Source organism: Chenopodium quinoa, unplaced genomic scaffold, assembly GCF_001683475.1.
Source record: "Chenopodium quinoa cultivar QQ74 unplaced genomic scaffold, ASM168347v1, whole genome shotgun sequence".
Lineage (NCBI taxonomy): Eukaryota > Viridiplantae > Streptophyta > Magnoliopsida > Caryophyllales > Amaranthaceae > Chenopodium > Chenopodium quinoa.
The window spans coordinates 1430713-1574891 of record NW_018742651.1 but is presented as its reverse complement, the minus strand read 5'-3'; the positions used below and the strand labels follow the sequence as shown (position 1 = coordinate 1574891).

The 144179-nt window shown below is 33.7% G+C and overlaps 5 protein-coding genes across 8 annotated transcripts; 2 read left to right on the top strand and 3 right to left on the bottom strand.

Moving 5' to 3' along the window:
• The first annotated feature begins 1376 nt into the window (after nucleotides 1-1376).
• Nucleotides 1377-5802, top strand: LOC110722084 (30S ribosomal protein S1, chloroplastic). Its single transcript, XM_021901323.1, has 7 exons — nucleotides 1377-1808; nucleotides 3422-3697; nucleotides 3992-4072; nucleotides 4206-4487; nucleotides 4566-4676; nucleotides 5264-5350; nucleotides 5469-5802. The coding sequence occupies exons 1-7, from the start codon at nucleotides 1515-1517 to the stop codon at nucleotides 5571-5573; spliced, it is 1236 nt and encodes a 411-aa protein (XP_021757015.1). The 5' UTR covers nucleotides 1377-1514; the 3' UTR covers nucleotides 5574-5802.
• Nucleotides 5803-6326: 524 nt separating this feature from the next.
• Nucleotides 6327-23472, bottom strand: LOC110722083 (nuclear export mediator factor NEMF-like). Its single transcript, XM_021901322.1, has 14 exons — nucleotides 23265-23472; nucleotides 23061-23173; nucleotides 22867-22963; nucleotides 22325-22449; nucleotides 20637-21180; nucleotides 20275-20460; nucleotides 19377-19670; nucleotides 18406-18558; nucleotides 18159-18313; nucleotides 16858-16963; nucleotides 15859-16767; nucleotides 14426-14513; nucleotides 7705-8064; nucleotides 6327-7120 (listed from the first exon to the last, which is right to left on the bottom strand). Exons 1-14 carry the CDS (start codon nucleotides 23367-23369, stop codon nucleotides 6924-6926), a joined length of 3432 nt encoding a protein of 1143 aa, XP_021757014.1. The 5' UTR covers nucleotides 23370-23472; the 3' UTR covers nucleotides 6327-6923.
• A 13942-nt stretch (nucleotides 23473-37414) lies between these two features.
• LOC110722082 lies at nucleotides 37415-46081 on the bottom strand. 4 transcript variants are annotated; one of them, XM_021901319.1, is made up of 7 exons: nucleotides 44022-46081; nucleotides 43797-43937; nucleotides 43209-43300; nucleotides 42003-42183; nucleotides 40655-40815; nucleotides 40437-40532; nucleotides 37415-37763 (listed from the first exon to the last, which is right to left on the bottom strand). In XM_021901319.1, the coding sequence occupies exons 1-4, from the start codon at nucleotides 44245-44247 to the stop codon at nucleotides 42070-42072; spliced, it is 573 nt and encodes a 190-aa protein (XP_021757011.1). In that variant the 5' UTR covers nucleotides 44248-46081; the 3' UTR covers nucleotides 37415-37763; nucleotides 40437-40532; nucleotides 40655-40815; nucleotides 42003-42069. The 4 variants fall into 4 exon arrangements, with proteins under 4 accessions (XP_021757011.1, XP_021757010.1, XP_021757012.1 ...); XM_021901318.1 differs by lacking the exon at nucleotides 40655-40815 and having other exon boundaries at nucleotides 44022-46050; XM_021901320.1 differs by lacking the exon at nucleotides 40655-40815 and having other exon boundaries at nucleotides 42003-42180; nucleotides 44022-46036.
• A 36645-nt stretch (nucleotides 46082-82726) lies between these two features.
• Nucleotides 82727-87660, top strand: LOC110722011 (protein FAR1-RELATED SEQUENCE 5-like). Its single transcript, XM_021901233.1, has 5 exons — nucleotides 82727-82799; nucleotides 83750-84003; nucleotides 86693-86793; nucleotides 86841-87490; nucleotides 87656-87660. Exons 1-5 carry the CDS (start codon nucleotides 82727-82729, stop codon nucleotides 87658-87660), a joined length of 1083 nt encoding a protein of 360 aa, XP_021756925.1.
• Nucleotides 87661-100715: 13055 nt separating this feature from the next.
• LOC110722081 (E3 ubiquitin-protein ligase UPL6-like) lies at nucleotides 100716-127828 on the bottom strand. The gene is made up of 27 exons (XM_021901316.1): nucleotides 127626-127828; nucleotides 127304-127479; nucleotides 126233-126330; nucleotides 125869-125996; nucleotides 122074-122185; nucleotides 120931-121108; nucleotides 119356-119535; nucleotides 117756-117938; nucleotides 117249-117330; nucleotides 116936-117054; nucleotides 116513-116811; nucleotides 115373-115469; nucleotides 113471-113614; nucleotides 112188-112271; nucleotides 112016-112102; nucleotides 110707-110847; nucleotides 110476-110601; nucleotides 109672-109770; nucleotides 107421-107488; nucleotides 107005-107071; nucleotides 105982-106152; nucleotides 105806-105895; nucleotides 105353-105433; nucleotides 102914-102987; nucleotides 102051-102122; nucleotides 101881-101970; nucleotides 100716-101268 (listed from the first exon to the last, which is right to left on the bottom strand). Exons 2-27 carry the CDS (start codon nucleotides 127460-127462, stop codon nucleotides 101202-101204), a joined length of 3096 nt encoding a protein of 1031 aa, XP_021757008.1. The 5' UTR covers nucleotides 127463-127479; nucleotides 127626-127828; the 3' UTR covers nucleotides 100716-101201.
• Nucleotides 127829-144179: the final 16351 nt, after the last annotated feature.

Sequence of the window (144179 nt, the reverse complement as noted above, 5' to 3'; positions counted from 1 at the left end):
TACTTCTATATTCGCATCTTCCAAAATCCAAAATCCTTCCCATGCATCAATTTTCTTGATTTTCAACTTGCTATATCCATTATTAATAATACACACAAAATTCACAGTATGATTTCAACAACGAAGCATGAAACTTAACTTCGAAGAATCAACTTTAATTATTCAAAGAACCAAACTTTGAAAATGAAAGCCAATGTTAAACCACAAGTATCACACAAACCTTAGTCACAAATACACTTTAAATTGGCTCTAATGCCAAATGTCGTGATTTAGATAGGAAACTAGTTTGCAATTGCAACCCACAATCAACTTAGAAAGAAAAATAAGCAATCAATTACAAAAGAAAAATAAACAATGAAACCCGTGAGCAACGTAAAAGACCCACATTTGCACAATAGAGCAGTATTGATGACGAAAAAATCAAAGTCACAAGAATACTCCTCACAAAAACTCTCTTAAGTGTCTTAAACCCTCTTAAAGTGTATGAAGTTTGTGAATAATAATAATGATAAACGAGGCAAAACAATATATTATGTATATAGTTTAGGGCTTTAAAACAATCTAATGGGAAATATTCTTCCATGAAGCAAGGCCGAAGTTGTAAAATCCCTAAAACAGAGCAAATGGTTTGAGCGAATAATGCTCAATATCCGGCCTACGTCTTGGTTCATGTGAACCTATAGTTTGGTTTGGGCGAACTTTTAGGCAGCCTCCAAGTTCTTGTCATTAAAGCTCGATTTTGGGCGAATTTAACTTCCTTCCTACGCGTATTAGCAAATAGTAGAGTTGGGCATCGTGTCGTGTCAGGTCGTGCCTCGCTGTGCAGCTCGTGCCTAGTGGTAGGTCGTGCCATGTCTTGCATGCACACCCCAGCCCACGGCACAGCCCACGTGCGTGGTGTGCCGCGTCGAACACCGACAACCCATAGTTATTTATTTTTTATTTTTTTTAAAAAATCGATATATAATATATTTTTTTAGAAAAAATTATGCTCAAACTTATTGTGACTACCTAACATATTAAGTAATGTGTTAATTTTTGTACTAAATGGGGAATTACTTGTGCCGTGTTGGCGGGCTGTATGTGCCACGGGCCGAATTGTCGTGCCGCCTACAGGTTCGAGCCGAAATTTCGAAACTGTGTTCACAACACGACCCACGGCCCACTCCTCCTTTGTGCCGTGCCGGTCCAATCTTGTGTCGAGCCCGTGCCGCCCGCGGGCCAGCACGGCCCATGCCCAGCTCTAGCAAATAGCAACCCTTTATGACTCCATATTGGATTGACCTTTTCTCCAAGCCAATCCGAACACCATAAGTCCATGAATCCATAACCCAAACTTATACACATAATTAGCCCAATCTAAACCCAGAAAAATCTCTCAACATCCACCTATCTTCTGGGCTTACCATATCAACCCCATCTTCTCTCTCCACTCTACTCACTCCCTTATCTGCGTATCTCAACAACAACAACAGTAGCAGAGGAAGAAGAAGAAGCTCAAAAGAGCAATAACAATGGCGGCTTTAACACAGCAATTAGCAGGAGGATTAAGATGCCCACCACTCTCAAATTCCAACCTTTCAAAACCCTTTTCATCAAAACACACTCTTAAGCCTCGATTCTCCCCAATTGTATCAGCTGTTGCTGTTAACAATGCTCAGACTAGAGAGAGACAGAAGCTTAAACAGCTCTTTGAGGATGCTTATGAACGATGTCGTACTGCTCCCATGGAAGGTGTTTCCTTCACCATTGATGATTTTCATACTGCTCTTGATAAGTATGACTTTAATTCTGAACTGGGTACCAGGGTAATTCTTCTTTTTTCTTTTTTTTTTTTTGTAATTTTTATGAATTTTTGGGTGATTTTATTGATTTTGTTTGATGGGTGTTTCGTGGAATTTAGTTTGTTTCATGGGTATTGATTATATACGGTTGATTATACTGTATGTTTTGAGATTACATATTCTCCAATTTTGTTTTAGGTTGTAATTAGGTGATTGGAAAAAAAAAATAAAAAAAAAATTGATTGGTAGCCTTGTGTTTTGTTGGGTGGGATAGTGCTATGATTCTGTGATTAGTCCCTTCTGTTTGTGGATGGTTTTATGATAAGTTGTGAGTTTGATTGGTTTCGGACTTTATGTCGAAAATGGAAGCTTAAAAATTGTATGATGGAGTATTATATAGCTTTGATGGAGAGAAGGTGTCGAAGTGAATTGTTTCAACTTTTGCCTTTGAAATGAGTACAAAGCCAACTAGAATTACTGTAGTTAGAAATTCAGCTAAGCTGTGAGATTTTGATTTGTTTCAGACCTTAATGTCGATATTGTAACCTTAAATGTTGTGTGATGGAGTATTATAGCTTTGATGGATAGAGAGTGTCAAACCGAATTGTTCAACTTTTGCCTTTTGGAAATAAGTATGTACTAATTAAGCTAGTTAGAAGTACTGTAATTAGCAATGCTGTTTGTGCCTGGTTATTGTATGCTAAGCTGTATATTTCATTGGCTTTGGTCTTTGATGTCGAAAGTGGAAGCTTAAATGTTATTTGATGTAGTAAATTGGCTTTATTGGTGAGAAGGTGTTGATCAATGTTTGTCATATTAGAAATCCTTATCTAGCTAGAATTAATGTAAACTATATGAGGGGAAAGACTAAATTCCCTTAAGAATGTATTTGTTTTGAACTTTAGCTGATTATTTCCAGCTTCCAGGTAATCGCAGAGTCATTTACCTTATATGAACTGGTTAAGTTATAAGTGTTATAGGCAGATGAGTCTTATAGAGTTATTTTTACCAAATGCAAATCTAGATGGCTAAAACTTTTTTGTGGTAGTTTGACATTCAAATGTATTCTCTGCAAAATTATAATTAAAGCTTAGTATAAGAAATTATTAAAATGTATTCTGTTTTGTGGGATCACTTTTGATGTCCACTTAACTAACAAAGTTTATATCTGAGATTAAAATCTACTATGGAGCATAGACAATAAATACTTGAGGAGTTTATAATGGACTGGAGTCCTTGTGAAATTCATGTCTTATATCTATGTCTAAACTTGTTCATTATAATTTTTGTATACTAATGCCCAAATATTTAATCTTTGCTGATATCATTGGTCCATTTGTCTCCACTTTTCCAGAATATTTAATTGTTGTGCTTTATATGCACACCAAAAAATATGGTGGCGTTGGAATTTTTATGCTTAACATGCATTTCATATATTTCTCTGACTTCTAAGAACAAATTAGTTGACAAGGCAGTTTATATCATCAGTAATAGTTTTTCATCTGACTTGTTGGGAATTGGGACAGATATTATTCGTTCACCTTTCGGCTTATTTTTTTCTTTTACAGTTTCATATGCCTTGCTCTATTTTTTATTCGCCCCTAAATGTCACATTTTCTTTCTTTTCTTCACCTCAGGTCAAGGGTACAGTATTCTGCACAGATGCCAATGGGGCATTAGTCGATATAACTGCAAAATCTTCAGCATACTTGCCTCTCCAAGAGGCCTGTATTCACAGAATAAAACACGTGGAGGAAGCTGGGATACTCCCAGGAGTACGAGAAGAATTTGTAATCATTGGTGAAAATGAAGCTGATGATAGCTTAATCTTGAGTTTGCGACAAATCCAGTATGAGCTTGCATGGGAAAGGTGTAGGCAGTTGCAAGCTGAGGATGTTGTAGTTAAGGGGAAGGTTGGTATCATCTTTCTGACATATAATCCAAAGTCTTTTGGTAACATTTTGAGCAATACCTTACTTGGATTAAATGGAGTGACTGTGAGCATTCCAATGGAGTTCTCTGAGCCTGATAACTCACAGTGTTGCAGATCATTCACATATTATTCTTATTGTTTTAGATTGACTTTTCATGCTGTTCTCCAAACACAGCTTAAATCTTGAGATTCTTGATGTGCTGAATGTTGAAAGAGAGAATTTATATTTTTAACCTATTTAGTAAGAGCTCATAGTTTGCTTTCTTCATGTCAGATTGTTGGAGCGAACAAAGGTGGAGTTGTGGCTCTGGTGGAGGGCCTTCGTGGCTTTGTTCCCTTTTCACAAATATCAACTGTTAGTTTCTTCCATCTTGCTTTCTTCCCCCTTCCCTTGTAAATTTCACCTTTCTGACTTTTAATTGGAACTCTTTTGCTGCTATTTGAGCATTACCTAAGCATCAATAATATGTTGTCATGTTTTTGTTCAGAAATCTACTGCAGAAGAGCTTCTTGAGAAAGAGATCCCTTTAAAATTTGTCGAGGTTGATGAGGAACAATCCAGGCTGGTAATGAGTAACCGAAAGGCCATGGCTGACAGCCAGGCACAGCTTGGTATTGGATCAGTTGTCACAGGAACTGTCCAATCTCTTAAACCTTACGGTGCCTTTATTGATATTGGTGGAATCAATGGCCTTCTTCATGTTAGTCAAATTAGTCACGATCGTGTTTCGGATATTGCAACAGTCCTACAACCTGGTGACACATTGAAGGTACTACTATTATATCTGTCATTTAAAATGAATTAGCCTTTTAATACAGGAATGTGATTGAATGCTTGAATAATGTAGGTCATGATTTTGAGCCATGACCGTGAAAGAGGTAGGGTGAGTCTGTCAACGAAGAAGTTGGAGCCTACTCCTGGTGACATGATTCGTAATCCAAAGCTTGTCTTTGAGAAGGTAATTTATCCCCTTTTCTACTCCTGTGAATCATCCAGTTCTTTCAACATGCCACTATGATGGGATAGATCAATAATATGTAGTATGTAGTGTGGAGTCAACAAATACCAAGAACCTACTCTGTATTAGGTGCTCCTGGGAGCATGTGCTCTTAGGCAATATGACAACGATTCAAGTGGGGAAGTATGGGTTTCCTTCCTTTCATCTATCCCTTGATGGTTGCCACATCTTCTAAGTGTCGGAATACATGCTTTTTCAGTCACTTACTATTTTGCTATGGATACCTGTGTCACTAGATCTTGATGCTTACTATATGTCGACTTTGAACTTTGTTCTCTTTTCACCTAAGAGGTCCTCTCAAATGAATATTTGTGGAGGGAAAGGATGAGGAATTTCTTAATGTGTTGTTTTGGTATCCAATTGTTTTTAAGAATCATGTTTGTGATTTGAAATTTCTTGAAGCTGAAAGGTTGAACCTAAAGAAACTAGAATAAATAGTTCCTTTGTTTTTCTGAGTATTGTTAATGGAAAAATGTGAAAATTTTGAACTCCATCAAACTTACAATCATTTATGTCATTATAACCAGGCTGAAGAGATGGCTCAAACATTCAGACAAAGAATTGCACAAGCAGAAGCTATGGCTCGTGCTGACATGCTTAGATTCCAGCCTGAGGTATTACCTTGCATTTTTTTTAATCTTAACATCAATTGCAATGTTTTTAATCAGAACTACATAAACATAGTGCTCCTGGTGTACAGTGATCTTACTATATAACCTGTTAAACTTGCAGAGTGGTCTCACTCTCAGCTCAGATGGAATCTTAGGCCCTCTAACTTCAGATTTGCCAGCAGAGGGGCTAGATTTGAGTGCTGTTCCGCCCGCTGATGAATCCTGAAAATATTTGTCCATCTTTGGCCTGTCAGTTTTGAATTCTGTATCTTAGTTTGTAATTATAATTACTGGCTTCATATTCTTTACACTTGTAATGAAATCTGTCCAATCATCTCATCTGGCCGGTAGTTAATCTTACTGTTCTGCAAATATACTTACTGTTTATGTTATAGTATAAATGCAGCTAGTAATATTTGAGAGAGCCAATGGATCAAATATTGCATTCGTTTTGGTACATGTTTACTGCTAGATATTTTGTTCTTAAAATATGTTCGATGGATGGCCCTTCTCTAGAGAGAGTATGAATGGACAAATTTGAACCATCACCCACTAGATATAGTTAGATTTTTGCAGTTCACATCTATGACTTCCCTCAATAATTGATCTTATCCAGCAAAATATGAGAAAAACATCACAATCTTTTGTAGATTTAAATTAGCTACATCACTCAAGAAGTTCTTGGGCTTCAAGATGTAATTATTCATATTAATATACACTCCCTTCGCTCCTTTTTGTTTGTTCCATGTAGAATCTTCAATTTGAAGATGTAAAAATTTTAACTATTCTCCCTGTTTAAATTTTACCAATGGAACACTCTCATTGGTGCGAAAGGTTTAGAACTTAATAACTTGATGAATTTATGGACCATTATCGAAAAATTATTTCTCAACAATAACTCGCTAATTCTTACTAAATCTTCGATTCAAACTATTCGAAAAGCAATTAATTGTTCAACAAATATGCCAAAAGCTTTTCATAATGTGCTACCAACTTGACGAAGCTAGTTACTTTTCATTTCGTTGGAACTAGGTGCTTGCCTACAGCAGTACAGCTATTAACGAAGTTGAAGTTCAACTAACTATAAAAGAGCTCGAGTTGGTTAGTTTCAAGTTTCAACAAAGTTAAAGAATTTGCTGAATTGCCGACATAGAACAATCGTGACTCCTGCATTTACATTTTGTTACGAAGTAGTAGGCTCGTATTTACATCTTAGAGTGCTCCATCAAGTTCCAAATTCCTGTATCCTTGTATAATTTCTGTAGTACTATACCATATTCCCATCGTCTTGCTGATTCTATCCTTTCAAAAAATTTCACTGAATGCCCAGTTGTGTTGCAGGCTCAACAAAGTTCAAGTAAAGCTCCACAAGAGATCCTCTATGATTATAAACGAAGTTGATGTAAGAATTTCCAAGTTTGTATAGTCAATTTCTCAAGCCTGTGAAATGTCTGTTAAAAGGCAGGAGTAGATTCTATGACAGCAAAACTAAATTGCAGCTTTCTGTACAAAACAAGATTCCTGTGGCCATTGTAGGACAGCCTCAGCAGTAATCTCCAGATTTAGACAGATGGAGCTAGCCTCCAGCTTTGCTAGCAGCCTTCTTTCCTTTCTTTTGCTTCTGCTTCAATTGACTTAAGCCCGCAGCAGTAATCTTTGAGTTTCCAATCATAGCCGCTACCAGTTCAGGGTCAGTACATGCTTTCATGAGCTCCTTCTCTCGGCCGGATGCTTCAGGCATGTAATTAAACAAATTCATCGCAGTTTTTGCAGCTAAAAAAAAAAGAAAAAGAGACAGATGTACATCAGATCTTAGAGGTGATAAATTCATAATTGATCTAACATATCCTACATTCATCTGATCCACTAAAACTATTTCATCAAGTTCACAGAAATTCCTGTTAACAACTAAAATCCACTAATGTCAATGAAAAAGATTGTCTACAACAGCATATATGGTTGAAGGCTTCCATCAAAGAGAAAAAGTTGTGCTATCATATGAAAATCATACAATATTTCCAAATGGTAGTTTCTGTTCACGTGTTAAAATATCTTTTAGATTCCAAATTACAGTGGCTAGAAACACACTTACATAGACATGTGTCCTAAAACTTCTTTTAACACTACTCCATAAAAGATATTGGTAAATGTGCCATATTGTTCACTTTTGTAAGGCAAATGGAATGAACTGTTTTCACTTAAATTGGCTTCTTAACCTGAAAGGTTTATATAAGTTATATAAACATGAAAGACTTAATCGCTTAAATGAGCTGCGCTTTCAGTTACTAAATGGATGTTTAAAGGTGAGCATATCAAATCAATCAGAATAAACAATGGAATGAAGATGGTCTGAATACCTTTTCCTTTCTTTGCTGTGCCGGGAACTATCTTCACTCGGTATTTGTACGTTTGCAATGCATTATATGGACCACAGACAGGCACAGCATATAAAAGAACATCATTCGGTAGTGGGTTACCAGTCAAATAATCCACATCATTAAGCTTCCCTTTTTCTTCTTCACCTATCTCATGTATATCATCCTCCTCCATTGCCAACTCTTCCATCTCAGAAGTAGCAACAGCTGAATCTCCATCAGGATTCTCAAGCTTCCCATTCTTATGGTCACGTGATATACCTTCGGACTGCTCTGGGCATTCACGAGAGAGATGACCAGGTTTCTTACACTTATAGCATAGTTTCAGAACATCTTCTGAGCCTGTAACATAAGAATAAATCAGTCAATTCTTAGTGGATAACTATCTAATCATATATAGTTCACAAACGTAATATGGTAATTAACACCCAGTTGCCTTGTCACAGTGGATTTCAAATTATAAGAGTATTGCAAGAGTGTTATAACTTATAATTAGGCGATTTCTTTATTTATTTATTTTTTTTCCCTACCTTATAAAAAGTTCAAAAGAACTCTAATGAATAGTGTGCTGACTTATTTACCCCTAAAAATGTTTTATTTACCCATATACCCATTTATGTCGTATTAACTCTTATGCTTCCCGTATTTATTTCTCTTAGCTTCTTTAGTCTTCATTCCCTTCCAACTTCCATCACCCAAAGTTATTTTTCTTCTAACATTAGAAGACAAAACTATTTAACATGATAATAGTCCTCTTCAAGGGGTGGGGGAATAGGCTGGATAATCCACTTTGTTACTATTTTCATTAAAAACACACACACACACACACAAATCCACCTAATTTAATCACCTCATCACCTAATAAGATTTTTTTTTGAAACTTTCGCCGTTAACTTCTAGTTGCAACATTTTAACTTTCACGTTTGTCAATACATAATTTCAATCTCTTTTATCTCACATTATATACATGTAAAAAATCTAAAGATTAGATTTTTAAAACACATATATAAATCGAGATGAATCTAATAAGATCCCACATGACTATTTTGCCCAACAAAAAAAGTCAATAAAAATAAAGATCAATTATAAAAAAAATGAAAAATGTATACTCCCTCCGGTTTCAATTACCTGCAACAAAGACAACTTTTACGGACCCCTAGGCAAAACTTTTAGGGAAGTTTAATGACAAGTTAGGGTGTTTAATTAAGTTGGAAAAAAGGAGGAAAATAGGAGAGAGAAAGTGGTGCATGTGACTAAATTTTGCATGTGGGTACATTTGAGTGGGAAAAAAAAGGAGAGAAAAGGTGGTCCCCTTTGTGTATAATTAAGATAAGTTAAACAAATTTAAAACAAAAAAATAAGGGTAAGGATGTCTTTTTACACTATAAATTTTACTAAAAATAGAAATAAAAAATTTGTTACACATAATAGGTAGCACCCAATTATGGCAAATGTTGTAGATAATTGAATACGGAGGGAGTATACATTTTCAAGTGTTGCAAGCTTGCAACTAAAAGTGATGGATGATGTATACTATAATTCACAACAAAAGCCATATTGCACCATAAAACACTTACAACTAAAAAGTGGATAGTGTATATATATTTTCAAGTGTTACATTTCCGTACCTACGCAAGGAAATAATTGTCAACAATATATTTCTTAATATATGCGTTCAAAAGCCTAGCCACTATGTTTTGGGTGTCATGACAAACTATTAAATCTCGACCATAAACATCGAATATGTCGCGCGCAACGCACGCGTAAGCTCCCCTAGTAAAAAAAAAAAAAAAAAAAACCACTTTATGCTTTTGTCTAATACTTTTAACCACCTTTTTTCACAAACGCACGTGCGCCCGCCCGCCCACACACACACACACACACACGCACGCACACGCGTGCGCACAGTATAGACATCCCTCACACACACACACACACACAGAGTATAGACATCCTACACAAAATCTCATTTATTGCTCTCATTTAAAGCATAAAAGTCAGTTTTCTACTGTAGATCTGAATAGTCTGATCATGAGCCACTGCTCACCCTTGGCCACATCTCAGTACTAAATATATGAGAAAAAAGATGCCTCAAGTGTCGAGTCACAATTGACCCAATAAACACCTTTAACTTATCACATAAAACAAAATTTATTCCAACCATCGACTAAAGGGACTACTAGCTGTCTTACAATGGACAAACACGGCAACTTTATATGAAAGGAAGAAAAATGTTTTCTGAAGCATATTCCTCCTCCACCATTGCTGTATACTGAGAAGGCAACTATTTGTTTGCATGCTTGATCAATCCTAGCTTATCAATGCTCTATCCTGATATTATTTTTCTATCTTTGTCTAAGTAAAGAGCTTTGTATCCCAAAAACACAACAATTCTACATGTAATTCTATATGTAAGGCAGAAAAATGTTTTCTGAAGCATACTCCACCATCGATGTATACCAAGAAGCCAACTTTCTGTTTGCAAGCTTGATCAATCCTAGCCTATCAATGTATTATCTGATTCTATTCCTTATCCTTATCTAAGAAAACAGCTTTGTATCCAAAAAGCTTAAGTTTTGCATATTCAATAAATGAAAGGCACCTGATTACTCCTGATAAGCTTGAGTTTTGTATTTCGAGTTCTATTTTCCCTAGATGTTGTTCTTGCAAATAATTGGTTCAGTGATCGGTTGAGGTGTTTGATTCTTATAAGCTTATCTAACTCTTATTTATATAGTGCTGTAATGGTATATGGTGCCCAAGGGAGTGGCTTACATCCTCACAAGGATTATGGCAATTTAAGATGGGGAGAGAAGAGATGCAGATTTCCCATTTCGCAACATGTAGACGATACATTTTTTTTTTTTTTTTTTTTTTTTTGGGGGGGGGGGTTAAAAATGTTGTTACAACATTTTGAGGTGGTTTCAGGTTTGAAGATCAACCTCTTTAAGGGGTTGTTTGGTTCGCACGGGGGAATCGGAATGGAATGAACAAAGGGAAAGACAAGGAATGGAATGAAAATCCCCCAAATTTAAGGTGTTGTTTGTTTTGAATAACAAAGGAATGGAATGCCACCAGTCCAACCACCACACCACCACCACATTGCTTCACTTCCAACCATTTCCAACCACCACCACTCCCCGCCCTTCGCCGCAACTCGCCGCCGCTTCCCGAGCCTGCCCGATCAGCCCCGCAAAACCCCTCGCCGCCCTTCGCCCAACCTCCCCCACCCCTCGCCGCCCTTCGCACAGCTCTCCCCTCCCCGTAAAAACCTCCCCCAACCCCGCAGAAACCCTAGAAATAATGGCCTCTCCCCGTATAACCGCTCGTCGGCTCTCCCACCACCCTCAAAACCCCCGGAAGGTTATACGGGGAGAGGGAATTGTTTGTAGGGCCTTTGCGGGGCTGGGGGAGGTTTTTACGGGGAGGGGAGCTTAGTTTTAAAAAGCGCGCCTAGGCGCAAGGCTCACAAAAGCGCATACTAGTGCGCTTTAACCAAAACAGGCGCAGGCTCCTACAAAAGGCGCGCGCCTTAGTACGCCTCTACCAAGGCACAAGGCGCAGCGCCTCAACGCCTTTTGTTTAGAGTCGTGAGAAAGAGAAGATCTAAGTTGAAATTATTGAAAAAACCAAAAAAAAAAAAAAAAAAACTCCAAATTAAATCTTACCCAGACTTTGATTCACAATTTCGAGCAAAAGCCCTATACCAATTGAATCAATCAACTTTAATTTAACCCCCAATTTGAAAAACCTAAAATATGATACCCTAATTCGCGATTTGTGAAGCAATTGGAAAAATAAACTATTGCCTCTGCTACAGAGGTTGCCGGCTTGTGGTTCCCGGCGATGGTGGTCGTCTCTCCGATGGGTTCTTCGACGTAAGTTGGTCGAATCTATTTTTTTCCTCCCGTCACTTTTCAATTTCTACCTTTACTATATATATATATATATATATATATATATATATATATATATATATAAGTGCGCCTCATTTACAAAAGGCGCGCGCCTGAGCCTTGACCTTTTGCGCCTCGGTGCGCCTCACGCCTTTTAAAACTAAGGAGGGGAGAGTTGTGCAACGGCGGAGAGGGGCGGGGGAGCGACGGCGAGGAGAGGAGTAGCGGCGACGAGGGGTGGGGAGATGACCGGAGGTGCGGTGGATGGGTTTGGTGGTGGAGGGGGTAAGGCAAAAGGGTGGTGGCAAGTGTGGGTGTGGTGGTGGAGGGGTGACTAAGGAAAGGGAATGGAAAAGTCTAGGGGGGTGGGGAATGAAGTTGGAAGGATTTGGGGTAATGGGGAGGGTAAAGGGAATGAAAAAAAGTGTCTAACAAACAACAACAAAGGGAATTGGGTAAGTTGATTCCCATTCCCTTTGATGAATACCCCCAACCAAACGGCCCCTAAGTGTAGGCATGCAGCTTAGCAGGGACGAATCTTGAGACTATTGTTTTTGGCAATAGTTTGCAGCTCTGTAGTTTAGTAGCCTTCCATGAGGTCCACCCATCAGGAAGAACAACTTTGACCTGATCCAATCACGTATGTCTATCTCTTTATTCAAGATTCTGGTTTCTGTTGGAATTAAGATAGAGAATGAGGAAATACTTTTCTGTGGACTAGATCTAGTGATGTGGGGACATATAATCATATGGGCTGAGCCAGACAAAAGTAAGAGGGCTAGTATTTAGTGAAGTGGTGTCCATATACATTGCAATTCTGGGAATGTGTGGGGCGTTTTTCCACTAGTTTCTCAAGCCATCAAATACAAATATAGTTAGCATCAAAATAGGTAGCTCTTAATGTTTTCCTTGGATGTTCATCTCAAAAGTGTTCAATCTGCAGTCCTAAAGAGAGGTTCAAGGTAGAGAATAGTTGTATTCAATTTTGGGAAGAGATTTGGAGGGGGGAGCACAGAGCAGACTTTGTGTTCAAATCCATTGATTATATGTCCATGATTTTTACTATTATGATAAATCAAGGGAGTTACATTTTTGAAAGCCACCACATGATAAGCAGATAAAGAATCTCTCTTTAGAGGGAGTTTGATTGAGGGGTTTGGTAAGGAGAAGAAGAATTTCTTATGGCACAATGCTTTAATGGAAATTATGTGGTGCATGTAATTAGAACAAAACTCCCAGATATACTCATGAGCCACGGCTTCACGAGTTGCTTTGTCTTCTAATTTATTGTGGAATAAGGTCAATAACATAGCATTACTATGGGCTAAGGTGGCTTGGGGCCTTGGGCTATCAAGAGTAATCTAGCTGATTGGGGATGTTCCAAAAATAAAAATAAAAAACTGGGTTAATAATAGCCTTGCCCTCATAATTGATATTCCTCTTTTTCAACTTTTACTGAAAAATAAATAAATAAATTCTTCTCCAAATCTAATAATCTCTATAGGCACGCACCCAGAATACTTTATAAATAAAGATAGGAAACTGGTCCCATACCTGCTTCATTTGCTCACTAGTAACAACAGCGATAATCCTAAATAATAACTCCCTCCGTCTGTAATTAGTTGTCACATTTTCCTAAAAACCTTCATAACTAGAGAAGTACGGATACAACATAATTTTACAAAAGACCCTATAATAGTATAATAACTATCCTCTCCCTGTTACTAATCAAGCAAATCAAGCAGTGGTAACTTAAGAAATGCAATCACAAACAAAAACTGTTTTTGGAAATTACAGTTATTTCTAGACATCTAAGAATAGTATATATGACTGAAAAATTTGGGTGGATGGAGTAGTTAATAAGCAAAAACTGCTTCATAGTGCTCCTGTGTCGATTTTCAATGTCATGCTTGGAATTTTCACTTATGGAGGCCCCCCAATGACAAGAAGACAAAGTAGTTCACTTTAAAGATTAAACTAAAGGATCAATAATCTAAAGTGGAAGTTTCTAGGGTGAAGATGGATAGTTGGTCAGGAACCTTTTCATGTGTGCCTTCTTTTTATAGTCTAATTATACCTCAGCAACTCTGTTTCACTTGAAAGGCTACGGGTTCCACCTAGGTGAGAGCATTTGCTGGTGGCCTTGGTGCTTTGGCACTGGGATAGATTGACGCTATATTTACTAAATTAATTATGCTCCAAAAGCAAAAGCCAATCTGGATAGCAGTTAGGCTTACTAGCATGTCATTCTTCATTATCAAGAGTCGCTATCTTCAAACGGAGGTTGTTTGCGGTGCAAGGCGGATCTTGGGTCCTTTCTCCCACCCCCCCCCCCCAACACTCTTCCTTATCATTCTAGATTAGTAGAAGAATAGATTGGTGTGGACTGTGGAGTGAATAGGAAGAAATTGCTGTGGCACAATATTTTTACGGCAATTTTCAGGTATGTGATCTGAACAGGATTTGTGTGTTGTAGTGGGAGCCATCTTATCATGGCATTTCCTATTGGATAGGGTAAATTATACTTTGTCCTTGTGGCTAAACTGCTATAGCTACATGACACTTCTACGAAATCAAGAGCTACTCCGTCGGGGATCCCAAGGAACTGAATTAAGATGCAAAGGATTCTTCTTATTAAATACCACAAGTGATCCATTTAGTACTCCCTGAATGCTGTTGATGCATACATTCTCTTCTAATAATCAAATAAAAAAATTAAACATTTGATTTATTGTAGTATAGTATCAACAGCATTTCAGACAGCTGGGTAACATCTGACACATAAAATTAAACCAGTAAAGACATACCACCATGAAGTTCCTTTCCTGTGCTAGTTGCCACATTTTGATCTTGGGCATCATTTTCATTCTTGTCATCCAATGCCTTTCCAGCGGACTGAAATTCCATGAAAAGTGAATATAAGAAACATAATATAAAAGAATATATACATTTTTTTCAGGAATCCTTGCCACAAAAGTGCCAAACTCGGAATGTAAATGAAGTGCCAAACTTGTAATTAAATCACGTAATATTGCACAGTTTATAGGTAAAACTGCTAACACTACAAGCGGTTTTACACCAAAATATTACACTATGCCATCGAATAAACAACCTGTGTTTATCAAGGTGATTACCCGTGCTCCCAAAAATCTTTACCATGTAACTTGTAAAGAATGAAACAAGTGTGCCAAGACTTGAAACCTCAAAAAAAAAAAAAATTGTAGGATTTACCTCCCATCTAATGAAAGATTGATATAGTAGTAGTCCAATTCTTTCTATCATTTCTCTCTCCGTTTGAAACTAATATACCATAAGATACCAAGAAGTAATTGGTAATCAATTCAAAATATGGCCTAGAACTAAAATAAAGGGTAACAGATATCAGGCAAGTGAATGATCAATTCTCATCTAGAAGCCATAGGTTTGGAACGTACGACCTCAACCAAAGAGTAAACAAGTGATTATCACAGCAATATCCAAGATCTCCCAATTTGCAACCACACGATTAATCAATGTTCTAGTAAAGTAAGATGATTTTTTTCTCAAATCACAGTAATCTGTATAACTTAGTTTAACATCCCAAATTCCCTTTGAGCATCACAATAAAGATAATTATAGTAGAAAAGGTTTGGTATGATGGATATCTAAAACACTAAATCGGGAGGGAAAAAACTTAAATTCAAATTTGGATAGGAGGTACCTTCAAGTTGATATATGATATAACTACATTTTAAGATTACAAACAAGTGTCATGATGAAGCCTATGCACAAGTAATCTACTGGTGTAGAAATGATAGCACAAACAGATACGTTCAGTAAAATTTTAAAGCATGACCATCAATAGTGCCTAACATATTAAAGGCAAAAATAGGCTATAACTAGGCACCAAAGAGGGGGAAAAAACAATTCTTACATATAAAGATATATAAACTAAAATAAAACAACAATAAATAGCACTATATCTATCAGAAAAGCAAAAGAGACAGATACTGATAGATCAGTTTGGTTACACAAAAGTCTCATGAACTTCAATCAAAAAGTCACCAATCTGTAAGGCTTTCAAAGATTCACATTTAAGCATCTTTTCTTTTAACTTGAATTAGGTAAGATATAGCTTGTCAACAAGCAAGCTTCTTCACAAAATGATTAACATATAACACAAATTTAGGGCACAAATTACAATAGTGTCATATCTACCAATGCAACTACAGAACGATACCGATAAATTTATGCAACTTACTGCAAGTAGAGTCATCCGAATGCTCCTTTCTTCCTCATCCTGGTCTGCATATTTCTCCTTCATCTTTTTGAGCTTACCCCTCTTACCACGAGCAATTTTCCCACCAGCAGCAGGTAAATTTTTGTTCTCAGACTTAATGGTTGAAGAATGACCTTCATCTACTTCTCCTTGCACATCAATTGCCTGTTCAACATCAATTTTCTGGCCTTTCTTTAATTTCCTCCTCTCAGCTTTGGAAATATGGGGTTTCTCTTTGATAGATACTGTTTTCTCTTGAGTTTTTAATTCTTCAGACTTAGTAAATTGCAAAGTCTGTTCATAACTTCTACCAGAGACAGCACCAGATCCAAGCTCAAGAGCTCTATCAATGAGATCCTCAAGTTCACCTGAAACAGCAGAATTTTTCTTTCCTTTGGAATCATGTACTGGAGAAGGAGAATTACTCTTTATTCCAGATTCTTCTAGAACTTCTGCTTTGGGGTAGGAGATACTGTCATCTTGAGCAGAACTATTGCTCAATGATCCCTCTAAGAGTTCTGAATGAATTTCTGTTGATGAAGTTATGCTCCTATCATTATCTTTCTCTAAATTGCCCTCTGTAGCTTCACTATCTGAATCAGAGTCGGATATTTCCACGTTCCCATTTTCTTGGAGAGCATTTGATGCCTCATCCTCACCTCTAACTCGTCTTTCATTTAAATGCAATCCTAAAGAACTTTCATCCACACGGAACAACATACCAAAACCCATTATAAGAGGATGGGGAGGAAGAAAATTCTTCTTTCCACGTATCATGAAACTTCCCACTGTAAGATATTCTCCCGTTGGAGCAGATTTACTGACTTGGTGAGGGTAGACCCACCAAGCACTAGTAACAATTTTTGAGTCCCATGCCTTACTGAGGCAAACCTTTGAAAAAGAGAAGATGATAATGAATTCAAGTTTGCATATATAAATTAATCAGTACATGCAAAAATCTTAACTGATAGATCAACTTACAGTGTAACTTCCAGCTTGATTCAATGTCAAGGGGGGGACTGGCTGCTCCGGCTTGTGATTCTTTATTATAGTACTTGAAGCTCCATGCATATCAGCATGCACATACCTGTTCCAAAATTATGGTATATTAATGCTCAAATTATCTCAACGGGCAATATCAGTGCAGTAAAAGGGGATAAAATAGCAAAGCATGCTTTTATACACTCAAGAAAGCATTCATCCACACAAATGTACTTTTTGATAAAAATTATGGGTTCCAATATTCAAAGACACCAATAAGGTTTTCCCTTCTTTTCATTTGTCTTGAACTATACGTCATCCCACAAAAGTGTACACGCTTTCCATTGTAGGTTGTCCCAATCAAGTTTACACACATCTAAATTATTTAAGAATGAGACCGCATCTACTTTTCCTCACACTTCAATATAAAATTACTCTCTTTTTAAAATTTTACCCACTAACACTGACACAAGTAACTTTTTATCTCTCAGCAGTACACGAAAATCACGGTGTATTTGTTTACTTTTTTCTGACTATCCCTTCTCACTAGAAATTAAACACCCCCCCCCCCCATGCCCAAGATAACTTCATAGTTGATTAGTTGACTGGCATGGCTTTTAATATTAGTGGTTGAACGTAGATGAAAAACATGGAATTGAAGGGGACAACATAAAAGTAGGAGTGATTAAAAAGAGGAAAAGTCTTGATTGATGAAGTGAGGAAAAAAAAAGAAAAAAAGGGTAAGATATAACTCATAAAAGCCATAATTATTCTCTTAAAAGAAAAAGAAGGATTTCATATGGGAGATCCAAATATCGTAGTGAGAATGTTTACTTTTGGGACAGAGGGAATCATCGGTCAACGTTATCGCTTGCATATCATTTAATTCGGGACACATGAAATTTTTTGTTAAAGATAGAAATAGAAAAACCACTAAGTTCATACGTAAAATGAATTTAAGACACAATAATCATGTTTATTATACATTTATCATGCACAAATGATCTTATTAAGAGTAAGAACAATAGCAAAGCTAAACTTACATGTTTTCCTTAAAATAAAAAAAAAATAAAAAAAAAACAACAACAACAACAAAGTAAATTGAGTCAAGGAGGAAATAAAATAATTCAAATATTCTATTGGATGATTTTTTTACGACATTAAGGTCATTGACATTTCACAAATGATCACAAGCCATTCAAGGATGTGAAGGAATTGAGAAAGCAACAATTATAACCAGCAGCCAAACTTCTGTCACATTTTGCTATGCAAATCAAGCTAATATTAGAATTAATACTTACAAATCCCCTTTTGACATATAACGCTTAACAATCATCTCATTTTGCTGAGCATCACGTCCACTGATAACCAAATAGTTTTCACTGCTAATGAACCAATTGAATTTCTCAAACCAATGGACTTTACGCATATGAGATATTGTGGCGACTGCTTTTTCCTGATAATCCAGATATAATAAGATTATAATTAGATACTAAATGAACATTATGATAGAGGACTTGCAACATTAACCATTTTTCAGGTACCTACCTTTGAGAGCTGGAGACGTGTTTTTCTCTCAGCTGCTTTAAAAGCCTTTTCATGAGCGGTAATAGTCTTGTCCTGTTTGTTCTCTTGCTTTTTCTTCATGTCATACCACCGACGAGCATTACCATGCGCTGAGAGGGATAAATCAACTTCTACCTGGAAAAGAGAAAAATGAGAAAAAGAAAAGGGACTAGGAGTTTTAAAAACATACTAGTACCTGGGAAGAAAATACTAACTGAAGTAAATTAGTTTGGTGGAAAGTGATGTCAAAACCAAAAATCAAGAACCAACATGAAACTTAGTATTTGCTTTACATAAGAGTGGCGGATCAATCAATCATCAAAGCCTTAATCCCATAAGTGGGGTGGGCTACATGAACCAAAATTGATTATTCCGTATAGTCATCCACAAAAATCTTCCTCCTCCATCCCCTGCGGTGAAATGCCAAGAGTGGCGGATCTTTGACCAAAAAAGTACGGGGATCAGGGTTCAAACCTTCAACCTCTAGTTAGAATTGTAAATATTTAATTATTGTAAAAAAAACATTTTCTATCCTTCAATAGATACTAAATGAAAAAACATTTTCTATCTATCCGAAAAAACATTTTGTGCGCCTTGGGGGTGCTCCTCAATGCGCCTTGCTGCACTTTAGCTGCGTTTCATCAAAATCGCTTCTGCTAGACCACAAAAAGTGCATGACCCCTAACGCCTTGTGCCTCAGTACCTAGGCACGCCTTAGGGGCGCTTTTTCAAACACTGCTGTCCATATTTAAGCAATAAAAATTCTTTATATCAATCGAACAGCTCAAAAAAAAAATATGGAGGGCTGGGACCCTATGAGCCTTATCACAGATCCTCCAAAATCAAAATAAATTTTGCACTTCTGTACGCAAAACCATCACCCAAATCATTAAAAAAGCACGAGATAATTTTGGCATACAAACAATCTTGAAATATACAGTAACTTATTTTACCTTATCTGCTGGAAGTGTCTTTTCATCATCATCCATCTCATCAAGATTATTGCTCAACAGAAGCGTCATGCAGTTCTTTTCCAAATAGAGCTTGTCAATTAAACCAGCCACTGGATTTCCAGATTTTTTTTCTTGCTTCACCATACGTGCAAGATCTTCCCAATTCATACCATTTGCTAGAGCAACACGGACAGCCAAGATAGCAGCATCAACATCCTCCAAGTTATATTCAATCAATTGTGCCATTCTAACAGAATGCTCAACTTCTTTTCTCAAAGTAACCACACGATTTTCCTACAAAAGTAAGTCAGCAGTTCTTAGATCCAGCAAACATAGAACAGGTGAATAACATAATCTAAATGACTGGTATGTCAGACTTAATGAGAGAGAAAGAAAAACTAACATAGAGTGTTTTTTTTAAACTGGACTTCATAAACAATTGAACATATCAAGTGTCAACTATGCAATAAATGCATAAGTCAGAGAATTTATCATCTCTATTTCTCTTAAGAGTACTTCATATCTCCTTAAGTATTTTATGCTTAAAAAATTCCACTGATCAAGTTCAAAAACAGGTCATGAGCTGGAAGCAAATAATCAATTATTTTCAGCAGGAAGAAGACCTCCATCCATAAGACTCCATTCATACTTCTTAGAACATAAAACAATATCATATACACAAAATAAGTGAGAAATTCAATGCAAGATTAATAAATCTGATTTCAACCACACCTTCCTTTCCTGCTCTCCTGCAGTTACTATCCTTGGGAACTAAGGGTCTGACTATCCTTAACATGACAAATGAAAAAGGTTTTGAACAGTAAGGCTCTCCACATAAAACAAAATCAATATTACCATCTTGTAAGTATAGACAGCATGTACAGAAATAAATATACACCTGATCCATTCGTATTTTATCGAGCTTTTGCATAGCAGATCCTTCTTTTGCTTTTTGCTGCTGCTCAGATCTCTGACTCTCAATCTTACTGTAGAATTCATCCAAAGCTGCATCAAATGTTTCAAACTTCAAACAATCCCGTGATTTGAATTGATTTAGTAAAATAGGGCAATATTCATCATATATCTGCATACAAAAGAACAAAAGAGAAGTAAATGTCACATGAGAATAAATTGTACATTTTAAAAAGATGGTAGAAATCCCAAACACTACAAATAAAAATTTAACGAGTTACTTTTTATCAATACTAAAAAAACAAAAGAGTCAATACATCAACCAAATGAATAAAACTATTGGACCACCTTGCTGGAACTCTCTGGCTTTGAGGTAACACAGTCCTTTCCTCCTGGTTTCATAGCTTGCATTAATATGTATCCTTCAGGAACTTTACTTCCATGCATAACATCCTCGAGCCAATCCTCAAACCTGCTCACAGCTTGGCCCAAAATTTCAACTATATCCTCATCCAGCTTGTTATCTTTAGAAATTTTCATGCTTGGTGCCAAACCTGCATCCAATATAATATGTTCAGACAGCTGAGGACCATAACCTAATCCCTCTCCAAGGACTATCTTCAAAGTTCGCTGTTTTGCACGAGAGCCATCATTTCCAGTCTTGTTCGAATCAGGAACTTTTCCACCCTTTTTAGCACTTTTTTTTACTTTTGATGTGTCCAAAACTGTGCTTTCATCATCGGCAGCTTTGATTTCCTCATCTTCACCACCCTGATCATATGAAGCTGCAAGAGCTTCTTTCAGCTTGATGCTGGAGCTTCGTTCAAATTTTCGACACGATTCAATTGGGTATCGGTGCCGCGACATGATTGCAAAACCTTTATCATCATCTCTGTTGAATTATTAATAGCTCAGTAACAGAACAGAGAATCGGTTAAAGGGAAGGGTGTTTTAAGGGGGTGTCATTTATATACAAAATGAGGTCTAAGGAAAAAGGCTGTAGTCCTCAAGCAATCATGATGTATCGACAAAATCAAGAAAAGTCAAGTGATGCTCAATTGCTCATAAGCTATTACTTGGGTCCAGTTATACAAAAACGTCAAATTGTGGAACTCAAAACCTTGACAAGGGGAAGCTATACCCTAAAAATATGTTGCTTTGTTTCCAAGTGCACCAAAGAATGAATTATAGTGTTCAAAAATACAAAATCAGAGTCCTGAACTGGGATGGGCACCACAAATCTTTAAAAATATATAGAAAATTAGAGAGAGAAAACTAACAAGTCAAGAAAGCATCCAGAACTGATTAGCATTATCTTTCACCATCTCTTTGAAATAAAGAGATATATCTCCTTTTTTTTCGAAGGAAGATATATCTCCTAATTTAATACATAAATAACAAAATAAAATATAATAGCTCATGTTTGAAGAGGTTGTTATGTTTTCTTAAATTTTATCAATTCAATCAGAAATCTTTAGGGACTTTAATAACAATGGTGTCCAGTAATGTAATTGCATCACAAAAACCTCCATCAATTACTAAATCATGCAGGCTACTGTCGAGTTGTCACTATGGTTCATGCACATATTATAACCTATAACTTTAACATTAAAGGTAAACCATTGTGCATAGCAGAGTCACCTTCAATAAACCAATACACAAGAGGAGAAAATAATAAAATAGAAAAAATAAGGCAATCTATCAACTATGGCAACTGACGTAATCATTGAAGAACATAGTTTTGCCAAGAGAACACTCACATTGTCTCAATGAAAAGGTTACAAGAATTTAAAAACAATTGACATACAACCATAGATGACACATGATCCTAAAGTATTTCCCAACACCATTCATACCCATTCATGTAAGAGAAGCGAGTACTGCTTTCAAGAATAGTGGGTTGATTTCTTTCTCTAAGATTCTATATTTCACACCAAACTGCACCATCATTAACTCAGATAGGGTTTACTATTTTTTAGATCTCAAAATACCTACAATATGCAGATACAGATAGTAAGAACACAAAAGTGACTTACCTATGAGACCGAAGAAGAGTTAAGACAGTGTAATCTGGATCAGTAAGAATAATGTTTCCTTGAGCATAAAGCTCCAATATGACGTAGTACGCATGGGCACCCAATCCAAACTGGAAAACAATAATCTGGCAGCACAAAAAAAACATAAATAAAAGACCATATAATCAACAAAAAAACAAGGAGGCAACGAGGTTTAACTTAATTGTTGATTAAAATTAGTCTTGCACAAATACAGGACACATTAACCTACTTCACTGTACATTCAACACCTTCAATTATAAGCTCAAAGTCAAGATATGCTTGTTTTATCTATCTCGACGAAAATCTTAGGATTACTCAAACTGAAAAAGATCTATTCAAACACAATCACATACATAATTAAATCAACAAATCTCCTTACCCTATCATACCCTATCAATTATAAGCTCAAATCAAGAGATACTTGTTTTATCTATCTTGACGAAAAACTTAGAATTACTCAAATTGAAAACAATCCATTCAAACACAATCACATACACAAATGAAGCAGCAAATCTCCTTACCCTATCATACCCAAGCTGCCTGACATCTTCAAGCCTTTTAGTACGAATATGCTTCCTCAATTTTAGAGTAAACCCAGATGGTGTATTACTCTTATCCCTACAAAAATCCAATTGGGCAAAAAAATATGTCAATAAAACCAGGGGAAAACCCTCATAAAATCACAAACTCAATCACGAGGCGGTGTTCGTATTACCGGACGTATTCAGTTGTATGCAACCTAGCACCACTTTCAATCAACAACAAAACCTTCTCACTCTCCCCAGATTCTGTAATTCCACTACTATTCATCAACTTGAACATATAAGTCTGCAATTGAAAAATACAAGCAAATTCTTGATGAAACTAACATATTGAAGAACGGTGAATTGAAATTGATTTGGGAATGAAGAAAGATTACCTTAGGAGAGATGTCGTAGACATTGGAACATCGCATACCAATCAAGTTTCGAAGGCATTTCACTTCGGCGGCCACATCAGCCGTGTTCATACGTACCTTCACCATTTTTCTCTCTCCTCTGCTACTCAGATGTTACAGTGGTGGTGCGAGAAGAAGACAGGGTTTTCCGGTAATGACTAATGAGTATGTGTGTGATGGTCGTAAGAGCGCGGAAAATACTTAATTTTTTGGAAATTTTACGTAAAACTAACCTAAAAGATAGGGTCATTTGTAAACAACTACCCATTTTTTTTTTAAAAAGATTTTACATGCACCCGGTTTACAGTAAAAATATTGTACATCAGGCCATGTAAGCAAACTCATACGTGCCAACACTCAACCAATTTCTAGCAAAAATTGTAAAAACCAAAGAAAATAGAAACCCCAATTTAAAATCGTTGTATTAAAGATTATATTTCGAATTATAATCAATTTCAGAAGAAATTGTGAAGATATGTGTAGGGAATAAATTTCAAGCGTTAACCCCTAGTTTGAACCCCACTGTGATCATACACTAAAGTACGGTGGCGTCCAAAAGGGAAGAAGATAGAGCAAAAGAGTCGACAACAAGTTTTAGGAACTTGTAAACCGTTCACAAGGTGAAGGTTACACCCCTTAACGATCCAAGAGATCGTCAACTCCATAAGGTCTAGAACCAAATAAGGGTTCGGGGATGAAGGTACAAATCCAACCTAAAAGAGATTGAACCTGCCCTAATAATAGGCCTCTACTTTATTCTGATCGTATTCATGTGCGCTTTTTAATTAACATGCAATCAATAGGTTTAACCCTAAACCTGTTTATCTATGTTGGTTGAATTTAATGCACAAATAAATCTATTATTGGCGATCACTTGAATTATAATCAAATTAACCCTAACAAGATTATTAATTATCTTATTAAGCGTGATTACAAGTACTAAATTCCCTTTATACATGCATAAAAGGTGTGATCAAGCAATAAAATATCAAGCAACATAACAAATCATAATAATAATCATCATAAATAACATAATCATCATCAAAATAATAATAATAATAATAATAATAATATTCATAATCACCATAAATTATAACAATTATAATAATAATCATGTTCATGTTAATATTAAAGCATAATACAAATAGCAAGATCCTAGGCATGATACTAACAAGATTAATAACAAACCCTAGCATGTCACTAAGCAATAAAAATCAAATCTTTAACCCTAACATGATACTAACAATCATAAATATTAGGAAGAGAATAGGAAGCATCGCAGGAATCATAATAAGCATATTTAATGTTATAACCTTTTCCCTAAACATGATACTAGGAATATCATAATAACAATATAAACATGATTTCTACATCATAACATCAATAAAAACCATTAAAGTACTTACTTTGATGCCTCGTACCTCTTTCTAATAACAAAATACACATGTTAGTAACTTCAAGGAAAATAATAATCCAACAATTAAATTAAATAATTGAAAGAGAGATTTGGGACTAAACCCTCAGAAATTAAACCTTTCACGTCTAGGGCGAACACAACTTCGAATATGGCTAGGTGTTTCTAAATCCAATGAATGCGGAATTTTGTATATGAAAAGCAAGGTTAAAGAGAAAGAAAGAGAGAGAGATGAAATAATCAAGAAAACTTGATGAGAATTGGTGAATGATTAAGAGAGAATTAGAGAATTAATGATTGCGAATGAAAACTGATTGTAGGTGAGAATTGGTGAATGAAAACGGAGTTTTTAGTACGTTATTTATAGAGAAAATCAGCCAAAAAGATAAAATAACAAAACATAGCACTTGGCGCACGTAAAACGAGATTGGCGCACGCAAAACAGAGCTGGCGCAAGCACCAGCTTATTGGCGCCAGGCGCCAATGGCTAGCACCAGGCGCCAATGCCTAGAGTCAGGCGCCAGACCTGTTTTTAACGCGTTTTTGAAAATCAGATATATTTGCCGTATTGGAGGATAAAATCATAGATTTTCCTCAAAAATGCTATTTGATTTTAATTAAAACTCTAAAAAGCCAACAAAAGTCAATTTATCAATGCTAATTGAATTAGAAATGAAAAGAACCTTCTAGAAGAATCTAGAAGACTAAAACCATTCCTAATTGTGTTAGGAATGATAAATCATATTAGGCCCTCCCCTAGATCATTGGGCCGCATATAAAGTTCAAACCGGGCCCAGTTTAGTAAATTGGTCATAACTTCCTCAATATTCATCGGAATTGGGCTTATAATATATCGTTGGAAAGCTCTTGTCAAGCCCCATCCAAATACACTACTATTGGACCCATATCGTGGACCAACCAAACTGGATTGACTGTTTTCTTAAAATAAGTTTTCAAAAACAGAGAAGAGAGAAAAGAAATTAAAACTATCCGCAACACTAAACTTTCCACACTTTCACTTCATTAGATTATGATTCGACGTGAAAGATACTCATCACTGGGTTTGGTTTTGGGGAGACACATTTGGGTGTCTACAGAAGCCCCCACTTTGACTGAGTTTGGAGAAACGCAAGTTTCGAAAACAAAATTCAAAGTAGCGATAGGGACGGAGAATGATTCAGAACGTTCTGCGATCCTAAATCGCTCTTGCAACGCCGATACCTGCAAACTAGCATTAGTTAAACAGATAAAAGAGTTAAGAAACGCGTATCTTGCACCGTCGAGCACACGTCTCTGAAAGTAACCGATTTGTTGCCGCTTCTGTTGTTTTGATGACCTCCTGCAAGCTAGAGAACGCCATCCCGCTTGAAAACCGCTACGCCTGTAACTGCTTCCAATATAGAAGATTGCTTCGCCTGAAACGATCCTCCTCCGCATTGATAATATTCCATGTCCATGGGAATACTATCGAAGATTGCTTCCCTTGAAACAATTCTCAGTTGTTTGTGACAACTCTCCACAATCTAGGGAACGCCACCTTGCTGTTTCGATGTTCACTCGTCTCCGAACAAAGAGCTTCTTTTCTTTCTTTTGGATATGTTCTTCTGAATGATGTTTCCACGTGTCTCTGAACGAAGAGCTTGATAATAGGACGCCCACGCGTCTCTGAGCAAAAGAGCTTGTAAATAGGGGATCTTTGATAATACGTCCACGCGTCTCTGAACAAAGAGCTTTTGATGATATGCCCACACATCTGTGGAGCAAAAGAGCTTGATGGAAATGTTCACGCATCTCCGAACAAAAGAGCTTGAATAATATGCCCACGCGTCTCTGGAGCAAAGAGCTTTGATGGAGATGTTCACGCGTCTCTGAACAATAGAGCTTGAATAATATGCCCACGCGTCTCTGGAGCAAAGAGCTTTGATGGAGATGTTCACGCGTCTTTGAACAATAGAGCTTGATTGAAGATGTTCACGCGTCTCTGAACAAAAGAGATTCGGTACTTGAACGTTTGTTGCGATAATATTCTGAAGAAAAACTTCCGAAGACCAACGTTTGTCGATCTCTAAAGCTCGCCTGAACTTTTCTTCCGCTAAAACCAGTATGTCGGTGTTTCCGTGATGAGCCAATTCTTAGGCGCTTTAAGCTAAGTGAGACGATCTTTCATCAGGTCGACCACTTATTGTGATTGTAACCAAACTGACTACTTAATCATGTCAAATTGCTTATAGGGGCTAAATGGCATACCAAGGAACCCGAAATTGCTGTATGAGGTCGAAATCACCTTTCTGAGAGGCTTCAATCTTTGTCGCTACTGAAAAGATCTAGCGCCAGGCGCTGGAGTAGGGTCTTCCCTGTTCTGCTGCACCTGTATTTATTTTTGACTATAGAAATTTGCTAATCTCTTTAATTATCTTAGGGTTGACCTAAGGTTTAGCATTGCTTGACTCATGGACTTGACACGACTCAAGGTATAAACTTGACTTGTTGTGATCGACTGACTCGAGGTTGACTCGACTCGAAGTGAAATCACACGTGTGACTCATGACCTGTGTGTGCATTGTATTATGATTGTGCGACTCGAAAAATGCAAAAAAGCAAAAAAATTTCGTCATTTTGGAGGGTACCGACTTTCTCCCGAAAAAAGAAAGACGCGAAAAAGAAAGGAGCGAAGTTTTGAAGATGCATGTTGAATGAGCTTAGTCAAATGTCATTTGATACTATCTCTCAAGGTGCAAGGATTAATCCATCCTAGGCTATCTCAATGGTAGACTCAATGATAAAAAGTATTTGGGGTAACTTAGGCACGGAGGCTAAGCACTTCATACTTCAATGTACAATAACAATTATGATTAATGAGCGATTTTGATATGACAAGGCATGCTTCAGCGTTATGTTAAGATTTCAAGACAAAGGGTTTCTAAGGGAAAGTATATTTGGTCATGTATCTGTGCAGTGTGTGAAAGTGACACTAAAGTTAGGCTGCAAGAGCTAAGTGTGTGGAGAAAATATTATTTAAAAGAAGAGCCGAATGCTGGTGACTCTTAGGCTAGGTAAGCTAAAGATGTAGGGATCAAGCCCCCAAGTCTAGCTCTAAGTGAATAGGGATGAGCATAGGAGATCCCTTAATATGATCATGGTGTAAGTGTGTGAATTTGAATATGAATGCATGTTTATTACGGCCTCACCTCGATGTGAGGTTGCCTACGTATCCGTTAGGAATCAAGCCGAACGTAGCTCTAGCCGAACCTCGCACAAGTGTGTATACCTCAAAAAGGTCTTTTTAAGGGTTGTAACGTGGTTAGGCTAAAGGTTAAAGAAGAAGGGGATAAAGGCTCAAGACCCTCGATAAGCCCCCAAGGTGTGCAACCTCGCTTTTGAATCTTTATATTTTTATGCTTGAGTTTCTACTCTTTTTAGCTCTTTTTTTTTTGCTTTAGCATTTATTTTATTTTTATAAGTGTGGGCAATCCCGATCATGCAGTCTATCACTCACTTGGCATTCATGTTTCTCAGGCACGGTACCGAGCACTCGATAAGAGACACAATCTGAGACGTGTTCTTATCGAAGACATTTTCATATCAAAGACATTGGAACACTTGCCCTTTTTGTACACTTTTATTTATTTTTATTTATTTTGAGTCACTCAAGCTCTTATAGAATTGCATAAGTTGCATACCATCCCATCCCAAGGTTAGGTAGATCTAGGTTGAAAAAATAAAGGTCTATCGTTAGACGAGGCTCAAAGTGGCTTATGAAGAAAAGATTGTATAATTGAAAGGTGAAAGGAGATATGATGTGGCTACAAGGGGTGCCTTAAATCATTGGTATACCGTGTGCTTAATTCGACATGGATTTTTTTTTTATATTTAATGCGATATAATGAAATGATCATATATAAGGAAATAAATGTTCGTTTTATTAAAAAAGAATATATATAATGATCCTACGAAATAAATCTAAAGGAAAACAAAAGGTTCCTATGCTAGACTTATTAGGGAAATGGTAAAAATAAAAAAAGAAATAGAAAAAAGAGGTCGCGAAATCTTGTTGTTGAAGCTCGCCTCTTGTCTTGTGTTGTTTCCTTTATCATCACTCGCTTTTCTTGTTAAATGGAGGTATGGGAAGCTTGTTGTTATCAATCAAATGTTGGATATCCTCCTTTAGCTTCCAACAGCTCTCAGTAGCATGACCCCTACCTTGGTGGTACTTGCAGTGCTCGTTTGGATTCCAACTGGGCAATCTTTTCTTAAGTGGGGGATCTTGAATAGGTCCAATGGGAGTAATGATTCCCTTGGCATGGAGTCGATCGAAAGCATCATCGTAGCTAATTCCAATAGGGGTAAATTCCCTTTTCGGTTGCTTTCGATTACCCATGGCTAGGATCTCACTAAGGTCGAAATTACCAATACTATTACTAGAGTAGGTATTTTTGGAAGAAGAAGGATAGTCGTTCTTCTTCCCTTTACAGCCACTGTTACTATTGTTACTAATCTTAGCCTTCTTGTCACGCGGAGGAACATGAAGGAGATTTGAATCAATGAAGTCTTGAACACGATCTTTGAGGGCGAGACACTTTTCAGTAGTGTGACCGCGACCTCTATGGTATCGACAATAAGAATTTGGATCCCAATTGGGAAACCGTTTTTCAGGTGGAGGGTCTTGACTGGGACCAATGGGGTGGATAAGACCTCGATCGTGAAGACAGTCGAAAGCTTCATTGTAAGTCATTCCTATTGGTGTGTATTCTTCAATGGTCCGTTTTGCCCGTGGCTTAAGAGCATTGAGTTCTTCAATAAACCCTTGGCGAGAATTTTGTTCGATGGCCATTACCCGATTTGCAAATCCTTCTACCACATTCAAGAGCTTGGCAATGACATCTTGTAATTTTCGAACGTCCTCTTTTAGACTTGACGAGTCTTCCTTAGTATTATCTAAGAAAAGACTTTCATCTTCCTCAATTATGGCCACTTCATCGAGAGAGGTCATATAAGCCGTCTCGATCATGGTCTCTCCTACAGGTGTGATAAGAAGTGATGGATCGAAGGATGTTTGGTCATCTTTGATGGCTAGAATCTCGGAAGTTTCATTGTTATCGATCAGATCTTGAATAGCTTCTTTGAGTTTCCAACACTTCTCAGTGTTATGACCCTTTCCTTGATGATATTTGCAGTGCTTATTAGGGTCCCACTTAGGTGGCCTGGCTTCCTGAACTGGATCTTTGATGGGCCCTATGGGAATGACTAGTCCTTTGTGATGTAGCTTCTCGAAAGTCGTTTCATAACTCATACCAAGTGGAGTGAACACTCTTTTTGATCTTTGGATTCGTGGTTTAGAGGCGTTCGTGGAATGTACCTCATTAATGGGAGAAGAAGAAGAAGGATGGTCGCTCTTCTTTCCTCTCGCACTATTATCTTTCTGAAGGTCATCTTCAATGTCAATGCCTATATTATAGACAGCTTTGAAAGTATTTAAATTGTGTTGGTACTTTAAGTGCCTTGAATACTTCCCTTGGAGGTTCTTGATGAAGATCCTTACAGATTCTTTTTCGGTGGGAGCCTTGACCATATTAGCGGAAGTTTCCCTCCATTTATTAAAGAAAGAAGTGAACCCTTCGTTTCCTTTTTGTTTTAACATCTCGAGTTGTCTATGGTCTGTCTCGTCTTGGATGTTGCACTTATATCTATCTATGAAAGCGTTTGTTATCGACTCCCAAGAAGAGGTTTTTTCTTTCTCGAGAGAAAAGAACCATTGTTGACAAACGGTTTCGAGAGATAGTGGGAACAGAGAGGGGAAAACCTTCTTATCGATACCCTTAATGTTCATTGTGGTTTCGAAAGCTCTTAGATGGAAGTAAGGGTTATCTGTTGCCTTGAATTTAGGGATGTCAGTGGCGTTGAACTTATGAGGAAGAAGTTCCTTGTCCAGCGAGACCCCTTGTGAACTCATGCCCTGAAATTTATAGTCACTAGATAGCTTGCTTAGACTCTCTTGCATGAAGTCCATCTGTTGTTGCTTCACGGGATCATCGATCTTGAGTGTGAGTAGCTTCAGTGTCTCAGTCACGGTAATCAATTGATTCCTAAGCTCATTGACTTCTTCTTGACTTGCCATTATCTTTTTTAGCCTTCCTCTTTTGACGAATCGGTTTATCAAAAAGTGAGACTTGAATAAAGAGGTTGTCCTTGATTAATCGCCCTTCTCTCCTCGACCAAGTACTGTGGAAAAGGAATTTGGGGATATCTATTGTTAATTATTTGACTCAAAATTTATTCAACATGCAATGGATGGAGGAAGTGAAGAAAAATTGGAATAGAATGTGAAGAAGAATGATGGAGGTGGAGGGATATGAAGAATTAGGAATAGAATATACCCCCAACTTAAATGACGAAAAAGACCGATCCGTACGTGAACCTAAGACATGGTCATGGTGATGTGTAATCAAAGTGTGTGCTAAGACTAGTGAGTGTAGGTGGTACGTTAAGTCTCGTGTCATGACCATGTGGCTAGACTATGTGACTAGACTCAAGCAAAGACTAAGTTAAGACTTCACGTATATGCATTAAACTGGATAGGCTGTGGTATTTTAGTCATAACTTTTTATCTGTGACTCTGATTTGGATGAAACCAACGCCAAATTAAAGATGAAACTCGGGGCTACAGATCCATAGGGTACGACTCGTAGTTCTTCCTAGAACTCCGGCTATGACCAAAACAAGTTGACGCTTGTGCAGTATACGAGAATAAAAATCCGGATTGACTTAAAGGAACTATGACTCGATTTTATGTTTATTTATTAGCTCTAATTAATTAACTAGTTAAACAAAGTCCTTTAGTCATTAATCAGTTTATTTAGTCTTAACACAAGTCAAACAAACGGTTAGGAAAAATCACATAGAGTATGCACAACAAATAATGCACAATTAGTCAAGCAGTCACAATATGATGCAATGAGTTTGCAACCTAACCATGACTCTAGTTCTCTAAAGTTCGGGATATGGTTTAGTCAATATAGGGTCCATGGTTAATTTTCCAGATGCACCGCGCGGAAGCCTAACCGTGAAGGGTTGGCGCGAGTGGATGGGACACCGCGAGCTTTAGAAAAAACTCGCTTCCATGGTTTGGTGAATTCAACAATCTCGGATGTACCCTTTGTTGCACGGAGCGTTCAATTGGGTAGATGGAGCATGAATTCCCAAAGGGTTATGTCCATATGTAGAACACATATGGGTTTCAGAAAAATGAGAAAAAAATCGATCAGGAAGTAGGATCGAGCAAACAATACGAAAAACCAGTCGAAATTAGAACGCATATTTCTGGCTCGGTATTAGGGGAGGTTGGCGCCAGCAATCAGAGACTGGCGCCAGCTTTTAACTGTAGCGCCTGGCGCCAATACTGGCGTCTAGCGCTACGACTAAAATGCTGGCGCCAAGCTCTGGCCCCTGACGCTACTTCCCACATGCCTCAGCAGCTTTCTGTGCTCGATAAAATTTTCCAGTTTCGCGCGGTGTTATTTCGGTCCTAGTTGTGAAAGATATTTCTCAAATTTCCTACGTGTAAAATCCTATGTTTTTAACTCATTACAGATGGTCTTTCCAATGAGATCTTTTTTATGCATATGACAATAATGTTAATCAAAATTACGCACATGAAATACTTAGAACGTTTCGAGTCTCATCCACTCATTCTAAATCATTGCCGAAACAAATTCAAGAATTAAAATAGAAATCCTCCCCAGTGGAGTCGCCAAAAATTGTAGGGAATAAATTTCAAGCGTTAACCCCTAGCTTGAACCCCACTGTGATCATACACTAAAGTACGGTGGCGTCCAAAAGGGAAGAAGATAGAGCAAAAGAGTCGACAACAAGTTTTAGGAACTTGTAAACCGTTCACAAGGTGAAGGTTACACCCCTTAACGATCCAAGAGATCGTCAACTCCATAAGGTCTAGAACCAAATAAGGGTTCGGGGATGAAGGTACAAATCCAACCTAAAAGAGATTGAACCTGCCCTAATAATAGGCCTCTACTTTATTCTGATCGTATTCATGTGCGCTTTTTAATTAACATGCAATCAATAGGTTTAACCCTAAACCTGTTTATCTATGTTGGTTGAATTTAATGCACAAATAAATCTATTATTGGCGATCACTTGAATTATAATCAAATTAACCCTAACAAGATTATTAATTATCTTATTAAGCGTGATTACAAGTACTAAATTCCCTTTAAACATGCATAAAAGGTGTGATCAAGCAATAAAATATCAAGCAACATAACAAATCATAATAATAATCATCATAAATAACATAATCATCATCAAAATAATAATAATAATAATAATAATAATATTCATAATCACCATAAATTATAACAATTATAATAATAATCATGTTCATGTTAATATTAAAGCATAATACAAATAGCAAGATCCTAGGCATGATACTAACAAGATTAATAACAAACCCTAGCATGTCACTAAGCAATAAAAATCAAATCTTTAACCCTAACATGATACTAACAATCATAAATATTAGGAAGAGAATAGGAAGCATCGCAGGAATCATAATAAGCATATTTAATGTTATAACCTTTTCCCTAAACATGATACTAGGAATATCATAATAACAATATAAACATGATTTCTACATCATAACATCAATAAAAACCATTAAAGTACTTACTTTGATGCCTCGTACCTCTTTCTAATAACAAAATACACATGTTAGTAACTTCAAGGAAAATAATAATCCAACAATTAAATTAAATAATTGAAAGAGAGATTTGGGACTAAACCCTCAGAAATTAAACCTTTCACGTCTAGGGCGAACACAACTTCGAATATGGCTAGGTGTTTCTAAATCCAATGAATGCGGAATTTTGTATATGAAAAGCAAGGTTAAAGAGAAAGAAAGAGAGAGAGATGAAATAATCAAGAAAACTTGATGAGAATTGGTGAATGATTAAGAGAGAATTAGAGAATTAATGATTGCGAATGAAAACTGATTGTAGGTGAGAATTGGTGAATGAAAACGGAGTTTTTAGTACGTTATTTATAGAGAAAATCAGCCAAAAAGATAAAATAACAAAACATAGCACTTGGCGCACGTAAAACGAGATTGGCGCACGCAAAACAGAGCTGGCGCAAGCACCAGCTTATTGGCGCCAGGCGCCAATGGCTAGCACCAGGCGCCAAGCCTGGTTCCAGGCGCCAATGCCTGGAGTCAGGCGCCAGGCCTTTTTTTAACGCGTTTTTGAAAATCAGATATATTTGCCGTATTGGAGGATAAAATCATAGATTTTCCTCAAAAATGCTATTTGATTTTAATTAAAACTCTAAAAAGCCAACAAAAGTCAATTTATCAATGCTAATTGAATTTGGAATGAAAAGAACCTTCTAGAAGAATCTAGAAGACTAAAACCATTCCTAATTGTGTTAGGAATGATAAATCATATTAGGCCCTCCCCTAGATCATTGGGCCGCATATAAAGTTCAAACCGGGCCCAGTTTAGTAAATTGGTCATAACTTCCTCAATATTCATCGGAATTGGGCTTATAATATATCGTTGGAAAACTCTTGTCAAGCCCCATCCAAATACTCTACTATTGGACCCATATCGTGGACCAACCAATCTGGATTGACTGTTTTCTTAAAATAAGTTTTCAAAAACAGAGAGAAGAGAAAAAAAATTAAAACTATCCGCAACATTAAACTTTCCACACTTTCACTTCATTCAATTATGATTCGACGTGAAAGATATTCATCACTGGGTTTGGTTTTGGGGAGACACATTTGGGTGTCTACAATATGCGATTAGACTCAATGCAAAAATTGAAATCAAATTCAACCGTTTGAAGATCGATTTCGAATTTGGATATTGAGAATTTGGCATTCGAGGTAAAAAAATATAATTGAAATTTAAAAGTTGTTCTGTTATAATTGATCGAAAACATAAATATTATTATTTGGTATGCATAATATTTCCAGATTTAATGTATACTACTACTCATCAAATTGCAATGATAAAAGAATGGGATGAGAAAATTGTAATCGAAATATTGTTCAACATTATAGCACATTGAACAAATTTACCCTTTTATGTATAAAAATTACCCTTTTTACCCACAAAAGTTACCCTTTTTACCCACAAAAGTTACCCTTTTATGTACAAAAGTTACCCTTTTTACCCACAAAAACCCTTTTCGTGCATAAAAGTTACCTTTTCTACCCACAAAAGGTACCCTTTTTATATATAAAAGTTACCCTTTTACCCATGGAAGGTACCCTTTTCATGCATAAAAGTTACCTTTTTTTTTTCTTCTTCTGCTTCCTTTGCAACGTTTCTTCTTTCCTCAGCATCTTTCTTTTTCTTCTTTTTCTTTGCAATTGCAGCCTTTTTTCAATTGCATTAACATAATCAACATTTTGAAAAAATCATGAAAAAATTAATAAAACACAACTTGATCTTCTGACAACTTCTTTGTACTCTTCTTCTTCACCATTGTAGAATCAAATAAAAAACAAAGAACAAAAACAAAATAAAAAACCTAAAAATCGAAGAATCAAAACAACTAAAACAAACAAAAATCTCATAAAATTAGGTAAACAAACCTAAATTTGCAAATAACAACTTCATAAGTGAAAGAGAAGAGAGATAATCGTTGTTGAAGAAACATAAACCAAGTTGAATAGAGATAGAATTGCTAATTGAGGAAGAAAGAAGAGAGAGAAAGAAGAAAGAGAAAGAACTTTATGAATGAATGAGAAAGAGAGATAAAATATTGGTTTTTATTTGTAGGCAATGAAGCTTGGCATGTGTGAATCAAGATCGAAACAAAATTGTTTCTGTTTAGAGAGCCAATTTACACTAATTTAGTGTAAATCGGATGTTATTAAACATTTGTGTTTTTTTATTTGTTTAGAACTACCCACAAGTTTGAAAACATTTGGATAGCACTACCCATTAACATTTTTCGTCTAATTAAGACGTTATCGGAGCTCACTTTTTTCACTTTTGCCACCCAATTAACTCTCCTAATTTGTCTAAAGGTTTTAATTTACCTTAATTAACCTAATTAAGGTTTTAATCATAATTTATTTTAGGGTTCATGATTGTAGTATTATTTGGGGATTTTAAGTTCTAAGGTTTGGGGGTTTAATTGAATTGGGGTTTTTGTTTATTTTAGCATTAATTGACCGTTGTAATTGAAAAAAGTAAAAAATTGGGCCAAAATAACGTTTTAATGGGACGAAAAATGTTATGCTACCCAAATTTTTCCAAACTTGCGGGTAGTTCTAAACAAATAATAAAAATGGGTAGTTGTTCACAAATCACCCTATCTTGTGGGTAGTTCTAGACCAATTTTCATAATTTTTTTAAGGGGGTGAGGGGAACAAAGTTGTAATTAAATGACGTGATTTTGCATTGTTTATGGACACATGATATCGTTTGTGGTTTAGTAGTTTTAGGGTTAAATCGCTACATGTGTTTAAGCGTTTTACCTGATTTCCGATCTAAATTGTAAATAATTGTTTGCTATTAACCCGATTCGATAGTAATCATATCTATACTAACTAGTCGTCCTCTCGTGCGCGTTGCGCGCGATAGTCCAGGGTGTATATGTTTACCGCAATTATTTGCGTAATTAGATGTGATTAAGAGGAAATTGCTTTTGCTGTATCTATTTGTAATATTACAGTACATCTGTACATTTAATTTTGTCAATAATCGATGCTAAATAATGTATTGACGTAAGATCTTCAGAAGCTAGAGAGGTAAAATGGGAAAATGAGCATGAAGAAATTCTAATTTATTTTATGAATTCAAATCAAATGTAAACCAAATGCATGATTTAAGAGTACTGATTTTTTGTTTTAAATGTATAGTAAATGTTATGGACTAGTCTCATTTCACTATTTAAGGGTGCTTTCAGTCATTGTAAAATTATAAATGGCATTGGTCAATCAACTAAGGATGAACATATTGAAGTTAAGATATGTGTAATAGCACAAATTCATATATCCAATCACTTTTGAATTGTTGTTAATCTCAATTATTGGTCTTGGTTAGGGTTAATGGAGCTTTTTCATTGTCAAACTGTGTACAATGAACATTTTTTAATTGTAGATGGAGATAATTGCTATGTTATTTATAAACTGCTAAGTAATAAGAGTTAATTTATTAAGCATAATGTAATTGTATTATTGAGTTTTCTTGCTAGTTTAATGAATCCTATCGTATTTCATATACTTTTTAAATTCATTGCTTATATCTAATTTGGCATTATATTAGTGCAGTTGCTTATCTAGAAACCATTATAACCAACTTAAAGCATTATTGTACAAAATAAGCTAACAAAAGATTGATAATAGTTTTCATCATATCATATAGCATAAAGTTTTTATACATAAAAGATACTTACGTTCAATACAAATATTAATAGTGCACATCCAATTCCACACAAAAACTTAGTTGTTTAAGCTAACCAAAATAATACAATGGCAAGAATCTTACACCCCTAGTCTTGGATACTGTTCTACTTAAATTAACAGGATATATTACATCATTAACTAACATACCTTTGTTTCTGCATAATCCAAACAGGCAGCATATAGGAATATTATATAACAAAAGTACATAGGATTACGATGCTGCTATATATAGGTTTTCCAAAAGGCATTATCTTCCTATTATGAACTTGTTGTATGGATCAAAAGGAGAAGCAAATCATGATTTTATTAGACTATACCAAGTACCCAACTGATTCATCTCAAAACCATGTTACAACTCCTTGCTTAGAACATGTGATCTGATGATCCAATCTGAATGAATAATAATCTGTCTGCTTGATTAAAAGTTCACCCATGAACTTCTGTATTACAGCACTAATAAGCCATGTGTTTTGCACTCTTCTTTGCCTAATATTACACTAAAGGTTTGAAAAATCTAGTGAATAATCTAACACAATTAAGTACTTATGTCTAACCACCTCTTCTGCGTTGTGCGGTTGTGCCATTGCCCATTGATGACTTTTGCACTCTTCTTTGACTAATGGCTCCCAATTATCTGCAGGAGTGCCAGCAAATGAAAAGAAATAAAAATTGCACCATGATACGAGGAAATTAGAATAACAACACAATACAAGCAAAGAAATAAGAATCAAATCTTTTGATTTTAAAATTTCAATTAATGTCACACCTCATCTATTGGATTATGTTGTTGTATATGACTGACTAAAGTCAAATAAGATTGTAAGCTAGTATTCAAAGGAAAAAAAATTACACAAACCCCCTATACCCCTTTCTGTATGTCTCTCTATACCTCTTCTTTTGTCCCTTCACCATTGCCATTCCTAGAAACTACTCCCTCAAGATGCTCATCTAACAATGGATGATAATCCCTCCGTCCCCAAAAACAGTTCTCATATTTCTTTTTAGGCGCCCTAAATTGATATTCTCATTTATTTTCCATTTGGTCTCTATAAAAATACCAAATTAACTTATTTTTTCTTTCCTTTTTTTTTGCCTTCATACACATAACTACCTAAGATTTTTCATATTTTCTCTAAATATTTTCCCCCACCCACGCGCATCGGTGCATGTACTTTATTATGTTTTATGAACTTATAGTGTGATCAACGTACTAACATTTCCTATATTATCTTTTGTTGCTTTACGTACTTTTTCCTCCCCTTTCTTAATTCTTTTGATTTTTGACGTATGAGAACAATATTTGGGGAAGGTGGAAGTAAAAATTCAGCCTTCATATATGCAAGTGTTAATTTTAGCTTACCCTTACCACTTGCTTCCCCTACTACCTCTATTTTCCTTTCTCTTTTATGGTTTTAATCACTAACCTTTTATGATTTTGCGAATTTTTATAATCTTTCACTTTTTTCTATTTTTTCATCATGTTAAATTAATCTCCTCTAATGCTCTTTGTTTCTTTCTTCTTAACACATGTTAGTGATACAATTTCGCTATCACCCTCCACTCCTTTCGGTCTCCCATCTACACCCTCTTTCCTCCTTATTTTTCTCTCCCTTTCACTCTCCAATTATGGTCTTAAAATTTAGCTTATCCTACTTGCTCTCTCCTTCACACTATGTCACTACTTTTTTCTATCCTTCCTCTAATTTGTCTTATGTAGTTATGTGTAGTTGAGAATCTCTTCTTAATATTTAATTTTTTGTTACGGCATCAAAAATATATTTTATTCTATAGCGGTCTCCTTTATTACTTCTATCTTTGATCTTTCTTTATCATCTTTACATTCGCATGGTCACCATATTAAATCCCTCTTCCTCATCCCCTACATGTTCCCCCGTTCTCTTCCTTTTCCCCACTCTCTTGCTCCCTATTCTTCTCTCCATCTCTTCTTTTATGGTTAAATATTTTTAGTTAAATTAATCCTACATGCTCTCTCTCTCTATCTCCCCTTTCTTTTTCATTTCCTAATTCCCTTCTTCTTACTTGAGTCTTACTTGCTTCACCCTCTCTATCTCTTTTATCTTTACTTTCATAATTGTCTTATATAGTTATGTGTCTGAATAGTTAATTTTTTTTTTTGTTATGACATCAAAAAATCATCTTTACATTAGCCTAGCCGTCTTTTTAAATCCCTTTTCCTTATCTCCTACGCATTCTCCATTCTCTTCCTTTTCCCCACTCTCTTGCTCACCATTCTTCTCTCCATTTCTTCTTTTATGGTTAAATATTTTTAGTTATCTTAGTCTACATGCTCCATCCCCCCCCCCCTCTCTCTCTCTCTCTCTCTCTCTCTCTTATCTTCAGTATCAAATTCCCTATCCCCTTTATCTTTCATTTCCTTATTCCCTTCTTCGTACTTGAGTCTTACTTGCTTCACCCTCTCTATTACTTTCATACTTTTTGTCTTCCCCCCCCCCCACCACAACATTTGCACTTCCTCAATTAGATAATTGAAGAATCCACTCAAGTAAACAATGTTCCATAATCAAGGTTCGTATTCCATTGTATATTAATCTGAAGGTTCCAAAACCCAAATTCTTGACCTAGTATACAACAATCCAAAGCACTCACGCCTCACGGTCCACTTTACTCCAAAAGAACCCTATTCACCTAAGAATCTAAAAACGCAACTTAATAACATAACCCACAGAAACATATTACACAGCCAATTTAATCTTAGTTCAATTAAGCTTTGTACCAATTTGCTTAATCTTAATTTCATATGCCTAAAAGATAATCTTAATTTTTCTTCTTTTGAAACTATAAAAGATAATCTTAATAATTGAGTGAATTTTGTTAGAATTTGCTTCTCCAAGTACCAGCATCAGAAAGACAAGGATTACTTATATATCCTCTACAGAAATACACACATCACAACTCAAAAGCCAGAGCACAACCTAAGAAACAATCATTAGCAAACAAACGATGCACCATGCCTTCTCTTGAACTTAACTTAGAATCGCTTGAAAAAGCTCGTCTTTTGAGCTTTCACGAATGCTTGCACAAACATATTACTATCAACCCAACTTATTTTATTGTATGACCACCTAATATCCCTATTATTTGAGGAAAAAAAAAGGTAATTCAATAATTAAGCTGGACAGTCAAAAGGGCAAAGGATGTCATCAATTCATCACGAGTTTAAAAAAATATCAGTTTCCTGCTTATATAAGATTTTTAATTGTAGGCAGAGCATACAATCCATACAAGTATTAGACAGCAAAGGTGAGAATATAATCCCTAAACTTACCTAAATCTTTCTCTGCTTGCTCAGTTTTCCTTTGTTCTTGCTGCTTCATGTATCTTTTAATGAGCCCTCTCTGTTTTTCCAACTCCTTCCTAAACACTGAATAGATAATATAGTCATATTATGAATAGTGTTGCCATCTTTACTCAAACTCAAACTACTCAAAAGCATCCATCAGATATAACTAACTTATAACAGCATTTTCTTTCCCACTGATATACCTAGGCTGGTTGCTGCAAAGTTTTATAAACATGCCAAACTTTATACATGAGGTGGCAATTTGTAGAGCCACACAAAATGCTGAAGAAACTTAGTCTCATTCTTGTATGTGAGATGCCTAATTCAATCCATATCAAATCAGCAGCCCAACCATAGTAGAGTCCTGATATAGAAAATTGACATGTTCATACAACAATGTAACCAATAAAACGTTGCAACTTGCAAACAGCAGACCTTTCTTGGATAGGGCCATCACACAAGACATACAATAAAACAATTCCAAAAATGTTTATACCAGATGAAAGGAAGTAGGACACTTGAAAACAGCCTCAATAAACAAATTATCATAAGAAGGCATCAACGAAGATGGTGCTGGAAGGGGAGTTTGCAGGTCAAAAGCTCAGTGCTCTTCTGATACTTGTGAATTTCATTTTAGAACGATAAGTCCTTGCTCTTCTGATACTAGTGAATTTCATTTTAGAACGATAAGTCCTATCTCTCACCTTATCCAGAGGAACTACTCTCCTACTTAACCACAAACAAAACAATCACTCCTATCCACATATTACTTAATTTGAGGAGAGATTCTCCCCACCCCTTAACATTCACGAAAAAGAGCTTTAAAGTCCTATATTTCTAATTTAAACATGTTCATATTCGGCTAATTCAGAGTCATGCTACAAAAGTTCCACAAGGGTACCAATTTATAACTCACTTTCATGACAATAACATATTCAAGACAAGTGAAGAAGTATAAGTCACAATGGTTTTTGATTTGGGTTAGATTAGTCTTGAAGTTCTGATATAAGTTAACATCAGGACATGCAATTTCTAGCTAAGTTTAATTTTTAGGTTGAGTAATATGTGCCCTAAAATTTGACAAAGCAGAGGCGCAGAGCAATATAATGATAAGGTGTAAGATTGTTCTTATAATCAGCTATAAAGCCTAAAAATGTGAGCTTGTGACTGAGCACTACAAAGATCAGTCTCATAATCAAAATCAGGTGTAAGATCGTTCTCATAATCAGTTATAAGGTGTGAGCATGTGACTGAGCACTACAAAGATCAACCTTAAGGTATATTTTTTTTACTATGCTCATTGCTTATAAAATTAGCCCATAATTGTCCATACATCTTTGTGTAAATCTTGTCGCCTCTACAATAACTAAAAGAAATAACAATTAAAATGGCTAATTGGACTGTAAGGTTTATTTATAAGATTGTCTATAATCTAGTTCCCTTCATTGCAACCATAGATAATAGAAAGAAAAGGAAAGAAAATAACATATAATAGCAAGTAATCCCTTAGAGCAAGGAGAAAAAAATCAAAGAATACTGCCAGTCATATACCTTGGAAGACTCTAACGCAAAATTCATCTCATTCCACATGTCGGACCGTTCTCATCTTTGGCTTCATTTACTCATCTTTAATGATACCCACAAATACACCTTTGTCTTCTACCTTGACGATTTCTTTCTCTTCAACTTTAGTTGTTTTGACAGGTTTGACATCCATGTGATTGTCAATCTGCTATCACAATAGTTCCCATCAAAACAAGGGAACCAGATTTGATAATTTAGCAATAACCAGGAAACATAATGGCTAGGATTGAATCATAACCAAGCAGCATCAATCAGTATTGACTATTGAGTACTGACTACTGGACACGCCTAGGTCGTCACAAGTAAGAAAAGGCCATAGTTAGTGACTTGAGACACATTAAGAATGAGGAGGACAAAGTTTTTGACATCAAATTTCTATAGAAGCTAATATTATTCTTAATTTTGTAGTTGTATACTTGTGAAATGATGATGAAGAGTGTGAGGTAGCTAAAATATAAACAAAATTGCATTTTCAATAACATTAATCTGTAAATAAAAAAACTTGAATTTCATACAATAAAATAAAATCAACAAATTTATAAACATAGATATTCGAAAACTGAAATTAGATGTAGCAAATTTGATCTACTACAATAAACAAATTGTCTTAAGAGAGATCCAGTATCTAAAACAGATTGTTATATCCTCTCAATTTCAGCATCAAACACACTCTCTAGCATGAACCAATAATATACACACTTGCACTCCCCCAAGTTGGACAACTCTCTAGATTGAAATTAGACAAATTAAAATGTTTAAAACATAAACAAACTGTTTCTAAAAGATCACAAACTTAAACTCCCAATCATAAACCAATTTCGGAATTGCAAATTAGTTGAAATTTCCCAAAATTTTGAAACCTATCAACAAACACAATTTCTCTCCCCCAATCAAAGCAATTCTAAATTGATATTTTCAAGTTAAAGCCACATATAAAGTACAATTTGAGCTCAAATTTTCCAAACTTTATCCTATTTTCCAGCCTTTGCAAACCCAAACCATCATTCTAATTGTTCTTATTTTCAACCAATGATCCAAATTATACAACCCAAATCAAGTTTTTATTTATTTTCTCCCAAAATCCCAGCACCTTAAATTTAAAATAAAAAATTTACAAAAGCAGAAGCCAAGAAATCTTGACAAAAAAAAAAAAAAAAAAAAATTGAGAAGTACCTCTTCAGTAGTGGTGCTCTTTTTATTTCCCCATAGTAGCTTCTTTTTCTGATCAACAGTCATGAACCCCGTACTTGTAAGGTTCTGATTAACTGCATTCAATAACACCATTTACAGCTAAATTTCTAAAAAAACACATAGCAGTATACAAGTATAACAAAAATAAGCTATATTTTTTGGCATACATAAACAACCTACTTCCCTTGCCAGAAAAAGTTTACTTACACTACAATCCACCTATCATAAAAAATGGATGCAGTGTTTCATACTTTAGAAATTACAGTTAGAAAAGAAATGCTCTAGGACAAAGGCAGAAAAGCATGGAACAACCATGAGACTAGGAACAATTGCCAGCTATGTTAAACTACCTTAATATGACTCATCCGTATTTTATAATTTCCTTATTATGCCAAATGTCAAGGCTCAAAGATAATGATTAAGGGTTTACGGATTAGTAACAAACAAATGCCCCATAAATAGTCCAAGCCAATGTTAATTATAATTTAAGCCTAAATTTTCACAAAACTTCCTTAATGTTACTTGGTATAACTTCAAGTTCTACAAATTGCTTCAAAGATTTGCACTTACCTAATTGAGCAGCTTTTATGGCAGCAACTTTAGCAGCATCCTCGCTTGTAGCAAATTGATCACCAGAAACAAGACCTTGCTCAGGTGATACTTTAGCCGCAAAATCCTCACTTTGCTTTGAACCTGATGATTGCCTTTCATCTGCGACAATTTTAATGTTTTAAGAAACTTAAAAAGACAAGGACTAACAGCCTAAGCAGAGGAAAATTATATAAGAACTCACACCTTTCTTGTCATCACTGCCGAAGCTGAACTTAGTCCTTTTGGAAGCTTCACTCACAAAAGCAGATCTTTCTTCAGACCTTCCTCTAGCTCTAACATGCCTATCTTCAAGTCTGTCAAGCCCCTCATTATTACTCTGCTCCTGGTTGAACTTTGAACCTTCCAAATCCTTCAATAAACATTTAGAAAACATAGAATTAAAAGATACCTTTTCAACTAAAATCCACATGAAAAGTACCAATCAAACTCAATTTTTCCAAACTTAAATCTACTTTTCTACCTTTGCAAACCCAAATCATCATTCTCATTATAAATCATACATTTTTTTATTGAACCAAAACAAAAAATTACTCTTTTTTTTCAATCGATGATCCAAATTATACAACCCTAATTGAGTTACTTTCCATTTTACCCCGAAATCCCAAAACCTAAAATAAACCACTTATAACGACATTAAACAATTGGCATAGGTTGCAGTAAGAGCAGCAAGCATCATTCATAGCTTTTGCCTGAAGACGTTTACAAAGAATAAGCAAGTGAACCTTTCATCCATGTTGTATTACCAAATTTAACTTATTTCTTCCTATCAAATAAAGAAATCTAACTGACACTGAGAACCTTTCATATTTAATAACAAAGTCACATTCAAAGACAAATTGCTTAAACATATACAAAGTCTGTTAAGAATCCAAACAAATCTTAGAAAAATAATTTTCTTCACCACTTTGCAAATTGAATGCACCACTTCACTGAAACCACCTCTCCCTACATTCGATATGATAAGATACACAAGAATAGCCAATTCTCAATAAACTTAAGCACACTTTACAACCCAGTTATTCAAATAGTTTTTTCAAGACATTCTAAATTGAAATTTATAAATGAAATTAAAACAAGTTATCAAAACCATAAAAATCTATCAGTAAGATTCGCATAAGTCAGAGGAGACAATAATTGCATACTCCGTAACCTGTTTTCCACCAAACTTGATCTTAAATTTTCATATTAAACCACAAATTCAGAAGAAATTAATAAATACAAACACTCCCAAAGAAGAATTTTCAGCAAATTAAGACCACCTAAATATTTGCAAAATCTTACACTATCATAGAAAATTTAAAAATTCTAGAGAATTTCAACGTATGCAACCAAAAAACAACATCAAAGATAAGACAAACCCATAAGTCATCCAAATTACATATATTAGCTCAAAGCAAACCCATAAAAAAGCAATAATGAATAGTCAGTTAGACTATTTTCAAATTACTCTATATGTATAAATTATACAGGAAATTAAACACTATATGAAATTAAACCCTAAATTGTCAAATTAATACTCGATGATCATAAAGAAGTAACGCTACTTGGAAGAAATGCTGATTCAATGGAAATGCCGACCGAAATCCTCATCCGCCATAGAAGCAACATAACTCAACACCCAATGGAAAAAAAAATGAGAATATAGAGAATAGAAAAAAATGAGGAATCTGAAAAAATGAAGTTGCATTGGAAATGGAGATGGTAAACTCAGAGTATAGCTTCAATGGTGGAGATGGAGATGGAGAAATAAAGAGAGCAGGAGGAGAGAGATAGCGAAGTTTTTTTTTTTTTTTTTTTTTTTATCATCTATGAATAAATGGAAGTGCCTAAAATCGGGAAAAGAGACACAGAGAAAGAGTGGAAAATGAATGGAAGGGAGGAAAATGGGATAAAGTATAATTTAGTGACTCAACAAATTAAATGAAATTGCATCCAAAATGCAACAATCTCAAACTTCCAAACTTTTGCCAAGCTTATGAACAGTAAATTTCATTGACTACACACTCATAACACTATTCCTTTCATGTTTGACAACTTCCTACTTTTGAAGGGGAAGGGATCTATTAAAAGGCGTTACTAAGAACGTCTTTGTGTCATGTAGACCATGTCATGTCATCTAGGAGTTGTTTGGTTGACAACATAAAATGAGGGAAGTGGAAATACACGGGATTTGAGAAAATGAAGAGTTGTTTAGTTGACACAAAAAAAAAAAAAAAAATGGGAAGTGGAAATTTATGGGAATTTCAACTTCCCATAAAACAAGGGATGGAGGTGATACACATCAGGTTTTCTTGGTCTCTACCTACTTGAGACCACTTTGGTCTCTACCAAGTGGGGACCAAATGTACTATAATCAACACTTTTGTCTTTAGTGGTTTGGTGCTGATTTTAACGTGGATGGTATACCAACAACAACCAAGTTAAGCTTAGATGGTACTCTTCTTTGTCTGATGAGTATAAGACTTTGTTATTTTCTGCACTGGAACAAAATGACCATTAATAGTAAAGATTATTTGATCAATACTTTGAGTGCATGGAGAGTATAACCTTTGAAAATTATTTTCTATCATCATATCATGACTAAGCTGATCAATTGCCCATAAAATAGGAATAACACATTGAACTCCTCCAATTTCTATTTTTAAATCTTCAATTATCTCTGTATGCATCATGACACTATTATTAGCAATTCTAACTTGCATAGGATTTTTGGCCTTTTTCCACAAGAATTCTGGAAATAATGATCTCTTTCCAAAACATGTAGAACAACCACTATCAATATATGTGCATAATTTATATTTATTATAATCCTCAATGCATATATCAATTGGAATATAAATGCTATTAGGATTAGTACTGGATATTTCATTACAAGCTTCCATTTGCATATTAACTTCATCTTCATATACTTGTTCACTCACAGTTTTGGTTTTATATCCAATTACCTTCCTTTTATTAATAGAATTATTTGGATCTTCATTTAACTCGAAATTAGAATATGATCTCATATCAATGCTATGCCTTGTTGGTTGTTTCAAGGCTTTTTTACTTTCATATTTTTCATTTAGTTTCTTTAGTAGGACTAATATTTCTTCTTCATCCTTTTCTAGCTTTTCATCACCTTGTTTTTTCATTCTTATTATTGTTGAATTTTGTCTACTTAGACTTGGTGTTCTAAGACTTAGATTTCTCTGTATTTTAGGTTTTGTATTCATTCCAATATGAAGTAATCCTGATTCATCAATTAACATCTTACTTGATCTATTACTAATTGCAGGGTTCATAAAGAATTCCTCCCAAGTTTTTTCAATTTCAATTTCATTAGGGTTTACTTTTATAGGTGTAATTTTCTTCTTAGGACCTCCTCCTTGCTCATATTTCTGAGCATCGACTATTATTTCTTAAAAGATGAATCTATAGTGTTTACTAACTTATAAACCACCTTCCATCTTAATTGTATGGGTCGTGTTCCTTTATGCATTTTCACTCCTTCTGTTAATAGCTTGATAGCTAAATACTTTGAAGCAAAGGAATCCTCTAAGCTCACATAATATCTAGGTTCACATATATAGCTTATTGTTCCTTGACTTAGGTTACATGTGATTCCACTAATTATTTGATTATAAAATTCTTTATGTCTAATATCACAAATAAAAGTAAAGCATTTAACATCTTTGCCAAAATGTTGCAAAGGAGTTATGTATACTTGTACTGCACCAATACAAATATAGCTATAATTTCCTTTTTCTTTATGTTTTTTAATACTTTTTCAGTTTATGATATTAATTTCGGCTGCCTTTTGTTCACAATCTTCGATTACTATGCTTCCTTCCATTTCTTCACATACATATTTAGTTCTAGTTTTAAAGAAAGAAGTTTTAAATATTTTATCTTTAATAATCTGGGGAAATTTTCAACTTTCTTTGTTTACTTGATCTAGGTCGTTATCTTCAAATGAATACTCAGCTCTCTTTAGTTGACCTATTGTCATTTTGCCATTATCTTCCTCATTGTCATCTGATTCTGAATTTTCTAACTCTTGTCCTTCCATCACATTATTTATTTCTTCATAATTTTCATCTTCAAACTCATCAATAACTTCAGGTTCTTCATTATACTCATTTTCCTCTTCTATGATTTCTACTATTCCTTTATTGATACTTAAAGCCAATTCTAAAGCCTCGTATTTTGGTATTTCTATGTAATCCCAACTTCCTAAGGCTTCCATTAGTTTATGATTAGCTTTCTTACATTCATTAGTATAATGTCCTAGTTCTCCACAAGACCAACACTTGCATGTTTTCTTTTTCTCAGGACAATATGTTGTCTTTCTGAAAAACCTACTTGGTTTTCTATATTTATGTTTATAATACTTCTTCTTATAAGTTTCTCCTCTTGATCGGACAAATTTATTTTTCTTATAGTTCCTTCTTTTATTATAGTTTTTTCTTTCACATCTATAGTTTTTAGGAAATCCCAACAAGTGAGAAATTGTCTCTTCATTTGTTGAGTTCCTGCAACCTCTCTACACTTCTTTTCAATCCACTTTCTTAGGAAAGCAATTCTGTTACCTAGGACATCCCTAGCTAAGAATCTCTCTCTCCATCCTTGATATTTTTCACTAATTTCTTCATTAAGAGGACTCGGTAATTTGTCACAAAACATTCCAAGATTTGTTTCATTTTTACCAATTTTATAATAAAATGTTTCAAATTCCATAATGTAATCATCAACATATTTCATATTACATATGGACAAATTACTTAACTTTCTTTGATATTCCATTCGTTTCTCATTAGGATCGGCTCTAGGACCAATGACCTCTAACTCAATATATTGACATAACTGCCTAAACATTCTAATAGGTGATTCACTAGCTCTTAGTGCAGTTTTAACTTCTTCATCTATGTATAATTTCTTCTACACAGCCATAGAGATCACTATGTTCGATGTAATTTAAGAAATTTTCTGAAGTCCATTCAATATTTAAATTAAGTACACTACTCATACTCTTCTTCCATTGATCTAAACGTCTTGTCTATCTCTTACACCGTCTAATTAAAGTTTATAACCAGTTTGACTTATAAGTTCAAGAGTCACATCTTCTTGTTTAGGTATATGAGTAGGCATAACCTTGACACTAAACCGGGTAGTCTTCCCTGGTATGTATCTTGGTCGTGTGCAACTTCCTTCTCCTTGGTACCTAGATCTTTGGATAACATTGTTTACATTAATATTATCATTAATAATTTCTTCTCCAACATCATTATTATCCATTACTCTTTTACCTAGTTTGTTTTCGATCTTTTGTTGAATAATTTCTATGGGTAGAAAGTCTAGATCATTTAACTTCATTAATCTCATTTGTTGATATAAAACTTCCTCTAAAGTAGCATAATTATTTTCCTTTATTTCATTATCATAAGCAATCCCTTTTTTAGAAATTAAGTTCATGATTTCGTTAAGCTTATTAGGGTCTTCTTCTTTATCGAATAGGACTTGTAATTCATTTAGCGTTTTCTCCTAAAGATGAGGGCTCATGTTTAGTTTCTTTATTCTTTTTCTTGGTTACTAGTAGGTCTTTTAAGGAGTGTTACAGTAAACTTTTTATTTTTATCTAGATTTTGAAAAGGATATTTATATTTATATGGGACGATTTTCTCTTTATCAGGTGATACTTCTTTTCCAAATTGATGCCTAACTTTGTTTGTTAAAGCAAGTTGAACTTGTTTAACCTGTTCGTTTAGATTGCTTACCTTTTTATTAATATCGTTTGTGGTTAAAGCAAGTTATTGATCGCTTACCTTTAAATGAACCAAACATATAACACCATTTAAAAATTGACAACACGTCATTAGCTTAAAAAATGAGAGGGAAAATTGAGAAGGAAAATTTTTGGTTTCTGGCGCCATTTACTAGAAAAAGGCGGGATAAAATTTCATTGCCGCCAATTAGTCATTCTTGTTACTAACAAAATATTTTACGTTACTAAAAAATATGATTTTGTTACTAGAGAAAATGACGTCCTAGTTAGCACCATTAATTAATGAAGAGAGATGTTATTTATAATAATCATATCATACTTCATTTGACGATATTTTACAATCAACAAATCAAAAAATTATTATAAAAATATTAATAAAATAATTTTTTAATGAACTTTGTTTAGACATCCATATCAATATATGTTCGAAAATATTATAAAGTTGGACAATTTAAACCTTACTATAGTTTGTCATATTATCAACAAGTGTTAGTATTTTATCATTTTCGTTACTAAAAAAATTTCAAACTTACCAAAAAAGTACTGATTATATATATTACATGTAAAGTAATTATGCAATATTAAATAGGTGTTGGATACACTTATACAATTATAAAGTGTTGTACGGATTAATTCATATATTGGAAGGTTTAATTCATTCGTTAAAGGTTTTAAATTAAATAATTAAGGGTTAAAATAAAATCACGAAAGTTTATACACAAATTAATATTCCCTCCATTTCTATATGATAGTCCCATATGGAATCAATTATATAAAATAGTAAAAGAAGAACATTTAGAATCTAACATTAAAGTACAAAAACAATTCATAATTATTTTGCCTTATTTAAATTTTTTGATTTTTTATTGGAAAGCATCAATCATAACTGCATAATTTATGGGAGAAAATTCCTTACTTAGAGTCATGTCATTAATTAACAATCAATTAAAGTAACCAATCAGAATTTAATATTTATAAAATAGGAAGTAAAGACTGAGTTAAAAACGGAATATATTCAATATGAGTAGATCTTTTTGAAATGCCTAAAATAGTATATGGGACTAACATTATAAAACGGAGGGAGTATTGGCTATTGCTAAATACTCTCTTGTATTTATAACTTATCTCCTTAAATATATTCTTGCATTGTTGCCATCTTTAGTGGAAAATTACATATTAGAAAGTGCTATTGAATGAAAATTACATATTAGAAAGTGTTATTTAATGAAATTAAATCACAAAACCTTACACATATCACAAACTTTCATATATATAAGTTGTTACTTTTTGTTTAAAAAAATGTTGTTACTAAAATAGTGTCATATATGCATAGAATATATAGTTTCAGATACTTTATTATCATTCTTTGTTACCAGATAATTATGTGAATAAGAATATTATACTAAAAAATTTTGTGATTAAGGATGAGATTTGAATCCGGTACCAAATTGAATGTGTAACGATTCATGAGTAGTCTGCGACTAACCAACATTGCGAGATATTCACCATGTAATATAAATGTAACATTCTGCAAACAAAATTTATTACTCTTCACTACATTGTCGGTAATTGATCATATACTTACGATTTTTGTTACCAATTAATTTACGAAGGGCTCGTTCACATTTACTGAACTGATTGGAGCTGAGCTAAACTGAACTAATTGGAGTTAAACTAAACTGATCTGAGCTAAAATTAATATTTTATGAGAGAAGGAAATTAGGAGCTGAACTAAATTGAACTGAACTGAATTGAACTGATTGGAGTTAAACTGAACTGAATTGAACTGAAATAATTAAGTTGAAGTGAACAGGCTTGAAATTATTGCGTTTGTCATTTTGGGGGGATTTTCTTCATTTTTGACGTTCTTATGTTTGAAATTTTAAGCAATGTAATCTCCTATATATAATTGATGATTAATATTTTTTATCTTTTAACCCTTTGAAAAATAAAAATTCCAAATTCAACTTGAATTTATGGAGAACAAAAAAATGGGAGGAATTTAAATTAGTATTTAAACATAAAAATAACACTATAAAGATTAACTAATCAAGCTTTAAGCCATATGCACACTAGAATTAGGCAAAAAATTATGCTAGGTGCGTGCAATGTCTCTAATGAGTCTAATCTAATACTCCAAAATATGAATCTTACATCAATTTACTATTCATATACTATGAATCTAAATATTTAACAGTGTAAATAACACCACTCTAATGTACATTTTATAAGTTTAAATGTATTATATATAAATATGTAATTAGAGTGTCGTATTTGGATGGATGAATGCCCCTTATGTTCGGTGTCTTTGCTAGATAGAATTCAATTATAATTAACTGGGTTGTGTAAAAAAAAGGTTGTATAATATTGAGCAATGTTACTGATAGAGAAGGAAAGTGATCTATTTAAGGAAGGAAGGAGTACACTTGAAAAATAGAGGTCTAAATCTAGAATATCCAACGAGATAATTACAAAAAATAAATGAAAAAAAAAGTTCACCATGGAAGAAAAATGCAACGGGAGGAAAATTCGCTATTCCATAGAAGACAAATGAACAGTAATTTTTGTTAAAAAAAATAAAATCAGAAATTAAGTGTGACCATTGAAAATAACAAAATTTTTTGAATTTCAAATATTATGGTATCAAAAATTTCAATTCCAATTCAAATGAAATTTCATGTGAGTGGAATTTGGGGCCCAATTTGACAACCAATAAAAAAAAAGTCATGTCATATTGTATGTAAGGCTACACATACAATTGTTGTACGTGGTCCTTACATACAACCTAACTTTGTCATGTTTTTATTGGCTATAATAATGAGTTCATGTTCCATTAGAATTCAATTTATATTTGACTCTTAATTTTCCCCCTTTTTTGATGATGTGTCAAAATTCTAATGGTGTTGTATGTAGGATTAACATACAATGATTGTATGTGTAACAAGGGTTATATGTGTAGCCTTTCTCAGCGCCTCGACTAGGTCAATCAAAATTCATGGGATTTCTAAATTCCCACATTTCCAACCAAACAAATTTATGAAATTCCTAGGAATTTCATGAAGGAAATAACTTCCCATGAAATGCAATTTTCTATGGGAATTTAATTCCCATGTCAACCAAACAAGGCCTTTATGTTGTCTACCAAACAACTCCTAATTAAATCGAGTTAACATCTAGTTTTATGTAAGTTTCGAATTTGGTGAATGAAAAATCCAATTAACAATGATAAGTCAAATAAGATCAGGTACGGGTCAGTATGGATAGAGTAGTCAATAATGTATTATGTTGATTTGATTGGTTTCGGGTTTTCATTGAGTTAGTTGCTAGTATGGGTTCATTTTTTTTTTTGAATTGTAAAAAAAATCATTAATAAATTCATAAGCTGACACGCCGGAGTTGGCTGCTGGCACAACAGGTGGTGCCTTACCGCACCGCAGGCGGACGCGCGGTAGCGTTCGTGGTGGTGCTTCAGGATTCCGCTGTGACTAAGGATAGACAGGACTCTCGGTTCGTCTGAGCCTGAGTCGAAGACTTCGGGTCCTGCCTTCTTAAAAAAAAGAGTCACTGCCACGGCCTTCGCCTTATGAATCTACAAAAGAGATTTGACTTTAACAAATAAATTTAACGATCTTTTGTAATCGTGAGGTGTTTTCCTTCTGGTTCATTTGATTGTATTCGAAAGCTTAACTACATTAGGTCATATAAATATATAAGGTTAAGGAGATTCAAACACCTAACCACTTATAACAAAGTTGGTTATTTATCCATCTTAACCCATTATCAAGCATGTTATAAAAATAAAAAAGAAATGTAAATAAGTGTAAACCACAGACATGATTTAATTACTAAAAAAAACATTCAATAATATCAATTTCAGATTTTAATCCTATAAAAAAATACCCCAATTGTAAAATAACAAAAGTAGCAACCCGGGACAACGTCCGAGCTACTAACTTGTTAGATCTAATATCATGGATTCATACCTAAGACAATTCTCCCCCGAAAAGAGGAGATAAATCTCGTCTTTCGAAAGAGGAAGAAAAGCTCTTATCTGTCAAAGTAGACCCTTTCTTTCGAAGGAGGTACAAAAACATTTTCTTTCAAGGGAGTACACTTTTGGGGGGTTTATATATGAGATTGGTTTCTAAGTTTAAGTAATACTGTAAGAGTAGGATTAAAGAGTTAGGCTTGAATGAAAATTTGAGGTTTCTTTAATTCTAAAGTGGGTTACAATATTATAAACAAAGTGGGTTAGACTTACTAATCATTCATGATTGAAAATATGGGTAGAGAAATAATTTAATAAATAATTTTATTAACTTTATAAACATTAAATTTATTTGTTTATATAAAATAAATTTTGTAAATAAATAATATTAATTAAATATTCACATAAATATGTCAAAATATAATTTTAGATTTCACAACATTACAAGGAATTACAATATTGCATTCGTTCGTCCGGGCTGACGAAATGTTTCGTCAGTCCGGACTGACAAAATGCGGATTTTTGATATCCTCTATTGGATGGATGATATCCTCTATTAGATATATGATATCCTTTATTGGTTGGATGATATTTCTACTATTTGGATGATATACTCTATTAACTGGATGATATCATATAGCTAATAGAGGATATCATCCAACCATGATATCATATAGCCAAAAGAGGATATCATCCAGCAAATAAAGGACATTATAGACACAATCATAAATGATATCATATAGCCAATAGAGGATATCATCCAACCATGATATCATATAGCAAATAGAGGATATCATCCAGCCATTAGATCAAAATATCATCCAGCCAGTAGAGGATATAAATTATTAGAGGATATATATTATTTGATGGAGGATATATATAACTTTTTTGAGGATATGTATAATTTGTTTCATGATATGTATAATAATGGCGGAACCTCCATTGAAGATCTCGTACTAAAGATCATGGGTATAATATAACTTGCTCATTTCTCAACCAAAATACATGCATATGTTATCAAAATGCTCACAATTCAACATACGATCATATGGGACAATCAATTTCAACAATTATCCATCACATAAGAAAGGCCCAATTCGATTTTTTGGGATTTTTTTGAAAAATTCGAGAATCTCAAATAATTAAACTTTCTCTCTTTTCCGCCATGGATGACCTCTCTCCTCTCCTTCGCCGTAACCACCACAAACTTGTCATCGGGTGTAAAATTGTTCTTCATTGCAAGAAGATGACGATGATGATACCTTCTCGACTAACGAAACATTGGGTTCGACTTGCCGCACCCAATACTTTGTGATATTTTAAACCAACTAAACTAACTGGAATTTTTTTTTGAAACCAAATATGCGAGCTATTAATACTATTAAAGTAGAAAATGATATATAGGACTAAAATAACTGGCATCCACTACTTAATTTGTAAACTAGTGTGTAGCCTGGGCTTTTGCTCCGTGTGATACTTTAAATGATTTCATTTTATATTAATGTGGGTAAATAAGAATACAATGATAACAAGTCAACAATAAATTTTTTTGGGATTTTTTGATTTTATTTTACATTTTAATACTGTAATACTGATATGTCTGTTTTATATAGTATTTTACCCCCATCCCTTGGTCATAATTAGTAGTGTTTTTGGCTCTTTAGAGCCACTTTTATTACTAATTGGTGTTTTCGTAGTTTTGGTTGACTTTTGTAGGGATTTGCACTTTTGGAGCATTTTCCCGATATATTATGGAGTGACTACGAGCATTGGAGGAGCACGACCACTTTTTATAGCCCAGGGCCGGTTAGAGTCATCGAACCGGTGATTAAGGGCTTAGCATTTGAGATTTCGAGGCATTTGGACCGAGTATTCAAGACCCGAAGAGGAAATCCGGATTGGGCGAAGAATCGGAGCCCAATCAAAGTCCAAGCTAGCCCAAGTGCCCGGGCCCGGCCAAGAGAGCTCCCGCCCGAGGGCGCGCCAGGCCGGGCGGGGAAGAGTAGTTCGCGCTCGGCCAGGCGCGAGAGAAGCACATATTGAAGAAAAGGCGGGCCCGATCGGGCGCGAGATTTTTAGAGTGTTAATTCCGGCGATTTATTTTAGTTTTAATTAGGAGTAATTGTTTTAGATATAAATATGATTTTAATGCTTTCGATTAGTATCTCTTCTCTTAGACTTTCTCTCTCTACTTAGTTTTATATTAGTTTCTCTCTCTACAACTTTGTTCGCTACTTTGTTCTTAATTCAACTCCTTAATTCTGATTACTTTGGTAACGATTTCTTCTACTTTAATCTCAGTTATTTACCTTATTTCTTTCATCATGTTTCCTTTAATTGCTTTGTTTAGTTTATGTTTAATTATGTCTGAGTAATTTCCTTTCTAGCTAGAGTTTATGGGGATCCATAAATAATATGAAGGGGTAATTTATTGTTGTTGATTGTCAATGCTAGATTAATTTCCTATTGATTGATTTAAGGCTATGTGACTAGATTAGGCTTGATCTTTTATGCATGAGTTTGACAATATTGATTCGAGATTCGAGATATTAGAATTGATGTTTAGGTCTAGTTTCAATAGGCGGACTAATTTATAAATGGTTAAGTCGAGATTCGAGAGATGAGATTTAATACCGGTAGATTAACTCTGTGATTGTAATACGTAGTGAAAGCCCTTTATGATCTGATTAATTGATGCATGATGATTGATTGTTATGTTTTACCCTAGAGTATTGTTTATTGGTGAACTTATGCCCTAGGTTTTCATTTCATTGATTTCCCTCCTACTTTTATTCCTTCCCACTTTTACTCTACGCAGTTTAGTTTCCTTTCGCCATAATATTATTTTGTTACTTAATAATTTAGATTGCTTTAATTAATTAGGAATAGAAAGACCAGTTTCCCTATGGATTCGACCCTACTTCCCTATCTGCATTAGTTAGAATATTTAGGAATTATTTTTGATTGGGTGATACGACTTTAGTCTGTCAAATACATGTATCATGTATTCATGTATGAACTTATATATAATGTGGGTTAATTAAACATAATTTAATTCTAGCTAAGATGGTAATACATGTGATTTTCATTCATTGAGGTTTGGGTTTCATGATGCTAAAGGTTGTTATATGATGGTGTAGCGTCATATTGGTGTAAGGATACACGTGGCACATACACAAATTTATAAACACCTTTTAATATATAGTATAGATAACTTGATAATTAAAAAAAAATTAGGAAATTTTGCCAAAAATAACACCACCTTTCAGATATCTTCCGAGAATAAAACGATCTTTGAATTATTCCAAAATAGAACGACCTTTGACACAATTCTGCCAAAAATATAACATGACCGGTTGGTAACCTATTTAAAAGGTTACCTGTGACACGTGTCACACTAGCATTGGTTAAATTTTTTAACAATTTTTTCTTAAAAAAAACCTTAAAATTTCAATAAAAAAAAAAACTTAAAATATTGAAAAAAAAACTTAAAATTGAAAAAAAAAATAGAAAAAAGGAAAATCCCTCCCACCATCGCCACCTGCTAGGGCTGCCACCACCGCCGGCGCCTGAAACCCTTTCCCTGTGCCAGCTTATCCATTTCGCTGGTCGTCTACACCCCCTTCCTAGGGATGTCACTGGGGCGGGTCTAGTAGGAGACCCGCCCCATCCCCGCCCCGATGGGGCGGGGATGGGTCTAGCTTTGGCGGGTCGCGGGGCGGGGATGGGTCTAAAATCCATACCCGCCATGGGTGATGGGGCGGGGATGGTTGTTATGTAATACCCGCCCCGCCCAGACCCGCCCCATACCCGCCCCGCCCCGCCCCGCCCGACCCACCCCGTACCCGCCCCGCCCCGCCTGACCCACTCCATACCCGACCCATACCCGCTTTATACCCACCCCATACCCGCATAAGACCCGACTAGCCATAGCATAATACGATTAAAAAAAAAAAATTACTACACCTAATGAAATCTAACCCAGTAACCCACTTACCCAATACCCACCCTCATTCAGTCATTCACTCATTCTCAAAACAAAAACCCTAGCCTCACTGCCTCACTCTCTCCTCTCACAGTCTCACTGCCTCACTGTCTCAAGCGCTGAATCTCTTCCTCAAGCCTCAAACCCCTCTCTTCGATCCTTCTTCTTCAACCTCGTGGTCCTCGTCTGCAATCAAATCTCTTCGATCCTTCTTCTTCAACCTCGATCTTGCAAGGCTGCAACTCATTCAATTTAGGTAAACGTTTTCGCATTATTATCTTTGAATTTTCTTAATTCAATATGTTCAATTAAGATTTTCTTAATTGGGTTTTCGATTGAAAGTATGTGATTCGTCTTTTATTTATGATTTGTTCGATTGCGGTTTTCAATATTTCATTTGATTGAGCTAGGGTTTCGTGTTATATTTGTATGATACTTTCAATCTAATGCAATGTAGTTGATTACTGTTATTTTTTGTATGATAATGTATGAATATGATGACCTCCAAATTTTTTAGTTTATTAGGGTTTTAATCTAGAATTTTCATTACTTGTTTTTTTATATTTAATTTCACAAAATAGATATAATAAAGTCGAAATATGTATAGATTGTAATTAGTTTTTCTCATTAATTTCAGACTTATAAGTTTATGTTTATTATTTTAGCTTATGTGTGATAACTAAATTCGGATTATGTCATTTGACCACTTATTCGATCATTATAGATTTAGTTACTTTTTTTTTTTATTTAATTCATTTACTAAGATCAATCTCTGTAGTACACACTAACTTAACACACTTTGTATATAATTAAGTGGGGATGAATTTTGATTGTATTGTAGTTCAAAATATATATACTGATTTTTTACTAAATTTGAATTGAAAATGACTGGCTATTAGCCTATGAATGATGCATGGTGTGTGTGAGCGTTTGTGTTTGTATCTATGTGGCTCAGTGGCTATAAATTTGTGTTGTAGCCTGTATGTAGTGGTTAGTGACTTAGTGTGATAGGTGGTTAACTGGTTATGCAGCAGCAACAATATATTAACATAGCAGTTACAGTATGACATTATGCATTGATAGGCCTTTCAACATGATATCTTCCGATAGCTGTGCTAGAAGCATGATCTGCCTTTGCTGCTGTGCATTGCTAATTTGCTATTATTAATTTATTATTGTTGTTTCTGAGATGTCAAATGTGTTCAATACTGTAGTCAATATGTCTAGTGCATTAATTGTCTTTATTTAATTTTTACAGGGGAGAATGACATCTAAAAATGAGAATAACGCTAGTGTTCCCACTTCCGCTAGTAATACTCCAATTGCAATAGATGATGATGAAAGTCCTCTAGAGACTAATTCCGATCCTTCTCTCCTACCAATTACTAGTAGGCATACTTCGGCAGTGTGGTCTGATTTTAAGAGAAAGGGAGTTGGGGATGTGATAAAAGCTGAGTGCAACCATTGCTCCAAGCTACTTGCTGGTGGGTCAAAAGCAGGAACTACTCATTTGAAAGATCATATAAAAATATGTCCAAAGAGAGTATGTCAAGATCTTCGACAAACAAGAATGTTTGGTACAAAAAAAAACTTGAATGATAAGAATGACACGATGACATTGGCTCCTTACGAATTCCACCAAGAAGATGGAAGAAGAGACTTGGCAGAGATGATTATTTTGCATGAGTATCCAATTAGCATGGTTGAGCATATTGGTTTTAGAAAATATAGCAAGACACTCCAACCTGGATTTAAAGTGCCGTCTCGCAACACAACTAGAAAAGATATTATGGAAAGATATGAGCTTGAGAAGGAGAATGTTGCAACCTTGTTGAGGAAAGCAAAGGGTAAGATTGCCTTAACTACTGACATGTGGACAGCTGACAACCAGAGAAAAGGTTATATGGCGGTCACCTCACATTTTATTGATAATACATGGAATTTGCAAAGTCGGATCATAAGGTATTGTTTTCTGGTTACTTATAACTTGTTTATTTTTTTTGGTTGTCTTTGTATTGCTATAGTTTTTTGTGTGAATTTTAAAATCATAAGAATTATAAGTTGTGATGATGGATGATAATAATGAGCCCATATATCCACAATAGTATTGAATAGACAAATAATATATGTTATTTTCATTGGTTTTGGTAGGTTTTTATATGTCCCCGCCCCTCATACTGCTGAGGTTCTTGCTGATGCTTTGAAAGAAAGCATTCAATCATGGAATCTTGATCTTAGGTTGTCTTCTATAACCGTGGATAATTGTTCAACTAATGATGCAATGATGGAAATTTTGAAAGGAGTGTTTCCATATGGCTCACTTTTATTGCGAGGTGATTTTTTTCATATGCGTTGTTGTGCTCACATATTAAATTTGATTGTTCAATATGGTTTAAGTGCTGTGGTATCAAATGGTGTTCAAAGAATTAGGGATAGTGTTGTGTTTTGGACTGCTTCTGATAAGAGAGTATAAAGGTTTGAACAAGTGGCTAAGCAAATAACTCCCGAGTGTAGTAGAAAGTTAGCACTTGATTGCAAAACCCGGTGGAATTCTACTTATGAAATGCTTTCTATTGCTACTAGTTATAAAGAAGTGTTTGTTGTTTTAAGTGCTCGTAATAATTTATATAAGAATCCACCGACCCCTGAAGATTGGGAAAAAGTTGAGAAAATATGTGAACATTTGGAAGTGTTTAGTAAAACTACCCTTAATTTTTCAGGAACAAATTACCCTACGGCCAATCTTTATTTTCCTAAAATTTGTGCTTTGAGAATTGCTATTTCTGGTTGGCTTTTATCTCCTCATGATTATGTAAGGAAAATGGCCGACATTATGTTACAAAAATATAACAAGTATTGGGCTAGTGTGAATGGCTTAATGGGAGTGGCAACAATACTAGATCCTAGATACAAAATGGCTCTTATTCGCTTTTATTTTGCAAAATTTTTTGATGAGCATGACTTTGAAATTGAGGTTAGTAGAATTAGTGATCTTCTACGAAGATTGGTTGATGAATATGGGTCTAAGATGGGTAAAACTCAAGGTAGTAGCAACCAACAAGCTTTTGATTTGGGTAGTAGTAGCAAATCCAATGAAGAGACCTTTATGCAAGAATTTGCTGAATTTTTACAACAAGATAAGGACTCAAGTCATGATATATCAGATTTGGATAAGTATTTAGATGCTGCTAATGTGCCTCTAGTCCAAGATTTTGATATTCTTAACTGGTGGAAGACAAATGGAGGCACATATCCCATTCTTCAGCAAATAGCACGAGATATATTGAGCATTCCTGTTTCTACTGTTGCATCAGAGTCCGCATTTAGCACAAGTGGTCGGGTTCTTAATCCTTATCGTAGTCGGCTTTTACCGGAAGCTGTAGAAGCTTTGATGTGTACTCAAAATTGGATATGGGCTGCTTCTAAAAGTAAATAGCTAAAATAAAATTTTATTTAATTAATAATATTATTTATTTATTTATTTTAATTAATTCACATTGTATTTGCAGATTGTGGAGAATTTAAGGATGATGAATATGCTAAATTAGTGGGAGAATTAGAGGAAGGATTTGAAACATGTGATATCGATTCTGGAACAAGTGGACTTTGCACCGAATAATTCAAGGCCTAATGAATTTCTTGTTATGTATTTGAATATTTGTAGACTTGTAGTTATTTTTAATATTTGGACTTTGGACAATTTGGAGTTAGTGTTTTTTTTTTTTTCTCTTATGTACTACTAATTTTAAGTTTTTTAATATGTAGTAATGTAGTATGTATGCCTAAGGTGTTGCACTTTATGAAAATGGTTGATCTTGCAGTGGTTTTTGTTGGATTTGAGTTAATGGGATTTGTATGCACTGCTACTTTTTCATTAGTCTACTATGAAGTCTGCAGGGTTTCAGTTGACACTTGAAACTTGAAAGACAGTTGCTTTTCTCAATACTAAGTTGGCGGGTATGGGGCGGGGAATTGGCAGGGATGGGGCGGGGGTTTGGCGGGTATGGGGTGGGGGTTTGGCGGGTATGGGGCGGGGGTGGTTTTAGAGTTGGACCCGCCGGGGCGGGGACGGGGATTATTTTCAGACCCGACATGGGGATGGGGATGGGGATGAGGATGAAAATGTGAGGCGGGGATGGGGATGGGAATGCCAAAATCCGCCCCGCCCCGCCCCGTTGACACCGCTACCCCTTCCCCCTTTGAACCACCTTTTAGTGATCTTTCGTGAATAAAATTAAACGACCTTTAGATTATTCAAAATAGGACGACCTTTGATACACATCTGCCAAAAATAGAACAAAAAAACCTGTAACATGTTTTACAGATTACATTTGACAAATGTCACATGTGTGATTGGTTAAATTTTTTTTATTTTAACATTTTTTTTTAAAAATAACGATTTAAAAAAAACAAAACTTAAACTAAAAAACCAAAAAAAATAAATCTAAAATTAAAAAAAAATGAAAAAAAGGTAAACCCTTTCCCTTAACGGCAGTACCCCACCACCACTTGCCAGGGCTGCCACCACCGTCGGTGACCAGAGCTCCATACCCGGTGGTACCAGCCTGACCACCCAGCCCCTCCCCTTCCCTTGAACCACCTTCCTTCATCCTAAAACCTTTCTTCCTCCACCTTAAAACCCTTCTCCTCCCCTCGAAACCCCCCTCCCCTCCTGGCCGCCGGCCAAACCCCCTCCCCTGTGCCGGCGACCCCATTTTGCCCCTCCACCGACCGTCTCCACCTTCTTCCCCCTTTGACTAGAGCTCTGTACTCGGCGGTACCTGTAACACCCCAATAATTCTCTCTTTAAACCTGTGAATACCCTGAACAAAATCCAAGAGAATTCGACGTGCTACCGCCACGTGTTCAAACGTTAAGGCTATTGTAGGGAATATTTCAAACATCCCACACTTGAGCCCCACTGTGATCATACATTTAAGCATGGTGGCGTCCAAAGGGAAGAAAGCTAGAGTAAAAGAGTCGCCAATAAGTTTTAGGAACTTGTAAACCGTTCACAGGGTGAAGGTTGCACCCCTTAATGATCCAGGAGATCGTTAACTCTAATAGGTCTGGAATCATGACTAGATGTTCGGGGATGAAGGTAATAATCCAACCTAAAAGAGATTGAAATTTCCCTAATAATAGACCTCTACTTTATTCTTCTCGTATTCATGTGCGCTTTCTGACTAACATGCAATCAATAGATTAACCCTAAACTTGTTTAGTCTATGTTGGTTGAATATTAATGTACAAACAAAACTATTATTGGTGATCACTTGAATTATAATCATATTAGTCTAAACAAGATTATTAATTATATATCTTATTAATCGTGATTACAAGTACAAATTCCCTTTAAACATTCATAAAAGCATGATCAAGCAATAACAATAATAAACATCAAGCAACATAATAATAATCATCATAATAATCATGTTAATAATAAAGCATAAGAATAATAGCAAGATCCTAAGCGTGATACTAACAAGATATTAGGAAAGAAATACGAAGGATAATAATAATATCAGAAATATTAGTTAACCCTAAACATGATATTAGGAACTAGGAAGCAATATAACATCCTAACATGATACTAAGAATTAACAAAATAATCTAAGCATGATTTCTATATCAAAAGAATAATTAAAGTAATTAAATTACTTACTTCGATGGCTCGTATCTCTTTCTAATAACAAAATACACGCGTTAGTAACTTCAAGGAAAATATTAAATCAAACAATTAATTAAATAATTAAAAGAGAGATTTGAGACCAAACCCTCAGAAATATTAAACCTTTCACGTCTAGGGCGAAGGCAACTTCGATCTTGGCTAGGTGTGTCTAGAACTAATGCATGTGGAATTTTGTAAGAGGGGAAGGTTTAGAAAAAGAATAGAGAGAGAAAGCTTCTAGCATTAGAGAGGAGAGAATAGAATTAGATGATGGGTGTGAATGAAAACGGGGGTCTAGAACCCTATTTATAGAAAAGATAGCACGGAAATCGAAAGAAAAAAGTTCGAGTCCCATTCGGAATAAAAGACCTCCTGTCGCCAACGACATGATTCAGCGCCAGGCGACAAACCTGTCGTTTGGCGCTGGGTCAGTTTTTTTGCGGATTTTGTTTTTATCATATCTTTTGATCCAGAAGTCCAAACAAGTCACATAATATGTCGTTGGAAAGCTCTTGAAGTCTACTTTCCAACCCAATTAAAATCAGATTAAAATATTTTATAGATAAAAAATGGCTGAAATAGTGGAAGGGTGTCAGTTTTGGATAGAGTTTCGTATTTCTTTTATATCTTTTTCGTTATAGGTCGGAATTAATATTATAATATATCATTGGAAAGATAATTTCAAGATCTATCCAACCATATAAGGTTTGGATAAAAATTATGAGGCTAAAATATATTATCTGACTGTATTTGAATATCTTTAAATTCGAATACAATTAAGACTCTCAAAAAAAGGAAAGTTTTATTCAATTTCGAATTCTTTGATCTTATCTTTACAAAAATGATAATTAAGATCTTTTAGAAATCATAGAAGCTTATAATAAATCCTAATTAGTTTAGGAATGGGATTAAACCTTTGGACCCTCCACATGATCGTTGGGTCGTAGGTAAAATCTGGTTTGAGCCCAGTTTAGTATTTTTGCCATAACTTCCTCATTATTCATCGGAATTAGGCTTATAATATATCGTTGGAAAAGTCTTTTTAAGCCCATCCAACTACACTATTATTGGACCTTTATCATGGACCAAACTAAATTGGACTGACTATTTTTTCATAAATAGAGTGAAGAAAGAATTATTTTTGAAGACAGAAAGAGAGATATGTTAATAAAAACAACCACATCACTAGACTTTTCACACTTTCACCTCCTTCGATAATCAAATGACGTGAAAGGTATTCATCACTGGGTTTATTTTTTTGGGAGACACAATTAGGTGTCTACAACTATTTTTAATTTAGCAACGGAAAACTAGTTCTATTAAATTAAAGTTTCAAACCAATAATTAAAAAAAAAAAAAAAACTAAATCTTACAAGTTGTAACCATTAAGGCCCTTATTCAAAACGCAATTAACAAAGTAGCATTTAAATCAAAGCAGAGTTTAAGAAAGTTTAATGTTTTGCGAGAAATAAATCATAAGTAGAACCAACTCTCCACTCAATTACCCATCACTTGAAGCAATTCAAGTCCCACTTTATGCAACTACTTGTGATTAATCTGCTCCCCAATATTACAAGTGTAAAAATTAGATCATAACAGGGTAATTGAAAGGCGAAGGATATGACCAAAGAAAAACACACAAAAGCACTCAATCAGCAGAGCTAAGTACATACAAGCTGCGAAATATAATAAGAAATCCCTAACATGCTACTAATAATCAATCATGACATACAATTTAATTAACGACTCAAACACTACGTATAAAGACTCCTCTATTTAATGAAAATTTATTAATTTCATTATAATAATTGGATTAAGCAATAGACAAGGTTGTTGATAGGCCGTCGTTGAGCCTACCAAAGATAAAGTCCTATCTTGGTCTCACTAACTTAATCAAGGGTAAGAAAGGGTCGAACCCAAGAGAGGCGTTGAATCAACCACCGAGATACTACCGTTTAAACAAGCTAAATGAAGTCGAAATTGGTTTGGTTTTATGTGGCATGTACTAATTCAAAACAACTAATACTAAGGGGTGATTAACAATAATAAGAGAGTTCTAGGGCTCGGGATATACCACTCAATTTCGTCACAAATCATAAATAGCATGTAACAAACAATGATAAATTAAGGGGATAATATAGGGGAAGCCATCTAAAGCACCCAACTACTATCTCAAGCTAGAGGGATTACTTGAATCACGAATGCAACCTACTCTCGTGGTTACAAAGCATAAAATAAGTGTTAAAGCATAATCACGATGACAAAAACATTCCCTTGACTGGAAATTCCTATTCTCATGGCATTTCCAGTCAATTAAGCATAAGGGAGTTAACTCAAGTTCATCTCTCGATTCTTCGTTGAGAAAGCTTAGATAATAGTTCTAGTAATGGCCATATACAAGAACTAAGAAATTAAACCACTTAAGCTCAACTAATTAACACCCAACAATTACCAAATTAACACATGCAACAAGTAATTAGTGACTAAATTGAGGGTTTTACCCAAACCCTAGAAAATTAGACTACTCACAATCCATGGAGATTAAAAAAATTAAGGGTTTCAAGTAACTCATGAACAAGAATTAATTAAAGATTAAGCTAAATAACAATCTAAGCACACAAGAATTAAGCAAGAAAATTAACAATCAAAGTAATTAAAATGGAAGAGAAGAGTGAGAAAAAATATTACTAGAAGCTTGAACTTGAAAATCAATGGTGGAACTTGTCTTCTACAATGATTGAGAATGAAATTTCCAAGCTAATAATTATAATCTAACTAATGATTTGAGAATATTTGTGTTTCTACAATTGCAAACTAAGATGAAGCACTAAAAACTTGGATGCCGTACAAATGGGCTCAAGGGGTTATTTATAAAGACCCCCAAATAAAGAGGACGGAGAAAACAAGAGTCGGGCACGGCTACAGGTCAGCACGGACGTGCTGAGGTTGGCACGGATGTGCAACCATACCTGCACGGACGTGCACCTTTGAAAGTAGAGAGGCAGAATGTACTGCTTTTGGCCAGGGCATCCTGCACGGACGTGCCAAATATGGCACGGACGGGTAGGCCTTGTTTAGTAGAATCAGTTTTAAAACTGATTTGGGCTGAGCAAACTGCACGGACGTGCAGGATCAGGCACGGACGTGCTGAATATCCTGCACGGACGTGCTGAACTCTGCACGGACGTGCAGGTCTTGAAAGCAGTAGGCAGTAGCTTCTGGTCGTGTTGGGGCACTCCTGCACGGACGTGCCATACTTTGCACGTCCGTGCAGACTCTCTAAGGCCGTTATCTTCACTTTTCTTCGGTTTTTCTCCATTGTTTCGGCTTCTAACCTCAGTTTATCATCCAAATGCCTCAAATTGTCGTCTTTGAACCTAAAAACTCAACAAAAACACTAACAACCCGTGAAGCAAGGGATACACAAAAGTTGAACAAAAATAGAGTAAAAGTGAACCGAAATGCCAATATACAAAGTAAACAAGGTTCGAAATCACTCTAAAATCATATCAAATAACAAGTTATCAGTTGTCCATCTCATGCTGCATTTAGAACATCAATAAAAGAAAAACCCCATGCCTCCTTTCGGAAACATCAATAAAACATCCAACGACCACGGGCGCGACTACGTGACCGTAGCTAATATGAGATCTCATATAACTCTTAGTTTTTGAAAAGTATTTGAAATAAGAGACTCGTTGTAACACCCTAATAATTCTCTCTTTAAACCTATGAGGACCCTGAACAATATTCAAGAGAAGTACTAGCGTGATACCGCCACGTGTTCAAACGTTAAGGCTTTATCAGAAAATAGCAGCGGAAAAACTAAATCAATTATATATAAGTTTCAAAACCAATAACCAAAACCAAACTAAATCTTACAACTTGGAACTATTAAGACCCTTATTCAAAACTCAAACCAATAGAAGTAGTATGAAAGTAAAATTGAGTTTAAATAACTTTAAAAGTGAATAACCATAAAAATAAGAAAAGCAACCAACACTCCACTCAAGATCCCACCACCTAGAAACGGATGCTACATGTGTAAGAACCTGTGGTTAATCTGCTCCCCAATATTACAAGTATAAAAATTGGATCGTCACATGGTCATTGAAGGCGAAGGCCATGACCAAAGAAAGACACACAAAGCACGCAATCAGCAAAGCTGAGTACATACAAGCTGCAAAACATAAAAGAAATCTGTAACATGCTACTAATAATCAATCATCACGCATCATTAGTTTGTAGACTCGACACATGACTCAACTATTTACATTACTAAGACTCCATTAATTAATAATAGGTAAATCATTACTTTTATTCATTTGATTAAGCAATAGACAAGGTTTTCCAACCCATGCTCCATTTGGAACATCAATAAAAGAAAACCCCATGCCTCCGTTAGGAAACATCAATAAAACATCCAACGACCACGGGCGCGACTCCGTGACCGTAGCTAGTATGAGATCTCATCTAACTCCTAGTTTTGAAAAGTATTTAAAATAAGAGACTCGTAGATCAGACGGCCTCGATAAAATTGCATGACTAATACCCCGTGTACCCCAACCCCTGATTGTCATTACTCCAGATGTGCAAAAATCTAGAGTTTTATTGCTCATCCATCTTGCACTTTACGTGATTTACAAGTTTAGCCTTGGTGATGACTTATATGCATAACAATACAAACATTCCAATATCAATTCAATCAAGCAAAGCAAGTTTTCAATTTCAATTCTTGATTTATTAGTGACAAACAACATTGATTATTTAATCCTTTAACTACCTCGGTGTATAAACACCTTGAGTGCATAAGGCACCCCATAAAATTAACCTCGTCATATAAGACTTAAATTCTTCCTTTACTCATCCTGTTTCCATAATCATGAATGAGTAATAAATTAATCATTTCACCAATCACATACCTTTGCCTCTAAGCGCACCTTGCATAATTAGAGCATAAATAATACTTGCAATATAGAATAGTGCACTTCATACGAAATTCACAATGTATAACCAAACAATTTAACCCAGTCATCCCTATGCATGATACTATGTTCTCGATCCGTCCTTAACATGCACCTAAAAGAAAGGTTTCGTAACTTGTACTACTTTGTGTAAACAATTCGGTTGGCCACTATAGAACTAGAAGTCGCCTTCTACAAAGTCCTCTCCTAAACCAAACAACGAGAAATAAATCAATACCCAAGAAAATAAATTATAGCAATACTCAACTACTTTAAAACCTCTTAAATCATCAAAATAAAGCCTTTAAATAGTTCCCATTAGTTAACATTAATAGTTCAACATCCCAACTATAAATTTATATGTTAAAATCATGAAAATATAGCGTATAATACAAAATTACATCAAGTTTAACTTACTAACATATGCTGAAAATTTGTTTTATTAATAGTTTTTGCAATTCAAATAATCTATACTTATCATATTGTATAAATAGCTGTTTAAAACATATAGAAGCATTCTAAAACTTTATTGGCTCAAAACTAATAAAAACCAAATTATATAAAATCTGAAAAATAATTTAAATTATAAATTTCAAACTTTTGAAGATCTACATTCATAATTCAATAGTTAGAATAGTGTATTACACATTAAACCTTAAAACCCTTCAAATAAACAACATAAAACTTCAATTTCACAAAATATATAATCTGAAAATTAATTTTAAGTATAAAATTGTGGGTTTTGTCATTATGAAGTCATAGTATTGATAATTAACTTGCTTAACATGTTTTCAAACCCTAAAACATGAAAAATCGATATTTAAACCCTAAATTATACATAACAAAAAATCTGAAATTTTGTATCATAAATTAAACATGCTAGAACCCATAAATTCAAAATCTTTTATAACTTATGTATAAAATCAAACCATAATAACAATAATTTAGAATCGAAATCAAATAAAAATTGAAACTTTAAATCAAAAAAAGCAAGAGAAGTGAGGAAAAGGGAGGAAAAGTGCGACTACTATCAAAAGAGGGTTGTTGGTGGCGCGTTGGGTGGCCGGAGGTACGGCAGGGCGGTACGGTGGTGGTGCGTTTGGCTGGAGCAGTGGCAGCAACAAGCTTTGAGGGGTTTTTTTTTTTGTTGTGTGCGTGAAAGAGGAGAAGAGATTATGTGAGGGTTTTTTTTTTCACGTGAAAAGAAGAGGAAGGTGAGGGATATTTTATTTGGGTTTTAATTCTCCAATTATATTAGGAGTAGAATTTGGGTAGTTTGGGCTTGAATAAGAATCAACTTTGGGCCAATATACTTAAAAAGGGAGTTGTAATTAGACTAAAACTTAATGGTTTAGTAAAATCTTATTACTTTTACATTGAATAACTCATACTTATAAAACTAAGATTAAAATATTTGTATAAATAATAAATAATTATATTAGAAAAATATGGGGGATTACACTCGTAGATCAGACGACCTCTAGAAAAGTGCACGGCTAATACCCCGTGTACCCCAACCCCTGATTGTCATTACTCCAGATGTGCACAAATTCAGAGTTTTATTGTTCATCCATCTTGCACTTTACGTGGTTTACAAGTTTAGACTTGGTGATGACTCGTATACAAAGCAATACAATCAATCAAATATCACATCATTCCAAGCAATCCAAATTTCCAATTCAATTCTTGATTTCTTAGTGGCAAACAATATTTAATATTGAATCCTTTAACTACCTCGGTGTATAAACACCTTAAGTGCATAGGGCACTTCAAATCTTGAACCTCATCTTAAAAGACTTTAATAAACTCCCTCTACTCAAATCATAATTAATTCATGAAAGAGTATTAAAAATTAACCTCCTAGAACCATTATCAAAATTAATACCACTTGTAGACAACCAAGAATCCATAACCTTTAATTAATACATAACATATTCAATTGATAAGACAATCACTTATACATCACCCACAACCGTAGTCATATACTTAATTATATCTCAAACATGCCTAACAATTTAGCCCAATATTCCCTATACTTAATATTAAGTTCTCGTTACATTCTTAAACATGCATCTAAAGGCAAGGTTTCGTAACTCGTACGTACCTTGAGTAAACGAATTGGTTGGCTACTTTAGGAACTAGAAGTCGCCTTCTACAAAGTCCTCTCCTAGACAACCCAATAAGAATTAAATCAACACCCAAGCAAGTAAATTTACAGCAATACCAAACTACTTTAAAACATCTTAAACCATCAAATTAATGCTTTTAAATTGCTCCCAATAGTCAAAGTTAATAATTCATTAGTTCACTATAAGTATATGTGCCAAAATCTTAAAAATATAGCTTATAACATAAAAATTCCAGCAACTTTAAAGTAAGTGAATAATCTGAAAATTTGGTTTAAGTATATAAAATAACCCCATAAACATAATTACTTGAAATAATCATTATACAGTAGGTTAGTGTGTTAAAAACTCAAAAATATACCAATTCAATGCAATTAGAGGATTCAAAATAAAAAGTATAAAATCTGAAAATTTATTCTTGAGATTATAATTTAAAGTTCAATGCTTTTTTTTATCATGAAATACCCACAAACGTTATTTTATAAGATTAGTTACATAAAAATATGAAATTAACACAACTTGTTCATAAAAATTGAAAATTTAATAATCTGAAATTTTATACATAATACAAATAATTATACTTTAGTATGATTAGTTAACTTGATTAGCACGTTTTCAAGCCCTAAAACATGAAAAATCAATACTTAAACCCTTATTTTCTCAATAAAACAAATCTGAAATTTTGTATTGTAAATAAAACATATTAAAATTCATAGATTTATAATCTTTTATAACCCATGTATTATATCAACCTATAATAACATAATAATTTAGAATCAAAATTAAACAAAGATTGAAACTTTAAATCAATTTATTTAAATAAAAAGAAGTAAAGAAAAGGGAGGAAGAAGAGATGCGAACTGTTGTAATACCTCGTATTTTTATACGTATTTTTAATCAAAATAAGTATTTTGAGAAGTATTTAATTTAATTGAATTACTTTATTTAAGGTATTTTAATTAATTATTTAAAATAAGTTTGGAAATATTTATAAAAGGAAAGTTTATTTAATTAATTAATTTAATTAAGTTGGGGTTTAATTTAAGGAAAGTTTTAATTTAGTAAAGTTTTATTAGGGATGGAATTAGGAAAATTAAAAGAGGAAAGTTAGGGAAAAAGGGTTTGTATAGAAGGGTATAAATATCCCACATATGAGGCAAATCAAACTTTGCCCAGAGTGGAGAAAACCCAAGGTAAACTTCTCTCTCCTTTCTCCTTATTTTTCTTTCTCCTTTTTCCCCTTTCCATTTCTTTTTTTTTCGGCTGCTCTTTCCCCCCACCACTGCCGACCAGGCCGCCACCGCCAGCAAGTGTAACACCCCCAAAATTTGAATTCTTTTATTAATAACTAAAATCATATTTTATTGAAAATCGTCATTCAAACTCTGGAAGTGTTACTAAGAGGCATAGGAAAATTTGATAAAAACAAACATTAAACTACTATACCATAGCTAGGTGGTCTAAAACAAGTATAACTTATTACAACCCAAACTTAACATAAAACTTAAACCAAAAGTATATTAAATGACGACAAGGTCAAATAGTCTTATTATATGATACGTCCTCACTCAAACCAACCCGTCTTATCAACCTGCAAAAGTAAATAGGAAACACAAGAAGAAACTCCAAAATCAGATAAATTGAGTAATTACGACTCCATCCCGTAAAATATAACAATTTTGTTTTGAAAACATTTTTTTTTTTGTACTTGAAATAATAAATTAATATAAAATAGTTAAGCACTCGCACAGGTAACAAATGACATAACCACACAAGTTTACTTATAACTTATATTTAAGAAAGGGAAAGAGAACGCTAGTAAGCCGAGACTAATCCCATAGTAACCACGTACTTACAAGGGTTGCGCATCACCCTGAGTTGGCCAAGTATATATTAACAAAATGTCCCTAGTGTGCACACCCCTCACTAATCTAATGGGTAACCGCAATTTACCGCGCACCAAAAAAAATAAGAAGGAAGACTCATGAAAGGTAATAGATAAAAAAAAATTAGTACCAAACCTACTAGAAGCCTATTGGGTATCCACATATGTGCACCAATAGAACAACATCTAGTAGGACAACCTGTTCTTCACCCTTTTGGGGGTTTCATTTCCTTTCTTAAAATTATTATATTTTAATGTTTTTTGTAAATAAACCCTTAGTAATAAAATTCACATATAATCCAAGATTATACTTATAAAAATGATAGTACCCAAATCACTTTTTAAAAGAAATCAAGTATCATAGTACATTGTATAAAATCGTCGTATCAAAACATCATATTCGAAACGACATATCCAAATTATCAATACCAACGATAAGCCAATATTATCATATACGTAGATACTAGTAGTAGTAAAAGTAATATCATTCGCTTTTATGAAAACCATTTATAAAGTTTATAGAATAAACCACATACTCATAAATTTATTCATATAACACGTCTACCACATAATCGCATCAAAACAGTTTCCTAACGAAATTCTAAGTTCTTGATGGACATCGAAAATTACCTTGATAGCACGTAATTTCGTCCTACTAATTTCCCAAGTGATCACCTATGTAGCATTCGTCTATCAACAAGCGGGGAAAAAAAAACTTAAGTTAATATGACCAATATATTAACTCGATCTTGTACAAAATCTTAATACAAAGGTAAGGAAAAAAAAAAGTAGGATGATAATAATAATAGTAATAATAATATAATAATAAAATAAAATAAAAATAAAAAATAAAAATAATAATAAAATAAAATAAAATAAAAAGAAGAAGAAGAAGAAGCGTACTTGTTCCCAAAACCAAAGAAAAAGAAAGACAAAACAAAAGTGGAGTTTTCATTCTCCATTTTCACGAAAAAAATAAATAGAGCACCTAACCCAATTTCTTTTTTTTTTTTTTTAAAAAAAAATTAAAAGATACATAATCAAATCTCATGAAAAATTTGAGTTGTAGACTAAATTGAGGAAAGAAAGTAGTATGGAGAAAGAATTAGAAGAACAATCTCAGTAGCTTCAACAATGGATATGGCAACCTCACAGAATTACGGCTCCAATGGTGACCCTTTCCTAAATTTATTAATTTTTTTTACTCGAATTTTAGGCTGAAAGTAGGAATTCTTACCAAGAATACGAGATCAGAACCCGGGATTTGGAGAGATTGAAAGTTTGATGTTGATAATTGAATAGGGAAGTATATATATATATCTCAATGTAGAGGGGGGTTAGTGAAGAGTTTAAGGTTAATGCTTGCTGATTTGGTACATTGTAAGAATTGTAATTGATGAATGTAAAGAGTCGTTCATTCATATGGGTGATTGAATTGTTAATCATCACTTGATGAGTGGAATAGCAAAGGTTGAGGATGATGATCGTACAAGTTTTGTTTCCCCATTAACTCACTCTTCCCCTTTTTTTTTCCAGTTAAAAACATGTAAGATATAATTGTAATAAAATCAGCTTAAGAAATAACTTCAAAGGCAAAGAAAATAGTACTATTGATAGTAATTATGTCATATGAAATGTCTTGTTATGAACGCAAAATATATATACATAAATAATTTTTAAAAATACATATATAAAAATACGGGGTATTACAACAGGAAACCACCGACGCTGGCAGCCGGTGTGGTGGCTGACGCTGCACCCCTCTCCCCTTTTTCGATTATTATATTAAAAAAAATTTAATCTTTATTACTTGAAACTAATTTATTCCTAAATCTAATTGTTAATCATGGATTTTGGGATTTGATTTTGATGTTTGATTATAAGTATAAAGTATTATGTTGATTAATTTTCAGATTATGTTTTTAATTAAAAAGCCCCAAATTTTGAAACCCTAGGTTCTTGATTTGTAAATTTTTTGAAGGGTTATGATGTATAATGCTTTAGAGAAGAGAGAAAGAGAGGTGGTACCAATGCTTGAACCCTGGACCTAGACTTCAGAGGTTTCATTCTCTTACCACTAGTCCACAAGAAAAGCTGGTTATTATGCATAATGCTTTAGACCTTTGATTAAAGTGTTTTAAGGCTTAATTACAACAAGTTTTAATTAAAATATAGTGCTGGAATTTTTAGTAGAGTACTTAAAATAAAGTTTCTTTAAGGAATTTTAATTACCCATTAATTAGGAATAAATTAAGATGTTTCAAATATAATTTCAGCATGTTTTAATTAAATTATGAGGGTTTTATAATAGTATATATTGCTGGAAATTTGTGTAAAGTGGATTTTAATACTCTTCTATAATTTTTAATTGTAGGAGACTTCGAAATGAGTGATTTTTATTAGTCGTGGCGATTCTAAGATCGTATACAAGGTACGTTCGCGTACTTAGCATAATTATGTTGATGTAGTAGCATGCTAAATGTGTTTGGTTGATTTCAAGTAGTATCATGCTTGGTTTAGATTGTAAATCATGATTTGGATATTATTGGTGATTAGATTGTGAAGCATGATTTATTTGTGATGGATTATTGAATGGAAAATAATAGTTTGGAATATTATTTATGAACCACATATTTATTTATGGCATGTTAGAGAGCATGTTTAATTAAACTAAATGTTTAATTTGGTTTGGAATATTAAAAAGAAATTTTATTATGGTTCATATAATTTTTGTTGATACTATAAGCATGAGGAAAGAGCTATATAAGTGTCTATGTACACGAGGAATAAATTGTATGTTGGTGCCTTAGTGCACTTAAGGTGTTCTTTACACCGAGGGATAGGTTTTGTGGCGCTTTATGCGTTTAAGGTGTCATTGGCACCGAGGCAGAATTAAAAAAGATTCAACATTTAAATATTATGTGGTCACTAATTATTAAGAATTAAATTGGTATATTTGGTTGATTGAATAATTATTGTTGATTGAATAATTATAATTTGAGAGTCATCACCAAATTTAATAATCTGTAAATAATGTAAAGTGAAAGATATTACACACCAAAACTCTTGGAACGTATACACCTTGAGTATGAACGTACGGGGGGAGTTATGTGACTTTATATTTGATCATAACTTCTACTGGAGTACAGGACGCTGTACATTCCTTTTATTATTATTATGCGCAAGAATTCCGCCACCTATGTATGGTTATTGATGCTGGCACGGTTAGCTCCCGTGTCATTAACTTCAAATTTATTTGGGGGACGTTTAGGGGAAAACCCGTTCGATGCGTAGTCAATATTAAATAAATAATATAGTGTCTATTGAGAACTTTTATTGAATGTTGTATGCTTGAAACACTGGTGAAACAAGGTAAGTTGTGTGTTGATTGGAAATTATATGTTAGTGTGTTAATTACGCTTATGTAATCAGCTTTGCTGATTGTGTGTTTTGTGTGTTTGTTGGTCTTGTCTTTACCTTGGCCCTATGATGACCCATTTTTAATGGAGAGTAGTGGAAGCAAATAGAGTTAAGCTTTTTAGGTGATGAAACATTTTCATGAATGGGCATGAGTGAAGAGGGAATCATGCTAGTTTCCATAAGTATATGAATGTGTTATTGCTTTAATTATTTATGAATTTATTTATTTCATGTGTCTAACAAAAAGGGTTTTGGGTTTCGGTTTTGATTAATAAGGGCCTACAATGGTTCCAAGTTGTTGGTTGATTTTATTTTACTTTGTTTGACTTTGGTTTGACTTTACTTTTGTTGTTTGATTTTCAATGTTGATTTGGTTTGAAATGTTTTGAAATTAGTCTTTCGTTGTGTGTCTTTGATAGTTGCCTTAACCGTTGCCACGATGGCGATAATGTCTTAGTTATTCCTATTTAAAGTTTTAAACATGGAAAAACATGTATTTTAAAAAGGAAGGAATTTCTAGGGTGTTACAACTGCGGTGGCTACGGGTGGTGGCCGGGCAGGGCGGGGCGGCGGTGGCTGTACTCGGCGGCAGCAGTGGCGGTTCAAAGTTTTTTTTTTCTTTTGTGAAAGTCGTGAAAGAGGAGAAGAGGAGGAAGATAGTGAAATCCTTTTTTTTTACGTGAGAGGGAAAGAGTGTGAGGGTTTTTGGGGTTTTTATTTGGGTTTTAGTTCCCTAGTTTTATTAGGAGTAGGAATTGTGTAATTTGGGCTTGAGTAGAAATTAAATATTGGGCTACTAAATTAAGATAGGCTTATAATTCAAATTAAAAACATTGTAGTTTTAGCTTACTAATGACGTATTTTTACATCAAAATAATTCGTACCATGAAATCGAAGTAAAAATATTTGTATAAGTAATAAATAAATATATGATAATTAAGTTGAAAATATGGGGGATTACAGTACTAGCCCAACCACCCATCCTCCCCTTCCTCCACCCAAAAACCCTTCTCCCTCCCCGCGAAAACCCTCTTTCCTCACCGGCCGCCGGCCAAACCCACTCCCCTGTGCCGGTGAACCCTTTTCGCCCCTCCCCCGGCCAACGCCACCTCCTTCCCCCTTTGAACTACCATTTAAAAACCCTAAAACCCCAAAATCAATCAAGTGGTTTTAGGGGTTTTCGACACTATCTGGTGATAGGTTAGACGACCGGCAAAATGGCTAAGCTGGCAGGGGGAAAGGGTTTTAGGCGCCGGCGATGGTGGCATCCCTGGCAAGTGGCGGTGGTGGGAGGGATTTTCCTTTTTTTTTTAAAAAAAATTTAAGTTTTTTTTATTAAAAAAAAGTCTTAAGGTTTTTTTAAAAAAAAAAAATTGTAAAAAAATAACCAATGATAGTGTGACACGTGTCACAGGTAGGTAACTTTTTAAATAGGTTACCAACCGGTCATCATCCATTTTTGGCAGATGTGTACCAAAGTTTGTTCTATTTTCGAATAATCCAAAAGTCGTTTTATTCTCGCAAGGTCGCTGAAAGGTGGTATTATTTTTGGCAAATTAAATAACAAATTGTACATTGTGCTACGAAGACCAAAGGCTTAAAAAATAACATGAGAAATGAGACTTTTGGGTAAATACAAGTTCATCTCCGAGATATGCCATTATTGTTTATCACATGTGTAATTCCCCGTATTTTAAAATATTTTATAAATGAAATTTTATTTTATTTATAATATTTATTTGTATTTTTCCGTAATTTAATTTTTAAAGTTTCAAATTATTAATTTGGGTAAAAAAAAAAAAATATTTTAGCAAAAATTATTTTATGAACCTATATCCTACAATCCATGATCATAAAAACAAAGCCTAACCCATTTGTTTATTTAATTGGCCCATTATTTTCACCAAGCCTGATTCTACCCTACAATTCTCTCCTATAAATACCCCATGAATCCCCAAAAATTTCCCACAACAAAAGGTTAGTCTTATTTTCTTTCTCTTTTGTTTTATTAATTTGTGTAATTATAATTATTGATTTATGGGTTTTGATTTTATTGTTTGAAATTAATTTAATTAGTATCAAATTGTATTTTTATGATTAAACTTTATAATTTCAGATTTTATAAATGTCATAATTTTCAGATTTTGTAAATTTTATAGCCTAGGGTTTTTAATTATTGAAAATCATGATTTTAGGGTTTTTATGAACAATTGATTTAGGGCTTTTATAGTATTGATGTTTTGAAATTTTGGTGATTATAACTACTGATTAATTTAACTTAATTCCAGATTATTTTGAGCACGTAAATTCATGTTTTATTTTAAGATTTTCGTTCGTTAATATTAATCCCGTTTTTAATCCCGATCAGGTTCTGAACTCATCCGATTTTGATAAAAAAAAAATTAGTGTTTTCCATGTGAAAATAACGTTTTAAGAAAGACTAACTACCTTTGGTAGTGAGAACCACCCTCTCGTGGCCAAATTCAGCCTCTAAATATTATTTCCGGGCAATTTTTGATTTAACAAAGTTTTTTTTTTAATGCTTAAAATTTTATACTTGAGTTTGATTAATAAAATTAATTATGTTTAAAGTTAATTAAGCATACATATATGTTTTTATTGAAGTTGTAAGAGGTTTTTCATCATGATATATTGTTGGAAATTAATTGGGTTAGTAATATCAATTGTTGGTTGTTTTTTTTAGGAAGTGATTATTTCCTAGGAGACTATTAATTGAGTATAAAAGTGATGTGTTGATAAAGTTTTGAAGGGTTTTTAATTAATCTAAAGTGCTGGAAATAGATTCTAAGTACTACTTTTGATGTTTTATAAAGAGGGTTTAATCACCCATTAAAAAGGGAGATTATTTGGGGTTCTAAAATAATTTTCAGATTTTTATTGAACTTTAAACTTGCTGTAATTTCATGTCTAAGAGTGTATTTTGAGGTTTTTATGAAGAAAATTTAAAGAACTATATATAAGCCTTTAATTTTAACTAAAGGGAAGGTTTTAAAGTGTTGTTTGATTTGGATTTTGAAGGTTTTAAAGTAAGTTAGTACTGCTGTAAATTTGATTGATCGGGTATTGATTGAGATGTTATTGTTTGGTTTAGGAGAGGAATTTATTGAAGGTGATTTCTAGATAGTAAAGTGGCATACCAATTTGTTTATTCAAGGTACGTACGAGTTACGAAACCTTGCTTTTAGGTGCATGTTTAAGGACGGATCGAGAACTTAGTATCATGTATAGGGATGACTAGGTTAAATTGTTTGGTTATACATTCTGAATTTTCGTATGACGTGCACTATTCTATATTGCAAGTATTGTTTATGCTCTAATTATGCAAGGTGCGCTTAGAGGCAAAGGTATGTGATTGGTGAAATGATTAATTTATTACTCATTCATGATTATGGAAACAAGATGAGTAAAGGAAGAATTTAAGTCTTATATGACGAGGTTAAGTTTGTGGGGTGCCTTATGCACTCAAGGTGTTTATACACCGAGGTAGTTAAAGGATTAAATAATAAATGTTGTTTGTCATTAATAAATCAAGAATTTAAATTCGAAAGTTTGCTTTACTTAATTGAATTGATAATAGATTGATTGTGTTGTTTGCAAAAGAGTCATCACCAAGTTTAAACTTGTAAATCACGCAAAGTGCAAGATGGATGAGCAATAAAACTCTAGATTTGTGCACATCTGGAGTAATGACAATCAGGGGTTGGGGTACACGGGGTATTAACTGTGCACTTTTCTCGAGGCCGTCTGATCTACGAGTCTCATATTTCAAATACTTTTCAAAACTAGGAGTTAGATGAGATCTCATACTAACTACAAGCACGGAGTCGCGCCCGTGGTCGTTGGATGTTTATTGATGTTTCCGAAAGGAGGCATGGGGTTTTCTTTTATTGATGTTCTAAATGGAGCATGGGTTGGACAACCTTGTGTATTGCACCAATGAATAAAAATGATGAGTTAACTACTTTTAATTAGTGGAGTCTTAGTAAAGTGATAGTTGAGTCATGTGTTGAGTCTACAAACTAATGATGCGTGATGATTGATTATTAATAGTATGTTAGGGATTTTTTTTAATGTTTCGCAGCTTGTATGTACTCAGCTTTGCTGATTGCGTGCTTTGTGTGTCTTTCTTTGGTCATGGCCTTCGCCTTTCAATGATCTTGTGACAATCCAATTTTTACACTTGTAATATTGGGGAGCAGATTAACCATAGGTTCTTACACATGCAGCATCCGTATCTAGGTGGTGGGATCTTGACTGGAGTATTGGTTGCTTTTCTTATTTTTATTGTTATTTACTTTTGAAGTTATTTAAACTCAATTTTACTTTCATACTACTTCTATTGGTTTGAGTTTGGAATAAGGGCATTAATGGTTCCAGCTTGTATCACTTAATTTGGTTTTATTTGTTGGTTTTGAAACTTATTTATAACTGATTTAGTTTTTTTCGCTGCTAATATTTGATACAACCTTAAAGTTTGAACACGTGGCGGTAACACGCTAGTAATTCTCTTGGATTTTGTTCAGGGTATTTATAGGTTTAAATAGAGAATTATTGGGGTGTTACAACATGATATTTTGGTAAATTAATCAATAACTTTTTCAATAAAAGCGAGTCCCACGGTGATGATGACTAGATAATGTCGTTGACTTATTTACCAAAATATCGTGTGATAAACGATTTTTGTTTATCCCAGAGATTAACACTTTGAGACTTTCTATGGATTACAAGTTAGTTGTGTTATTGTTTGGTTGACAAAAGTTTAGTGTAACGAGGGAAGTAAAACTTCCTAGGAATATACACTTCCAGCAAAATTTACACTTCTCGCAAAATGTAGGACTTTACTTAGTTAAACCCTCAACATAATAGAAATTCTCATTGGAAGTTACTTCCTTCATTAGTAACCTTGGTAACCAAACAATTTTAGGAATTTGCCATGAATTTAATTATGAAATTTAATTCCTTATATTTGAGATCAAAGCGTTTTGTGTGAGACTAGACTCACGTGAGACCGGGCTCTAAATAAAAAAGGCGTGGGCCTGATAAACCCGACCAAAGCTCGCGGGTCATTTTATAAAATGTCTGAATTTTTTCGTTTTCATCATTTTCCTAAAATTTCGAGCGTCGTCATTTACTCAAAATTTCGAACGCCTTCATTTCGTCGAATTTCAACGACTTCATTTCCTCAAATTCCAGAGCATTCAAATCTTCAAATTTCAAACAATTCAAATAAAAAAATGGAGTAATCAAACAACACAATGATGACAGAAGGAGAATCTGATTCACCCATATAGAATCAATTTCTAGCACAATTACTGCTGAAAAAGGTACAATACAATTCATAATTTCAGATTGTATTTAATTTCAAATCATATTTGATTAAACGGAAATTTCACCATATATCACTGAGTTTAAGCTTAATTCACCGTATACCACCAAAAACTTTCTAGTACACCAAATACCACTCAATTATTATACATTAACATGAAATGCCTTTTTGGCTAACTGTCGTTAGTGAGCCGTTTGGGGTAATTTACCATTTCACCATGTACCATTTTATGTAAAAAAAGTTTTCACCATATACCATGTTTTAAAAGTTATTTCACCATTTACCCATTTTTTGGAAACGGTAATATTTTCAAAAAACTAGCAGTTGAACACTAATAACGGCTAGTTTGTTTGATATATAAATGGAGTGTTTGAGGGATTCACGTAGTACTTAACACTTCCAAAAGAATTTCTAAAAGATGTCCACACACTCGAGATCATCATCTTTCTCTTTCGATTTTTCGTATGTAAAAGTGTCTAACAAAGCTTGTTGTTGTGGTAGGAAGTTTGCAATAAGGAGCTCAGATTCGGCAAGAAATCCACAACGGTTGTACTATAAGTGTGATGTATGTGAGACATTCGTATGGTGCAAGAGTTATGTGGAGCAAAATGTCGTATCGGGTTACGATAATCAAAACAGGGGAGGGATAAACACGCAATTGTATGGAGGTGAGAGCTTGTTGAAGCAAGAATTGAAGAACCTCAAGAGAAGAGTAGCAAAACAACAAAAGATAGTAGACATAGCAATTAAAATAGGAGTACTTATGTTTTTTGTTATTCTATTTGTAGCGTTAAAATGATCATTGTAAACAAAGTATCATTGCTAAAAGTAATATGCATTAGAATTCTTAGCTATATTTTGGTAAAAGAGCACTTTTACATACGAAAAATCGAAAGAGGAAGATGATGAACTCGAGTGTGTGGACATATTTTAGAAATGCTTTTGGAAGTGTGAAGTACTATGTGAATCCCTCAAACACTCCATTTATATAATAAACAAACTAGTCGTTATTAGTGTTCAACGGCTAGTTTTTTGAAAATATTACCGTTTTCAAAAAATGGGTAAATGGTGAAATAACTTTTAAAACATGATATATGGTGAAAAAACTTTTACATAAAATGGTATATGGTGAAATGGTAAATTACCCCAAACTGATCACTAACGGCAGTTAGCCAAAAAGGAATTTCATGTTAATGTACAATAATTAAGTGGTATTTGGTGTATTAGAAAGTTTTTGGTGGTATACGGTGAATTAAGCTCAAACTCAGTGGTATATGGTGAAATTTCCATTAAATGTAATAGTGAATTTGTAATATGAATTTCGATTTATAATTTACATGCAAGGCAAATTGAATTTCATATCGTATTAAATTTCGATTTAATATCATATCGTATTTAAATTCAAGTTAATTTAGACCTATAATTTGCAATCAATGCTTATTAAATTTCAGATCGTTGTTAATTTTAAATGAAGCATAATTTAATTTCAAATCGTAGTTAATTTCGACTTATAATTTAAAATCAATGTTAATTATATTCAGATCGCATTTAAGTTCGACTAATAACTTGCAATCAAGGCTAAATTATTTTTCGATCGTATTTATTTTATACTTGTAATTTGCATGCAAAGCTATTTTAATTTGAATTGTATATATAATATGTCGTAGAAAATTAATTTAAATTTGAATCTATTTTTTTGATAATTTTAGAGTAAAATTCAAATATACTAATACTAATGATGTATGCAGCAGATAATGTAATTATAGAAGACAACATCAATGAAGAAAGAGATGAAGATGCTGCTATAAAAGGTATACTAATAATTAAATGCTCTGTAATTTAATGATGTAAATGCATACAATTAATTTAATACAGTCTAATTTCTGACAGAAACAATATAATTTCTGACTAATAAAACTTATTTCCTAAGAAAAATAATATGGTAATTTGTGAAAATAATTTGATTCCTGACAATTTCAATGTATTTATGACTAGATTAAAAAATCTTATTCCTGTATACTATAATCTAACTGACTATTATTATATTAAACCTGATTATAATTATTTATTTCCTGACTAAGATTATCTAATTCCTGACAATTTCAATGTATTTATGACTGAATTAAAAATAATAATTCCTATATGCTATAATCTAACTAACTATTATTACATTAAACCTGACTATTATTATCTTTTTCTTGACTAATATTATCTATATCTTTTTCATTTCCTATATAATTCCTGACTATTATTATTTTTTTTCCTGGTTAATATTATTCTAACTTTGACTAAGATAATTTATTTCCTAACTAATATATTGTAATTTCTAATCCGAATAATCCTATTTCCTGACTAATAGAACAAATTTCCTTAGAAAAATAATATGGTAATTTGTGAAAATAATCTGATTCCTGACAATTTCAATGTATTTATGACTGGATTAAAAAATTTAATTCATGTATGCTATAATCTAACTAACTATATAATTTAACGTAATTTATTAATTAACGAATTATTTCACGTAATTTGTTAATTTACGAATTATTTCACGTAATTTGTTAATTTACGAATTGTTTTATGTAATTTGTTAATTTACGAATTATTTCATGTTAACTTAGGTCATACTAAGAGAAATGCTGAATGTATTAGACTCCCTTCAAGAAAGAGCGGATCAAGTTCCTTCATTCTTTTACAGACTGAAATTTGGAAAAAAAAAATAATGTTGTAAGCTATTTTTGGCGTGACTCTCAAATGCTTGAAGATTTCAAAGCTTATGGTGATGTTTTAATCTTTGATACAACATACAGAACAAACAAATATGGGTTGATATGTGCTCCATTTGTTGGTATAAACAATCACTGGAGAACAACAATGTTTGGATGTGCATTCATAACTGATGAAAAGGCTGACACATTTGTTTGGCTTCTTTCAATTTTCAAAAAGTCATTGTGTGGAATAGAACCAAAATCAATCTTCACTAATCAGGATCTTGCAATGAGTATGGGTGAAAGTTCGGTATTCGGTTTGGATTATACCCCAAACCGAATCCAAACCGAATTATTTCGGTTTCAGATTTTTGAAACCGAATCCAAACCGAATTTGGATTCAATCCAATCCAATCCACACCGAAATAATTCGGTTTTGAGAAATGAATCCAATCCAAACCGAATTTTTTTGGGCACTTAAATTCTAGGCTTAAATTCAGCACATTCAATTACAAAGGGTGTACACAAAATCAAAAGTTTCTGAGTACTATTGGTAATTTGACGAACACACATCTACGAAAGAACAAAACCCAATTGAAATAGTTGGAGAATTAAGCAAAACTTAATCTGTTACAACTTTATAGTAACTGATTCAAAAATCAAGAAATTAACATGCACTAGTGGAATAGTGTACTGTAGCAAGCTTATCAAATCTGTTAGAAATTTATAGTAATTGATTCAAAAATCAAGAAATTAAAATGTAGTAGTTGAATAGTGAGATTTCATTTACTGGAGCCTATCGTCTCGGCAGCAACTGCGGCAAGATCTTCATCGGAATACCCGTGGGAGGAATAGGAGGAAACAACGACAACCTTTGAGTGACTGAGAAAGGTGGTGGCGCGTCACGGATTTGAGGGAGTACAAATGCCGGATCTGAGGGAGTGTTGGAACTAAAGGAAGGTGGTGGTGAGATACGAGGTACGGTGGCCGGAGTGAGGTGATGAGGGAGAATAAGGGTTTTGGTGAGGAACTAAGAAATGAGGTAGAGATGTTGGGCGGAATAGGTGCAAGTCAGATTAGATGAAGGAGGAATATTAGGGTTTTGCTATTTATATGTAGGGGAATTGGGCTAGAAATCTATGGGCTTAAACATTTTGGTTTGGATTTCGGTTTTCGTTTTTTGGGACCCCAAACCGAATCCAAACCGAAATATTTCGGTTTCAGTTTTTTGGAACCGAATCCAAACTGAAAACCGAAAAAACCGAACCAAATTTCTAATTCGGTTCGGTTTGGATCAGTTTTCGGTTTTTGTCCAAACTACTTTCACCCCTAGCAATGAGTAATGTCATACCAGAGGTAAGTACTTTGTTTTTATAATATATGGTTTCCTTTTAAAAATATTTTAATAACTGATAAAAATAGATCAATACTTGTTTTAACTCTTCTAAGAACTATTTAATTCCTGACTAATAATATATGTTTTAGCTTCATAATATATGTATTCTATAATTTAATGTATCCTAATTCCTGACTAAAATAATAATATTTCTTAGAAAAAAAATGCAATACCTGACTAAGATATATTAATGACTTCAAATTATTTAATCCTGATTAACAGAATCTTATTCATTATAGCAACATTCTTAATCTTGACATAAGTAATCTATTACATGAACGAAATTATATCATTAAGAATTAAAAATGTATTTAATTTCATTTTAAGTCAATTTCTGACCAAAATGTTATAATTCCTGACCAAAATATTCTTATTTTTTTTTTAATTTATCTAATTTCTAACTGATTAAGATAATATATCTTATAACCTAGCAAAAAAAAACCAATACCTGAATAAAGCAACAAAATAAAACTTTTTGATAATAACAGCAGCAAATATAATAACAGCAGCAAATAACGAAATATAATGTATTAGTAAATTTGAAGTCATTACATATCATTTTTTCCATATATTGAAATGATATTGAATGAACTTTAAAGTTAACAGGGAAAAAAAATAAAACCCTTGAATCTGAATCTTCTTCTTGTTCTTCTTGAGATTTTAAACTTGTTTTTTCTTTTCATTTTTTTTTGTTCTTTCTGTTCCTTCTTTTGTTGATCTTCTTCTTTCTGCTTTTTGTTGTGTGCTTCCTGGCATTTCTCTTGTGCTTTCTTTCTCTTCCTCACTTCTTCGATTTCATTCTTTTCCACTTTTCATCAGTCCATCCTTCACTCTATCTCTCCTTTCCAACAGATCATTTATTTTTTTTCAAAGTTTTCAATAACATTTTCTTCTGGATCGTTTGATGAAGTAGAAGACTGAGAATTATTTTGCATATTTGAGGAATACAGAAAAAAAGTTAATTTTAGGAGAGATAACATAACAGAAAAAAAAACATGAAAAAAGTGTGAGAAAATAATGGTTTTATAGACAAATAAAAAATATTTAAAAAAATTATTACATGTTTTTTACCTTATCCAAAACTCTAAGTAAATATCTTTATTATTACATATTTTTGTCCTTATCCAAAATCTAATAAATATCTTTATTCTAAATATCTTTTACCAAAACACATAATATTCACAGCCACGCTAAGTAAACTTTAAGAATATTTAATTCTTGATAAAATACTTTTATACCTGACATATATTAAATAATATCTGACTAAAATATGCTAATTTCTGACTTTAATATATTAACTAATATCTGACTTTAATATGCTAATTTCTGACTTTAATATGCTAATTTCAGAATTTAAAATATGCTAATTTCTGACTAAAGTATATTAATTAATATCTGACTAAAATATGCTAATTTATGTTTTTAATGCTAATTTCTGACTAAAATATTCCTGACAAAAATACCAATATCTTACATAATTTATCTAATATCAGACTAAAATATGTTAATTCCTGACTTGAGTAATCTAATTGCTGATTATAATAATCAAATTTCGGACTGAAAAATATAAAATCCTTGTTTAAATAAATTAATTCTTTTGCAGGTTTATCCAAATTCAAGACATAGATTATGTCTATGGCATTTGCAAAAGAATTTTGTGTCACACTTTGGAACTCTAAAAACCAATCCTGAATTCAAAAATATGTTTCACAAATGCTTAAGTGGCTGTGATTCTGAATCTGAATTTGAAGATTGCTGGCACAAGATGTTTCAAAAACATGGATTAGAAAAAAAAAAGAATGGTTTGACAGGTTATACGGGCTACGAGATAAATGGTGCACAACATTGAGCAAGGACATTTTCTCAGCTGGAATTCTTTCATCTCAAAGAGTAGAAGTAACAAACAGAGCAATTTCATTTAAGCCCAACAGAACCACTAAGCTTTTAGAGTTCTTTCACATATTTGAAGCTACTGTGAAAAGATGGAGAAGTACTGAAAAGAGTGACAACTTCAGATATACTACTGAGAAACCAAGAACAACAACAAAAATATTAAAACATGCAGCTGAAGTTTATACTCTAAACTTATACAAGGATTTTAAGTTGGAATTTGATACAAGTCTAGGAGCATATGCAAGAGAAAAGACCACTTCAATGCAATATGTTAAATTCTTTGATGTTTCTCTAGATGAAGATAATAAGCACACCTATCAAGTAATATATTACACTCTAAACCATGAGTTTATGTGTTCTTGTATGTGCTTCACAGAGACTGGATTGTTGTCCTTTCACATCCTCAAGATAATGCAAATGTACAGCATACATGCTATACCAGAGAGATACATTCTGAAACGCTGGACAAAGCTTGCTAAATCAATGATATGGGATGAGAATGAATCAGGTACATACATACTTTGTTATTTAAAAATTTATTATTTGTTAATTAAATATAAAATGAAAGTAATTTACTCCTAATTATAAGAATTTATTCCTGACAAATATTATAGAATTCCTGACAATGATAGTTTATTTGCTGAAATAAATATAATTACTTCTAATAAAACAGTTTAATTTGACAAACATAAACTTATACCTGATATAAATATTCCTGATAAATATAAACTTATTTATTACAAACTTAAACATAACCTAGAAACTTATACATTAATACCATTTTCTGCATCAGTAGGAATCCTCTCATTACCATCAGCAGTAAAAACTCTAATGTAGAAATTTGAATCAATATCATGATAAACATCCAGTCTTTCTCCTTCAACAATTATTGGATGACACAAAGCTTGTCCATTCATCATCAATAAACATGCCACCACGAGAGTGAGGGATAGCTCAAGTGGTTAGAGCTTCCCTCCCAGCTCTAGGAGATCCTGGAATCGATTCTCACCCCCGCCCTTGTGGCTCTCTAAACACCAAAAAAAAAAAAACCATGCCACCATAGGTTCCTGTATTTTGTGGTACGCTTAACACTTTAACTTCCCAAAATCTGCCATTATTCCCATGATAGACTCTAATTGGACCTCTGAATCTTAAAAGAAAACCTTTCCAATCTGCAGGAAGTGGCTGAAATATAAAAAAACACACACACACACACACACAAAATAAAAATAAAACATTAAATATTTACTAAGGTACAAAACAAATATATAACTATAAAGCTTAATGTATTTACCAAACTAAGCCGATAAATTGATCTGAACTTAACATAACATTTTGCCAAATTTTCATAGAAATCAGTCATTGTCTTCAAGATTGTACAAAAGAAAAAAATATAACTTATTCTGAAGTTATGATATAAGACTCGACCTTATATAGAAACAATAGAGGTTGTTAATTTAAGGTTTTTTTTTATAGAAAAAACTTAATTTAAACAGCCTTTAAATAGAAAATAGTTATGTATGAACAACAATAATTGACATGTAATTTAACAGAAGAAATTATGACTTTTGTCTTTTTTTTATGACTTTTTCATGATGCAATAAATTACTTTGAAATTATATGACTTTTTTTAGTTTTTTTAGATTTGTATGAGTTTTTGAAGATCTTTAAATACTTTTTCAGTTTTTTCAAATTTGTATGACTTTTTAAAGTTGGAAATAAATACTTTTTCAGTTTTATATGTCTTTTTTTTTTTTTTTTTTTTTTTTTTACTTTAGTCAAATTTCTATAACTTTTTCATAATAAAATATATTTAATTATCATATTTTTATAACTTTTCATGATACAAGAACACTTATGGCCTATACGTATTTTATTCATGACATTTAGATTCTTATTCTTGATTAAATATATCTTATTCATGCCTATACATATCTTATTCCTGACATTTAGATTCTTATTCCTGATTAACCATATCTTATTCATGCCAAACGTTTCTTATTCCTGAAAGTATAATCTTAATCCTGATATATATATTGTTATGATTTACAATAATAGTAATTGGCCAAAATAATCTTATTCCTGACCAAAATAATCTAATGCCTGACTGGAACAATTTTATTGCTTACTGATAATTTAAGTCCTGAAAAACATATTTTAATACCTGATACACATATTTTAATTCCTGACAAAACAAAACTAATAAATGACAAAAATAATCTAATTCCTGATCTAAATATTTTAATTCCTGAAAAAAATACCACCACACCCTCATGTATTGTTTATTATCTTATTTATCAGGAATCAAATCAAAGTACTTAGGAATAAGATCAATTTTGTAAGGAATAACTTATGGCTCAAACAGAAAACACATATTAAAACTTATTGCTGACTTTTCTTATATTTTTTATGACATATATAAATTTATTTCTGATGTTAATATTGTTATCTCTAATAATTATAATATTATTCCTGAGCTATATGTTTTTATTCCTGAGTGAAATTCTCTAATTACTGACAAAAATGTAGTAATCTTTTTTTTTTGTTAGGAAATTCAACTACAGATCATTCATTAATAAACACTCCTTGGAGGCAATCAATAACAAAGATTTTTTACAACCTTGTGACAATATGTCAAGGGAATGAAGAAGCATAAAAAATATGTGATGATACTTTGGAAAAAATGTACAAATCTGTAAGGAAAATGTTCAAAACAAAAGAAGAAAAAATTCGTGAACTTGATGAAGAAGAAGAGAGAAGAAATACAGTGTAAGATCCAAAACGACCAAAAACAAAAGGAAGGCCAAAGAAGAACAAAAGAATTAGAGGACATTTTGAAAGAAGAAGAACAACAACTAGAGATCCAAATGAGTTTGGAACAAAAACTCCAAATCCACAACTCATTTAATATAGGGTCACTCATCAAATAATTTTTTTTATATTCAAATTAGTTGTAAAATATACTATGTTTTGATATTTTAAATTTTTAAAATTAAGGTTTGATATTTTTTGTAATTCCTGACTGAAGTAATTTAATTTCTGACTAATATAATTTATTCCCTGTTAAATATCACTTTATTCCTGATCAAAATAAACTAATTCCTTACTATCATTTTTTTATTCATGATAAAGATAATCTAATTTCTAATATAAATAACAATATATCTGACTGGTATTATTAAAGAAAAGAAACTTAATATCTTACTTTTAAAATATATATATATTATAAAAAAGAAAATATATACATAAATAAATATTTGTAAAAATACCTAACAAAAACAAAAATTTTATGTATCTATACAAAACAAACCTAATATCTGACTACAAAAAGACAATATATATACATATGAATAATTGTAAAAAAAAGAAAATTATCTAACTTTTGTCTTTATTTTCCTGAATCTGTTGTTCAATTTGTTTTTGTTGTTTTTGCTCCAACAACCATTGCCTCTCTTTTGCTCTTTGAATGGCAGCCCTTTCCTTCTCATATTTGGCCTCAAGCTTCTTTCTTGCTGGCTGAGCTTTCCAAATTTTATGCTTGTTTATAGAAAATGCAATGCAATTGTTCCACAATTGCTTCCGCAAAAAATTATCTTCTCTATTAGCCAACTCATAAGCAACTCTGCATCTATACAACTTCCGATTTTGCTTCTACTAATTTATACAAAAATACAAAATAAGAATATTATAAAATAATAAGTAAATATCCAAAAACAAAAACACTTACATATTTCAAGTCAATAAGACCTCCATCTAATCCAGTGTATTTTTTCATACACATTAATGCAAAAAGCCCACAATCCTGATTTTCAATGATTGTCTGCCATGTAAATTCAGGTTCATCCCATTTCAATTTTGAAATTTTATTATTACCTTGTGATACTCAGATATTTAATTTAAAATATCTTACCAACACTTTATCTATTCCTTGCCATTTGTCTCGAGTCATATCACTCCTGTTATTTATCCAATCTATTTTTGGTTCAATACTAGGAATGAAATTAAAAACCAGCAGAGTAAAATGATTATGGAACCCAATGGGAAAGATTATCTGCAAAATAAATAAAACATAATAAGTAACACAATTATTTGTATAAAATAAATTATTAGGTAAATAGCTGATACTTGGTTAAATATAAATCTAATTCCTGACTAACATAACCTAACACCTGACAATAAATATATAATACATGATTAAAACAATCTATTATCTGAGTACTATGAATTATCACCAGACAATGCATATCAGCCAAAGTTGTTATTCCTAACAAAGTAATTTAAAACCTGAATGATTCAACCTGATATCTGACTAGAACAATTTTATTTCTAACACAATCAATTTAACTCCTTACCTAAATAATGTAATACCTGAGTAGAATAATTTTATAACTGACAAAAGTAATTTAATTTCTGACTTAAATAATGTAATACCTGGCTAATGCATCACTATAAACCTAACCAAAAATGATATAATACCTGACAATAACAAGATAAAACCTGACCAAAAAAAGCTTATACTTTACTAAGTTTAATTAATTCCTGAATAACCAATATATATTACCAGATTTAAAGAAGAAATAAAGTTAAAAAATTACCAACTTTGTTTCAGCTATGTGACAGGATATAGTCGTATCACCTAATCAAAAGTAATTCCTAAAACCACTAACTAAAATAGATAGGGAAGTAGGGTCGAATCCACAGGGAAACAAGTCTTTCTATTCCTAATTAACTAAAATAATCTAGATTATGAAGTTACCAATATATTAAAATCAAAAGGAACTAAACTAAGGAGATTAAGAATAAAGGGCATAGGTTCACCAATAAATAATATTCCAGGGTAAAGCATAATAATCAATCATCAATGCATACATTAATCAGATCATAAAGGGCTTTCGCTACGTATTACAATCACACAATTAATCTACCGGTATTAAATCTCATCCGAATCTCGCCTTAACCATTTATAAATTAACCTGCCTATTGAAACTAGACCTAAACATCAATTCTCATATGTCGAATCTCGAATCAACATTTTTAAACTCATGCATAAAAGATCTGCGCAAATCTAGTCACAGAGCATTAAATCAATCAATAGGAAATTAATCTAGCATTGATAATCAACAACAATAAATTACCCCTTCATATTATTTATGGATTCCCATAAACTCTAGAAAGAAAACTACTCACACATAATTAAATCTAAACTAAACAAAGTAATAAAACAAGACATGATCAAAGGAATAAAATAAATAACTAAGATTAAGAGAAGAGAAATCGTTACCAAATAAATCTAGAATGAAGAATAAAGTTAAGAACAAAGTATATGAGAGAGAAATTAATCTAAAAGCTAAGTAGAGAGAGAAAATCTAAGAAAATAATTAAGAAAGAGTAAAAAGAAAATCCTAAACTCGCTTAACGGAAAAGTATTTATACTAAGCAAGAATCCTAAACTAAAACAAACTTAAACGTCGAATAATTAACATCTAATAATAACACGCGCCCGATCGGGCGAGGCACCGCCCGATCGGGCGCGCCTTTTTCCTTTAGATACATTTCTCGCGCCCGGCCGGGCGCGACTTCGGGCGCCAACCTTGCTTCCCTCGCCCAACCAAGCGCGCCTCCGAGCGCCAGCCTCTTTGGTCGGGCGACTCTCTTGGGCCACTATTTGGACTACGATTGGGCTCCAATTCTTCGGGCCAATCTGGGTTTCCTCATCGGGTCTTGAATACTCGGTCCAAAAGCCCCGTATCACATATACCGATCCCTTAATCACCGATTCGATGGCTCTAACCGGCCCTGGGCTATAGGAACTGGTCGTGCTTTTCCAATGCTCGTAATTGCTCCATAATATCTCGGGAAAATGCTCCAAAAGTGCAAATCCTGCAAAAGTCAACCAAATCTACGAAAACACTAGAAAACACCAATTAGTAATAAAAGTGGCTCTAAAGAGCCAAAAAAACTACTAATTATGACCAAGGGACGGGGATAAAATACTATATAAAATAGACATATCACTATGTTGGTCAATGGAAAACGCTCAACCCACTTGCACATGCAGTTATATATTTCGAATCCATTATGTTGTTTCAATTGCAATTCAAGCTCCTTTTTTTTCAATTTCTCTTAAACTTTTCATATTCTTCTGGATCATTTTTCAAAGTCTCTAGAATTTTTTCCTGTTCCTCAATGTGGTTTACTTCCTTTCTATAAGCATCTCTTCTTTCTATGTATCTCTTTGTAAGATCCTGCAAAACAAAAAAATATAATATACATATTATGTTATATAAATAAAATTTTTAAAAATAATAAGTATAGAAAAAGAAAAAACTTACAGCAACTTCAGCATGAAAAACAAATCTTTTATACTGAAAAGGTTCTCTGTCAGTTATTTTGCTCTCTTCAATATTAAGCACAGAAGTCCGAGCATCATGAATACCAGAATTAATCCACTTAGAGGGACACAGAGAACTGAACTCCTCTTTCACCAAAATAATATCACTCTATGAAATATCTTGAGTGGGAAACTGACAAATAACAGTACCTGTATCTCTTATATACATACTGTTGTTACGCCTCTTAACTCCCTCATCTTCTCCAGTAGGATCTAACTCAAGCTCCTCAAAATATTGCATAAAAATCAAGAAATCATACATATATTTTTCAAGTTAACTTAAGTTTTTCAGATACAAAGGCTTATTTTCTTGCAAATTCCTACAGACAAGAATATCTTGATCATTTTGATTCGGAATCTTGTGAATAGGTGGTTCATCCCAATCTGAATCACCACTTGCTTCCAAATTAGCCTGCAGTCTCTGCTCCTGTTTTTGTCTCAATTCATGCCATCCCTTCTCCCTTATTTCAGAATATTTATCAGCAGCAATAAAAGTAGGTTCATCGGAAACATTTGGAGCAGTAGGAGTGCTATCAATATCAATTAACTCAATAACTGTTTTGGGAGGCTGATTTCCTGATATCATAAACTCATCACCAACAATAGGAGGATTAGGAGTTTTATCTATTTCAATTATGTCAGCAGTAGCAGCAGTAGGAGATTCATTTGCTATAGATTGCTTTGGAACAGATTCACCAAGAACACTTTTATTCCTCAATAATTGTAAAACTGCACATACATCTCTAGGTTGAGGTTGTACTTCCTACAAGGAAAAAAAGAACTGTTAATATTAAGTTAAGTTAATTTCTGATCAAAATCTTCTTTCTTCATTAAATTAATATAATATCCGACTAGAACAATTTTATTCCTGACAAAAGTAATTTAATTCCAAATTTAAAGAGTAATTTAATTCCTAACAAAAGTAATTTAAGTCCTGACAAGAACAATTTTATTTCTGACTAGAACAATTTTATTTCTGACAAAAGTAATTTAATTCCTGACGTAATCAATGTAATTCCTAACAAAATTAATTTAATTCCTAACTAGAACAATTTTATTCCTGACAAGAACAATTTTATTCCTGACAAAAGTAATTAAATTCCTGATATAAATAATATAATACATGACTAACAGAATATAATACCTGACTTGTATAATGTTATTCATGATATATTTAATCTAATTTCTAACTGAAAAAATCTAAAATATGACAAAATTAACCTAATTCCTGACAATGATACATTCTGAAACTAGTTAAAATTATGACATGCATATTTTAATTCCTGACAAAACAAATCTAAAATATGACAAAAATAAAATAAATCCTAAACAATGATAACAATCAATTTTCTAATCATGACAAAATATATTTAATTTCTGATTATAAAGATTAAATTACTGGAAAAATTTAACAAAAAACATTACCTGATGCGCCTGATCAATAACTAAAGGGGGTTCTTCTGTAACTTTAGACTGAATTACATCATCAGATTTAGTAAAAACCTTAAAGCATATGAATAATACAAATAAAAAAATAAATACATAAACACATTTATTTATATAAAATATGATAGTTAAATACAAAAACTATTTATATTAAATATTCAGTTAAAATACAAATATTACACCTTAGATGTGTTGTTATCATCCTTGTCATTTTTATTTTCTTGTTCGGAAGCTTCTCGAATTTCTTTTTCAAAAACTTCTGCATTCTGTTCTTGAGATAGTTGTGTTTCTTGTGGAGTAGGAGGAGTAGGAGGAATTAAATTAAACCTAGGCATAGAATTATCTCCCTTCAAGAAACTCCTCCCTTCTTGCACAAGCCTAGCCTGATTCACATTCATACCAGAAGAATAAATTTCATTGAGTCCCTTAGGTTTCTTTGGTGTTCTTGGAGGTGATGTGGAACTAAAAACACCTTCAACACCAACTGAATGAACAAGATTTTCTGATGGTCCTGTGCCAGGGTCAGAAAATATAGCACCTTTTGCACCAACTAAAACATCAACTAATTCTACTTCTCTATTCAAATTTTGATCAACATCAGTTTCTTGAACAACATTCAAAACATTGAATTCATCTGCATTATTCTATGGTATCTTTTCATTCCCACCAGTTTCAAGCATATCAGTTTCAATCTCTACATTAATTTTATTTCCTTGGTTTGCATCCTCTAAATTTTGTTCATTATCTTCAATTTGATCTTTTTCCAAACCAAGATCAGAAATAACATTATTCACCTACATATTATCAAGATTAATATCAGATACAAATCTTAAAATGACTTAAATATATAATAATAATAATAATAATAATAATAATAATAATAATAATAATAATAATAATAATAATAATAATAATAATAATAATAATAATAATAATAATAATAATAATAATAATAATAATAATAATAATAATAATTAAACTTACAATTTCATCAGCCTTAAAATTTTTATCAAACTTATCCAAATCAGTAGCTAAACTTTTGGTCTGAAAAGCAGCTTCAACTATTGCATCAATTTTTGCTAAGAATTCAGGATTAGAATAGATATCATCTTCTCCTTGAGATTGAGAATCTTGTGAATATGTTTTTGCTTCATCCTTCAAATCAATAGCAAAGTCTATTTGGTTCTCTGATACAATCTTCAAGTCACGACCAAATTTCATCATTTTCTTCTTCGCAGGCTAATAAAAAATAGAATAAAAAGTGAATAAGTAAAATATAATAAAATATCCTAATTCTTATTCCTAACAGAAGTTATATAATCAAAAACTGAAAATATGTTAATGCTTAGTGTAGTAATTTAATTCCTGACTAATATAATTTTTTTTCCTATCTATAATAATTTAATTCATGATTGAAATAACTTATGTCCTTAATATATTAATTCATTCCTGACCAAAATTAACATATTCCTGACTAACAGTTTTTTATTGCAGATAAAAGTAATCTAATTTCTGAGTGACAATATTAATGTTGATTGACATAAAAGCAAGTTATACAAAATCAAAACTTGAAATATAAACTTTAAAAAATTAATAAAAAGATGAAATTTTAAACTTACATCGATATCCATATTATCAATATCAGCATCAGTAGGATACTCTTTAGGAATCCTGTACATTACATATCTAGCTTTGTCATCTTCAACTTTCTTCAAATCAATGCTAGTAAATTGTACACCCTGGTCTTCCTTCTTTTCAACTTTCTTTTCATATAAATCTTCATCATCATTAGTGTCTTCAAGCTTAAACTCAATATTGTCCAGCCGTAAAGCTTTTAAAAGAGCTTGTTCACTTTTGCCAGCATATTGTTTTGGTATGGCAGGAGGATACAGTTTCACAGTACCAAAATCAATATTTTCTACAACAGACTTAATCCTCTCATTCAGACTTTCACAACTCCAATTCATTACAAATGGCTTCCGATGCAAAGTGGTTCCAAACTCAAGATTTTGCAAAAATGCAATTACAAAAGCAACAAGACAACCATTTACTTGTTTGGATTTAGTTTTCAACTCCTCTCCTGCCTTCTTCTTTAAAAGAAATGCTTGAAAGTCTGCTATTGAACTACATAAGAAGTCCATAACATAACCAACCCAATTGAAAGACTTAATGAAACGTACATCTTCTAAAGACTTGATGATGTTAAAATTGGGGGAACTTATCACCCATTGGAGCCAAAAAGTTAGAGACAACAAACATAACAAATAGTTTCTTAAAATCAGAACCACCCTGTCTATTTTTCTCAAACAACATTTGATAAGTAAGAAAATTGACATATGTCTTCTTCTTCTTACTCTGAACAGCTTTTTCGGATTCCTTCTTACTTAGAACAACTTTTTCTTCTGTTTTCCTCTTCTTTTTATTCTGTGCTTCAGATTCATTTCCCTTTTCTGAATCATCTTCTACATCCAAACACAAAAACTTCCTCCACTCTATCTTCAAATATTCATCAGGATTAAATGATTTCTTGTTTTTTGAAATCTCTTTCACAGCTATATCGGTATAAGGAATACCCAACACATCAGCAATATCAGAACTATCAATATGAATTGCATGTTCCTTTTTACCCACAATCAGATTTCTAGCCTTGGGATTATAATGAGTTACTATATAACTGTACAACTGATGGCTAATATTTTCCTTCATATTCATATGAAGCAATCCACCAAAACCAATGTCTATTACATCCTTCTTTTGCTCATCACTTAAATCTTTCAGAATTTGACAAAGATAATTAGGACCAGATTTATTTCCAAGTTCAAAGTCTGAAATATCATCTTCAGTAAGAGCACTGAAAAATTAAAAGGTATAAAATAACATTAAAATTATAGGATGAATAAAACAAACTTATTCCTGACAATAATTATGTTATTCATGATAATAGTAATCTTATTTATGAGGCTAATTATCTTTTTCTTGACAAAATTAAATTAATTTATGACCAAAATAATCTTAATCCTGATTGAAGAAATATTATTCAATACTGAAGAAATTTCAATATTGACAAGAAGAACTTAATTTCTGATCAAAATCATCTAAATCCTAACAAACATATACTAATTTCTGATAGAAAGAATATAATTCCTGACAATATAATAGTGCATCCTGACAAAAATAATGTAATTAGATTAAAAGATGAATTAAACAAACTTATTTCTGACAATAATTATGTTATCCCTGATAATAGTAACCTTATTTCTTTGCATAAATATCTTTTTCCTAACAAAAATAACTTCATTTCTGACTAAAATAATCTTAATCTTGATGAAAGCATTATAAAATGTAATGACACATATCTTAGGCCTGATTTAAATAATCTTATTTATGAGCATAATTATCATTTTACTGACAAAACTATCTTCATTTCTGACCAAAATAATATTAATCCTGATAAAAGATATAATCTTAATCCTGATTGAAGCAATATTATTCATTTCTGATGTAATTTCTATACTCAGAAGAACTTAATTTTTGACCAAAAATATCACATTAAAATTGTGAAAAGAATAAAACGATCTTATTCTTGACAATAATTATGTTATCATTGATAATAGTTATCTTATTTCTGAGGCAAATTATTTTTTCCTGACAAAAATAACTTAATTTCTGACCAAAATAATATTAATCCTAATTGAAAAAATATTATTCATTACTGAAGTAATTTCAATACTAACAAGAAGAACTTAATTTCTGATCAAAATCATCTAAATCATGACAAACATATACTATTATCAAAATAAAATAATAAAATTCAAGATAATATTATAAAATGCTAATTTCTGATAGAAAGAATATAATTCCTGAACATATAATAGTGAATCCTAACAAAAAAAAATGTATTATCAAATTACAACAATATAATTACATACAACAGTAAGCTAATTGTACACAAAAATATTCTACATAAATACCTTAAGTGCTATGTTTACTAACAACAAATTGCATTTTATCGAACACCTGGCATGCATCTGGTTATACAAACAAATTTTTTTCCGCATTTAAAAGAATTTATTGAATTTTTTCACACCTAACAGATCGACTTCGTTTAGAACCTGGTTTAGGACCACGCTTCTTCAATGGAGGTTGTGAATGATCCCTGCAAAACAAAATAATAAATTAGTGAATAAGAACTTTTTAAAAAAAGTATAACCTAAAAATAACTGTAAAATAGTAAACCTTTCAGCCATTGCAACTATTTGCTTCTGTGTTGGTGATTGTTTAGTTCGTTTCTTATAAAATTTTAGAGATGAAAGGTCAACCATTAATGTAGTCGAAAAGGACGATATTAGGGTTTATATAAAAAAAAATTAAAATTAAGTAATGGAGTGTAGCTGCAAATAAAATTTAAGCTAGAAACTGAAGGAGTTATGCGAAATATACGGGAAAATGGAGGCAATTTGATAGTAATGGAGTGTAACTGCAGAAAACGTGGGGAAGAAGAAGAAGGAGAAAGGCGGAACGTTGGAATGAATTTTGATTTTTTTTTTAAAAATGAAAAAAAAAACAGTTTATTTAATGTTCGGGCCGTGCGCGGGTGAGTCCGTTCTACACAATATTTTTCTATTTGAAATTTATGGGTTGTTCAACTTCCTATGTGAATCAAAAGACTATATATACATATTTTGTATATTAAAAAAACATCATACTTGGGTAGTTAAATTATGTATCTATGCATTAATTTTTAACACCAATAAAAATGTCTTTTCTCTCTTTTTTTTTCACCATTATTTTAAGGAAATGTTAGAAAATAACACCATAAATTTCACAAAAAATTGATTATAACACCACAAAATCTCAAACTTTTATTATAACACCACAAAAAATTCAAAATTTTGATTTCACCACCACCTAATGGATTCTTGGATGGAATCCTGGGGCTCACCGTGGACATGTGTCACTCAGTGATTTGTTTATAAAAATAAAAACAAAAATTAATAAGAAAAAAAAAATTAAACCCTAATTTAACTCAACCCACCACCGAAACCACCAAAGCTAGCCGGCGATAGCCCAAAGCTTGCCGCGGACAGCCCAAACCCAATTGCAGGAATCCCCTGACCCCACCAAAACTGCCGACTCCACCACTTCCTCCCTTCCCCCCTCTCTGAAAACCACCCTATCCCCCGCAACCACCTCTCGAAAACCACCCAAATTATGAATTAAACCCCATCCACCGGTGTTAGGGGAGGAAGTTACGAGGGTATCCAGCGTTAGGGGGGAGGGTTTCAGTGATTTATGGTGTTATTTTTGTGGTAAAGGTTCTTTTATTAAAAAAGGGGGGCATCAAAAGTCGTTTTTTTTATCTCTCTTAGCTTGTGAAGAAGATCCTTTAACGAACCGGATTCCGATCATTGACTTTGTTTTCCGGGAAAAAAAAATTATGTGACTTCCAAGTGATCGCTTTTAATCGATTTTGTCCCCCTTTTTCCTATAATAATCCCTAATTTCTTCTTCGTCAATCCTCTCTGTACACCCTAATTTCTCAAGAAGTATTGTCAAAATTTGATCCAAGCCTCATGTGACTCTCTCTCTTAAAGAACATACATAATTCTATATTATGCATAAATTCTCAAGAATAATATAACCTTTGATTGATTTTTCAATAATAAAACAACTTTTCAATTATCCCAAAATAAGACCATTTTTGCACTTTATTTAAGTCAACATGTAAGGATTAACCTACTAAATTTTCACCATTTTCACACGTTCAATTATCGGTAACTGTTATCTTTTCACCATCTCAGTCACAATAAAATAATTCCCCTACAAAAATTATCCCCTTGAATTATTTTTTTTGAAAACATGTTTTTTTAAGCTAAGCACGAGTTTTGAGCACTGATTATCCTAACTAAGCCAAACTTGAATAGTTGAATATGAGTTCTGAACAAGCAATATACTCGTCTAAAATATCAGGTCTCTTTAATCGGCTGTAATTGAATGTTAATTGATAACACTCAAGGAGCATGGCTTTCTCTAAACCTGCCAATATATGTTGATTCCACAAAAGCTAACATTGCTCAATGCAAGGTAGGCTATCACCCTATACATACAACGTTGCAAAGCTTAGTATTCTAAAACTTTGAACTCAGACATATACATGTATATGAAGCAAGTTGATCATATACTTTTATTTACAATGGTTCTTTGCCTGATCTTGGCCATCTCTCTCCTGTGTGATTTTGCTTGATGGTGCCTTTGAAAATGAATAAATAAGCCTGTTGGACTTTTGTGGCTGTAATTGAATGCCGATTGAGAACACCCAAGGAGCATGTCTCTGATCACTTGAAGAAATGAGATATGGTGTTGCAGAAAATTCACGGGTATATCAACTCAGGTCGAATCCAGCATCTGAGCTTATAGCATAGAGCAATTTACTCTCTAATTGCTCCTTGCTATATGACAAAATAACTAATGAGAATTCATCACTTGAAAAAAAGACAAGTTTTATTTGCTGCAAAAATCTGGGGAACAAATGCATGCACAGAGCAAAGTCCAATTAAATAAAGTATGCTAGAAGCTTGAAGAGGAGAAAATTGGCCACTCAGTGCAAGCATTATGTATGCAGACTCATTAAATAGCGTTATGTGCACTACATTGCTACACAAAAGCTTCCTTTTAAAGAGTTCATGAGCAACTGTTGCTCTGCTTGGCTGATTTCAAATTTTGGACATTGCTGATATTTGATGTGGAAAAGACAGAACATTTCTTTTATTGAACAGGAGGGGAGGGGGTAGGGAACAAAGGGTCATATGATAAAAAAATAATAAATAAAATAAAAGAGAGCGCCAATAGATGTGAGATGGCCAGCATGTTTATTTCAAGGCAGCTTGCACTATATTATTACTCAGAAACTAATCCCAAAATTAAGCTAGGCATGGAAAGGATTGGCTAGGCCAAGGCAGCATTTAACACTTAGTGAGTCAGTGAGATTTTCAATGGAGATTGGCAGCAAAAGATATGGTTAAGTCTACTTGATGAAAGAAAAGTAGGACAAAGACACTAACCTTCTATATGGCGGAAGCTTCAGAAGGTTCATACAAGTTGCTGATGTTGGCAAGCGTTCAAGAGCTTCCTCTGAAGCACTACCAGCAGCTCTACAAAAGTAATCAAGCATATTAATCAGAACGTGCCATTTCCACACACAATGATGTCTTTATATAGAAAAAAGCAGAACCTTTGTATGCAAAACTGAGGCTCCAGGGATTTGAATCCAAGAAGTGGTCCACGAGAGCATCCAGTGACGAATCTAGGAAGCAAAAGAAATAGCAAAAGTTTGAGTCTTATTCAGAAATTCATGCAAGAACTCAATTCACTCATACTTGTACTAAAAACAATTCCATCTACAAAATTGCAACACGAGGGGAATGCAAGAAGAGAGACAAAATATATATGCATTATTTTTTTTTTTTTAAAAAGGCAGGGAGTAAGGGACCCATATGATAGGGGAAGAAATAGAAAAACCTTAGCCAAATAAAGTAATGTTGCAATTATTATGCAACTTCCCACAAGGGAAGTGAAACGAATTTTGAAAAACAAAGTAACACAGTGGAATATTATACATTAAACTCCACATGCTCAGCACTTTTTCTACGGGGATACATGATTTTGACGCAAAATCAAATTCAGCAGTAAAATAACGCATATCCAACATTTAAGAAATGCATAGATAGAAAAATATATACACCTTTATTCTGTTTAAATCGCAATGTTGGTGATTTCACGCTTAATTTTAATATCTTAAGTTGTATTTTAGTAGAAATCATAAAAGTTCATATCTTGAAAATACATTTCATGCTTAATTTTAATGTCTTAAGTTGTATTTTAGCAGAAATCATAAGAGTTGATATTTGAAAATATATATGTAAAAGCTCCCAAGACAAGTTTTCCTTCAAACATCTGGGAATCTCAAACCCAAACTATCATTAAGAGATCTATGGGGAAATTGTTCTTATTGGTCCAATCCATATGTTTTACTAAAAGCATCAGATAAAAGAATGGTATCTAGATTGGCTTCAAAAAGACTACTAAAACACTCACTTGAGAAATTTCATCTGGTTTTCCTGAGAGAGGCTCTTGAGGACTTCCCAGAACATCTCAATAACATAGTGCTCCTGTCAAAAGGAACAACAGGTTAGCTAGATCTATCAACGCAAAATTACTTCTTGCTTCAAATTACTTTGAAAAAAGGAATTAACAATAGTAATGCAAGTAACAGTAAGGGGAAAAAATGTAAAAGACCAGAAAATGCACAATCGAAAAATCTAATGATGACTCTCAAGGGCGTCAAATCTTCAACAGGTCAGTCAATATCCTCAATCAAAACAGCCTGTCTTATTCAATGATTGAATCTTTAGAAGAATTTGGACAAAATACGCACCAAGGGAATTAGGCATTTGAATTGATGACAATTTGTAGTTTGAAAGTATATAAGTACCCAAAGATGAAAGCCTTTATGTTAGAACTGAACTTATAGATAACACAACACTTGAGTAAATTCACAGAACATTACTTCAAGCTGTATCTGCAAAGAAAAATTTTCTAAAAAAAAAAAAGGCTAAAAAAAAACACGGAGATGCCACAAACTCATTTTTGATAATGAGGCTCTTGTAAAAGAGAGCTTCAACACGCAACTTGGGAACCCATGCCTGTCCATTCAACTGATAGCATGGCAACTTGCAAAAGCATCCTTGACAAGAAACGACTTTTTTGCTTTGGGTCTTCCATAACCAGGGGGAAGGGGGTGGGAGGAGTGTGCCAGCAGAAACCCTGGACAATATAGACCCATCATACCCCCCCACCTCCACCAATATTGACATATGTGATAAGTGAATACAAGGATGGTCAAAACCTCATTCAGGAATGCATCAATGTATTTAGTTATGACAAGGAAAATAATTCACTTCCAATCCATTACTTTAGTTCAACGAACATCAAATGTGGGAACAACACAACAAAACAAAAAGAATACAATGCGAACATTTTCACATTGAGACATCATCTTTCAAATTAAGGTTCATTGTGTAATTAATTATAGGGAGAGTGTTCTTGCTATCGTTAATGTCATACATCGGAAGCCAACAGCTCAACTTCAAGGAAATATGTTTATGATATTTGGTTCCCCTCCCAGTTTAATCAATAACAAGTCTTTGGGTACCCTTGTCATGCATAATGGCCTTAGTGTACAGTATGGAAAGACAGAATGTGTTTCTAATTGATCTAGTCTATGTTGATGATTTACTTGGCTTCTACTGGCATTAATTTGGTAACATGCAACTCCTTCACACTTAAAGGCCTAAGTTTGTAGAATTGTTTTTTAGGCATTCAATCAGCTCATTCTCCAAAAGGATGAGAGGCGGTATACCATTCTATGGCTTTTATGTAGTAAAATCAAGTGGTTGAAGAGATTTCATAAACTCTCCAGGGCTTATCCATCTTCATCCAATTCGTCTTTTACATTAATATTTTACCGTGATCATACGAATAGCCTTTGATAAGTTGTCACTTTGGGTGTGAGCTTCTCTTAGATGGAACTATTATGACTGCATCTATGCACCAAGTACCAACCTGCTGAGCTGTTATAGGAACTTTGAGCAAGGAATAGTTCTTATTTTTATTATGCAAGTTGGGTGATCGTTGTATACAGATCCAACTTGAGGGCAAGTAGTTATATTGTTTGTATTTTATGCTATCCTTTGGCTCTTTAACCATTTATCTACACTTTGTTTGGATAGCAAAGAAGGAAAGGAAAGGAAGGGGAGAGAAAGAGGAAGAAGGGGAGGGAAGAGAAAGGGAGGAAAAAGGTGATCTCTGTTTTCCCTTCAAATCTCTCCAATTTTGGAGGGATTTTGCTTATTAAAGAGAGTAGGAAAGACAAAACTTTTACAAAAACCAGGTGTATATTAATTACTGTGTGGCGGGAAGAAAAATGAGAGAAGTATGGGTAACTTTTGTGACACTATGGGTAACTTTGAATAGTAAATTGGTAACTTTGTGAAAATAAAAGTAATTGGGTAATGTGGGTAATTTTTGATAGTTTACGGGTAACTTTTGTGAGGATAACAGTAACTGGGTAGTATGGGTATCTTTTGATAGTTTAAGAGTAATTTTGAGAGAATAAAAGTAGTTGGGTAATAAGGGTAACTTTTATGGGACTAATTACCTAGCCTTTTTTTTTTTTTTTTTAAATCTTCTCATTAATTAGTAGCTAGCATTTTCATCTTTTCTAAACTTTGAAACTGGACTCTTGTACGGTTTGTACACCATGGTTTCCATTCTTATTGTAATGGAAATATAAAAACATTAACCTAAATTACCAACAAGCCACTATTGTACTCTCTAGTACTTCAAGCTTAACAAAGTAACTTTCTGCATCCCAAACCCCAGACTTTTCTCTCACAAAAAAGTAACTTTCTGCATTAAGATAGCTGAGTACAATTTACTTAGTGTTAGGAGAAAAGGCAAAGAGAGAAGACATACTGCATGGTATCCGCCTGAGTATTGGGTATTAGAACGTAGATCGTCAATATCCAAACCATCAAGTGAACCTGATATCAGAATCTACACAGGCGAAGAACAATTAAGGGCCATCCCACAAGTACAAATTGATGCAGAACAGAAAAGGTAATTACTTAAATAGAAGACAACAAAATAACACATTTTAATGAGAAGAAAGCATAGAACAGTAGACGATTTGCAAGGAAATATTTTCTCGCTTGTAAATTCTATGATAACTGCACTTATAAACTCTCCATCCCCAGCATTCCAGCCTAAATCGGCTTGAAACCCATAAAATTTAGCACTATACAGGAGCTTTAAGCTGCTTATAATTTTATTAATAGCTTCCTTTTTCATGAAAAAGGCAAAATGATAGAATACAGAAACAACAGAAGAAAGGAATACACTCTTTTCAGAGAAAAAAGATGACAATACCTGAAGTTCATGCTCATTGAACATATCAATCCATTCCTTTTGTATGAGTTGCTGAAATCCTCTGAGGAAATGCGAACTTTGCTGACGTATCTGATAATAGTAGTATTCATTAGTTTCATAGATTTATGTTGCAAGTAGAAAGCCCAAGTGTACATACATAAAGAAATATGAATTACCTGATAATTCAATCGATGATTCGCTATTAGATGTATAAATGGAATCATATTTTCATTTGTAACACGAATATTCTTCCCTCCAGGAATCAACTCTTCTTCAGTTTGTTCTCCATATTCATTATTCACAATAACAAAGTACAATTCCAAGTTTGAAACATCACCTTGATAATGCTGCAGGTAGATACAAGATTAAAGTAAAACAATACCAATTAGCTGCAAAAGATGGTAGATTCTGAAACACATCGTAAATTGGCAAACAAGGAAAGCAGGTGATAACTGACAGCAATCAGGTAAACAACAAGAGATAACATTTGACATTTTCTTTACTACTCTTCCATCTCACGAAAGAAAAGGCAAAGATAATGCATACAGAACTAACCAATCTCAGTAATAAAAGAAAATCAACCTGCATGACTACTTTACAACCTAGGATGTATACCCCGCAAGGACTTAAAAAAATGTACATACTAAAGGAACCACAAAGCAAATGTGTTAATTATATGCACCAACACTTCTAAGCTAAAAGGAAACGAACAGGAGGGATACTGAAAGTATCCTTTTTATGTTTCATCGAGAGTCAATACAGAATACATTTGTGTTTCCCTACCTTTTACTGCCTAACTGACGATTTAAAGCCTTAACTGTTAATTCATGTCAAATAATACCTAAATATCATATAAAGTTTTCAACGAAGCCCAAGATATGGAAACATTTGACAAATATTCACATCAAGCAGAAAATTGAGAGTACAGGTTGAAAAAGACTTTTTTGTTTTTTTTTAGAAAATGATGTATCAGCAGTCATATTATGTATAAAATCAGTAATAACAGATATTGGAATGCTAAATTTTTAAAGATCATTAAGCAAGACATGCTAGAGCATTATATTGATGAGAATCATTAGCCATCACATATATGATTTGAATTGTTATAATCGATCACATTGCCAACAACCACATACAACCAAAGTTGCAAAAAAGTTATGATAAGATTTCCAAAACATAACCAAGACCAAGATGCATACCTTCAAAAATATAAGGTGGCGGTATAGTTCTGGGTCCAGTGAAGGCAAGTCATTTAAATAGTTATGCCTGGGATCAAAGACACAAAAGAAGGTGAATCCAAAGTTAACTATATCATAGCAGTGCTGGTAATCAAGAAGTTTTAACACACACACACACACACACACACAAAAAGAAATATACCATAAGCCAAAAAACACTAGGTCTGACATATTTGGCTCAATGGCCGATTAAGCAACTAGGTGTAGGTGAGACAAAAATGCAACTAGGTGTAGGTGACACAAAAATAGGAAACAAGTACCTAAGTGTCATGTCAAAGTTTCAGAGTAGTCAAGTACATAATAGCAAGAATAAACAATTGACTGGACATAGTTCCAATACATAGTGAAATATACAGAGATTAGTTTCCGGGCCTTACTTTTGTTTTAGTTTGCTCAAGAAGAATGTTGCAAATGGTATGTCCACAAGAATTCCTTCAAACATTGCCTGTCCAGTAAGAAAAAGCAAATAAGAAACTGTAATTCATTTAAATCTTGAGACTTTGAGGTTTTTCACTAAACTCATTATAGTTGGAAGTTGAAATATTTTTTATTAATATATTTTTGCAGTACAAAGTAAGCCAGCTTCCATAGCAACTGCAATCCAGCAATACACCAGCTGGAGCATAGTCTAGGAAGGTGACAGGCACACAAATACACCTCAACCCAGCAAAAGTGGAGGCTTTTTTTCTGGAATACCTTTCGCAGAGGAACTAAAGAAAGAATTTCAACTAAGACATAAAAATATTAAATTTGTCAACAGTACTCACAAAAAAAGAAGAAAGAAAATATATAGTACGATATATTAGTAAGAAACAATCATAGAAGAATGGGTAGAGGTTATCCACTGTCTAGTAAAAGAGGTCACAAGACATAAGATACCATTATTCCATAATTGAAAATAGCTAGTCAAGACACACCTGATCTCAGTGTACGTTAACAAATAACAATTATATAAGAAAAAAGCTCAAGTTTCCAATATTAAACAACTAAGATAACCAAAGTGAATATATTTCATTACAGTGTAAATGTCTAAATACCTCATCCAATAGTTCATTTTAAGAGTTAACATAAATAACTACCGACTAGACATAGTTTGATATTTTCAAGTGGCCAAAAGAGTTAAACATACAAAGATACTGACTAGAATTAATGTATTTACAGGGAAGAATTTTATATCATGACATTAATAACATCTTAAATTCTGATGTTTATTCATACTCAAATTATCGACCCATCCATCTTTAATACGTAGTAAAAAAAAAATAAAAAAAAAAAAAAAAAAAAAAAAAAAAGCAACAAATTTTGAGGCCTCCCTTAATCAACTTTATTACAGTAATCACTCAATACATGCAACTACCCCAATGTACAGATTAAATAACATACCCAAAAAACTCAATGCTATAAAATCTTCAAAGACCACAAAATAGTCTCATATAGCTAAAGGCTATCTCCCTGATAATTTGTCTATGATATTATGTAATTCTAATTATAAGCCAAAGTTCAGCGCATCTAATCAAAAGTTCTAAACAGCACATTGCATCATACAATATACTGAAAGTGAATTTCATTATGACCAAGAAAAGAAAGAGTTGTAATAAAACACTTGTGTTTCCTCCAAGCTCCATTTCAATTCATAAGGGCAAGTACATGACTAGGTGAAGACCGGAGAGGGTCAAGTTTGTGAAAAAAACAATCACAATTCACAATACTTTTTCATTGATATTCCAAATTTATCACTAAGTTTTTACAAGAGCTACTTGTGAGGAACTAGTGAAGAGTAATTAGTACAAGTGAAGAATTATTTAATACCCCATAAATACAAACTATGCATAATACATTTGGGGGACAATGTAAAAGAGGAAAACTAGCCTATGAACTGAATGTATGGAGTATCTAACAATAGAAAAGAACAGAAGTTTATGTATAATCATATTACTGCCTGTTTTGGAAAACTATCCCGCTAAATAATAGACCCTACTCCTTGTGCCAGCTCTTTCGGAGACACTGTCAACTTGTCAAGTGTCAATTCATGATATCATTACCCTACCCACATGATTCCGAAACACGAGAAGGGAATAGAATATCAAAAAATTATTGGCCTCATAAAAGTTAAGGAAATACATTATCAACCATGCAATAAAAAAAATGAAGGTTACCCTCAACACATTCCAAAAGAAGACCGAGAAGAAAAGGCACTACAGTATCAGAAAAGTATGCTCCCTAATATTCAATTTCACAGGGAGGAATATGAAGTTACTGACCAAAATACAGTCATAATGAACATGACATATCAAGGTAGGTGCCAACTTCATGCATGGAAGACCTTTCAACATTTTAGGTGAAAGAATCAAAAGTCTAGAAAAGCTTTTCATAACTGAATTGAAATAATCCTTAGCAAAAAATTTAGAGTATCAATTTCGAACCAAACATCCCCAGCTATTTTCTGAGATTACCAGAAATTCACATCCAAATGAGTAAAATTTTACAGGTTGGAAATGGATTACAGAAGCAACAACAATTACCTTGTCATCAATTCCATATGTTAAGTTAACTAAGGCCAACACAATAATTTCCAGTACCAAAAAAGGGTAGGATCTGTGATTTAAGAGTAGAAAATATAAATTTTACCTTTGCCAAAATTGTTCCCAAGAAATGGAAGTACTGCAGATGCTGTTCATGGACTAGACCTGACCCTGGGTTAGGGTAGAGTAGGTGATCAGCTGTCTCCTGGATTCATAAAGAACAAGTAAATCTTCTGAACTAAAAGCAACACAGGTATCATTAGCTTAAATATGTAAGTCAGAACAAAACATAACTTATTTCTGTATTATAAAAGTTGTAGTCAGCTACTTTGTATAAATCATAAATTAAAAAATCCCTACCTCAACCGAAGAACAACAGTGACATATTTGACATAAAACCCAAAATGACATAAACAATCAAGATAATATTTTTCAATTCATAGGCAAAAATAAATAGATGTGAGAAACTGAGGATATAGCACTGAAAAAGGAATCATACATAGTATACTAACAACACATACACAGTCACAAGCCTGAGTAGAGCCAAGCCAACAACCCTCACATCTTTGCCGAGTAAACTAGAATTCAAAATTAGATTAGAAGGTACACTCCTAATATCAGAGGTACAAGGGGGGAGGATAGGAGATAAGACGAGGGTGAAGGGAGATAAGTAAAAGCAAAAAAGGTCACACAATCAAAGTGTTATAAAAAAAAATCGCCCAAAAGAATTATAAGCAACCTCATAATCCAATTAGTAAATTTTCGATATTATGGTATAAGTAATCCAACCAGATTTTTATATGCTTCAAAAGAATCAAAACTACAACTATGAAGTGTGAATAACAGGCAAGCAATAGGAGATTCAGCAAGGGATAAGATTACAACGTATAACTTCATGGAAATTGACAACCTTAAACAATCCATACTGTATATCAAAAGCAGCTCGAGTGACATTCTCCATAAAATCTTTGAAAATACCACCACCATCTACGCCAGCTTCCTCAACCCCAAGCTCATTAATGAATGTTACACGAATCTGAAAAATGGGAACACCTCTCATTATAAACCCATCGTCCCCAAGAGAAAAAAAAAACGATGTTAGTTCAAATAAAAACATCAAATTTAAAAATAAGAAGATTACCCGCTCTCGAAGATCATCATCTGACAATGTACTCAACTGATTAAAAGCATCTTCCAAAATGTGATCTCGCCGTACTTTGACCCGATTTCTAGTAAAGACGGCACGAGAACCATCTGATTTCTTTGCTGCAGCCAGCAGTGACTAATAAAAGGAATGAAAAATCACAGGTTACAACCAAAGCTTGCCAATAATGAAAACTGGAAGAGCAGGTTTTGCAATGAATAAAAACATAAGAGTCGAAGGTTTAGTAATTCAGCAGAGTATTTTACACAATTGTCGCTAAAAGAGTTAGGATGGGAATCTGCAGACTGCCAGTAGGAAAAGACAGGCCTGTACACTTAGATTCCTCTATAAATCCATGCAACGGTACGTGTGAAAATGTTAATCCAACCTAAAGTAACCACCTAATTTTGAGTTTATGGCTTCATTACTGACTGTATAATTTATGGAATTGCACAATAAAGCTCAAGTCCAGTATCAAAATATCAGCTACAGCTACCTACAATTACAATAATACCTTCATATCAGACACTCACTTGTAGTGGCAGCTGCAAAGAATATGAGGAAGTTTATACTTATATTTAATAAAAGTACCATGATGCCATGAATCCACCTTATATTTCCATTTCTTCTTTTAGAAACATTCATGCCTTTTCATTCCAATTCTATTAGTTTCACCTCCCAATTTCAACAAACTCATACTTATCCTCTTCCATCGTTTTATTTTTATTTTTTTACATTGACAACCACGACCACAAATTTTACTTAACATCATATTCTAGAATTTCTGGGTTTTTTTTTTTTTTACCCACTTTTTTTTTTAAAAAAAAAGGTTGCATAAACCTTTTCTGTCTCTTTCATTAGCTGCGTAATTCATCTATCTTCCTAAACCTTCCAAAGCATTATTATTTATACAATAATCACAACAATATTCTATAAATATAAAAATGATATAATTTCTGAATATAAGTTATATACCAATTTGAGAATATACATCTTATATTTTAAGAAGTAATATAGCAAAATTTAAGACAAAAATAATTTATACTTCTACAATTTAATAAATTAAGCAACGCGTAACAATACAAATTTCGGCCGTCAGCATATAACAGCCTTTTATACAACAGAAAGCTAAAAATCCAATAAGTAACGGTATGATGCCTCCACCTCTACTAAGAATGGAAAGCAAACTACATTGAACAAAATAGCAACAAAACTTTATCAAAGGAGACCAAATACATCAATTTTTCAAGAGCATAAAATCACATTTCAATGGTGAACAAAAGGAAACAACTAGATGATTACTCACAGCAAATATTTTGACCCTGCTTGTAAACGGAACCAAGAATGGAGCTTGCTTGATTATTTCACGTGCCCTAGTGTTTTCCTGCATAGCCTGGGAGAAAATATATTGCAAGGGTTAGCACTGGACAAAGCTGGTGTCTCTGAGGGTTGAGGGTTCACAGATAAAAAGAAAATACCTGAGAAATAAAATAGTCATTTACACCCTCTGCATGAAAGTCACTTGAGGGGGCAAACTGCCTTCTATTGTTCCAATCTTGCAACTGTAATAATGACATGACATGTAAAGCAAGTACATGAGTTTTTTATCGCTTTAATTTAGGTAATGTAGATGTGTTTAGAGTCTATAGACGCTAAAGAAAATCAACAATCTCAGTTCACATACTATGCAATTATGCATCATCCTCTCTATTTCCCCTCCTTATTCCCCTCGCCCCCCAAAAAGAAAGAAAATCAACAATCTCAGTTCATATATACATATGTAGCAGAAGAGCAGAAAACTGCCCTCGTGCAAACTGACACTCGCACAAGAGACTTGCAACTGCTCCAGGATAGTAGCTGAATGAACACACTTGATCCCTACAGCTTTAAAAGATGCCTTCACAAACGTGTAGCAAGCTCAATCAGCTCGCAATTAAAGAACAAAATTCAATTTGTTTTAAATAACCAAAACACATCATCAGACTAACATATTTTAAGGTTCTCCTAGATACTAGTCATAGCCCTCATTGGTATAGAGTTGACAGAAGAATTTGGCCAAACAAAAGCTTTGACTGCTACTTAGGCTTCCAAACATAAATATAGAGAAGAGCTGAATAGCTGATTACATTTGCTCTATATATGGTCACATAACCAATACTGGAAACACCATAATCTAATCAAGAGAGACCAATAACAAGATATATTCAAGAACACCAGTCCCTCAATGGAAATCTGAGCATGTAATAATCAACCATCCTAAAAAGATGATTGTGAGCATAACACCTTATGAAATACAATAGTTTTGACAAAGCCAAGGATACTGAATAGAAAATGAATCCACCCAGCTCTTGTTTGATCCCAAAAAACCAATGAGTACCATTCATGTTCCTTAAGCTACCACAAAGTTATACTGACGCATATTGTTGAGATCTCAAAAATCAATCACAGTATTTCATTGAATAAAGTCTGTATATCCCTCAAACCAAGAACCCAAATCAAAAATCAAATTCTCACAACCACACCCTGTGTCAGATCCAAACTGTATTATCCAGATCAAACTATTAGGACCCAACTGTTATCAATAGGATTCAAAAAATATTTTCAGAAAGAAATTTACAGTTAAGTGATCTTAACTGTTATCAATAAGGACCCAACAGTACATTTTTCACAAATTTAACATAATCTTTCTACCTAAAATCCTGTTATCAACAGAGAGACAAGTCAGTAAAAATAATTCATTTAGTTCATGAGCCTTGAATACCTGAGTGAGAAGCTCAGCCACAACTACGCTGACCCTATGCTGCAAAAATTCTAATGGCTGCTTCTTATAAGCCATACTCTCATTATTAGACTTAACCAAGTTCAATGGAGCCACTGGATTCACCCACAGCAATTGCCATAATGCCTGTAAGATCAAATTATATCACCGATTCAGTAAAGTTGGATATACCAACTACCAAAATTACATAAATTTATAGTTAAAGATAAGTGTACACGAGAATTTGACAAAATATAAGCATTCACAGAGCATGCATCGTGCAAAATCAAAACTAATTATAGCAAAGTAAAAAGTTATATTAAGAAATTAAAACCATGTGCATCGTGCAAAATCAAAACTAATTAAATATGAAAATCATGAAGCTGTTGTTTCATAAGTTTATATTTTTACTCGAAACTATATTGTTGGCCAATGCAATGAACATCCTATATTAGGCTAAAAGTGATGAAAGGCACTCTATATCAATTTGATTAAGATTGTATATGAAGGAAAACTAAGAAAATACGCCACTGATTCATCTAATAGCATATTATTAACGATACAATTTCTACCTTTCAAATTTTTACAAATTCTTTGAAACGGTTGAAACAAAGTTGGACACGGATGAGCAACATTTGAGAGTTAGATTCAATAATGAGAGATTGGACTTAAAGGTTGAAGGAATTTAAATTGATACATTAATGTTCAATGTTTAAAGGGAAAATATCAGGAAAACAAAGAGATCATAGAAAAAAAAAAATTAGGATAAACATGAAGATAAAAGGAGGAGGTTAGTCAGGTGACACCTGTCTCTAAAGGATAGTTTTTCAAAATACTAGGTATAGATTTTAGTAAGCATGTGAGTCAATCAATGGTCAATGAGCTTTGCACATGTAGAATAGATTAAGAAAAATTTGAGGCATTTGTAAGATTTATTTAAAATATAAAAATCATGCATAATACACAGTGTGTATTGTGTAAATGATGCATATTCCATTCAATCAAAATCATCAAAAGATGACAAGTAAAAGCTATGTATGTTACTCCGACATGGCTGTTTTGGTCCCATACCTAACATGAGACGATCCGGTATGGAATCCCTACCAGATCTGTGATTGTCCAGTAGAGACACAGCAGGTTATAAAAAAGAGAGATGGTAAGGAGAGAAAAAGAAAAGGTGCAAGAATCACTTCATTCCATTTATCCAAGATTCCTAGGTCAATAACTGACCGTCAGTTATTTAGGGTGAAATTTACCGAAATTATATTTGAAAGATGGGTTTTGCTAAGTACATAAATCTGATCACACTGAACGGATTTTCATGATGGTCACTACTCCAGTGGTCTTTTGGCAACGGTGAGTCGTGGTGAGTACTGGTGACCAACTCCAATTTTTCACTCAAATTGCCTGCTATGTCTTATTTTTAATTTTTATTCCAATAAAAGGTATGCAGGGGAGGGGTGGAATAAATCAGTCATACAAAGTGTGAGTATGTGAAAAAAAGGAAACCCATGTGATACTTTTCAGCTGTACTTCCTATTTCACTTAAAAGCTGATTTTTAAGTCTTCAGTAATGTAAAAACTGTAAAGTTAAAGCTTTCTTTGACATTTTCAATTTAATTTTTCAATACTATACAAAGAAAAACCTTTAAAATCCTATATTTTGTTGATTGCGTCCTTGTAACCATGTCTAAAATTAAAATATATCTTAAAATTCGAGTTTTTTGAGGTCTAACACTCGGATCTATACCCATAAATAACATCCATATCCGAGTCCGAGTAACACAATATAGATATACAGGACAGCTAACTATCAAAGTAGACAATTTCAGAACTGTCTTTGATCAAATCACAATGGCTAGAGGGTACAAAAGAAAACTGAAGAGCATAGCTGGCAAAAATTACCTGTCGTAGTATAACAATTAAGTATCTAATATCCTTCAGAGCCAACGGTTTTTCCTGTTCATAGAACTCTTCATTATCAACTATCATAAGCATGTGCCTGCCAGCACAATGAAAGAAATGTTAACCTTTGCACAGTTTATACAATTGAAATTAACAAACAGTAGTATCAGGAAATCTATAGTGGTTAATTGGTTATCAATACAATATTTCAGAAACAATACAATTCCTAGAAAAAGAAGTTGATAGCTCAAAGAACCACAAGAGAAAATTCTATCGACAAAATTTAAGCACTTTCAACACCTTTAACTTAAAAACAAAGGAAGTATGTCCCAATCATATCTTTTTTGAAATGAAGCATGTAATGAAAGGGTGGAGTATCTTGTAAATTGTAGTGTTACGTTAAGGATTAATAAAAGTGACACTCTTCCTTTTTTACGATCTGGACAAAGGTCAATTTAATTTCTATCTTAAGATAAACAAACAGTGCAATAGAAGTATAGAACACTAAAATTGATTTCATATAGCCCTGATACAGGTACGAAACAAAAGAGAACCTTTCTTTTAAATCAAGAAAAAAAAGAAAAGAATCACAAATCGAGAATAACAGTACTGTCCACAGAGCTCCACAAGTAATACATATTCAATCAAATTACCAGTATATGTATTACCAAACAGGTGTCTTTTCAGCAGGTTTTGTTTAGTAGTTCTTCAATTAGTTGCGAAATCAGGTAAGGGAGTTTCACTCATATATGGTACAGATTCAGCCAAAGCTAAAAACACTAAATCACAAAAATTGTTTTGTCTTCACCGTGTTTAAACCAGTAATTGCAATGACATTGTTTTTTTTTTTTTTTGCTAATAGACCCCCAGACAACACAATCGTGTAAACACAGACAACCAAACAAGAGGATAGGTGAAGAAACAAATCATTACAAGATTCAAAATGATCCACAGAAAATGGAAGGGGAAAAAAACCTGGAAAATAATTTTTAATCGAATAGCGATACAGGATTAAAGATTACAATCATAAAATAAAATAGTGAAGAGGTGATAGGGTTTATAAATTCTCAGTAAAAATAAAGAAGGCTAACTATAAGGAGACAATAAGCCAGAAACATCACAAGCAAACAGGCAGCTTACTTATATACAGGACAGAAAACAGCCAGAGGTAACAGCCAACCAGGTACACCTTCTTGCAGATAAGAGGATCGTTCTGCCACCAATGACCACTTCTGAGTCTCATGACACCGCTTCATAAAGCTCCAAAGAACAGGAACAAGAGCAGTCCTGTATGCTAGGATTGTCATAATGCGTTCAAGTGGCAAAGTGTTAAATGTCACATGCAGGAACGCACATGCTGTCCCAACAGCTGTTACTTCTCTATCATCAGGTACATTATTATTGGTGAACGAAGGAATTCCTCCCAGCAAAACATTTATCTGCAAAAAAATAGGGTATCACTTTGTGATGGAAAAAAAAAAGGTTTGACTTCTTGTGATGGTGAAAGTGAATCTTAAAATAAAAAAGGTATTAGGATAACAGAAAATCAGGCTATAAGCACACCAACTGGAGAAGAAACCGTGGGTCTATCGCATTAGATATCTGGGATTCCAAATCCTTGCTTAAAACAATTTCATTAGATTCTTCCACGTCAGTCATATCCTCATCTTCCACAGCAGAATCTGAATAAAGGTTGCACAATCAAATATGAGTTCAGGAATGAGTTACACTTTGCACTCGAAGACTCCGGAAGAGTTTTCAATTCAACAAACTAAGAGAAGTGAACGATAAAAAGAAAGGGATCCATATAAAGACCCCAGTAGAACAGAAGACAAATGTAGAAAAGAAATATGGATAAAGTCTAAAATAATCTTACTTTCACTAGTTTCTCTACTGACTGACTTTAGACGAGGTAGCATCTCCAGTAAAAATGTCGCTGCTGCTGCTAAATCAATAGCCTGAGAGATAACAAAGAAATGACAATCATCTATACCAGCAAGACTCTAGCCTTATTCTGAAAAGCAAAACAAAATAAGATCTATCTATAGAATCTTTATAAAATAAAAATTAGAAAATAAATAAATAAATAATTCACACAACTTTAAAAGTTTGACCAAGGAAGCACACAAATTTTATCAAGAATTATATCTTGGTAATAAAAAATTTCATTCAACCAACAAAGAAAACAGATCTATGCATTGAAAAGGAGCATATAAACTAGATCATATGCAATCAAATACAAAATACAAATTTAACATTCCTTCTCTATTCAAAATAAATAAATAAAAAAAAAAAATTAACATTCCTTCTGGGAGGATAACAAATGATGTACAAAAAAAAAAAAAAAAAAGAGGAGTCTACAAGAACAGTTTTTAATCAATACCATCTCAAACGAGCAGTCAGCCTTTGATAAAACAAGTGCAGATGCTTCTAATGTGTTTCCAAGTAGACAAGCATAACTTGGATACTCGGCTGAGACATCTTTTGGTAGAACATGAGTGTTACTTCGCACATATGACAGCATCTGGTGTACATAATGCTTGCACAACTGCTGCCTAGCAAAGACCTGGAAAGATAATGAAAGCACCAGCTCAAGATTACACTGTAGCCACAAATAGAAGCTAAAATTAACATGCCCTGCAAAGGCTGCAATTGCAATATCAGACTAAATGCATCTTTTTCAGACACAAGGGCCAGGGGAAAAGGCTTTGGGGAAAAAAATGACTTCCTGAGTCCACAACAGCAGAAAATATGCAAGCATAGCTACAATATAAGATCAGCATATAGAATCACTATGGCCCTGTTTGGCGATTAGCTGATTTGACTGGCTATTTGCATTAGTTGTTTTAACTAGCTAATCGTAATTCTATATGTGTAAAAGTGCTTGGTAACTATCTGTTAGCAATTAGCTGCTTTAGTATATAAAACAACAAAAGGCTAAAAGCTTCTTTCAAAAAGCTCCTAATATGAGATATTTCAAAAAGAACTTTTTGGATCTAAAAAGCTCTTTCAACGGCTCCTAACGAAACACCCCAAAGAACTTTTTGAAATAGTCAAACAGCTCTTCTTACTCCAAAAAGCTCCTAACCAAACACCCCCTATAATAAAATAAAATTAAATAAACCTGATGTCTTTTAGCATAAGCTCATAACATAGATTTCTCTGAATTTATGCAAACTAATATTTAACATGTGCAATGCACTGTTTGAATTTTTAATAAAATTACTTATTTAATGCTTATATGTTAAAAAATTTCTTATATGCGCTAATCAGAATGTAAGGCATTCTTTCTCAAATTGCAAACTTATATTCATAAATTTTAACATTTTCATTCAACCAATAAAAAATAATAATGTAATTAAATGTTTAAAAAAGAAAAAGGAAAGAAAAGCAGTTAACAAAAGATTACAAAAGAATAATGGAACAAGATTAATGCAAAACATAATAATAAGATACTCAACAGTTAGAATATGACATGTGTAACAAAAAGAAAAAAAGAAAAATAAGAAGAGTTATGCTAGAAGGGACATGAAGCACTTAAAATTTTTTGCAAATACCTCCATATTGCTGAGTCTTACTCAATTACTGTAGCTATGCAAACCAAGGAAAAGTGAAAACTGGGACCATACATGTGGGTACTTTTGAATTAAAGAGGAGAGTGACGGAGAGTAAGATTAAATAAATAAAATTGGGCCCCACGAAATGGGGTTGTGGATGATAAAAAAATGAATAAAAAGTTGTCATAAAAGGAATAAAGTAAAAGTGAGTAGAACTAGAAAATGGATGAAAATGGAAAGTGAGTATGACTTAGGAAAACAGAGGTAGTATCAGTAGAGATCTCGGGGAATGTGGTGAAATTTGTGTAAATGGCATTCAAATTTGTGGTTATCTGATTCATTTTTAGGTCAAAAGCAGAGAACATCTTGACCAGAAGCAGTATCCAATTTAACAGGAGAACCTGAAAAGATTTTTAGCAAACCTACCTCTTTTAGGTGTGGAAAAAATTTCCACAAGAATGGTATAGTAAGAATTTGTGATGAAAAGCTCCACCATTGATCAGCATTTTGGCACACACATGGCTTCTCACCAACATGTGGTATTATTAGGGTAAGCACTAGCTCCAAGGAAGAAACTTCAATCATATTCTGAGAATTCAAACTTTCCTTCACAGCATAAAACACATTATTTAGTTATCCAAAATGACATCAAGAAACATAAACTTCAAGGGAGATCCAAATATAACTGCAAAACAAAACAATATAATGGGCCAAAGCAGAATAACAATCATAACAGCAAACCTATTTTTCCCAAAGGTAGAGTAAGAGCGAAAGATGACCAAGATAACTAGCCTTAACCCTCACAAACTTTTAGTTTAAAAAGGCACAAGGCACACCAAGGTGCACAAGGTCCCAGAACCTAGGCACAAGACTGTGTGTCTAATGGATACATGGCAAACCTTTTTTTTTCTATGTTTTATATAAAGAGGTCTAAGTTATACTGATACTACTTCAAATCAGAGAATAAAAAAGCAGCAGTACTTTCATAGATAACACTTGAGAACTTTAATCACTACTAAGGGGGTTTTGCACCTACCTGGCACACAATAAAACAAATAACTCCAAAATAAACTTTCCAAAACAACTTCACCACTTAACATGTTTTGGACACCACAATTCTAAAATCTAAACCCTGTTCCAGAGTGGCAAATAGACCAAAACCACAATATTATAAGTTTGTTACTCTGTTACTTCTCTTTACCGCTCCATCTTCTTACCACTGCATCCAACACCTTAAGAACATTTTGGTGAGGTCTAGTTTAATGAACTAGTTTGACTAAACATTGACAATTATTTTACACTAGCGTATAAGGATAACTATTATATACAGGGATCCATCTCAATGTGTACTTTCCAAAAAATGTAAATTTTATAAAATTTTCAAAAATATATTTAGTAATAAACATTTGAAAATTTAAAGTTCGGAATAATGATCTTTTTCTTTTCCTTTTTTTTTCCTCATTTGAAGAATTGAAAGCCCACTTTCCCTTCTGATTTTAGTAACCATGTGACTCCTTCCCCCGCCCCTTTTTTAGTATTATATTATATATATTGTGATCTCTAACATGAAGTGTGAAGCCTCCACACCCACGTTGAGTATGGTCATATGGATTATCATATATGTTGGAGGTGCAATGAAGAGTCCAAGGACCATGGATGACAAATCTTAACAGGCACTCACAAGAGTCACCACTGATTCTTGCCAAAGACATGAATAAGAAGGTGAAGATAGTTAGGGAAAACTAAAACAGAATAATGCCTATTGACAGTGAATATTAAAAAAGCAAGATGAAAAGAGAAACTTCAGGCATTAGTTAACACTGCTTGGCATTAGTTACTGATAAGTTTCCCCACTTTGTAAGCAAAATTTTACACGTTATAAAGAAATCAATTAAACTAAAGCTCCAAACAAAATTAGTAAGTATTGAAGGGACAGCAAAGAGACAAAGATGGACATTATCAAGGATAAGGTTATCAACTCTATATATAAAATAAGTATACCTTTGCAGCTAGAGTTATCTCTCTAAACAAGGTAAAGGTATTTCTTTGCAAAAGATAGCTAATTGTTCCACAAGCCCATGGAAGTTCAGGATCAATCAACTTAACCAAAGCTTCCAAAAAACCTGCTAAGATATGTAGATTGGACTCTGACCAAGACGATTGTTTCTTGAACTGACTACTGCATAGGTTGTTAAAAAAAAATAAGAAATAATCAATGATTAAGATAGAGTGTAAGATACAAAGTATCAAGTGGATTTAACAAAACATTCACCCTAAAGAAGAATAAAAAGTTCTTCACATCAATCCATAGCAATTTCATATGCACAATAGATCCAGTAAACATGGAAGAAAACAAAAACACAGTATGTAATCAACAAAGAGAAGAGAGGGGATACAGATACATGTGAACATGCAAGAAAGCAAAAACACACTACTTAATCAACAAAGAGAAGATGAGAGGAGGGGGGAGAAGATGTGAACCTTAGTCCAAATCACATCCTTTTCCCATAATGCCGCAAGCCCACAAGTAAAGAAAAAAAATAATCAAAAAAAGATACACGTATAGTATCAGCAAAGCAATCCAAAGAGATATAAAATAGGTGGAAAGTTGGAAACTAAGGCTTTTTTTTTCTTTTTAGAATTAGTGAGGTGCACATTGGTATTAAAAGATACAGTACAGCAATCAGGCAAGGAAACCTCTCCAAAAAAAATCTATTATTTCTGAAGCTTGCCATCAATTGTAGAGTGTACTGATTGGCTATATCCTAATTCAAGAACAAAAGTGAACCTACTATTTCCAATATGATTTTAGAGTAATGGACTTATGTTCCAATTCAGGCTTACAATTTCCAAAGATACTGATTTCCAGATGCATAGGGGAACAAGAGAAAAAAAATCTTTTCAATTTCTGATTTTTTTTATTTTTTTATTTTTTGTGAGTGTGTTTTTTCCAGCCTCTTTCCATTGCAAGCTTTACAACATTGTTCCTAAGAGGCCAGTTCTCTCTCATCTCTCACGAGAAAGGGAGGGAAGCAAGAAAAGAGCACCTTATTTCAAATGCACAAGTTACGGCTTAAGATTTGGACTCCAAAAGAAAACACTGTAAGCCATAGTACACGCTAAAAGCCAAATTGCCAAACGAACCTATAAGCATGAACAGCACGTATACACGCATAACTCAATTGCTTCACCCGGTAATCCACTACACTGTGGTTCGATGAATAATCCATGCCTGTAAACAATGAAATGACACCCCCTGCAAAATGTTCAAAATTATTAGTGCTGCCTTATACACACATTGATTTTAAAAGAAAGAAGCTCACTAATGGCAATATATCTATCTATCTCTATCTCTATCTAAAGGAATAAATTTGAAACAATTCTACATTTGTTAAGATTTACTAATTAATACACCAAAAATACCCTTCATAAAATGGGTGGAAATGGGGGTGGATAAGGATAGATTGGTAAAATAGAGTAGGCGAAACATTCTCTCTCCTATTTACTTCTTAATAAATGTGCCATTTCCATGTGTTACAATTTTAAGAAAATGAAGTAGATAACACACAACAGTTTACTTTAAAATTACAAAACTTGCCTAAAAAGAAAAAAATTTCAGCACTTCTACATTAAATAAGATTTACTAATTTAAACACTAGTATATACCTTGGAGTGTAATTGATAATACATTCATGAAGTACTTGCAATCAAGATAGGTCAGAATCTGTTAAATTCATAACATACTTGAACAAAAAACCTTTTTCTCTTTAAGTACGTAAAGTACATGAGCAAAGCTCGAACATCATGTTCTACTCAATAGTGTTCAAAAACAACTCATTTAAGTTTGTTAATAAGCTTGTTCATGTCTAACAATAACTTGGTTAAAGCGCTCAGGGAAAAAGAAAAGAAAAAAAAAAAAAAAAAAACCTAATATTTTAAACCCAATTTAGTATCTTCCCTTTTCATCATCTTGCATGTTATCATTGTTCCTCATACACATTTGTAAAAATTACAAATTAGTTCATCAATATAGGCATGAAAACATAGCCAATGCTTTTTTCTATGCATAAAAAGATGATAAAATCTTGAACAAAACTATATGGATGCAAAAAAACTTAAAAGTACATACTTCCTCTTTATTTTACTAGCAACATTAAGATTTTTGTACTATTCATACACTCTTATTACATAATATTGCGATTTATACAAAAGAAAAAATATAGTCATCTGGTGTTCAATTCGTCTCAATTTACACTTATTAATTTTATTAACTTTTACTACTCCATAAAACACAACCAAAGATATTAATATATTAAAGTGTACATTGGCAAGCGTGAAATCTTAGCTTTGTAAGTAATATGGAGTAGAAAAGGTTTTTTTTTATAAAAATAAACTTACGGTTCAATTATTTGATCAAGCCCGACTTAAGCTCACTAAATGCAAATGAGCACATTCATGAACAAAAGCTAGAACAAGTCAAATGCTTAGAATTTGAAAAGCTTATTCAAGCTCCTCGAACACTAATAATTCTTATCAAGCTTAGCTGAATAAATTAATCTAGACTTAACATAGATCGTTTGCAACCCTGTATATACCCTTCATAAAGTGGACGGGAGGGGGTAGATAAGGATAGATAGGTAGTATAGGGTAGGTGAAATATTATCACTTTTCTTAATAAACACGTCATATTTTAGAAGATCCTGCGATTGATTCTCATCATCCGCCCTCGTGGCTCTCTAAACACCAAAAAATATCAGCTTTTTTAAGATTGCGACACATACATAAAAGGGATAAAAATACAGCAGTTCTACATTTGATAAGATCTATTCTCTCCATCCCTAAAGGTTATTCCCATCTGAAATCTTGACACTATTCTTAAAATGAGATAAATTACATTCAATATATAAAACATAACATATCGATGATAGGTCTTATTTGATTCATCTCAAGGAGCAATGTAAAAAAAATCTCAAGGCACACTAAAGCGAGAGGGGTTCTGCTGCGTGCGCCTCTTTGAAGTGAGGCGTAGTGGCGTACTATATGGGCAATTAAAAAAATTTGGCTGAAGTGCACCTCAAGTGCGCCTCGGACCCAAAACGCCTCGCCAAGACCAAAATAAGCGCTCACCCCTTGCGCCTTAGGCGCGCTTGTTCAAACACTTTCAAGGAGTATATTATTAATACTCTACTGTTACAATTTTTACTATATCCAGCTAAAGATATTTATAATCAAATTAATGCATTGACAAATGTGTATAATTATAATGTAGAGAACTCGTAGGAACCAAAAGAGCATCAATTAAAACACTAATGAATACCCTTCATAAAGTGGAGGAAGTAGGTAGATAAGGATTGGTGGAAAGCATAGAGGTAGGTGAAACATTCTCTCTAAATCTCTCCTCTTTTTTTTAGTATATGTATCATTTCCACGTGTTACAATTTTAAGGAAACCGTGCGTGTGTGTGTGCGCGCGCGCGCGCGTGCGTGCACGAGCACACGTATTACGTAGTCTATACTAAAGATATCAAAATCATGAATCTACTTTGAACTTATCGGGCCTTTCATAACCGAATTGTAAAATAGAAGCGTAATATTCTCCAAAAATGTATAATCAAGACATTATACTCAAATTCATTTAATGTGTTCATATTATTAGTTAAAAACATAATTACTGATAGAAAATAGTTGTTTACCCACGAAGCAGCCAAACACGGATGACAATATATGTTTATTAATAATTTGGGTTTTTCTAAGCTATACCCCTAAGGTATTCGAGTTTCTAAGGTGTACCCATACTTTTTCAAGTTTCTAAGTTGTGCCCCTCAACTCACTACCATTAATAAATGGTACCCTCCTTGGGACTTCCACGTCACCTAAAGTTAACTATAAATTTAATAGAAAGATGATAAAAGGTAAGGAAATGGTAGAGAAAGAAATCTTAGCCACCGCAACCCTAATAATGAAAACTGAAGCTACGAAATCACACTCTCAAATAACTTTTAAATAACTAATAAGGGTACATTTTAGTATTGATAAGGAGTTGAAGGGCACAACTTAGAAACTTGAAAAGGCATGAGTACACCTTAGAAACTCGAATACCTTAAGGGTATAGCTTAGAGAAACCCTAATAATTTTGTAGGCATGTTTTGGATTTGTGAAGTTTTCACTAGTTAGATGCATATGTAAATCATGTAGAATCGTAAATCGGATCAAATGTCCATATATAAGTCATAGAATCGTAAGATTCTAAGACTTGAATTGTGATTATAAGTCTATACTTTTTTCTGAAACTAACAAAACAAAATTCATTGAATGTGTTTGTACCTATACTTTTTTTGCTTGATAAGCAAGGTCATAGTGTAAGATCCCAAAAAAAAATTCAATCCAATATCTGTTTATAGAAATACTTATTTCTCGTAAAATAAAAATCACATACCTTAATTGAACAACTATAGATTGTACAGAAAAGATTAACATTAAACTCTAAATGTACCCTATATTTTCTTTCCAATCATCTTACCAATCTAAATCTCTTCACATGCCTCATAAAGATTCTGGACCAACTTCCAGCATCTACGTCCAAGACTTTGTTATTTAATTATATAAATAAGCCAGCATCAACATACTAAATAACCTTGAGAGAGCACCCACTTACCAAAGCCCACACCCATAGCATATCAACCATCAATTAAGGAGCATGTGAATGGGCCATCAATAGAATCATGCTATGTATGCAGAACGTATAAACACAAAAAGGTGAAGGGATTCTAAGTATATACGTAGTAATTTGATAAGTATCAATAAATAACAATTCCACAGGAGAACACTAAAATCGATGTGCACTCCCAGCACATTACCAAACAAAACACAGAACCAAAGAAGACAATCTCTAACAATCATAAAATTCAATTGAAAGTTGAACAGTGTACAAAGAAATTACCAGTATCTTTAGAAAAATGCTGAAGTAGTCGACAGGTCTCTGCAAGAGCAAAGAGGTCATCCCGATTTCTCGGATTGAAGAAAAACAGTAACTCGCAGAGATACCTTGAATCCGGAGCAAAACATTGTCTGAAAAAGAAAAACACAAAATGTACATTAACAGATATCAAATAAAAGGCTAAACCTACATATGAAACATAACCATTTCCAAATAAATGAAGATACATCCAAGTCCCATCAAAGATAAATAATAGCAAGCCATATCAACCAAGGATACACGTAAAAAAAATAAAATAAAATAAAAAGAAGAAGAGAGAGAGAGAGAGATAAATTAAGGGGTCAAAGTAAACAAATATCATATTTACCTGCCAACATTCTGGAAGCGCTTCCCGTATGTAGCAAAAAACTTCTCTCGCACCTTATTATGTTCAACTTCAACAACCTTCCAGGCTCTGTAGCATTTCTGCAATTAGTGAGCACGTGGTGATCAAATATAGGTACAAAAGGCTTTTGTAGCTCACTTGACTACCAACCCACTGAGTTGAAAGTCCTTTCTTGAAGAAACAGCATGAGCATAGGACACGGAAAAGTAAGCATATTTATAGATATATGAAGCTGCTAGTCAAGTTTAACGATGAGTCTATGGATAAGCATTTTATGTTCAGCAAGATTATCATACCATATTTTCATTTTAGTATTTAACTTATTCTCAAGGTGTTCTCAAGTTTTTCTATCAGGAGCTAATGCAACTAGCTTAAAGAGCCAAATAGTATGGAGCTTTCAGCCTAAAACCTTTTCACCATCATTATCAATTCAGAGTAACATTTAAGAGTTCCTTAAGATCACAAACCAAGTGGTAGCCCAAAAATTCCAAACATGGATTGATCTCTCCACTGTACTCTTCAACAATTTAATGCATTATTTTTAGCCCAAACAGACCAATTAGTAGATTCCGTGCAACCATACAGCGAGGGCAAAAATTTACTTTCGCACAAAGTAAGCTGACTGACATGAGTATAGGAAGGAGCACAGTATTCGGCACAGAACTGAACCTTCGATTGACACGGACGGTATCACACCATTATTGAAATTAGAGACATACCTTAATGGCTTAACAGCTACTTCCACATCGAAATCTTTCATTTAAAATACCAAAACAAAACAAAAATGCAAAAATTGCAACAATAAACTAAAATGTTAACCACCCATAAATTATCATAGCATAACATTCTTTTATCTTAATTCATTCAAGAATTTACCACTTACCCACCAAGCAAAAATGCAAAAATTGCAACACTAAACTAGAAAATAACACCATAATTCTTCACATAAACAACACATAATTACCCGTATAATGCTCTAAAAATGAACTTTAATTTAAATGATAGCAATTCAATAAAATAAAATAAATCAACATTGAATTAAAACAAACAAACCTGAATTTTAACAGCAGCAGAATTCTGCTTGCGTTGAAACATTCGACGATTCCGCTCCAACCTAGTTTGCTCCAAAAGCTTTTGCCTGTCTCTCTCCTTGGAGCTCCGACCACCTAAATCAACCCGTTTTCGAGCAGATGGATCGCCCGAGAAGAACATTGTTTCTTGCAAAAATTCTACATCAAAAAACAAAAACCCACAATTAATTCAATGAAATAAATGTAACAATTACATTAAATTGAAAAAATGAAAAGAAAAATTTAGCGTTGGAACAAATAAAATAAAGTAAATGTAGAGAGGGTTTTCGATTGATTCTTGATACCTTTGAATTTGCCCTAAAAAACAAGTTTGGGATTAATCTTGTGAGTTTGATTATTGAATTATTGATCGAAAAAAGCAAAGATTTTGGAAATTTGGTTGAAGAGTAAAGATTGAATAGAAGTTGTGATTCTTCTCCCTCTTTCCTCCCCCTTCTTTGTGTATGCTAAGAAAGAAATCAAATTTATATTAAGGGGAGTGAAATTTTGATGACGGCATACCTTAGTTCACTTCTCAGTAAACAAATGATAATATGTTATACACTACCTCCCTTTCATATTATTTGCAACAAGTAAACAAATGTTATTTACTATCTTTCTTTCATATTATTTGCAACAATTTGATTTTAACTCATTTCTTAATAAACAAATGTTAAATACTACGACTATTCAAAAAAAAATGTTAAATACTACGGAGTACCTCTGTTTTATATTATTTCCAACGATTTGATTTTAATTCATTTATTAGTAAACATATGTTACATACTACCTCCGTTTCATATTATTTGCAACGATTTGACATAAAGTAAATAAAAATGTCTAATCGTTGCAAATAATATAAAACAGAGTACTATAAATAAAATAAATGAATAATTGATTAATTTTCTTGCTAAAACAAAAACTTTTTTTCCTTGACTTAAAAGAAAAACTTTTTTTAAAACCTATGTTGATTTGGGAACTATTTCTCCATGAATGGTCTAATTGGGGAGTTTCGATTTTCTTTTATCTTTGACAAGGATAAAATTATAGATGGTGTTGGTGGTTGACTCCGTTAGCAGCTTATTACTCCGTGATGTAATTCGTATGCCATATTAGGCAGAGTATCATAGAAGTATATCTATCTATGTATAGTAATATATAAAGTGAAAGGGGGTTTTGGGTGATAATTTCACTTTCCCAAAATACCCCTTTCATCTTTTATAATTTTCAAAAGAAAACTACCAAAATTTAAAAAATATAATTACCGTGTTTCAAAAAATATATATATAACTACTTTTTTTAAAATAAAAAAAAAACACAAAACAAAAAAAAACCCACCCTTTAATTTATTTTTTTATTTTTTTATTTTTTTTGAGGGAAATCATATTTGCATGAACATTATAATGTACTCATATCTTACCTTTTAACCTCTATGATTTCATCAATTTATAAACCTACTAATATATATTTTTTTTTTATTAGAATAAGGTAGATAATATTTTAGGGAAAAAAAAAAAGAATCAAGCCATGCATATTAATTTCTTAGGTGCACGCGCAATTTGCGTGTGTTTCACAGCTTGTGACATATAAGTATAAAACATTTAAATGAAAATTGTTAATGGTATTTAGTAGTTAGCATCAATAAACTCTCACTTACAACACGCTTATGAGAACCACTAATACGGTTAACTATTTAAATTCTTAAAATAGGAAAAAAAATATATATATATACTTTGTACCATTTCATTAATGTTAATGTATCGAGTATAAATTTAGTTGCTTGTTTTAAAAAACATATATAGGAAAACTTGTCAGAAAAAATCTTTTAAAACCACCATTTTGCTAAAAAAAACTTTTAAAACCTTTTTGTTTAAAAACCACCACGTCCATTATTTTTACGAAAGGAAACTTATTAACTTAGGGTTCGTTTGGCATTGCTGTGGTTTTCTGTTTTTTTATTTTTTGTTTTCTAAAAGTACATGATATGAGTCCCATAATGAATCAAAAATTATATAAACTTATTAAAATTATGATAATTTTGAAAACTGACAACAGAAAAGTGGAAACACCTTTTTCTTGTTTCCTGTTTTTGGTTTTTGGTTTTTAAAAAAACAGGAAACTGAAAACCAAAACTGATGTCAAACAAGTCCTTAATTAACCTCTAATTTACTTAATTAATCTCTAATTTTCTCCCATTTCTTCTAACTAACCTCTAATCCATCAAATTACTTAATAATTAGATTTAATTTATATATATAAATAAACCACCAACCAACCAACCACCTTTCCCCTTCCCCCTCCCTTGGCAGCAACCCCCACCCCCACTGAACCCGCTACCCGGATCCACCCCACCTCCGGCGACCTACCTCCACCGTCAGCCGACCCTCCCTCCCTCCCTCCCTTATCAGCGTCGGCGACCACCACCTCCCTTCAAATTTTTGGCTCTAGTTTTCTCAAACATGCTCAAATCAAGTCCAAATCAAATGCAATTTGTTTTTATATCACCCTAGCATCACATATATACATAATCAAAACCAAAACAAGTATCAATTGCAAGCAAGAAGCATAAAATTAAAAACCCCCAAAATGATTTTCTAGGGCTTATTTTTCAAAATAAAAAGGTGGTGGTGATGAGTGACATTTATGTTACCCTTAGGGGTAGTGTATTGGTCTCTTTTCTCCTGTTTTTCTTAGGTTTTCTACCTCTTTTCTCCTCTTATGGCTTCCTTTTCTTTTATGGATGAAAAGTATGCTTATTTGCGCTTGTTTTGATAATCTTTATGCATAATTTTATCATCCCCATGCTCTCGTGATCTTTGCTATCTTTTGCAGGTTCCATGACGGTCCTAAGCACGGTAGGAGGCCCCTTGGCCAAGTATGGAGGCATGGACAAAGACAAGAGGAGCAAAAGGGAAGAAGAGGAAGCAAGAAGAGGAAGTTCAAGAGGAGGTGTGGCCGAACCTCTAAGAGGTTCGGTCGAACCAAGGTGTGGTCAAACTTTTGAAAAGTTCGACCGAACCTCCAAGGCAGTTTCAACCAAGTTTTCAGCATGTTTACAGGAGGGGTCGAACCAGGAAAGTTCGACCAAACAAGGATCAGGGAGGTTCGACCGAACCTACCCTGAGTTCGGCCGAACCTACACTGAGTCCGACCGAACCTACCCAGAGTTCGGTCGGACCTTTTCCCGTTTCAGCTGACTTTTTGCGGAGCTTCCTAAGCAATTTTGTAAGGGGTATAAATAGTTTTTTTTGCTCATTAAAGAAAAAAGATTTTTCAGTTTAGAATAGTTTTTAGGTTAATTTTAGGTTTTTAGAGAGAGAAACTCTCAAATTTTGGAGAGAGAAAGTGAGGAGCACAATGGTTTTCATGGATTTTGGATAATCAAAGGAGGAATTTGATGATTTGAAGATCTCCATTTTATATCAATGAGCATTTCTTACTCTCTTCTCTCTTTATGCTTTATTAATTGCTTTGTTAATCATGTTTGAGTAGATTTCCTTCTACTAGGTGTTGAGTGAAGCTTTGTTATGGTTAATTGAGTTATTTGAGATAAATTTGATGATAATTGTGTGATTAAATTGATTGAATTGATGATGGCATGTTGTTTGTTTTAGATTGGATTGATCTCCCAAGATAACAAACTTAATTGCATGTTAGTTCTAGTTTGACAAGGGATTGTGAATTAGAATTTATATATTTGATTGCATTTTGGGTAAATTTCTTCTATGCACCTAGTCAATGAGGTATCTAGGCTAGGAATTTGAGAGATTGCTCTTGATGGTAATTAATTCCCATTTTAATTCTTTCTTTGCATGATTGATTATCAAATCGATTCCCATTAACTTGTTAATTGTTCAAAGTGGATCTTTGCCCCTAGTAGACTTTGTAATATCTTGATCTTTATATGTGTGTTAGTGTAGTTGTAGTGTTCACTATCCATAAACCGACTTCGGCGTAGCTTAAGCATTAGATCGAGAACAATCCAACATTACCGTTCCTTGTGGTTCGACTCCGAACTTACCACTAGACTTGTTTAGGGGTTAGTTTTAGGATTTATAAATTTATTTGATTGAGTGTGGAATGTGCGACCGTTCTAAAGCCCATCAGGTGGTCGCCGGCGGGGATAAAGGGGAAAAACAGGGTTGGACGGCGATGGAGGTAGGTCGCCGGAGGTGGGGGATTTGGGTGGCGGGTTTGGTGGGGGGGAGGGGGTTGCTACCAAGGGAGGAGAGGGAGGAGGTGGTTGGGGATGGTGGTTTGTTTTATATATAAATTAAATATAATTATTTAGTAATAGTGGATTAGAGCTTAATTAGAAGAAATAAGAGGGAATTAGAGATTAAATAAGTAAATTAGAGGGTAATTAAGTAAATAGTTTTCCTCTCGCAAAAAAAATAAACGTGGTGGTTTTTTTTTGAAACAGTGGTGGTTTTTTTAACTAAAAGGCTTTTAAAAGGTTTTTTTCGCAAAATGGTGCTTTTAAAATGTTTAATCTGACAATATATATATATATATATATATAGCAAACCATTTATATTAAATCCAATAAAATATACTTAAATCATGATAATTTACAAGCACAAGAGCTAACAATGGCAATAAGAAAGACAAGTGAGAAAAAAGCACAACACAACAAGGGCACCGGGCAGACAGGCATGTGTATTGCAAAACTAATGCATGTTATTATGCATGGGATTGTGGGCAAGCATGACTAGACACGACACAATACGACTTGAGGCAACAATGCATGACGTATAATAAAATTTGGTCTATGCACATAAGCACAAAACAAAAAGTTGTAGTGACACATGGCCTAGAATGGACCATGTCCAGTTCACTCATTTAAAAACAAAATTTGTACACACGACATATAGCTAAGGGTGCAAATGAATAGATACATACAACCTCTTAGTCAAAACTTGATTGTATAACAATGAGAACAATATAGATATATTATATGTCACTTTTTTGTGCATATGAAAGTGTTTTGGTAACAAAAATATGAAAGGATAAATTTTAACATACAGTTTAGTACAAAATTAATAATAAACTTTTCTATAGGTACAATTTATATAATAATGTTAATCACGAAATGTTGTCCCAAAAATTACCCAACATTTAGTTTTTCAGCTAACAATAAGCAAAAGATGTTTACTTGAAGACAGACCTTTATCATTAATGTAAAGTAGGAACATCGAGATGACTTCAAAACCATATCTCAGCCTACATTAAATTCCATTAAAATAAATTATATTACCAAATATCTTCCAACTAAATAAACCAAAAAAGGAATATATCTTCAATTATCATCCATATCAGTTGCAATCAATAAAAAATGGAAACAAATTAAAATCAATAAAATAATATTATGCATGTTTTAGATGATTTTGGTATCAATATTAATGATATACTATATTAATCTGGTGCGATGCACGATTTTAAAATAAGAATTGAATTATAGACTTAAGGCTAATAATCCTCTAACATGAAACAATTTCAGCTCTCTTTTGTCTGCATTGGTCAAAGAATAGGACCAGTCACGCAATGTATTGTCAAAGTTCTGAGACATTATTATTGAAATACGAAATTCTAAATATTTTATATTTCCTAATTATGCATATCACGAATAAACAGGTCCTATTTTATAGCCAAATCGCTCGGAAACACTCAAAATCTATCTTTCTATGCGCGCAAACTACACCGATGTAGAATACGCGCACCGTGACACGGGAAATCCCACCGTGTCACGGGAATTTGTGCCGCGACACAGCATGTTTTTTCGTGACACGGTATATACTGCCATGTCGCGGTGCCCACACATTTTCATATTTTTATCCGGATTTTTATTGTTTTGCCTTCACCGTTTATCTTCTAAATCTTGTTTTTCGAGAGTTTCATTCCTAATAAAATTCTCCATTTATTTTATTCATTATTATTTTATTTTATTTTTCTTTTTATTTTGGGGAAGTTGTAAAAGTTGTCCCATTTTCATTTTTATTCTTTTTCTTTTGGAGAAATTGCAAAATTTGTCCCATTTTTTTTTTTATTTTGGGGAAGTTGTAAAATTTGTCCCATTTTATTTATTATTTCTTTTCTTTTGGGGAAATTGCAAAATTTGTCCCATTTTTCATTTTCTTTTTCTTTTGGGGAAGGTCGGTACCCTCCACTTACGATTTTTTTTGCGTCATTAATAAATACACAATCACACACAATGAGTCTCAAGCACACACTAATACACACTAACTAATGCATAAAATGTGAATAAAATATACAAAGTGAGTCATGATGTATAAACAGTGTCAAGTGTCATCAATCAAAGTACGTAATAAAAACCCTGGGTCAAAAATCTGCAGAACTAGAAGAGTTAGGATCAGTGTCATCTCCAGCCTGCGAATACGGGAACGGCGAACCAAAGAGTCCCTCCATCATCCGGGTACGAGGAGTAGTATCCCTACTAGTCCCTATAGCTCTAATAGAAGACAAACTCAAAGCAAGACCTGTCCAGCTGGGAAACGGCGTAGGTTGACTCCAAGAGGTAGGAAGCGTCGGTGGAGGCATCGTCCCAGACAGTGGAACTGAAAATAAGCCCTGCACCGGTGGAGGCAGCGCCCCAGACAATGGAACTGAGTGTAAACCCTGGTCCATAGGAGTAATGAATGGCCTAATCCTAGGTTATGAAGGCTGGGAAGATGAAGGTCGCTGTCACTGACCCTGAAAGTGCTGGAATGGCTAAGAAGACTGAGGCTGCTGCCACTGAGCCTCCTGAAACGGTTGAGAAGGCCGAGGCTGCCCCTGAGACTAAGAATGCCGACGAACCTCAGGAGATTGTCTACCGCGACTAGGCTCCCCCTCGTCCGAGTCTCTGTGCCTCGAGTGCGAGCGAGACCTCCGCCGCTCCTGAAAGACACAAAATGAAATGGTATCAATATTGCAAGATAGAACAATGGGTAAATATGGGAAAAAGGTGAATATACCTCGAGAACATCGCTAGAACCGCCCCGACAACTCGCACCACGTCGAAGCTTGATGGTGCAGTACTTCAAAGTGTCAACCAACTTCATAAATCCCATTATGTCCGAGTGCGTAGGCTGAGAACAAAGAAAAATCGGTAACAAGCGATATTAAAGAGGATGAATAACGTGTCAAAAAGCTTACCGGCCCAAACACATCAATCAGAGGCTCCTGTGCCTATATAAAACCCTCTGGCACATCAGGAATATGATCCTCAGTAATGCCGATCGGCCTCGGGTAATGGACAGATTGAGGCGGGACCTCAATCTTCCCCCTACGACGAGCAGTTGTCTGAAAATACAATCGAATAATCAGGTTATGCGACTGTTTAAACAGAGACTTGCGACAAAATTCTCAAAAGAAATCATACCTCGGGAAGACGGGGCGGAGGAGCCAAAGAAGGAAGAAAATCCTGTGAATAATCGCCCTCAATACGCACAAGCTCCTGCCAAGGAAATGTGTAACGCTCCCCCCTGTTCATCAACACCCCAAGCAAACGTGAGTCTAGCATCGACTCCGGTGGAGGCAAAGGCACCACAAAGCGGTCAGCGTTGTGCTGACGAACAGCGCACTCCCCAAGATACCAAGCAAAGCGTGCAGTACCAACAAAAACAGTACAGTACGCCGAAAGCTGCAAGGCCTCGGGAAGATCAATCATCCCAACCCAAGGTCGATATTGAATCTCAACAGCAACCTAAAAACCATAAAAAGTTGCAATGAATGCCGAAAAATAATATCAAGATGGAGAATAACATGCTACAAAATCAATTCTTACACCAACGGAAGAGGTGCCTCGGCGCAACAGCCCGCGCAGCGTAGATACGGACTCCACTCGTGACTCGCCTCGGTCACGCCAGCTGGCTCCAACATCGAAATCATGGACAGCTCCACGACGCCATCGATGGGCCAATCCCGGAAAGTACTCATGGAACCACAGTTGTAATGAAAATTAATCTTTAAGCACATGAGTTAAACTGGTTAAAACAAAACAAGAAGAAGAAAGATCGTCACCTCTACGACTCTCCATACCGTAGACAGCAACAGGGGTCTGGTCATTCAGCTGCCTGCAGCCATAACGTAGTGACGAGAGTAGATCATCATCTCCAAGGCTAGCCCAACTATAGGATCCTATCTCGCCGATCCTAACTAGAGAAGGAAGGTAGCAAACGAGCGCACGTGAACTCCTATCATGAGAAAGAGTCCCGGAAATGAGAATCAAGATAAAGATCCGCACTCGCTGCTCAGGTGTCATCTCAGCCGTGTCAAAGCCATGGGCAAGAACAGAAGCCAACTCTTATCGCCCGCTCTTAGGACCATCTCGAGGCACCGGCTGAGTCCTGATATGCTGAACGATCGGACCTAACAAATCTGCTACCTCAGCCGCCACCCAAGTGAAGTCAGGAATCTGCCGTACGGCCTGCTCGGTGAAGCGTAAGCCGCTAATCATGCTAAAATCCAGGGGGGTCACTGTCATCTCCCCCCAAGAAAAGTGAAAAGTGTTGGTAGTATCCCGAAAATACTCCAACAACGCACGAACAACTGTCGAGCCACAACCCCGGGGGCTGCGAAATCCTACGACCGCTGAATAGAAATCTCCTAAACCAGCAGACTCCCACAAGGTGTTAGTGACAGGATCCCTCATGATAATCCCGTATAGCCGGGGAAATCAAATCCCCAGCTCTGGATCCATGGTGGCGAAGAGTGCCATCGACTATGTCGACAAGTGAACGGTGAGAAATGTGGTTCTCACGACAGAAAACCAACTCGTCTGGTGTCCACGGAGGATGAATCCACCTACCCCTACCCGTAGAAGGGCAAGGCTCAGTCTCTAAGGCATCGTCGTCCATGCCCTCAGGAACCGTGGGAGTGTCCTCTCAAAAAGCCTAACGCCGACCGCGAGTAGAAAGATCGTGATACCGTTTTCTAAGCATGTTATTACATTCAAATAAAAATAAAAATCTAAATACTTAGCATCATTTCCTAAGTTATTTAGCTATTTATTCAAAAGCGGCTTAATAGCTACCTCAAGTTGCATTTTCTATTATACGCAAAAATTTTACCTCAAGGCTAAAAATTAGCAAAATAATAGAATTATTTCTAGTATTTTGTTTCTCCATGACGAACTAATACTACAGTTCTCCTAATCGCATGATACTATGTTCTCCATGACAATATAGTACATACACAAAAACAGAGCATGTTTCGAAATTGCACAAGAACAATAAATCAACACATCATGGCATATTTTACAAGATCTACAACCAGTATATCACTATTTCAAGTGCAAAGAAATAACAAAGACAACAAGAACACCATTTCACACAAGTAGTACCAAAAAATGGTGATTTGCTCAATTCTTCACCAAATCACACAAGCTTGGTCTCAAATTGCTCACAAACAAACATACATTCATATACAAATTAATTCATAGCAAGAATTTTGACATAGAAGCTCAAAATCAAAAACCCCTAATTTGATTTTTTTTTAGGGTTTCAAGCAAAGATGGCATTTTACAACAAAATTTGAGACAAAAAGCAAAGGAAACTTACATGGTTCCTTGTAAGAAATTGAAAATGAGGAAAATACCAAAAAATTGGAGTGAATTTGGTGGAGAATTGAGCTCCAAAAGCCCAAAAAACTGCAGAACCTGGCAGCGTAACCACTGCGACCACCGCGGCACGGTTGTTCAAGACCGTGGCACGTTATAATTTCCCGCGTCACGGTGAAATTCTGACGGCAACGATGAACTTCTGATGGCAACGATGAACTTCTGATAGCAGTAGCAGCATAAAAACGGCAAAACAAATTGTCGTGCAGCGAGAACAGACGCAGTGACACGGTGGAGTTCTCCGCACGCCGGTGCTGAACTCCGTGGCACGGTGACCGGAGAAATTAAAAATGAAAAAAAGGAGAAGAGAGAACATAAGGAGATTGAGAATGAAAATGGTGAAGAAGAAGTAACAAAATGGGGAAGCAGTAGCTCGGATTTAAAGCACAAAAAATAGTTGTTACATGGCTCCGTTCCCGTGCCTCTTATCCCGTTATCGCATAACGACTTTTTTACGCGTGGCACGGCTTATTTTTCGAGGCTCGTTGAATATTTCAGCAAAAAAAATCCCGCGTCACGGGATTCCCCACGTCTGACGGGGTCAGACACCGTGTCGAGGGAAATGTCCATGTGATGCGGTGCCCACCTGTGTGTCCTGCACGCTCCTTAAACCTCTTGGCGGATATTTTAGCATCTTTGACTAAGTTGGAATGATTTTCCGCAACTTTTGGACAGTTATTTTCTCACCAGAATTGCGTGAAAAATATTAATTGGTATTTATAGGGTACCAAAATTACCGGTTTACCCCTAACAAGCGTCGGGGTCACATTTTCGACGTTTTAAACACCTAATATGGTCGGATAGTCGACTTGAAGGTAAATCATCTACAGCCCCCGTTCGGGGATAATCAAACCATCATACACTTGCAAATTTCATTCGACAAGTTTTTTTCCTCAAGCATGGAAAATTGTCGATCGTTTCACCTCTCAAAGTAAAGAAGTCAGCGATTATATCAGTTGTCGGCTTTCCTCAGCATGGAAAGCATTATCGGTGGATTTTTCTTCAAGCATAGAAAACCGCCAAGTCGGCTTTCCTCATGCATGGAAAGCATTATCGATAGATTTTTCTTCAGGTATAGAAAACCGCCGAGTCGGCATTCCTCAATCATGGAAAGCATTATCGATGAATTTTTCTTCAAGTATAGAAAACCACCAAGTCGGCTTTTCTCAAGCATGGAAAGCATTATCGGTGGATTTCTTCAATTATAGAAAAACCGCCAAATTATTCTGTCAGCTTTCCTCAAGTATGGAAAGTATTATTCGGTGGATTTCTTCAAGCATAGAAAAACGCCAAAATTATATGTTAACTTTCCTCAGGCATGGAAAGTATCATCTGGTAGGTTTCTACAGGCTTAGAAACCTACCAAGCTCATCAGTCGACTTTCCTCAGGCATGGAAAGTGTTTCAGCGAAACATCATCTGGTGGATTCCTTCAAGCATAGGAAACTACCAAACTCATTTTTCACCGATACACTGGTGTCGTGGAACTAACATTTTTCTGCAGGTATCGGCGTATATAGAGTGATTTAGGATCGCAGAACGTCTTAAATCATTCTTCGTCCCTATCGACTACTTTGACTATCGTTTTCGAAACTGACGTTTCTACAAACTCAGTCAAAGTGGGGGCTTCTAGAGACATATAAAAATGTCTCCTCAAAACCAAACCCGATGATGAACAATCTTTGTAACACCCTAGAAATTCCTTTCTTTTAAATACCCATTCTACTCTTTAAAAACACAATTTAGGAATAACTAAGACATTACCGCCACCGTGAAAACGGCTAAGGCAATTATCAAAGATACACAGCTAAAGACTCAAAATTAAAAACCGATTAAGCAAGTCAACTCAAAAGTCAACCAAACGAAAATAAAGTTTAAAACCAAACAAACAAAGTCAAATAAAATCAAACTACAACTTGGAACCATTAAAGGCCCTTATTCAAAAACCGTTCCAAAACCAAACCTTTGTGTTAGTCCACATAAAATATGTCATAAATAAATAAAGCATAAAACACCTTGTAACCTAATGAAAACTAGTAAGATTCACTCTTCACTCATGCCCCATCATGATCATGCTTCAATACCTAAAAATTTTATCTGTACTTGTTCCCACTACTCTCCATTAGGAATGGGTCATCATAGGGCCAAGGTAAAGACATGGCCAAATACACAAACACACACACAATCAGCAAAGATGAGTACATAAGCGTAAATTAGCCACACTAACATGCTTTCACTTATCAACACACACTTACCTCATTGCACCTGTTCACAAGCATACACACTAATCAACAAGACACAATGACTAGACACTAATTAATTCATTTTGCATTGATTACGCATCGAACGGGTTTCCACCTCCTAACCTCCCCCAAAAAAATTTGAGGTTAACTGACACGGGAGCTAATCGTGCCAACGACAAAACCACTCAAAGGTGGCGGAATTCCTGCGCATAATAATAAATAAAAAAAAATATACAGCGTCCTGTACTCCATTAGAAGTTACGGTTAAATATAAAACCCCATAACTCCCCCCATTGTTCATACTCAAGGTATATACGTTCCAAGAGTTTTGGTGCGTAATCTCTTTCACTTTACGTTATTTACATATTATTAGACTTGGTGATGACTCTCAAAGCATAATAAGTCAATCAACAATAATTATTCAATCAAACAAACATACCAATTTAATTCTTGAATAATTAGTGACCACATATTATTTATTGTTGAACCCTTTTTAATTCTACCTCAGTGTCAAAGACACCTTAAACGCATAATGCACCAAAAATCCTATCCCTCGGTGTTAAAAACACCTTAAGTGCACAAAGGCACCAACATACAATTTATTCCTTGTGTACATATACACTTATATAACTCCTTCCTCATGCTTAAAGCATCAATAAAATTATTTGAACCATAATAAAATTCCTTTTCAATATTCCAAACATAATTAAACATGTAGTTTAATTAATCATGCCTTCTAACATGCCATAAATAAAAATGTGGTTCAAACACAACATGCCCAAAATATAATCTTCCAATCTATAACCATCACAAATAATTCATGCTTCCCAATTCAATCACAAACATCATAAATTCACAATTCCATACATAAACCTTAGCATGATACTACTTGTAATTAATTGAAATCAAACCTAGCATGATTCTACATCACCAAAATATGCTAAGTACGCGTACGTACCTCAAATAAGCTCTTAAAATAACCGAGTAATCTACAACAATTCTCGAACCAAGTCTCCTACATAAAGGGACAATAATACTATATTAGTTACCCTTGTATACACAATTTCCAGCAACTTAAACTCGCTTTAAATAACTTATAATAATATGAAAATTATTTTAGAACCCCTAATTAAACTCCTTTTTAATGGATAATCACACCCTTTTATTAAAAATCACAATTATACTACTTTAAATAAAATTCCAACATTTCAAACTAATCAAAAATCCTTTAAAACTTCATCAAAATACATCTTTATACTTAAATTATCCATATAAACATTAAATTATCTCTTACCCCTTTTAAACTCAAAGATAAAATTTAAAGCATAAAAAAAAACTTCGTTAAAAATCAAAAACTGCTCGAAAATCGTATTTAGAAGCTGAATTTGGCCACGAGAGGGTGGTACTCATTACCAAAGGTAGTGAGTCTTTCTTAAAACGTTGTTTCCACTCGAAAAACACTACTTTTTTTTTTTATCAAAATCGGAGGAGTTTAGAACCTAATCGGGATTAGTGCGTGATTAATATTAACGAACGGAAATCTAATTATTAAAACATGAATTTGCGTGTTCAAAATAAATCTGGAATTAAGTTAAACTAATAAGTAGTTATAATCACCAAAATTTCAAAACATCATGACTATAAAAGCCCTAAATCAATTATTTATAAAAACCCTAAAATCATGATTTTCAATAATTAAAAACCCTAGGTTATAAAATTTACAAAATCTGAAAATTATAAAGTTCAATCATCAAAATACAATTTGATACTAATTAAATTAATTTCAAAAAATAAAATCAAAACCCATAAATCAATAATTATAATTACACAAATTAATAAAACAGAGGAGAAAGAAAATAAGACTAACCTTTTTGTGTGGGAAATTTTTGGGGATTCATGGGGGATTTATAGAGTAGAGAGTGTAGGGTTAAATTTTGGCTTATAAAAATGTGGGCTTGAGTTATGGGATAGGGCTTAAGTTATAAGTTTTGAAATAGGTTATTCCAATAAGAGTATGTAGGAATAATTTACATTGTCCAATAATTAATAAATTTTTGGCTCAAAACATATTTTACTTTTGTAAAACTTTATATTTAAAATACTTTAACCCTTTATAATATTTAATTAAAATACTTGAGCCCTTGACAATACATTTTATTAATACTTAAATACTTTATAAAAATACATAAAAATACGGGGTATTACAATCTTTCACCGCCATTATTGGTCGGGTTCAGTATTTACTCCCGAGCGTGCCTAAAAAATCGTAATTCAGTCCATGGATCAATCTTGGTATTTAGTCAAAGCATAGTTTATTTTTAATTTTGGCCCAAACTTTTTTTATTTATTTTATTTATTTTGGTCCAATGAATAAATAATAAATCAGAAATGGCCCGAAATTATCAATCGGCACTTAAAAAGGCTGAACAAAATTATGGCAAAAATGTATTAAGACGGAAAAATGGACGCAGAGTTTCCCGCGTCACAACAAAAAGCACTGCGTCATGGGGCTCACTGCCGCGCCACAGTGTGATTCCCGTGACACGGTGCCAGTGCTATGACACGGGGCAGCTATGTGTCCTTTCCGCGTAAACCCTTCACGCGTTTTATCTCCCTTAACCTAATTATTTCCCGTGTCACACTATATTCCCCTGTGTCACGGGATTTTCCCCCGTCTGACGGTAACTAACACCGTGTCGCGGCATGCTTTATCGTGTCGCGACGTTATTTTTTAGTGATTTTATATTTTTAGGGTTCCGTGTGTTCCCTTTACTCATTTTCCCTATAAATACCCCCTTATTTCTGATGTACGGAGCATCAATTAACTCTCTTTTTCTCTCTTCTATGCTCTAGCCTAAACACTAGCCTACCCTTCTTCTTTCAAAATTCCCTATTCAAGCACTCCAAGGAGTCCATATTTTACTCGAGACTCTGTCCTTAAACCAAGGCATGAAAGGTAGAACTGTTTGAGGGTTTGCCCCCAAATCAACTCTATTTAATTTAATTTAATTTAATTATTGTTTTATTAATTTTCCTTGAAGTTACTATCTCGTTTATTATTTTATAGTTGCAAACAAACAGAATCAAAGTAAGAATTATGTTCCTTTGATTTCTATTATTTTTCTAACGATTTTATACTGTTGGATTTCTTGTTAAATTGCTTCCAATATTAATGTAATTTTATTATATTTATTAATCACCATATTTCATGTTTAAAGGGAATATGTAATTGAAAATCACGCCTAATAAGATAATTTGGACGACCGGTTTAGGTTCCTTTCTAATCTTATTGCTTAATCAAGTGATCACAATATTTTAGAATTATGTGTTGCATTAATATTTAACCAATTTAGCTTAATAATTGTTTGGAGCAAATTGAATATTTTGTTTGTATGCCTTTGAGATCTCGAGAATGCTTTTCACTATAAGAATCGAGTAGAGACCAATATGGGCGAATGTGACTCCATGACTCACTTCGTACCATCATCCCCGATCCTCCTTTCATGGTTCCAAACCATATGGAGTTAGTAATCTCATTGATTATGAATGGGGTGTAACCTTCACGGGTCAATCATTGTTGCCTATCGTTGTCCCTTTATCGTTGTAGGGAATATTTCAAGCGTTAACCCCTAGCTTGAACCCTACTGTGATCATACACTAAAGTACGGTGGCGTCCAAAGGGAAAGAATATAGAGCAAAAGAGTCGCCAACAAGTTTTTTTAAGGAACTTGTAAACCGTTCACGAGGTGAAGGTTACACCCCTTAACGATCCAAGAGATCGTCAACTCCATAAGGTCTTAAACCAAATAGGGTTCGGGGATGAAGGTACAAATCCAACCTAAAAGAGATTGAACCTGCCCTAATAATAGGCCTCTACTTTATTCTGATCGTATTCATGTGCGCTTTCTGACTAACATGCAATCAATAGGTTTACCCTAAACTTGTTTATCTATGTTGGTTGAATATTAATGCACAAATAAAACTATTACTGGCGATCACTTGAATTATAATCATAATTAACCCTAAACAAGATTATTAATTATCTTATTAAGTGTGATTACGAGTACAAATTCCTTTTAAACATGCATAAAGGCGTGATCAAGCATTAACAGTAAATATAAAGCAACGTAATAAATCATAAACAATAAATAATCATTGTAATAAATATAATCAATAATCATGTTAAAGCATAATAATAGCAAGATCCTAGGAATGATACTAACAAAATTAATAACAAACCCTAGCATGTCACTAAGCAATAAAGAATCAAAGCTTAAACCCTAACATGATACTAACATGAATAAATATTAGGAAGAACATAAAAGGCATCATAATAATCATACTTAATATTAAAGTTACCCTAGACATGATACTAGGAATCATAATAACAACCTAAGCATGATTTCTATATCATAACATCAATAAAAACCATTAAAGCACTTACTTTGATGCCTCGTATCTCTTTCTAATAACAAAATACACGCGTTAGTAACTTTAAGGAAAATAATAAACAAACAATTAAATTAAATAATTGAAAGAGAGATTTGAGACCAAACCCTCATAAATTAAAACCTTTCACGTCTAGGGCGAAGGCAACTTCGAATATGGCTAGGTGTTTCTAAATCTTGAATGCGGAATTTTGTATATTTGAGAGCAGGCTAGTTTAGAAAAGAGAGAGAGAGAAAGTAATCAAGAAAATCTTAATGAGAGTTGGTGAAAGAAAACGGAATTTTTAGGAGACTATTTATTGAGAAAATCATCCAAAAAGATAAAACATAAAAAAAACAGAGTTCTGACGTAAAAAACCAAATTAGCGCCAAACGCTGACCTTAGCGCCAGGCGCTACAGCTGGCGTGTGGCGCTGACTCAGAAATTCACTCTTTTCTTAAAATCAGATAGAAATTGCCGTACAGGAGGATAAAATCGTATTTTCCTCAAAAACGTTCTTTGATTTTGATTAAAACTCTAAAAAGTCAACAAAAGTCAATTTATCAATGC

Bases quoted from the DNA above. Each gene is read 5' to 3' on its own strand.
- LOC110722083 (XM_021901322.1), bottom strand. From the start codon at position 23,369: ATGGTGAAGGTACGTATGAACACGGCTGATGTGGCCGCCGAAGTGAAA. The intron at 18,314-18,405 runs GTAGGTACCTGA...CTGGATTATCAG, and splicing joins CACGTCTCCAGCTCTCAAAG to GAAAAAGCAGTCGCCACAAT. The intron at 14,514-15,858 runs GTAAGTTGCATA...ATGGAATTTCAG, and splicing joins TTCGGATGACTCTACTTGCA to TCCGCTGGAAAGGCATTGGA.
- LOC110722011 (XM_021901233.1), top strand. From the start codon at position 82,727: ATGTATGCAGCAGATAATGTAATTATAGAAGACAACATCAATGAAGAA. The intron at 82,800-83,749 runs GTATACTAATAA...AAATGCTTGAAG, and splicing joins TGAAGATGCTGCTATAAAAG to ATTTCAAAGCTTATGGTGAT. The intron at 86,794-86,840 runs GTTTCACAAATG...CTGAATTTGAAG, and splicing joins AATCCTGAATTCAAAAATAT to ATTGCTGGCACAAGATGTTT.
- LOC110722082 (XM_021901319.1), bottom strand. From the start codon at position 44,247: ATGTGGATTTTAGTTGAAAAGGTATCTTTTAATTCTATGTTTTCTAAA. The intron at 43,938-44,021 runs GTGTGAGTTCTT...AAATTGTCGCAG, and splicing joins CGGCAGTGATGACAAGAAAG to ATGAAAGGCAATCATCAGGT. The intron at 42,184-43,208 runs GTACTTCTCAAT...CTATTGTGATAG, and splicing joins AGAGCACCACTACTGAAGAG to CAGATTGACAATCACATGGA.
- LOC110722081 (XM_021901316.1), bottom strand. From the start codon at position 127,462: ATGTTCTTCTCGGGCGATCCATCTGCTCGAAAACGGGTTGATTTAGGT. The intron at 117,055-117,248 runs GTAAGATTATTT...ACCTTTATTCAG, and splicing joins CAGTAGAGAAACTAGTGAAA to ATTCTGCTGTGGAAGATGAG. The intron at 107,072-107,420 runs GTAAGGCCCGGA...CTTTGATCCCAG, and splicing joins TTGAGCAAACTAAAACAAAA to GCATAACTATTTAAATGACT.
- LOC110722084 (XM_021901323.1), top strand. From the start codon at position 1,515: ATGGCGGCTTTAACACAGCAATTAGCAGGAGGATTAAGATGCCCACCA. The intron at 3,698-3,991 runs GTTGGTATCATC...TCTTCATGTCAG, and splicing joins ATGTTGTAGTTAAGGGGAAG to ATTGTTGGAGCGAACAAAGG. The intron at 4,073-4,205 runs GTTAGTTTCTTC...GTTTTTGTTCAG, and splicing joins CCTTTTCACAAATATCAACT to AAATCTACTGCAGAAGAGCT.